This window comes from Chrysemys picta, chromosome 1, assembly GCF_011386835.1.
Source record: "Chrysemys picta bellii isolate R12L10 chromosome 1, ASM1138683v2, whole genome shotgun sequence".
Taxonomy (NCBI): Eukaryota; Metazoa; Chordata; order Testudines; family Emydidae; genus Chrysemys; species Chrysemys picta.
In genome coordinates, this window is record NC_088791.1 from 243,043,211 (window position 1) to 243,185,775 (window position 142,565).

Here is a 142,565-nt window from a genome sequence, read left to right on the forward strand (position 1 = left end):
CCTTCAAAAGGATCTTGTCCCATTCTTCTTCATGGAAGGAGATCTTGTAGCCTGCAACAACATCGATGGTGTGATGGCAGCCCTCAACATCGTTCACGATCCAGATGAGTGGAGGACTGTTCATTGATTCATCAAAGACGAGTCTTAAAGCTGTTTTACTGCATAATGGCAATGTTTTGCCATCAATTCTAGTTGGTCATGCAGTCCATATGAAGGAAACCTATGACAACATGAAACAACTTTTGAGGTGCATAAACTATGACCAACATCAGTGGCAACTTTGTGGCGATTTGAAGGTTGTTGCTCTCTTGCTTGGTCTGCAGACTGGATACACAAAGTACTGCTGTTTTCTCTGCGAATGGGATAGTCGTGCAAGAGATTCCCACTACATCAAGAAAGATTGGCCACTCCGACAGTCATTGGAGCCTGGGAGGAAAAGTGTTCAGCATCCACCACTTGTTGAATCAAGGAAGATTTTGTTACCACCCTTACACATCAAGCTGGTTCCGATGAAGAACTTTGTCAAGGCCATTGACAAAACACAAGCAGCTTTCAAGTACCTCCGTGGAAAATTTCCAAGGTTAAGTGAAGCTAAGATAAAGGAAGGTGTCTTTGTTGGTCCTCAGATTTCGTGAACTTCTTCGAGATGATGCATTTGACCATGCACTGCGTGGCAAGGAAAAGACAGCATGGAAAGCCTTCCAGTTAGTGGCAATAAATTTTCTCGGAAACAACAAGGCAGACAACTACAGGTTGTTGGTGGAAAACCTCCTCAAGGCATACAAAAGCCTTGGTTGCAACATGTCACTAAAGATACATTTTTTGCACTCTCATCTTGATTTTTTTCCACCGAACTGCGGAGCAGTGAGCGACGAGCACAGCGAGCGATTTCACCAGGACATTGCAACAATGGAGAAACGCTATCAGGGCAAATGGAGCCCATCAATGCTTGCAGACTATTGCTGGACAGTGACAAGAGATGCTCCATTTAATGAATACAAGAGACAAGCCAAGAAGCGCCGAGTGGACACTGAATAGGACTAAACTATGTACATAATAGTTTTTTGCCTTTTGTTTCATTATAAATTTTATTTATATAACCCTTTTGCTGATTTTTAAAGTGTTACATAAACAGGACAGGTGAAATATCACATAAAGCAACCATAAACACATGAAAAGACCTAGGTTTACAATTTATGATTAAAACTCTACTATCTACACAATATACATAGACATAAAATGTAAAAACTTAAATATCTTAAACAGTAGCCAATCAGTTGTTTTAATTGTCATATTTGAATTCAGCACATCAAAATACATAATAAATAGCACATTTTATCTCTGAAGCAGGCGACTTCTCAAAAATTGTAGACCAGTGTTATCAACACCAGAAGTGTCCTCAGCAACAGAGTAGGGAACTGTTTAAGCCTCGTACTATCAGCTACATCTTCCTTTGGGATTCAGCTTCAACGTCAAGTTTGACATGAGGACAGAAGAACTAAACCAGTTCTATCCAATACCTTTCCTACCCTATTTGGGGAACTGCCTGTCACAATTCCACAAACATTGGCAGTCTGTAACATCAGACCGATGGATTCTAGAGATTATTCTCAGTGGCTCAGCTAACCAGTTCTAAACCCTTCCTCCTTCCAAGCCTCCTCCTCCTCCTCCCCAGTCCTCTTCAGGGACCTATCTCATGAGACCCTGTTGTGAACAGAGCTGGAGTATACAAGAGGTATCACAATAGTACAGGGGAAAGAGTTTTTATTCAAGATGCTTCCTATATCCAAAAATGGGTGAGAGCCTTCAACCCATTTTAGATCTTGGGAAGCTTAATGCATTTGACAGGAGGTATCAGGTCATACAAACACCTGTCGGAGATGATCTAGTTTACTTGAGCCTGCTTAAGCACAGTGGACTAGACTAGATGATCTCTTGAGGTCCCTTCCAGCCCTACATTTGTATGATTCTTGCTATAAAGGAGGTTTATTTTCACATTTCAGTCTGACCATCCCATCAGGAATATCAATGTTTTATAGTAGGAAGGGACCACTGCTAGTGCAAGGTCTTCCCTTTGGCCTTTCCATTGCCCAATGGTCGTTACAAAGTGCAATTCCATAGTGGCTATATATCTCAGGAAGCAAGGGATTTTTCTCTATCTTTACCTAGACAATTGGCTTGTCAAAGAGAGAAGTTGGATATAATGCAGATTTGTTTCCTTTTTGCCAATCTGAAATTGTGAGTAAATTGAGCGAAGTCACTTATAAGCCTGCTCAGAAGATTCTTTTCACAGGGACTGCACTGGGCACTGGTTGGCAGAGCTTGTTTCCCAGAAGAAAGTAATCCAAAGATAAAATGAGAGAGAGAGCCCTGCTTCTACATTCTCTGGAGCAGAAAATTTCTTCTTCAAACTGATGAGTCTCATAATGTCAACCATGGTTGTGACCCCATGTGCACGTCTTTGAATGACAAGCTTACAACGTTGCTTTGCAGCAGTTACAAACCATGCATGCATCAAAAATTGATGGTCTCCTAGAATGTATCACTAATGTGGGCACAGGATTTGAGTGTCATGAAAGGGATTCCCTTCAGTTCTCTAATACCATCAATATTAGTTACTTTTTACTTCCATTCTAGGCTAGGGGACTCATTTTAACAACATTGTGACACTAAGGTGATTGGTCCTCAGCAGAAAGGAAGATGCACATCACTATACTGGAATTGAGAACTATCCAATGGGCTTTTAAATCATTATTTTCTCAAATCAGTCACAAGGTTGTTCAGGTAGCGACTGACAATACAATAGTAATATACTTTCTGAACAAATAAGAAGAGTGCATAGTCCCCTCAGTTGTGCAGGGAAGCAATCCATCTTTGGGGATGATGTATAGAACAAGAAATTTACCCAGTGACCATTCATGTAGCTGGAGAAAGCAACATTCTCATGGATTACTTATGCAAAAAAAAAAAAAAATCACGTATACATAAGTGGTCCTTGAAGGCTCCTATGGCAAATGAAATCTTCAAATTGTGGGATTGACCAAAAATAGACCTCTTTGCATTCAAATATAACATGAAGTGTTGAAAGCTTTATGCAAGGGCAGGAGGAAACAAGGAATCTATTTTGGATGCATTTCTGGTGGACTGAGAACAGGATCTCCAATATGCATTTCCACCCGTCCCTCTCGTTCAGAGCATGATAAAACAGAACAAAGCCAAAATGATTTTGATAATACCAGGTTGACCCAGGCAGCAGTGGTATCTGGACCGGATTCATCTGTCCAAGGGGATATATAGACTTGACTTGTCACAACAGGAAGGGAAAGCATATCACTCAGATCCTCAGTTGCTTCATCTAACGGCATGGACAATAGGACTTTGAGACTCTTAGGCAGTCTTTTCTTCAGAAGTACAAAATGTCTTGATTAATGCAGGGAAAGGATCCACATGTAGATGTTGTGCATATGAATAGAAAGGCTTTTTATTATGGATAATCAGTAATAGAGATCCTTAATATCTAGTCTGTTTATTTAGAGTATTTGCTACATCTTAAAATGTCAGGTCTTGTTATCTTTTAGGGTCCATCTCTCAGCAGTTTCAGCATACCATGTTCCTGATAATAAATCTGTGTTAGTTCATTACATGGTTAAAAGATTTTTAAAATGGGATTAATTGATATGCACCAGGTGAGGATTCTGTACCATTTTAGGATTTACTCATGTGATGCAACTCCCTTTCAAACCTGGGGGGGGGGGGCACTGCTAGTTAAGGTTCCACCATCTAAGCTGCACCAGCCAGATCATTCCAGGAGGGTGAATATGCAGAGTCCATCCAGAAGAGCCCTAGTTATAGGTAAGTAACCTTTGTATTTAAAAAATAATAAATATGGGGTTCTTTTTGTTTGCCTTTTAATTTTTGAATCCTTAAGTTTCACATGTTCAAGCTTTTATTTGCAGCTAAGAGGACTAGCATCTTCCAAAAAAAATTTTTTTTCTTCTGCAGCTTTCAGAAAAGCACCAAGATTCACAAACTTGAGCTAAAATCATGAGACTTAGCAAAATTAGATCTATACTATAGACCAAATTTGTAGATGATGTGTATGGTATTTTCGACTCTCACTTCGACCTAATTACTCCCAATGTGTTAGGGAATCTAAGTTTGTGTAATGTACACAGAGAGGAGCCAGAAAAAAGTGTAAATTAAAGTAGGCTAGGTACTGCTTTAACTTGTTCATTCTGTTGGCTCCTCTGTATATAAACAAATACCCATTTAGATCCCTTTACACATTGTTAGAACAGATGTAAGGCAAAAGTTAATCTAATTTCAGAGGGCCTAATTTACGCTACCTTACTCATCACCCATTTGGTCCACTGAGTCAAGAACTAAAATGAAATTGTACATTGTCTAAATGCCCATAGTGAACTGGACTTGATGTAGTTCAGAGTCATAATGAGGTTCTTTTTTTGTAAATCCCCTCATCCTTCCTTATTCTAATGAATCTCCATTAGCTTAATGCTAACCTGCTGAAGCCATGAAATAAACCTGTAGGTTCCTTATGTTTCTGCTAAGTAAAATAAAATACTAAGCTAACTCTATGGGCTACAAGTTGTGTTCTAAGGTCTTTCCCTCCTTTTCCATTTAGTTGTCCTACATTTTTAAAATAAAGTGCTGGTCTCTATGTGTATTCCACATGTGGTTATACATACGCGCCATGAACCTGCGTCTGGAAATTCTAACAATCAGTGTCCATTGGCCTGCATGTGCACAATAGATCTTGTGCTCCCTAGCGAGGGCATAAGAATCAATATAGGCTAATGTCTCTTCAGTTCCTTCTTACTGCTGCATGGCCTGAGTCAGAATCCCTGTATTCACCGATTTCTCCAGCTTTTTTTCTCTTGATAGAACTGTAAATAGATGTGTAAATAGTTTTTATATTTCATAGATTTCATATTAGTATAGTTACTATGGATTGTTTTTTCCCCATATGGGGACTATGCCCAGAGTTCAACAATTGTGTCTTCTGCCCTTACTCCTTCTCCGTGAGTGACAATCACCAATGCTGCCTCTACTGCTTGGATGAGTTGCAGATCTCTGCGAAGTGCAGTATTTCACTCGTTTCCACTAAGAACTCATGAAGCTTGTGAGCTTCATCTAAGGAAACACCTTATGTAGAAGGCTGAGGCCCCACTCTGATTTGGGCCAGAGAGACCACCCTGTACATCAACCCCAACATGCAAGTGGTGCCTCTCCAAGCACAAATTTCGTAGCTGAGTTTGCAGCTCCTAAGCCCAAGGATTCTTCCTCAGAGCTTTGCATACAAGTAGGGTGCAGTCTCATGGTTGAAAGGATAGATTCCAGTCCAGTACTGTTCACAAGAGATGCAATCTCTCCTCGAGACCATTGAGGTTGGGTGAACTTTCGCGTGCAGATCCTAAAGGACAACAGCACCACTGAAACTCCCCGGGCTGGAGGGTAAAGCGTGCAAGAGGAAAGATCTGCCAGGTCTGTTAGTGACTCCAACTCCAAAATACAAGGACCATCATCTACTGATTCCATCTAAGAGTGGAGATCCAGACTTGTCATCTGTATCAACTTGCTTGTCTACCTCCTGAGATGTGTCAGAACTCTTTGGACATTAGGATATATGGGGACATATACAATACCGGTGAATGTCTTCCTCCCTTATCTGCAGTCTCCCATACTCTCTGGTCTGGCCTTCCTAAGGGACATTACTATACCAGAGAATGAAACTACTTCAGTGTCTCATCTCTGACCATCGGTTAGAAGTGTCCCAGAACTGACGGTCCCACCATTGGAAAGGGAGCAGTTTTCAGACTTGGATGAGTCATGTTCTGACCTCTCTGCCATCTCCTCAGAGTGAGCTGAGCACTGAACAGCAGTTAGTCAAGGAGCTCTGGATGCTACCCCCACCAAATAGGACTTCTCCAGGGACGGCTGGTACCCGATAGCACCTTTTTTCGGCCTTATTGGGGCCCAGGGGATCCCTATGGCAGATGCCAAGGACCTGTCCAGAAATTTAAATATGTCTTCTTGGCACCAACCAGATCCGTTGGAGTATGAGGAGGAGGATGTTGACTCAGATCCTCTGATACCGATGGGAAATCTCATCCTTGTCTTGCGACAAAGCAGTCACTCCTTCTTTTCTCTCCCCGCTGGACAATCAGAGGCAGTATCAGGAGCTATTGTACAGGATTGCTAGTAACCTCCAGATAACACTGGAGGAGGTGCAGGACCCACACCACTAGCTCTTAAATATTTTGCAACCTGTAGGCCCAAGTAAGGTGGTGCTTCCAGTTAATGAGGCCATCCTGGAGCAGGCTAGCTTGGTCTGGCACACTCCAGCATCCTGCGTCCCCACACCTAAAAGAGTCAAGAGGTGCTATTATATCCTCATCAAGGAAGTTGAATTTTTTTTCTCCCACCTGCCCCGCAACACACTGGTGGTACCGCAGCTACAGAAAGGGATAGTTCGGATGAAGAAGTGGGCAGTAGCCCACGAAAGCTTATGCTCTAATAAATTTGTTAGTCTCTAAGGTGCCACAAGTACTCCTGTTCTTTTTGCGGATACAGACTAAGTGTGACAATTTGGAAATCTGTCTGAACATGAATTTCAGTTTGATTTTATGAATGTGTGTATGTTTATACCCTTGTGGTTGTCTTTTACTGTCTTCCTTCATGTGATGAGGCAGAGTGGCCTCCCACTGAGCCAGAGGAGGAGGAGCCAACTGCTAACCCAGGGTGGGCAGAGCCAAACTAGTCTCACCCCGCCCCCTAGAAGTCAATGGTTGGGACAGGAAGTATAAAGGCTGAACCTTTACTATACTATACTTATACTAGCTCAGTTGATGCCAAGTGGCTCGAGGAGACAGATGCCTCCCGTCTGCTCTGGGAGTTAGAGCCTGAGGAGAACCCTGGCCACGCCGAAGATTGGCCAGAGTTGCTGCTGTTGCCAACGGACCTGTGCATGGAAGAGTGGCTGGGGCTGTTGCCAGATATCTACCCCAAGGAGTCAGAGGACCCCACAGAGTCAGGTACACCCCCAGGGGAGGGGAGGAAGTGTCCCGGGGCAGCCGACTCCAGTCTGGCTGCAGCGCATGCCAGAGACTAGGTTAGCATGTTGCGGTCACAATCCCTGCTGACTCAATGGCGGGGTGGCCTTGGGCTGGGACCCAGTGGAGTTGCGTGGGCCTGTGTCCCCCAACTCCTGCCACCCAACTGCTGGGGTGGTAGTACTCCCCCTCCTGCCTGAGGCCTAGGCTGACAACTGCCCTAACTGTAGGCCAGAGCCCCCTCAACTGTTGGTGCCCAGCTCTGCCTAAGGTCCAAGGGGTTCCTAGACTGCTATTCCCCTATTTGTTCTGCCCCAACTAAGGGCTAGAGCCACAGACTATTTATTCTCCTGCTAATTCCCTGATTGTCGGTGGCCTCGTGACGTAGTGAGGCGGAGGAGCCTCCCACTGAGCCAGAGGGGAGGAACCAACCGCTAAACCACTACACAGCATCATAGCTCTTGTGTGTTGAATGGATGGGGTTGGCAGCTAGGGGTCTGCTCCTTAATCACACAGCTTAAAGACCATCAACCACTGAATAAACTTGCCCTAGCAGGACAATAGGAACTCTCTGAAAGAACCATGTTAATTTGCTAATGTGTCCCATCAGCTCTACCACCTTCTCTGTGACTAAGGGGGTAATGCATATGAATGCAGCAAGGCTAGGGCATGAGGTCTTAAGCTGGGACTCATGATCAAAAACTGCGTATAAGTGGGAGGGCTTCTATGTGTGTGTTCAAACAGAGAGAGATCAGAACCAGAAGATGAGACTGTTTGGGAAGTGGGGGTGAAGAAGAATTCTAGATGCTCTGGAAGATGCTGATTAAGACCCAGAGGATGGGGTCAGGATGGATGAGGAAACTGAGTCTGGGTCTTGTGTGCAGGGGTTTATTTTTCTATAGATCGGTTTGTCTCTTGTGCTTTCTTTGTGACTAAAGGGGGGGGGGGGTGTTTCGAAATTCACTTGCAGAGTCTGTATGTTACTTGCTTACACAGTCACAGCCCTTGAAAAGGGAAACTAAACCAGAGGACCCTGGCTTCGGTGCAACTCTGGGAGTGTGCAGCAGCTACCAAGGAGGCTTGGGCAAGCCGGCACTAGTTTCAGGGCCCAGGTAATTGGACTGTGAGATCTTCACTGCCAAGAGGGGTATCAGAAACTGGATCTGCCCCTGAAGTATGTGCCTTGAGGTACAGACAGAACGTAAGTGCTGCCCATCACCAGCAAACCAAGAGCACGAGACCCTCCAGTACAGCAGCCAGATGAGCCGGCAGGGAGAGCATATGTAGAGTTGAAACACTAAATCAATGGGATTTAGGAGCTTAAATGCTAAATCACTTTTGAAAATGAGACTTGGGTTCCAAAGTCATTTAGGCTCTTAAATTATGGGTCTCTTTAAAAAAAAAAAAAATGGAGTGTACTGCTTATTTTTCCCTGAGGAAAGGCATCGTTGTTGGAAGGGAGAGGCAAAAGAATGCTGCAATTGAAGCAGAGGATTGCTGTGTGCAGATTTAACGGTGGAGAGAGGATGAGAGGGGAATCAAATATGTAAGCAGCAAGTCATGTGTTTATCATCCTGATCTTTTTGCTTGTGCTTTGTGCCTGATTTCCCCCACCCTATGCCAAATGCTAGCTTGATGGAGGCGAGAAGGAGCAGGATTATATGTTTTGCTTATGTCCAGCCTAGAGCTGTTTGTTTGAAAACACTATAGAGGCTCATTAGGGACTAAGAGCATGCTCAGTGGAGTTGGAACATTCCGAAAATTAAAAGCAAGCACTTAGCAACTTCTACAGAGCATGTACAAATGGTGATTTCCCCCCCCCCCCCCCACACACACACATCTTGTAACTCTGTCAAAGCCGAAAAGTTTTTGAAAGACACTTCTCCGACCTATGTACTTTCCTGCTGCCAAGCCTCAAGTTTCTAGTAGAAAACCCTTAGGCACTAGAGCAGTTCAAAAATAATATAGGATTTTTTTTACAGTGCTGATACTCTTTTTCACTAGCCTCATTCTTGACACACTATTATTGCTCAAGCTTTCCAAAACTTTAAATCTGAGACAGATAGTAAGCATGTAGCATGCCCAAATGGGTAAGATTTGTCAGTATTTTAACTATCTGAAACAGAGATTTATAGAGGAAAGTGTAAGACAGTCTTAACTGTTCATCTACAATACATATACACATTTCAATATTTTATTCAGGGAGGACCAAAGTTCCACTAAAGATGATTTACAATAACAGAGGCATCATCTTCTCTGTTTAACAGGGAACATGGGTAAGAGCACAATATAAAAAATGAGCAAGAAAGGCGAGATTCTATCAGTGTATATAAATATACACTTCTCCAATAAAACTCTTATATTGCATTGTGACCGGGCACACCACTCACCACTTGTCTGGCACCTCCTCCTGGCCACTCTGGGGATTAGTTTATCAGGGCAATGCCCATTCCTGTGATTGCATGCTGTCACTCCATCTCTCTGATCTGCAGCTCCTCTTTCACTCCAGGAACTGCAGTGTCTTCTTCCTGACTCAGCCCTCTGGCCAGGTCACTCAGTGTTCCTCCCTTCCAGGTATATCAAAGCCTTTCCTTCAGCAGTCCTAGCCCATCTTCCCATTCACTGCCTCAGGTGCCACTCCTTCAGTAGCTAGTAGGGGTAACCGGGCCTGCCGTGTACTCTGGGTTCCAGTCTAGCACTTCTGGGCTTTCCTCTCCCAGCCCTTCCTACTCCTTCCCTGGACTGCTTCCCACAACTGGTTCCCCTCCATGCTCTGGGTGTACCAGCTCCAAACCTTCTTCCCAGTGAGTGACTGCAGCCTACAAACACTCCTCCTTCCCGGCAGTGACCCTCATCTGTTGTCAGCTTCCTGGTTTTATAGGCCCCACCTATTCCTGCACAGCTGAACCTGTTTGGAATCAATTGTCTGCTCCCTGGCTCATCCTCCACCCGCAGCCTGTGGAGTTAATTGACCCACCTGGACATCTTAACCCCTTCCTGTCCTGTGTGGGGTGGACACTTCATTACATGCATTTACTAGTTTCCGTAAGTGAATGCTGTAAATTGACAGGAGTAAACAAAGAACAATGTATAGAATTAGCCAGCATATGGAAGAAATTAGAATTAATAAGAACAAAATATCTCAAAACAAAAGGGTTAAACCTTGGGAATTTGGCTGTGCGGGGGGAGAGAGAAGAGGAGGGGAAAGGGCTGAGACAATGATCTTATTTTCCTTTATAGAAATTTCAAATTAAAAATATATTAAGAAAAGAAGGAAAACACACTGCAGCCAAATTCAAGACAAAAAGGGAATTATTTGAAGTATAATTAGATTTGTTTTCAGTAGCTATGGGTTATTCCTTTTTATCTAGTTATGGATGCTATGTCACTGAAAACAGAGTTAGATGCTGTTAAAATAATAACCATTTTGATTGTTTTTAAGTCTTTCACTCCCGTTTTCAATTTTTAATATCTGTTTCTATGGAAATGTGAGCCAGCATAATACCTACTTTTTCATCTTTAAAGTGCTTCACACACATCAGCTAATTTCATAGCAGCCTTTGGGGGCAGGTAAGAAAGTATCAGTAAAGCTGGCTGAAACTTGGGATTTCTGGTTCAGAAGGAATTTTGCTGTTTCAAAATTTGGTTTGGCGATTGTTGCTTTTCCGAATTGGAATGAAACCAGTTTTTTAAATGTCATGCAAACTGGAAATCCCCCAAAATTAGTTTAGGAAACACTGACACATATTGTTTCCAAAACAAAATCTGCTCCCTAGGACCCATTGCTGTTAAATCAAATTCACATTCTTGTCAGTTTCACTGGGTAGCTGCCGACAGCCCCCCCATGCAGACTGCATCGGATCCTGGAAATCTGTCCCAGGACTTTCCAGCTCTGTGGCAGGGAGCGTGGAAGCCCTGAGAGCCCCAGCTTCCAGGCTCCCTCCCACAGAGCCAAGGATCCTAGGGCTTTCAAGCTCCTAATTCCACAGCAGGGAGGCCTAGAGCTGCAGACCCCGGAAGACCGAGGTTTATGGGCCTGACGGCAGTCGGCACACACAGTTCCCAAGCTGAGAGGGAGGCAGGGAGGTAAAGTGCCTTGGCTGGCTGGCTCTTAGGCTCCGAGAGGTGGGGAGGCAGAGCACTGGGGCGCTCTGCCCCTGGGGCTCCTGGAGTTGCAGGGCTGGCTGAGCACCTGGGCACTGTGCTCCTTTGTCTCCCAGAGCTGTGAGGGAGACTGGCAGACAGTGAAACTGAGACAAGCCTTCCAGGTAGACAAAACTGGGGGAAAAAAATCTTGTGAAAAATTTTGGCTTTTGCAAAAAGGGCATTTTTTTAATTGGAAAATCATTCTGACAAATTTTCAAACAGCTTTAATTATCGAGCCCATGTTACAGATGGGGTAATGGCAGCACACGTCGAGATACATCCCATGTCCGAGAGGAAACTAGTGTCAGGTCAGGAATAGATAGATGGCATTAGGCACTAGGGTACCTGCCTTGTCCTACCTTCAAGATACCCTTAAGCTTAAATCTCCATCGACTTCTAGCTGCTGGAGGGGAGAGGGAGCTTCCTCTCTCAGTTCGTTCCACAGCATGTTGAGTGCTGTGAGAAAGCGGAAGAGTTTCTACTATTCTACCCTTCTCCCACATCACTCTGTCTGCAGCAAGAAGGGGTTGAAAAGAGGTGGCTACAGCTCTAGCCTCCCTCCTCCTCCTGTGATTTGTTTTTGTTTGTCCTCTGTGAATAGCTCCACCACTAGCCTGCCTTGGCTGCACCTCATAGTGTTGTGAGCTATCAGCATCGCTAGCATGAAGCTGGTAAGTTTCCTGTCTCTTTTGTGGCACCCACCAGATTTGGAAGCTGTGAAACTGACCACAGTTGGATTAATTTCACTCTGCTGCTGTTTGGCGAAGCTGTGAGCCACTACAGAGGCCATGTCAGAAGAGGCACTGCATTTGGTAACTTGGAAAGTTTACTTCACAACAAAGGCTAGAAACTTTGTTTAAAAAAATTGTTACTTTTTGCAGAATTTCATGTCTTACTACACCATGCTCACCATGAAAAGCTTCCCACTTCCCATTAAGAAGTGGGCAAATAGATATTTTGTGTTTGAGCTACAAACTTTGATAAAAATATAAACAAAGTAAGTGAACATTTTAAAGAGATGTTGCTGCTGTTTGGGATGCATGGGGGTTGTTGCTTCTTCATAAACACAGTGGATTCAGGGAAATAAATTGGCTAACAAGTCCTGGCCTGAACAATTGTATCGTATACCTACATAGTTTTAACCGTTGCCAGCCAATCAAATGTCTCCCTTTCATAATGGTAATTCATAGTTACCTACCAACTTCACTGTATATGAGTCAGTTTTCTATTTTTAAGTTTTAAATAAATGGATTTAACAATAAATTAAAGGAAAAAGATTTTTTTAAGCAGATAAATTAAACTGAAAGCTAAAAGATATGCCTATAGCAATATTTTTTCCTTAAGAGCTTTCATTCACAATAAGCATCAGTGTCTACTATGTATAGTTTAATTTATCACATCAAATTAAAAAAGAGCTGTGAGCAAAATTCATAATTCACAGCTGTGACATTGCATCCTTTAATTATAGGCTGAGGTTTTTCTTCCATAGAACTGAAAGGCTTGAGGGATTGATAATCTGATACAGAGCCTTTTAGGTCTAGATAACCCATTCAAATCTGGCCCAGATTGGTAGTTTCTGAAAGCTCAGTGGTTTGTCAAATAATTTGATCTCCTATTTCTTGGTGGCCAGAAGTTGGGCTATGATAGTGCAGTGACTGTGGGAGCCATTATTTTCTCAGCAAGAGTTTAATGCTCACACATTTCTATAACTTTCTACAATTATTATTAAGAAAGGAGAAGTAGGCCGGCACATCAGTGTTGTATCTTCCCTTTCTAAAATGTATCATATGATCTTTAACTTCTACCTGGACAACTGCCATTGATGGGAAAGGTGTCTTCTCATGTGAAGTATGGTGTCTCTAACAGTGCAGCCCAAGACAACTTGGTTTGGTACAGGTCTTCAATCCAAGTCTTGTGCCCAATTATAGGAGTATATTCCTTTTTATGAGGCTGATAGTGTTCCACAGAGGAAACATGGAGAGGAAATACTGTGCACGACTATGATTATCTCATGACTCATAGGAGAGGTAACTTTGGACAAAGCTACTTATTGTTAGACTTGTAGCTCCCTTTGCTGAATGGATGCTCCTGAATTTTGCATTTAGCTTTTATGAGAAGTTCTGACCCCAATTTCTGTGGGTCAAAATAATAACCAGGTGGGCATGGGAGAGAACCCATTACTTTAATGAACTATAGATGAGATTCAAGGAATTATATGTAAGTTATTCAAAGTAAGCTATGGTTGATTCATAAGAACATAAGAAGGTCCATACTGGGTCAGACCAAAGGTCCATTTAGCCCAGTATCCTGTCTTCTGACAGTGGCTAATGCCAGGTTCCCCAGAGGGAACGAACAGAACAGGTAATCATCAAGTGATCCATCCCCTGTCGCCCATTCCCAGCTTCTGGCAAACAGAGGCTAGGGACACCATCCCTGCCCATCCTGGCTAATAGCCATTGATGGACCCATTCTCTATTAATTTATCTAGTTCTATTTGGAACCCTGTTATAGTCTTGCCCTTCACAACATCTTCTGGCAAGGAGTTCCACAGGTTGACTGTGCATTGTGTGACAAAATACTTCCTTTTGTTTGTTTTAAACTAGCTGCCTATTAATTTCATTTGGTGGCCCCTAGTTCTTGTGTTATGAGAAGGGATAAATAACACTTCTTTATTTACTTTCTCCACACCAGTCACGATTTTATAGACCTCTATCACACACCCCCTTAGTCATCTCTTTTCCAAGCTGAAAAGTCCCAGTCTTATTAATCTCTCCTCATACGGCAGCCGTTCCATACCCCTAATAATTTTTGTTGCCCTTTTCTGAACCTTTTCAAATTCCAGTATATCTTTTTTGAGATGGGGCGACCACCTCTGCACGCAGTATTAAAGATGTGGGCGTACCATGGATTTATATAGAGGCAATATGACATTTGCTGTCTTATTATCTATCCCTTTCTTAATGTTTCCTAACATTCTGTTCACTTTTTTGACTGCCACTGCACATTGAGTGGATATTTTCAGAGTACTATCCACAATGACTCCAAGATCTCTTTCTTGAGTGGTAACAGCTAATTTATATGTATAGTTGGGATTATGTTCTCCAATGTGCATTACTTTGCATTTATCAACATTGAATTTAATCTGCCATTTTGTTGCCCAGTCACCCAGTTTTGAGAGATCCTTTTGTATCTCTTTGCAGTCTGCCTGGGACTTAACTATCTTGAGTAGTTTTGTATTATCTGCAAATTTTGCCACCTCACTGTTTACCCCTTTTTCCAGACCATTTATGAATATGTTGAATAGGACTGGGCCCAGTACAGACCCTGGGGGGACACCACTATTTACCTCTCTCCATTCTGAAAACTGGCCATTTATTTCTACCCTTTTAACCAGTTACCAATCCATGAGAGGACCTTCCCTCTTATCCCATGGCAGCTTATTTTGCTTAAGAACCTTTGGTGAGGGACCTTGTCAAAGGCTTTCTGAAAATCTAAGTACAGACTGGACCCCCTCAAAGAATTCTAGTAGAGTGGTGAGGCATGATTTCCCTTTACAAAAACCATGTTGACTATTCTCCAACAAATTATGTTCCTCTATGTGTCTGACAATTTTGTTCTTTACTATAGTTTCAACCAGTTTGCCCAATACTGAAGTCAGGCTTACCAGCCTGTAATTGCCGGGGTCACCTCTGGAGCCCTTTTTAAAAATTGACGTCACATTAGCTATTCTCCAGTCATTTGGTGCAGAAGCTGATTTAAATGATAGGTTACAGATGACAGTTAGTAGTCCTGCAGTTTCACATTTAAGTTCCTTCAGAAATCTTGGGTGAATACCATCTGGTCCTGGTGATTTATTACTGTAAAGGGTACGTCTATACTTAATTCCTGGTCCGGATGTAAGCGATTGATCTTCTGGGATCGATTTATTGCGTCTTGTCTAGACGTGATAAATCGATCCCGGAAGTGCTCGCTGTCGACGCCGGTACTCCAGCTCAGTGAGAGGAGTACGCGGCATCGACGGGGGAGCCTGCCTGCCGCGTCTGGACCTGCGGTAAGTTCGGACTAAGGTACTTCGAATTCAGTACCTTCGAATTCAGTTATTAACGTAGCTGAATTTGTGTACCTTAGTCCGAAGTTGGGGGGTTAGTGTGGACCAGGCCTTAGATTATCAATTTGTTTCAAAACCTCCTGTAGTGACACCTCAATCTGGGACAATTCCTCAGATTTGTCACCTAAAAAAAAAAAATGGCTCAGGTTTGGGAATCTCCCTCACATCCTCAACTGTGAAGACCAATGCAAAAATTCATTTAGTTTCTCCGCATTGGCCTTACCGTCCTTGAGTACTCCTTTAGCATCTTGATAGTCCAGTGCCCCACTGGTTGTTTAGCAGGCTTCCTGCTTCTTATGTACTTACAATGTTTTTTGCTATTAGTCTTTGGCTAGCTGTTCTTCAAATTCTTTTTTGGCCTTCCTAATTATATTTTTACACTTCATTTACCAGAGTTTATGCTCCTTTCTATTTTCCTCACTGGGATTTAACTTCCACTTTTTAAAGAATGCCTTTTTACCTCTCACTGCTTACTTTGTTGTTTAGCCACAGTGGCTCTTTTTTGGTTCTCTTACTATGTTTTTTAATTTGGGATATACATTTAAGTTGAGCCTCTATTATGGTGTCTTTACAAAGTTTCCATGCAGCTTGTTGGGATTTTACTTTGGTGCTGTACCTTTTAATTGCTGTTTAACTAATCTCCTCATTTTTGTGTAGTTCCCCTTTCTGAAATTAAATGCTACAGTATTGGGCTGCTGTGGTGTTTTCCCCACCACAGTGATGCTAAATTTAATTATATTATGGTAACTATTACCAAGCGGTCCAGCTATACTCACCTCTTGGAGCAGATCCTGTGCTCCACTTAAGACTAAATCAAGAATTCCCTCTCCTCTTGTGGGTTCCAGGACCAGCTGCGCTGGTTAGGCCTCAGCTGGAGTATTGTGTCCAGTTCTGGGCACCGCATTTCAAGAAAGATGTGGAGAAATTGGAGAGGGTCCAGAGAAGAGCAATAAGAATGATTAAAGGTCTAGAGAACATGACCTATGAAGGAAGGCGGAAAGAATTGGGTTTGTTTAGTTTGGAAAAGAGAAGACTGAGAGGGGACATAATAGCAGTTTTCAGGTATCTAAAAAGGTGTCATAAGGAGGAGGGAGAAAACTTGTTCACCTTAGCCTCTAAGGATAAAACAAGAAGCAATGGGCTTAAATTGCAGCAAGGGAGGTCTAGGCTGGACATTAGGAAAAAGTTCCTAACTGTCAGGGTGGTTAAACACTGGAATAAATTGCCTAGGGAGGTTGTGGAATCTCCATCTCTTGAGATATTTAAGAGTAGGTTAGATAAATGTCCATCAGGGATGGTCTAGATGGTATTTGGTCCTGCCATGTGGGCAGGGGCCTGGACTCGATGATCTCTCGAGGTCCCTTCCAGTTCTAGAATCTATGAATCTATAAAAAAAAAAGCGGTCATTTGAGGTGTCAAGAAACTTTTATCTCTGTATCCCGTCCTGAGGTGACATGTACCCAGTCAATATGGGGATAGTTGAAATCCCCCGTTATTATTGAGTTTTTTATTTTAATGACCTCTCTAATATCCCTGAGCATTTCACAGTCACTATCACCATCCTGGTCAGGTGGTCGGTAATATATCCCTACTGCTATATTCTTATTATTCGACCATGGAATTACTATCCATAAAGATTCTATGGTACAGTTTGGTTCATTTAAGATTTTTGCTTCATTTGATTCTGTGCTTTCTTTCACATACAGTGCCACTCCCCCACCAGCATGACCTATTCTGTCCTTCCAATATACTTTGTACCCTGGTATTACTGTGTCCCATTGATTAGCCTCATTCCAAGTTTCTGTGATGCCATTCCCTATTATATCAATATCCTCATTTAATACAAGGCACTCTAGTTCACCCATCTTATTATTTAGACTTCTAGTATAAGCTCTTTAAAAACTTATCACTTTTTAGCTGTCTCTCATTACATGATGTAATTGAATGGGACTCTGTTTCATTTGACTGTTTCTCATCAAATCCTACCTGTATTTTATCATCTTCTGTACTGTCCTCCTTACTAGGACATAGAGAATCTCCATTATTAGGTCCTCCCCTAAGAGATGTCTCTGTCCAAACCATGTGATCCTCCGCACCTGTTGGCTTTCCCCTAGCCCTTAGTTTAAAAAGTGCTCTATGACCTTTTTAATGTTAAGTGCCAGCAACCTGGTTCCATTTTGGTTTAGGTGGAGCCCATCCTTCCTGTATAGGCTCCCCCTTTCCCCAAAGTTTCCCCAGTTCCTAATAAATCTAAACCTCTCGTCCCTACACCATTGTTTCATCCACGCATTGAGACCTGCAGTTCTGCCTGTCTAACTGGCCCTGTGCATTCAGTCCAATGAAAGCTGATTAAATATTTTGGTTCTTTGAGTGATTGCACATGTGCATTCCACTCTTGGTGTGTGCATGCCCCGAGCACAATTGTTGGAAATTTTTCACTCAGTAGTACCCATTGGGACAATTCAAGTGTCCTCTGCTGCCATGTGCCACTGCATGCAGGTATAAAAGATGGAGCTTCCCCCGATCCCTGTCAGTTCCTTCTTACTGCCCATGATAGTTATTGGAATCTATTGGTCTTGCTTTAGCAAGATTTCTCAGGGTGTATTTCTTGTATATAGTTAAATGCTGTATATTTCTTAGTGTTAATGAAAAGTTTTGTTTAATGACAGTTTTTTCTTGGTTCTCCAATTTTGGGGTTCCATTTGTTGGTACCAAGGAATGCCTTGGTCACTGGGCTTCAAGCCCTGTCTTTCATGGTTGAAGCGGATGCCAATGAGTGACCTGCACTCTAGCTGTTTAAAGTATTTGGGTGAGTCTCACGTTAGGGATCAGTGCCAGATTTGCAAGGACTTCAAACCGAGGACCAAAAAAGATTGAGTGGCCATGCTGAAGTTTCTTTTGATGGAGATCACCTTCAGAGCTTTGTTGGTTGAAGAGGGTGCCAAGATCTTTGGCATCTGTGAGAATTGGGCCTCCAATGCTCATGAGTCCCAGCATTGCTCACCCTTGTCAGTGCCCAGGAAGAAACAGAAGGCTTCCAAGGATGTTGCTGGGAGAGGCAGATCTCTGGTCCCTAAATCTGCCAAGAAAGGGAACAAAGCGTTGAGTAATGTATCAAAGCATTCCTCCATTCGCTTTTTGGTTAAGATGGCACTCTTGACAGTGGTGCTGGGGCAGGCACTGTTGAGTCTGGGGCCCGAAGCAGCACTTTCATTGTCTGTGGTACTGTCTTTGTCTCATGCCCTGGTCACCACATTCTGGGGTGCGATCCAGACTGGTGAGGGGTTGTCATCACCTGCCATGCAACCATGGGTGCATCACAATGCTGTGGTTCTGTAGCTTCCACCTGGGCTGCTCACAAACAGCCAAACAGAATACAGGTCATGACCTGAGTGTCTGTATATATAGCTGCAACCTGCCAGCTACACACCAGTCACACTTGGCTTCCAGCTGCTTCGGTTACTGCTTTCAGAGTGACCCCAACACACTCCCAGTCCTGAATTTTTCCCAAAATGTGTGTTCTGAGAGAGTGTAAGGGTACGGTGTGAAAGCAGATTCTATTGTAATTAATGAGGATAAACCAATAGGTAAACATTTCAAAAATACCCAAGTAACTTAGAAGCCTAAGTCTCACTGACTTTCAAACAGACTTAGGGCAAAATTTTGAAATGTCTAAGTAACTTAGGCTCCTAAGTCCCATTCCGAAAAGTGAGTTGGGCAGTTAGAAGCCTAAGTCTCATTCTTTTGAAAATGGAACAGTCACTTTGATGCTTTTAAAAATGTCACACAAACACCACCTTCAGCACCAGGACATGGTAGCCTCAATACATGGGTTTAGGACTACAGGGAAAAAGGGAGAGAGAAATGAAACAGGAATCTAAAATAAAAAAAAACATTAATTTACATTGTTTAAATACCATAAATACTGTTTAAATATTTTAAATATTGTTTTTAAATGAATTACTTTTTTAAAACTATAGATATACATAAACATGATCTTTTTCTACATACCATTTAATTTTTAAGAAATAATTGTACTGCTCTTTCACGGTCTGTTCAGGTATTTATTGTAGTTCTATTGCCTATATCTCAATTCTGTGACATTTGTTCTCAGTGATAGTAATGAATCTGTATATATTGGCTTCAGAGATAAAATAGCATCTGGCTAGAGTTCATTCACAGGGAAGTGTGGGAGCCTTGATCCAGAGTGCGTTTAAAACACAGGTAGGGGCAATATCAATATCTTGCCTTGGGCAATTTGCCTCCCTAAAATACAAGTCAGAGAATGCACTAGAGTCTGTCACTCATCCAATGATAGAAATACTTCTAAAACAATCATAGTTGAGCCTTCTGATTGAAAAAATTAGAATATATCAGCTTTCCAGGATGGCCTCTGGTGCTCCCTTCCTCTCTATTTTGGAAAGGCTTTGGCTAATTATCAATGGGTTGGTCGAGTATTTGGGTCTGATTTTTGTCATCCGGTGGAAACAAAATTCTGTCTAAAATGTGGATTAAAAAACTATTTATTTTTAAAACTTGGCTAAATGGAATGTCTGGGATCCCTGATTTTTCCAGACACACAAGTCAGATAATAGTGTATTACTTCCTTTGTTTCCTCCCATGTGTGACTTCATGCTTTTTTCACACCATTCTTTATGTCTGGTACACAAAGTGTACACCAAACCCAAGATTATATATATATATATATATATAAAGCCTGAATTTAGTCTCCCAAATGCCTTTCCTTTCTTACTTCAAATCGTTCGTGTATGTTGTGTAGGCAGTCTGTTCCACAGGAATATAAAGTGCCTGCTAGCCCTTGAGTGATTTATTTAATTACAGATTTCTGGATCAATAAACAATTTAAATGAAGACATGACTAATATTATGTTCAATATCTTTATTTTATTAGTATATATGTTTATTCGTATTATACAATATAATAAGTTATATGTACAGACATTAAACAAAATTATTAGAAAGGACGCCTTTAGGCAAGATATATAGAAGTATTCTGTTTTATTCCTGTAACACAATACAATTTTCTCTATAAATCAAATAAATTACACCTATACCCTGATATAATGCTGTCCTCGGGAGCCAAAAAAATCTTACCGCGTTATAGGTGAAACTGCGTTATATCGAACTTGCTTTGATCTGCCGGAGTGCGCAGCCTCCCCCCCCCAAGCACTGTTTTACCGCGTTATATTCAAATTCGTGTTATATCGGGTCACGTTATATCGGGGTAGATGTGTAATGTTAAATAGTCTGTGTGCACATTGGCACCATTAATTTCAAGGGCCTAATGTTCCTCAAGGCTCAATAAACAAATGATCACTGTTTGTCTTTACTTAAGTACACAATATGTTAATATTAAATGAAACAATAAATGTCAGACCAGTCCTATAGTTGTAGGACAACACTGTAGTTATATACTGGCATAAGAAAAATAGCAACTTTCCTTTTTATTAGAGATGGGCTCAAACTGCAAAATTCAGATCTTGCCTGAAATCCTGTCCCCACTGAAGTCAATTGGGGTTTTGTTATCTCTATTTTTTAAATGTGAAAGTATTTTTTTTAAGGAAGCAGCAAACTTCCTTTAAGGACAGAATTATGATCAAATTTGGCATTTGCAGGCTAATTAAGGGAAGTATTTTTATAATTTCCATAGAACAAGTAGGAAAAGAAGATTTCAAAGAGAAACTCAAAGGATAATTAAATTATGTAGCTCCCAGACTACACGAAATAAGTACTGAAAAGATCAGCAAATTAACTGCTAAATGGTGATATTAAACATTCAGTACATAATTATAGCCCTGTCAGAGATAAATTCTGTATGCTCACTGGTGGAAAACTGGTTGTTAGTTTCAAGGATATGACTGATATTTTTATAACACATTAGCTCAGTCATGCAATTTGTAATTAAAAAAGTATTGCTTTGTAAGTCATGGAATTTGTTTTAATTTAGTAATAACTCTCACTGAAATCTGTCACCATTGAGCAATGTACTGAACTGTAGATTAACCAACTGGATTGTTAACAGCTACTGGCTTCTGGCCTCCGCACTTATAGGTTTAAAAACCCACTATCTCAAGAAAAATAGCGATTTGTTAACTTTTTAAACAAATAAATTGATAGGTTGCTGCTGTGGACAACCTCAAAATAAAGCTTCCATGGTTTTTTAATCCTGTGATCTCTGTGTTCATGTTCATATCATATTTTTACAAGAGCACAGCTTTTCAACCACCACTTGATTTGCTACATTTTCTTCTTTTTCAAGTGTTTTTTGTTCTTTGTCCTCTGCAGTTCTAGCGTATGCACCGTTTTTGTTTGGAATATAACTTAAGAAGCACAGACGTCATTAATACCGAAAAAGCAAAATGTCTTGTAATGCAATAGACAAGTGTTTGTTTATAAATACAGAGAATAGAAAAAATATTGTCCTTTTAACTTAAGAGCAATCACTGCCATCTTTCTTACCAGTATATACAGTCATTTGAAGCATTTGGATCATGTAGACTCCATTAGTAACTTTTTTCATACAGTATAATTAGTTAATCTAAGCACTTCTTGATTCAACAAATCCATAGTATGTATAAGGAATGAAATTGGTTACAATTACAGTGTTAGAGCTGATAGAAATATGTATGCTTTATCTGTATTCCATGGTACTGTATCTAACTGTAGATTTTAAATTACTGAACACAGAGCCCCAGGTGATAGAACTATCTTCAGACAATAATTAAATGGGCTTTCTTCAAAGCCAGACAGGCTATCAGCAGATTGACCTGTACCTATACTTGTACATTTTGTGGAAAATGGATATTAGTGTCCACTTACTATCAGTAACTGTTTAACAAAAGCCATTCTGTTTAATTTGTTGGTGATAAATTCAGTTGCAAATCTTGCCTTGCTTTACTCTTCGGCGTGAATGTGAGTAGTATATGAGAAAACCACCGATTCTTTTAAGTCTCTACCCCGTGTCTTTGAACCGTTGTTCTTGGGATCAATGTTCTTGCACATCCTTTGGAAATGGTGCTCACATCAGGATGTAACCACTGGTTCAGGTGAAGGCATCACTTGTGCCCACTCCAAAATATCTGCGCACAAAGACTCAACAGCATCTAACCGTTCAATTTGCACTAGTTTGGTTAGAAGTTCTGGGATACTGTAGCCGGCTGTGCTGATGCGGTCGAAGAGTTGCATGCCATCTGTCATACCACCTATTTCATCCCTCTTTAGTCCAAAGCTCTCAGCAAGGTGGCGCCATGTTTTCACAATAGCTTTTTCTGAGTTGTACGTTGAGCTGAGCATCCTGCTGGTCTTCTCCAGGCAATCAAATGGCAGCTCTGTGGGACTGAGACCTATGAAGTAAAAATTCTTAGAGTCAGAAGTTCTAGATACAGATCTTGATGACTACTAGAAATGTTCCCTTGTTCAGTACTATAATATTATTAGCATAATCTTAAAATATTAAATAATAAGTACACCCCAAAAGTCATGAGAGTAACACACTTTGCCTTGTACTCAACTCTTTGAGTTACTCTCACGTGAGTATTTTGACATGGGTAGGCCTAAATTAATAGCCCCAAATGACAGTATCAAATTGGAAAAGTCTTGAAAGAGAGAAAAAACTGAAACAGGAGAGAGGATAAGAGAAGAATGCATGTGTTAATTTGGGTGGGAAATAAGATAAGAACATAGAACAAAAGAACGGCCATATTGGGTCAGACCAATCATCCATCTAGCCCAGTATCCTGTCTTCTGACAGTGGCCAATCCCAGGGCTTCAGAGGGAATGAACAGCACCGGTAATCATCAAGTGATCCATTCCCTGGTGCCCGATCCCAGCAAACAGAGGCTTGGGACACTTCAAAGCATGGTTTTGCATCCCTGCCTATCCAGACTAATAGCCATTGATGGACCTATCCTCCGTGAACTTATCCAGTTCTTCTTTGAACTCTGTTATAGTCTTGGCCTTCAGAACATCCTCTGGCAAAGAGTTCCACAGGTTTACTGTGCGTTGTGTGAAGAAATACTTCCTTTTGTTTGTTTTAAACTAGCTGTCTATTAATTTCATTTGGTGACCTCTAGTTCTTGTGTTATGAAGAGTAAATAACACTTCCTTATTTACTTTCTTCATACCAGTCATGATTTTATAGATCTCTGTCATATCCCCCCTTAGTCATCTCTTGTCTAAGCTGAAAAATCCCAGTCTTATTAATCTCTCCTCCTATGGATTCTTAACTGAGTTGTGTATTGCCTTACTACTGTATCCCTTTCTCAGCTAATCCTGAAGTAGCTGTCCCAGGGAATATATTGTAGATGTATCCCTAGTGAGCACTTCAATAGATGTAGCTAAGCATGTTTAGTACAAGAGTTTCATTTTGGCTTTGCAAACTGGCCAGCAGCCACCAGTTTTCTAATGGTACAAAATTCAGTTATATAATAGCACAGAGAGTACTTTGCAGACAATAATCATCTCCCACAGATGGCTCAGTGTTTGACTCTCCCCTGACTCTGACTCTCTCTGTCTCTGTAATTGGAAGGTGGTCTTGCAGGGATGAGATGAGCACAGGTGGTACCATGATGCCTACTGCCTCCATGCATATAAATTCCTGCAAGAGTTTTATTGTTGAAGTACCTCCATAGGAGAGCTTAGTCAATATTAGCAATGATCATGTGGCTGAATGGATGCTCTTTGCTAGACAGTTTCTCCATAATACTAGACGTAGTACAGGAAACAGTATCAGCAACAAATAATTAAGCATCAATTTCTGAACACCTAGAAGATAATAAGGTGATAAGTAACAGCATGGATTTGTCAAGAACAAATTGTGTCAAACCAATCTAATAGCTTTTTTAGACAGGGTAACCAGCCTTGTGGATGGGGGGGAAGTGGTAGATGTGATATATCTTGACTGTAGTTATGTTTTTCATACTGTCTTGCATGAGCGTCCCATAAACAAACTAGGGAAATGCAACCTAGATGGAGCTACTAGAAGGTGGGTGCAGAACTGTTTGGAAGACCATTCCCAGAGAGTAGTTATCAGTGGTTCACAGCTGGAAGGGCATATCAAGTGGGGTCCCGCAGGGATCAGTCCTGGGTCCGGTTCTGTTCAATATCTTCATCAATGATTTTGATAATGACACAGAGAATACACTTATAAAGTTTGCGGATGATATCATGCTGGGAGGAATTGGAAGTGCTTTGCATGATAGGATTACAATTCACAATGATCTGGACAAACTGGAGAAATGGTCTGAAATAAATAGGATGAACTTCAATAAGGACAAATGCAAAGTACTCCGTTTAGGAAGGAACAATCAGTTGCACACGTACAAAATGGGAAATGACTGCATAGGAAAGAGTACTGCAGAAAGGAATCTGGGGGTTATAGTGGATCACAAGCTAAATATGAGACAGCAGTGTAACACTACAAAAAAAAAGCGAACATCATTCTGGGATGTATTAGCAGGAGTGTTGTAAGCAAGACATGAGAAGTAATTCTTCCACTCTACTCTGTGCTTGACAAGACCTCAGCTGGAGTATTGTGTCCAGTTCTGGGTGCCACATTTCAGGAAAGATGTGGACAAATTGGAGAAAGTCCAGAGAAGAGCAACAAAAATTATTAAAGATCTAGAAAACCTGACCTATGAGGGAAGATTGAAAAAATTGGATTTGTTTAGTCTGGAGAAGAGAGGCCTGAGGAGGGACATAACAGTTTTCAAGTACATAAAAGTTGTTACAAAGAGGAGGGAGAAAAATTGTTCTCCTTAACCTCTGAGGCTAGGACAAGAGGCAATGGGCTTAAATTGCAGCAAGGGAGGTTTAGGTTGGACATTAGGAAAAATGTCCCACCTGTCAGGATGGTTAAGCACTGGAACAAACTGCCTTGGGAGATTGTGGAATCTCCGTCATTCCTGAAAGGTGGTTAGGCAAACACTTATCAGAAATGGTCTAGTTATTACATAGTCCTGCCACGAGTGCAGGGCACTGGACTAGATGACCTGTCGAGGTCCCTTCCAGTCCTACACTTCTATGATTCTGACTTTTGTTTTTACCCCTCTTTAATTGATTTGGAGGCTAATAGAGCTTTTTCCATTTCAAATTCAATACCAGTGGTCTGGTGGGAGCTGAGATCGCACTGAGCCATAGAACACACAGAAAAAGAGAGAATTAAATAAGATTATGTACTCTTTGATGTAGTGAAATGAATCCATGTCCACTGTGACTAGGTAATACAGGTAATCAGGTGCTAAATCGAATTAAACCCTTAAAAACTGCCCAACTTGGAAACTACTGTTTTCAGGGTGTGATGGCAGAGTGGAGTAGGGCTTGAGGGAGTTGAGAGCTGAAATACAAATCTGATCCTTCCCAAATCTTAATTTTAAACTTATCAGAACATATTTTAATCAGTTTGTGTTCATCCAATTTACTTAAAATAAATAACTAATACAAATTATACAATTTATAATTTACCCCAAATTTGGATTATCTCTTTGTAGACCATTTTTTGACAGTTATGACGGCAAAAGGAAATACATTCCACGGCCAATAGTGAAGATCTAATTCTATACAGTCAGTTTGGATGTATTTTGTTCACACTCACCTTCGGCAACACCACATACGTTGGCATACACATCAAGTATCTTTTTCCTTCGACTTTGAATCTAAAGGGAGCAGCAACCAAACATATTTTAAAGACTAGCATCTTATTTCTTCAGTCACATGAGGAGATAATTACTAGGCAAAAAGAGGCACCAGATACACAATGCAACCTCTTGAAGTGCTCTCTAGAGGCTCCTCTTCGAAGACGCTGAACACACGGCATAGCACAGGGAGCCTCCCAGGGTCTCTTCTGAAGATTCATGGACGAGTAGGATAAGCATAAATGAGTTAAAAGTAAAAATATTTTTCGGCTTTCGTTTTCCACTGTCTGAGATCTCCCTTTTCCTGTATCCCAGTGTCATCTCATCTGCATTAATGAACTTTCTGCTTTAAGTGTTTTAGTATTTGATTTCCCTTTATAGACCCTGCCCAAGGGAGAGAGTAAACTAAATACTGTAGCTGCGTGCCCCAAATTGTTAGGTACACAGGATTGGACCAGCTGTGATGAATTAATTCTCCCAGCACACTGCAAGAGGGTTGTACTTGCCGGAGTTGTTGCTGGTTGGCATTAGGGGTTGATTAGGCCAATTGGAACATTTTCAATTAAATGTATTATTATTATTTTTTTTGTGCCAAAATATGCTTTTTTGTCAAAGCTGAAGCAGAAACATCTTGATTTAGACAAGAAGGGTTTCTGAGATCCAGGGCTCTCTGATCACTTCTGATGAGAGACACGTGAATTGACCTGACCTTTTCAATCTGAAACCAGATGTTTTAACACAGTTGTATTTTGCAAAAACAGTGAAAAGGTTTCGTTTTTGTTCCAATGCCAAATGAAAACAATTTTAAAACCTTGAAAGTTGTCAGAATACAGAATTGTTGTCTTCCAGCCAGTTCTAGCTAGGAGCAAGCTATTGGAAAAAATCTCTTTATCATGGGACTCAAACACTTGTTTCACAAACTCACCAGTTGTCACAAATGTATTTAGAAAACACCCTGAAAAAAGCCTGCTTGAGCTTCTGGGTTTCTGGGACGATCTTGTCTGGTTTGTTTTCACTGGCCTATAAAAGCCCAGGTACATCAATCAGTTGGATTTCTAGGCCTGTGGTTGTGGATCCCCAATTGACTGCTGCTCACTTGACCTGTCATGTAGACACATTAGGTCTGCAGGTATTTTGAACATAATGAGATGGGAATACAGCTATCAAATGGATTTTACATATTCTTGGTGTTATTTATTTTATAATAAAAACTTGCAAGTTTGGGGTTTTCTAAGTACAGTAACTGTTGTGCATTTGGAGTAGCCACTTTATAAACATGTCAGGAGCTCACATTTTTTTTCCATAAGGGGTTTTTAGAGTTCCTCTTAAAGCATCTTGGATCCCCCATTTTCTCTCTCCATTCGGGAGCCTCCCTTCTATGCTGATTGTCTCTGGGGCAGAGAGAGACTAACTAACGCCTCCCTCCCAAGTCCAGCGAGAGAGATGCCAGAGGCTGTCTTCTTTTCCAAATGCCGAGGTTGCTGATTCTGCACTGTGCTTAGCCCACAAGCAAATGGCTACGTTTGTGTTTTGATCTTGGATCCTCTGTGTGGTAACTCATTGCATAATATTTTTTAAAACAGGATGGAGCAGTCCAGAGTAAGGCGAAGAGCCTGCCAAATCTAGCTTTGAAATTCTCTATATTTTTCTACCTTTCTCTTTAGCTGTCCTTAGCCTCACTCAACACCCATTGAGCTCTATGGTCTGTCTTATAAACACTATTTCACCTGCACCCCCCAAGTACTTTAGCGCGTGGAACCTGGTTTGGTCCTAAAATCCGAGGCATGGAAGCTGTGTGTCTCAGCACAATCTGTATTTCCATCAAAGACCTTGTTTTATACTTGTTAAGAGGTCTCAAGTCATCATAACCACATTCCAGGGGAGAGGTCTAGGATAAGGGATCTATCTATGCTTTAGACAAGCTTACAAGCCAAAGAAAAGCTTCTGAGGCTGTATCTACTGTGTATACAGTCTTTAGAGCCTTTTCTTATGACATTGCCACTTGGTCTGAGAACCTGTGTACCAGATTTCAACCCAATGTGAAGTATAGCTAGACAATGGTGCCTAGAGTCTATGATGATGTGTGCATTAGAAATACCTAAGGACAGATAACAAAAACTCATACATGGAGTTAATGATAATTTTCAGCTGTTCATAACTTTCTAAAAGCAAAGCTAAAAGCATCTCCCGTGAGGCTGAAACTTTCCATGTCTGGTCTTGGTGGAAAGATGAGCTATTTTGGAAAGTTTTGAGCTAAATCATCTCAGCCAGTTAAACTACGCAAGTGTGAAAAGATACTTTTCAAAGTTTTTTTTTTTTTTTTTTTAAAGTTTCTTTTTCAGTCTTGGATAACCAAAAATGGTTGATGCTACAAACTTCTATCTTGGCCTGACTGACTTCATTGTAGTTGTTACCGTATTTTTAAAGCTGTGAAAGTATAAAACATATCCATATGAATATGTGCATTTTCTTTTTAAGTATGCTTTAATGTTAACATGGGTTAGAAAGTTTGGTATGTGCTGAAGCACCTTACGCATGTGTTTATATGCCCTTAGCTGCCTTTAAATACACTGTTAGGGAGCCAGCCAGCCAGCCGGAAGGAATGTATGCCACAAGTAGAGAAACCAAACAGTGAGATGGCGCAGGTGTGGTTCTTTGGAATATTGGAGCCACCTTCAATGTGACTCTTGTATCTTTGAAAAATAATCAGGAAAACTAAGTATGAAAATTAATATTAATGAAACATGAAGGTGTAGAAATGAGCATGTTGTTCTTAAGCACACAAGTCAGGAAATTCAGAAGTTAAGGTTCCCACTATAACACTAGGCTAGCACATTGTCCATATAGTCATGTTCCAACAGCAACATTAATGGTGCTCTTTTGAACACTGTACATTTTATGGTATACATTTTAACAAAAAGTCAATAATACAGCAAGGCATGCATTTAAACAGAAAAACCAAGACTAAATTTTTCTTTCTCAATTTGCCGGTTTAAATGCATGCCTTGCTGTATTATTGATTTCTTTGTTAAAATGTATACCATAAAATGTACAGTGTTCAAAAGAGCAGAGTTAATACTGCTGTAGGAAACTTTCTTTTGAATTTCCTGACTTTTGGGTGCTAAATTTCTCAGCCCTTAACAGTGCATTTTATATGTGCACACAGCATTTTTGGCATATTGAAAGAATACTATATGCTGTCTCTATAGATGAGATTGTCAGACAATTTCTTATTACCTTGCAAAACTTTCCTGTAGATTAGTTTGATCTGCATTGTGATTCATTGTTTTATTGTGGTGATGATTGGTGCATGTATTTTTTTTTAAAAGCTATCAAAATACTTCTCCATTTTCAGTTTTGAAAAAAGCCTTACCCCAGTTGATTTGTTATTTGTAGAAGATTTGTCCCTGGTGAGATGAACTAAAGATAACAAGCACAGGTCTGGGGTCCCTTGTTTATCAACAGCAGCTTCTTCATCACTGTCCATGCTTCGGCTTAAAAGTCGTTCATTCTCAGAAGATGCATCATTTTCACTGAAAAATTAAGGGTAAGATTACGGCAATGCAGCCTTTGATAGCATGAGTCCAATTCTGTCTTTTCTATCTTAGAGGCAATGGAATAATTTTTTTATTTAAAAAATGTCTATCCTGAGGGATCATGTAATTAAAGCTTGATCCTGCTATTGAAGATGTATGTGCAATGGTCTCTATTTAAGTTACACAGTCATGAATACCTGTGTGAGAGCAAGAGGGAGACCTTATAAAGGATTTTTTTAAAATATGTTTCTTTACTCAGGGCCAAATTCTAGCTCTTCCTGACTTTACCTTTGTCTACACTTTGAGCTAGGGGTGTGATTCCAAGCTTGCATTCATATTCTTGTGCTAGTTTGATGACAGCTAGCATGAATATAAATAGTAGCGTAGCCGTGGTAGCATGGGCAGTGGCAGCACGTACCCAGGTAGTTCAGGCTGCCCATGCTATTGTGGCTATACTACTATTTATACTCTCTCCTCATTGACCTAGCACGACTATGTGTTGGCAAGCTGGGAATCACCCCCTAGCTTTGTAGTGTAGATGTAGTTTTTGTGGTGTGGTACAAAGCTCATTGTGTCATCTAGCGGGGCTCAGCAGCTAGGGAGAGCTCAGAGAATCCTAAAGGCGAATGGAGCTGTAGCCAATTATTTCATATAGTCATTTAATTGTGTTATGAATTAACCACAGCAATAGAGATGTAATCAATGCGTGATGAATAGATTTAGGTATAGTATAGGAATAAGAAGGATAGTATTATAAGGGACAAACATTTATGAGAGAACAGTGTGTATTAGGTATGTAAGCAAAATGAGGCTGTAATGCAAGCCCTACAGGCTGCGGCTGGTACGATTTTAGGTTAGCCGCATTATGCCTCAGGCCTAAAAGAAGGCTTGACATAAGCAGGTGACCCAGGAATAATCCTGTACCAGTAACGTTACAAGATTACTATAAAGAATGTGACAATGAGTGATGTTTGGGGAAATATGCCGCAATGTACCTGTCAGGCTTGCAAGGCACCCAATTGTAACAGCATAGACAATTCTGCAGCAACTACAGGTTGCCATGGGGCCTTGTTGATATAAATGTTCATGTAAATAGAAGAACTAAGAGAGTAGCCTTTGAAAAGTGGGACACCAAATTTTATGGGGTTTGGAAGTCCTGATAAGGACAAAGGGGTTGGAACTTTCATCATATGTACAAGGGTTATGGGTGTGAGTGTAACTCAGCATAAAAGGGGTTCATCAGCATGAACAGGGAGGAAGATCCATCAAGAGACCCTCCACAGATGACCATCTACTCAGAGAGCCACCTATCTTGGTGGAACCCTTGGAGATGTGAGTATGAGAGCATTTATGCTGGACACCTTTTGGTATTGGTACATGTTCATTTATATATCTGTAACTGTGGCATTGATTGATTATCTGTGTAGTAAGGTTTTTAATACCGGGAAGCTTAATAACGTGTGAATGCTGTTGTGGTCCCTGCTATCATTCCTTGTGTGCTCTGAGAGCCTCCAGCCCAAATATCAGAGGGGTAGCCGTGTTAGTCTGAATCTGTAAAAAGCAACAGAGGGTCCTGTGGCACCTTTGAGACTAACAGAAGTACTGGGAGCATAAGCACAAGACTTGCATCTGAAGAAGTGAGGTTCTGACCCACGAAAGCTTATGCTCCCAGTACTTCTGTTAGTCTCAAAGGTGCCACAGGACCCTCTGTTGCTTTTTCCAGCCCAAATGACATTTCTAATGGTGATTCTCGCTCTGCTAATTATAATACTGTAGCAGCCCTTAGGGAGCACAAAAATTTGACCCAGGTTACTATGGTTTAAGAGACCATTAATAATATCAACCCATCAATAATGTAAAGGCTACTGACTTGTGTGACTTTGTGCCATCTAGAAGCTGAGCAATAAACTTAGGGATAAAGTGATTTTTTGATGTATGGAGCAGGAAATGTGTTCTCCTGTGCGGGCTGATAGGCAGCGGGGAGAAGATTAATGAAGAGCACGTACCTGAAAACCACACTTCTGGCACACACTACCAAAATGAAGCTGTCAGGAAAGACGACAGAGCCCCGTAGGGCTGAGGAGGGAGATGGGATGAGGGAATGATCAGTCCTCCCCCCCACTAGCATCTGCCATCCTATTGTAGAAGTTAGAGATTGAAAATACTTAAATCATCTAGTCTTTCCCCTGCTGCTGCAAGATGGTTAGTGCATTTTCAACTCCCAGGTCTAGCTTTAAAAAACTCAAGCAACGGGGCTTCTGGCGCTTCCCTTGGCAGAATGTTCCTCAGTCTATTAGATCTCACCATCAGGAAGCTTTTAGCCTATTTTCCCCTTGTCTTAATTGCATCTACTTTTTGCTTGTTGTATTCCCTTGTGCCAGGCTAAATAATTCCTTTGCCTCAAGAAATGGTTACGTTCCTTTTCCACCTTAACTAAGCTAAAATAATGTTTATTTTTCACATACCTTTTAACAGTCTTAGCTGGAGTTGCTGTCAGTTTTTCAAACTCCTCTTTCTCTGAGAAAATCACAACATTTTCTGCAGATCAAAAAATAAAGATATTATTTAATTGGCAGAGAGAGTGCAAATGCGTGTTTTGCCTCACTAGCTTCATCAGCTGGCAGTCTTACTACAAACTTAAATCTCCCCGAATTCTTCTACACTTTTAATTTCTAGCACAGGATTAAGTGCAATTTTGGTGGTACAGAAACTTTTTTGGCATATTCCTTTACTAAATGGAATTGGAGTTTAAACAATTAAAAAGGGGGATTGCACAGGAAGATGGATTAAGGGAGTTTAAGACCTGTGTTATCTGGTATGGAGAAAATGGAAACTATAAAACAGCTCAAACCTTGTACGTCTGTCTTCTCTTCTTGCATATTGGCTTGAGCTTCGACTGTTTTTACTGAATGGCTGGTGCAACAGGCTAGAATATAAAGAATGTAACTTATTACTAGTCATTCTCAGCAGTTGTCTGGAGATAGCATTTTGCAACTGGAATTTCTTATGCCACACAATTACCTTGACCAGAAGGTTTTGTTTTCACAATGTAAAACATGATGATCAAGACAATGGCAATAGCCATTATGAATATAGTAGACATGGCAATTATTAGGGCAGTAGCCAGATGCCCTTGTCCTGAAAGATCTGCTGGAGACACAAAGACATAGTTTATTGTAAAGGAGCCATTATTGAAAACAAAGAACGTTTATCAGTTTGAGGTCTGCACTAAACTTAATCCCTAGTTCATTTCCTTATTTACTTAAAACTTGATTCATTTATTTGAACTGGAGCTTTGGAGGATGAAGCACTGCAGAACGTAGCTCTTACGCTTCAAAAGCCAACCACTATACAGAATTTTACAAATCAGTGTAGTTTGTTCTACGATAGTTAATAATAATGACAACAAATGCTAGCCCATGTAGTTCTGCAGAGTTGAAGGAAGCTATAATGTCCTCTAATGTTAGAAGAAATTATGTATGAAGAGGAAAATATACTATGCTCTTCCAAATACCTTGTGAATTTTTCAATGTTTCAATAAGAAGAAATATGAGCTACCAAAATTTGACCTCTTTTCATATTTCAGTTTTTTAAAATTATATACACAAACTATTTCATTACATTTTGTTTATGCTTTGCTTATTGTAAAAAGAAAAATTATGAAAATAAAATATGCTGATGTAATTTCTTTGGTAATTTTCTGGTCTCCCACTGTCATTCTGCTCCTGAGAGAATGAGGTTCGTCGTTGTTACTAACAGGTGAAAATAGTACACTGAAATTTATGTTGGCTGAAAATTATAACAGACTTGTAGGCCCAGTTTTGCCCATGGTTGCACTCACAACTGGCTTCAGTGGGCTCTTTGTGTGTGCACATCTGAAGAGACGATTTGGCTTTTTCTAAGACAGAAAGTGGTGTTCCTCTGTATCCTAACGTGGTATTGCAGCTAATTGTGTGTAACTGTGAACAGCTGCTAGCTCTCAACCTGAGTGAAAATTGGACATTCTCTTAATTGTAAAATCAGTTATTTAGCTTTCCTTTATAGAACAATGAAACAAGTCAGTAAAACAACAAAATGTGTAATTTCTTTTCATAGACCTACACTAACATACAAAGTGGGTGTACAGCTGGTAATGTTCCATCAGTGTGAACATGTTTAAAATTCTTCCGTTGAAAGATTTATCAAAAGTGCAGGTGAAAACTCTAATATGTTTAGTTTGATTTGTGTTGGTTTGTATGGATTATAAAACCTGTCTGATGCCATTTTTACAGATGCTCCTCTGGGATGAAACCACTGCTTAAAAATAAATTATAAAACTTTTAAATTATTAAAAATGTAATGGGAAGCCAAAAAAAGGATCTTAAAACAAGGAAAAATTCAATCATCAGAATAGGAGCTGCTGTTGTCTAGACAATATATCTTTGGAGTGCCCACGAAGAAGGAATTACAGTAGTAAGTTTTGAAAAATGGAATAATTGATAAATGATTCGAATTGTTTCTTATCAGAGCAATATCCGGAAGAAAGTACAAGGCTGTTCTAGTTATGAAATCTGAGTACAAGGCCATTGACAAATATGTCATTTTAGCACCTAGTGTCTTTATGCTAAAGAAATAGGCTCAGTAAATATTGCCAAAATGATCTGTTAGGCTAAGTGCTTAACATAACAACCACCTAAAACCCGCTAGCAATCAGCTTTAGTTGGATAATTTTATAAAATAATGTGACATCTGTAACTGGATATCATGTTAGCAGCCTGACAACTGGCTGGAAGCATGAGGTAGGTCTGGACAGTGTCTGCCCAACAATGAAAATATACAGTATAGTCCCTAAAAAATAACACCCAATGGTAACGTATACATTCAGAAGAGCATTGGTCCTACCACTAATCCCTCAGGCAAGACATAAAGAAGCAGACTGAGGTCTAAATTGACCCATGGTAACTGTGGCTGACTACTTTCTTCAGTAGGGGCTTGTCTATACTTACGCCCTGGTTCGGCGTCAGGCAACCGAACCCAGAAGTGCTCGCCGTCGACTCCGGTAATCCTGCTCGGCGCGAGGAGTACGCAGAGTTGACGGGGAAGCCTGCCTGCCGCGTCTGGACCGCGGTAAGTTCGAACTAAGGTACGTCAACTTCAGCTACGTTATTCACGTAGCTGAAGTTGCGTACCTTAATTCGAATTGGGGGGTTAGTGTAGACCATGCCTAAGATTCAAGCCAAAGCAGTTTCTGACAGCCCAACAAGACAGTAAGCACATCAAAAGAATACTATGATCAATGCTACTGAATGCTGAAAAATGGAACAAAACTGAAAGTGAACTGAATTAGCAGAACTGAATAATGCATAATTTGCGTTCACCAGATCATCCTCTGTGGTATGGTACACTCGATAGCCTGATTGGAATTCTCAAACAAGTTAAATTAACGTTTATATCGGAATAGAAATAAGTTAAGAAAATCAGGATGAAGATTAGGCATCAGCAAAGAATTTTTAAAGCACCAACGTCAAAGAGATTCATTATTCCTCAGATAAACAGTGCCATGAAAAGTAAATGCTCCCTCAGCAGTGAAGTGGGAATGGAATCCAAAGACACATGCTCTTGCGCTCAAGCCAAAATATTGTATGTTTAATATCAGAGAGAAGAACTAAAAGCCAAAGTCAGAGTCAATAATGATAATAAATAACTTAAAAGCTGACTTAATATATGCTTTCTCTCAATGTCTGGAGCTCATTCATGAAATAAATTCATCATAGGGGTAACCACATCCGTCCTTACTTCAGAAAGAGGATCTGAATATTTTAACATATAGTTTCCATGCTTCAGAAGGACTGTTTGATCATGTTGATGTCATTTTGCTTCAGGGTGTTTTTAATGCCCTCAAAAGAGAGGTAAGAAAAGGGAGAAGTTCAAGCCACAAGCTGCAAAAGAATTGTTATATTTGCTTTTCTAACACAGATTTCACACGTAGCATTGGCAGAAGATGAATTTAAAATAAGGTAGGTAAGATCAGAGATGAAAATCAGAGGCAGTAAGCTAGGATCTAAAAAGCCATGTAGGATTATAGAGAATGATAAATACTTCAAAGCGTGTGGGAAGCTGAATTAAAAATGAGATAATAAAATGTCTGGAAACATTGCTTCCAACATCACAAAACCAGACGCACAATGGTCAGCTTTGGTAATTTTTTATTAGTTGTTTTTTTCCCCCACTATGTATGCCGTGTTCTTATTTTCATTATTTTTGGTTTGTCAAAAATACATATTGTAGAACTGTTTGTTTAGTCCAAAAAGAGACTAGCTATATAGTTATATTAAATTATTTTCACATTTCTGGCCTGTCTCTGCTGGGGCATAATGACATTTCCTTGTTACTAGAATAATGAGCTAAATTAATTGCTGGCAATAAATCAGTACAACTCAGTTGAAGTCCATTTTAAGTCCATCTCCACTGAAGTAATAGTATTGATTAATCCAGGAATAAGAAATCATTGTAAATTATTATTATTTGTAGTGATTCTTCAAATGTGGGAAAATAGTGCAAAGTAATTTTACAGGAGGTGTTTTCAGTTCAACAGTGCGTTATACCAGCTGACACTGTATTCTGAAGAAATAGCTGCTGAATAAACCTGCGGAAGCTTTTCTTACCTTTGTGTGCATGCTGAAAAGGCGAGAGCGTGTTTGTGCCAGAGGTACTTGGGAAAATGGCTGAAACACCAGAGGTCATGCCAGCACCTGCAATAGTAACAAAATTGCCATAAATTTCCCTGCTTACCTTGTGAAGTTTCAGCCATGTCTTGACCTAGTCGTAGTAAGCAGAGCACTCACTTAGTTTCATTGAATTTCCCATTCATTAAAAAATAATCCACAGAGTCACTTTTATTTTCTGCAATGTCAACAATCCCCAAGTACATTTCTGGCATTTTGAAAAATGTATTTAGTTTATATTTTTGCATAGGACTTGGAGGAATGTTCAAAGCCCCACTGACTGGTTTATTAACCTGTTTAAAGACAAAATGTTCTATGATATACACAGGGTCAGATTTGCTCACTAGGTTCCCCTCGTGTGAACTGGGAGCAGAATGTCTGCCAGGAGTGAGTCAAAGTGACGCAAGTCACTCACAACCCCTTCTCCATTATGGAGTCTGGAGCTGACAGTGCAACCCCCAACGTAGGAAGGTCGTCTAGGAGATTCATCAAATGAGTGCCTCTCTCAGGCAGCCTCCATCAGTGAGATTTCCATAGAGCCTTGATTAGTATTTAAAGCTATATTGTCCCAGTGGAGACTCTAGGGAAGATGGCAAACAGTACTGCAGAATGCCTTCCCCTTGGTAAACTGCATAGGGAGTTTGCATATTTTTTGCAGCCTGGCAGGACAACATGCTTCAGATGATTCTGCCAGCTAGAATCCATCATCTGGAAAAAACTGTAAATCACCATTGTTACAAGACAGAGCCCTTAAATCTATTGTAGAAAACAATTAGCAATGACAGTGAGATGGATAACTTAATAGGTTCTTTCCCTACCAGGTTTCTATGATTGATTACAAAAAAACAATAGTAATTTTTTTTTAATTCAGCTGTGAGGCAATTCATGTGCTATGTTTTCAGAATGGAAAATCAGGTCACAAACTGGGGCAAAATACCAATCCTGCGAGCTTCTTTTGACTCTAGGCAAAGACAGAAACAGTGGGAACTTAGCCTGAAGCTAGGAATACTCTGAGTATCTCACTGTAATAAGATTCCAAAACAGGAATTAGAAATTAGGGTTAGAAAAGACCATTTTCATCACTCCTGCAAGAACTTTTGAAGAAGTCTGCAAATGCAAACACTGAAAAGTTTTTGAACTATTTTAAGGTGCGATGTCGTCAGCGTCAAGCAAAATGATAAAAATCACCAATTCTTCACATTTACCTTGTGGAGCAAAAGGCAAGTATTAGTGAGTTAATTCTTCTAAAACTAAAAGTTCTGTACAGCTAGTCTGTGTTTGTGGGAGCATGGGGATAGTATAATCATCAAAGACCTAGTCTGGCAAATTCACACCACAACTGAAAAATGACTAATGCTATTCTGCTGTTCTGGGAAATGCGGTAAGGAATTTCAGGGTCTTGGCCCATCACTTAAGGTCAACAGGAAATTAAGCTGTCTGGTAGGGTATGAAAAATGTCTCATGGTCTATGAAGTAAAGAAATATACATGATCTTTAAATAAAAAAAGTTTTTTAGAAAATGAAAAAATATTACCCAATATAAAATGTTACTGTGTGTTTGGAATGATAAACGCATACTCTTAACTTGGCAAAAAGAATACAGTGCAGATGACTTTAAAAGATTTTTTCCCCTATAACAATGGCAAAACACCTTCCAAACCTCATTTGTTGGTATGGAAGGAAATAAATATTATTTATTGCACTTTCATTTTTTAAATTGAAACAGCACTTATTTCTATAGAATTTTAAATATACTGGTATGTTAACTCAAGCACTTTCAATGCTATGTAGGTAAAATAATTACATCTGTTTAATCTTTAAAATGTGTATATTGGAAGACAGCCCTTAGTTTGCAGAAGCCTTAGCAACCAGACTGATGACTAAGAACCCTGTTCTATTCATGGGATGCTTGTGAATTACGGTGAATAAATAATAGAACTAAGTCCTATAGTCCTTAATCAGTCCTTACTTAGGCAAAACTTTCATTGACTCAGTTTCACATTTGTTTAACTATGAGTTTTGCCTGAAAAAGGACTTTAGGGTTTGGCTCATAGAAGTTACAGATGGAAAAGACCCACTAGGTCACCTAGAGAGACAAGGTGTGGGAGGTAATATCTTTTATTGAACCAGTGTCTATTGGTGAGAGAGACAAGCTTTCGAGCTTACACAGAGTTCTTCTTCAAGGTTGTCTCTCTCACCAACAGACATTGGTCCAATGTCTGTCTGATATCCTGGGACCGACACAGCTACAACAACACTGCGTAGTAGGTGATCAAATCTGTCTACCAGTGCAGGATTGGACCCTTTATGTTGTAGTGCTTTATTGAGTCTACATTTAAATATCTCAGATGAGGATCTTTTACCATGTTTCTTGGAAAACTATATTCATAGTATGAAATAGTTCCCAAAAAGTAAGTTTTTATTTGTTATTTAGCCTAAGTTTTTCTTTTTTCTTTTTTAGTTCCCTGCTCCCCTTAATTTCTAAAGCTGCAGGATGAGCACCCATTTCTACTTTGACCTCTGGACACTTCTCTGTGACAGACCTGGTCCAAAGAGAAGTTAGGTATAAGCCATTAGAACACCCTTTGCTGTTAGACCATTCTAAATATAAAAAAATGAAGTTAGTTTCTATATGAAATGGAGATTAAGGATAAATAATCCCTTAATTTCTCTACTGTTGTGCTAGTTCTTTGCACAGAACTGAATTTTACCCTCTGTGATCTTTATCTATTTATTTCTTCATCACAGTTTGATAGTGGGAGACTTAAGTCAATGTTCAGCCTATGGAATGGGCTGAAAACAATTTTGAGGCCATACAATTCTTGCAGGTTGCACGAAGTCAACAATAGCTATTCTTACCCAGCAGTTTAATTAACACAGGCAAATAATATGCTGCTCTGTCTGCTTTTAGATAATCCAACAAGCTCTAGCTCGTCCCTCTTTTTTTAGTTGAATTCAAGCATGTGTTTATTCAACTGTTTCGGTTTTGCTGGAGCAGGCTTTCAGGCACTCTTATATTGTTAACAGTTTGTCATTCCTCCATGAACAGGAGGAGCAGTCAGGGTGTAGAATATGATTGCCCAACTGAAAGACCAAGAGATGCTATTAGAGAGAGCCTTTTCACACCATTACTTTCCTACTTCAAACTGAGAGAGAGAGAGAGATCCTACCCTGTCCTGCATCAGCATGTCGGAGTCCTCCGTTCACTGTCAGAGTCTGTTCTCAGGCTCAAAGTTCAGTACATGTAGGATCAGAATGCTTGAACAAGAATTTTCTTATGGTTACCTAGGAATGGGACTGATTGGGTTTTTTTTTTTTTTTGGTCGTAAATGTCATAGTGAACTCTACCCTGATGCTACAACAGAGTTGTCTTTCAAATATACTTATGTAAGTGTTAGTAATCACACACATTTTAAGCCTGATATCAAAATTAATAATTTGGCAGATTTTATTATGAGCTAAGATTTTACTTTGGATGTGGTTTTGAAGACCATGCCAAATAATGCACCTGCATTAAAAGGTGAACTGAAAACTGCCAGGTTTTGAAGGTCTTTTGTTAATTATGCTGCCAGTTTGTTTATATGTCAGCTTTCGATGGATAAAAGGGAAAAAATAACTTATTAGTTTTCACTCTTTTCCCATCCAACAATACATCAAGACTATGAAAGTCTAGTTTGTACCCGGACCATATTCCTAATTCTGTTTCCAATGCAGATGATGTCACTTACATTATCTCTAAAGATTTAGAATTTCTCAGCCTGAACTATGTCTAAGTGCATGCTGCACCACATGTGGAAATCACTCTATTCTGGCCATGAAAAAAAGGCTGAAATCCAGTTGCATGGCAGAGTATTTTACATTCTTAGGCACCTGTATGTAATACCATTGGAATGTAATAAAGACACCCGCTAGCAGTGCTATATCATTAAGGGTTTGTCGGCTTTTCCATTATAAACCTTGTTATTTAGGGAGGTTATAATTTGGCCATCAAAGTTTTCTCTGGACTCAGACTCTGCCTTCAGCCTTATTTTTCAAAAATGTATTAAAAATAATTTGGATTGTTTTGAGAATAATTGCATTTGTTTTCACATTTGAATTTGCTTTTGTAACTCAACAAGAAGCTTTCACTTTTAAATCGCTATGTAGCCAGTCATTTGTCCATAACACAGATTAGGTGCTGTGTTTTAAAGTCACTTTTTTGCTTTCTTTCCTTTTAAAGAACAGTTCTTCTGTGCGCAGCAGGACTATTACAATTATTTGTACTTAGCAAGCCCAATTCACAATAAAGAACACTACTGCACTCGTTGGGTGGCAGGCACAGGGGGGAGGTTTGTGGACATGTTGCTCAGATAATATTTATGGCTTTTGATAATGTGATGTACAAATGGAAAAGCACATTTATTATTATTTTTCTTTGTGTAGAGAAGCGGTGGATACTGAAATGAACCGTACAAGGAGGAATATCCTGCATGGATTTTAAAAGTGATTACATGTATTTGAACTGAATACAGTCTGATTTTAGAAGTCCTCATGGATGTGCAGATTGAAAAGAAAAAAGCTGGACGATATTTAAAATGTATAATAAGGCACATTCTGAATATCACCCCTAAAACACAAACCCGGATGAACATGAATAAAACATCAATGCCGGTGACCAGTTTTGAAGTTATGTGAGTTTATCTGTTTGTTTTCCTTCTCTTTTCTGTCTCCCACTTCCTTTTCCTTCGCTCCCCTTTCTGTGTTCTGACTCTTGTATTCCCTCCCCATCTAATTCCTTCTTTTCCTGTATCTAGTGACCACCTCCTTCAAATTTTCTCCTTTTCTCTGTGTGTCTCTCTCTCCTCATTGCTTTTCCTCAGATCTCCACACTATCCATTCATGCCATATATTTCTTCCTCCAGTTTTCCGTCTCCCTATTTGTTATCCTCTGGCTCCCTAGTCCTACCTGCTTCTCTCCTATCTGTTACTCTAATATTTTCTCCCGCTACTTCACTTTCCTTTCCTAAGTTCCACTCAGCTTCTCTTCCCTTTCCATCATCATCTTGTCTCCCCTCCCTTCCAAAGATTTCCCCTTGTAATGCCAACCAAGATCTGTGCCTCTATAGCAGTGTTTCTCAAACTGGGGTCGCCGCTTGTGTATGGAAAGCCCCTGGCGGGCCGGGCCAGTTTGTTTACCTGCCCCGTCCACAGGTCTGGCCTGATCGTGGCTTCCACTGGCCGCAGTTCGCTGCTCCAGGCCAATGGGAGCTGCTGGAAGTGGCACGGGCCGAGGGACTTACTTACACAAGCAGCAACCCCAGTTTGAGAAACACTGCTCTATTGGCCAGTCAAGAGGATCCATGCAATATATGGGCTGGACATGGTGGTACCCAGGCCAGCAGCAAAGATCAGATGACCCTTTTACTCCTCAGTGTAGCTATTTGGAGTGGTGGTGAGAGAACAGCAGCTCCTCCTGCTGGCCAGTGCAAGGGAGCCCTACTACTGAGATAGAAGTGTCAGCAGCAGCAAAGCTGGCAGGACACCAAGTTGGTATGTAACTTCTTGGGTGTTTTTGAAGCATACTGCTCTAGGCGAACACCAACAAGGTTGCCACAGCTTCTTCACAGTATACGTAATACACAGTGTAAAAATACGTGCATTTACAGTACCGGACAGTGTCACAGCAACTCTGTAAATAGTGTGTATTTAAAATTGTCTTTGTAAAACTATCTGTTAGTGGAATGAATGGCAATGTATACTGTTGTAATTATTATGTGGCACCTATAATTTATAGGTATCTGCCCTGTGAATTAAACTCTGTATATGGGGTCTAACATGTCTTTTGCTGTGCAAAATGAAGGGGATAAAAAGAGCTGAAATTCTAGTATAATGGTTCCAAAAGTGTCAGGTGGAGGAGAATGGACCCAAAATGACATTAATCTCCTAGTCTTGCTATGAGACCTTGGAAGCCCTTCTACTGAAACGGGCAAAGCTGTGGCAACCCTCTAGAATTTCCCACTGTCGCTCACTTGAAAAAACAATGGAATCATGGCTTCTGAATGAGCTATGAGACTAGGAGCTGGTGTTCCATGGGCAGCATGGAGAGGCAGGCCCTCTCAAAGGATGACACAAGATCTACACAGTTGGAACAAAGTTTTCCCATATATCCTCAGGCTCCAGGTGATTGACCAGGCATTCTTTTTTGTTGGCCCTCAAATCCCTCCCTCTGAGGTTTTGTCTAGAATAGGAAATGGGGTTGAGGCTAATTAATCTTGACCTAACCTCAACTCTTGTCTTAATGTCGCCAAACCTCAAGGGAATCAGAGCTGAGCTATACCACCTAGTCAACAACCTAGCATTTCCTCCATTCTGTGTGGTAAGAGGAATTGGGTGCTCTAAGGTCAAAGAAGTGAAGAAAATAAGTCTGTCAGTTCCAGCTAACAAGGCTATTCATTTGTAAGCATCACTGGACACAAGGAAGAAATGGCGGGGGGGGGGGGGGACGAGGGAGGAAATGATCAAATGCGAAAGGACAGAACTGGCAAGGAAAGAAAATGGTGATATTAAAAAGAATGGAGAGTTAAAAAGAAAAAAAGATTAAAATTATTTGTATATAGTATTACTAGTACTGTAAGGAGTTTTTCTGTGTTAAGTGTTTTAAGAATTTCAGCTAAAGGCCCAGAATTGAGGGTCTTTAAAATATAGATATAAAAGTGATCTTCTGATTGGAACATGATATACGAAGCCCTCGGCCGTTTAATAAATTATTTTGTACAACATAACAATTCTCATCTGTTTGGTTGTTTTAAAGTTCTAAGAATGCAACAACAACAAAAGGGATGTTTCCAGATGTTAGTCTCACTCTGGTAATTAAAAACTACTTTAGTAGCTCTTTTAAAAAATTAAATTGTCAGACCATTAGTCTATGTGTGTTAGGGTGACCAGATGAGATGAAGAAAATATCAGGACACCAAAGGGGGCAAAAAAAAAAAAAAAAAAAAAAAGCCCGGCAGCGCAAATTATCAGGACAAAAATTGCGTCCCGACCACAGATCGGTTGGGACACGGGACAAATAGCTCAAAATTGGGATGGTCCCGATTTTATCAGGATGTCTGGTCACCCTAATGTGTTAGGTTAAAAACCTAGATAGGTTGATTAATATCACTTCTTTCAGCATGTAAGTGGGGAAGGGGGAAAGATTAGAAGGAATGATTTTTTGACTGATCTGCTGTCATGGTTGCTATAAAAAAATCCACATTTTTGGCACAATGCACTTGATTATGGTGTGAGTACTGCAAGTGGATGTATTTATTTAGCTGCCCCTGGGATATTCTTTCTTATATGTGTATCTCAGTTGCTTTGGGTCAGAGTCTTGTTTCACAAAGTTCTTGTGACCTCTGGTCGGCTATTTATTATCTGTAACATATAGCTGGGAAGAGAGCACGGCTTATAGCCATAGCTACAGTCCATGGACTTAATGAGATATTGGCCAATTGGCCAATATTCTACAAACTGTAGTCCATATAAGAAGTGTGATTTAGTCAGTGTCCTCATCTCCGTTTCCATAGTATCTCTGTTTTTATCTAATACAGTCCAATAATTTCTCTGTATTTTACCAAGTCTCTTTTACACCTTTTATGTTTTGCCAGGTGTTCATTCACCTGGATATAACAAGACATGCAACTAATTTGAAGGCAGCATCCTTCTGTCTTCATAGGATTTGTAATGTTCTTACTTGAAGATCTGTATGTACTTGAATCAAACGTTTATCCCTCATTTAGGGTGACCAGATAGCAAGTGTGAAAAATCGGGACCGGGGTGGGGGGTAATAGGAGCCAATATAAGAAAAAGACCCAAAAATCGGGACTGTCCCTATAAAATCGGGACATCTGGTCACCCTACCCTCATTGAGGTCTGATCGGGGAGAGCAGAAGTGAGGTCACTTCCAGCACTTTCTTGACTGCCATCCAGAGCTAATGCTCATTTTGGAAGTTTTGCAGTCCTTGTTCACCTACCATGTATCAACCCATCTTCCTAGTGGGTTGTACTGCTTGCTAATCTCTCTCAAATACGAATAAGCAGAGGCCACTTGAAGAAGGAAGAGAGGTTACTTTTAAGTAGCTCTTCTCTGAGAGTGTCATCTCTACACAGTCACACTCCCCACTCAGCTTCCCTGCTTCTTTGGAGTCTCAGAAAAAGAATTCTGACATTAGGGAAGGAACTGAAGGCTGTTGGGCACATTCCCCCTCTTGTTATCCTCAGAATCCTCCATGAGGCTTGGGGGAGGGAGAAATAAGCAGCTCTAAACATTCACTGCTGGCAAAAAGATTCCACAGTTCAACACCAGGAGTCGCTTATCCCACAAGAGTGACAAGGCAGAGATGACACTCTGGAAGAACAACACTAGTATGTAACCTCTTTATTACATTACTGATTTATTATTTTATGTGGGGAAAAAACCTAGGTTAAAAGGGCTGCCAAGCTCCTGAAAGTGAAATTTTTAAAAAATCAATTGTTTTGGCTTTTTCTCCCCCGCCCCCCCCCCCCTTTTTTGCTCACTTCATTCTTCTACTTTCCCAGCCCTTTCTTTCTCTAAAGATCAGCAAGTCTTTTTTCCATCACTGTAAATATATATGGTGTGTGTGTGTGTGTGTGTGTGTGTGTGTGTGTGTGTGTGTGTGTGTGTGTGTGTGTGTGTGTGTGTGTGTGTTTAAACACTGAATCTGGAGGGAAGTGCTGGAATTTTCCTACTGTTTGACATATGGCAGCTATTCTGAGAACACAAACCTTTCTGAGAGGAAAAGATGGGAGACAGTTGAGAGGACGAAGGGAAATAAGTAAAAATTTAAAATATTCTGGCAATTTCACTGACCCATTTACTGTAGAGTTTTTACATTATCTTGTTCCTTTCTTCATGTAAACCATAGCCTTTTTTGATGTCCTAGAATCATAGAAATATAGGGCTGGAAGAGACCTTGAGAAGTCATTAAGTCCAGCTCCCTGTGCTGAGGCAGGACCAAGTAAACCTAGACCATCGCTGACTGCTGTTTGTCCAACCTATTCTTAAAAACCTCCAGTGATGGTGATTCCACAACCTCCCTTGGTAGCCTATTCAAGAGCTTAACTGCCCTTATAGTTAGAAAGTTTTTCCTAATATCTAACACAAATCTCCCTTGCTGCAGATTAAGCCCATTACTACTTGTCCTACCTGCAGTGGACATGGAGAACAATTGATCACAGTCCTCTTTATAGCAGCCCTTAAATATTTGAAGACTGTTATCAGGTCTTTCCTCTCTCTCCTTTTCTCAAAACTAAACATGCCCAGTTTTATTTTTAAACCTTTCCTCCTGAGCTCAGGTTTTCTAAACAATTTATCATTTTTGTTGCTCCCCTCTGGACTTTCTCCAATTTGTCCACATCTTTCCTTAAGCGCGGTGCCAACAATTGAACACAGTACTCCAGCTGAGGCCTTTGCAGGGCCAAGTAGAGAGGGACAGTTACGTCCCGTGTCTCATATACAGCTCTCCTGTTAATACTCCCCAGATTGATATTATCCTTTTTTCCAACTGCATCACATTGTTGACTCATATTCAATTTGTGATCCCTATAATCCCCTGATCCTTTTCAGCCGTACTACCACCTACCTGGTTATTCCCCATTTTGTAGTTGTGCATTTAATTTTTTCTTTCCTAAGTAAAGTACTTTGCACTTGTCTTTAATGAATTTCACCCTGTTGAACTCAGACCAGTTCTCCAGTTTGTTATCTGAAGGGAGCGAGAAATGGAGGCACCATTACTGTTGCTGGCACACAACATGAAACATCAGAATACAGGAGCCAATCATAGCAGAAGTATCATAGTAGTAAATCAGAATGAAGAGAGTGCATACTCCTAGTAAGGTACTGTAGTTATGCAACTTGGACCCACAACCAATCAGAGCAGGAAATTGTATGATTGGAAAAATTATACAATTTTGCATCAATAAGTGTATAGTATCCTTGCACACCAGGTGAGATTTCACTGTTGATTTGATTTCACTGTAATTTATGAGAAAGATGTTTTCTTTCTGATCATTTGCTGTTATTGGATTTTATGCTGCTTGCCCCAGTGACTGTGAGCTCTTCAAGAGATCCCACAGGAAAGGGATTTTACATTTTAATTGCAAATTATTATTTATTGTAAAGCACCAATATCACAACAGTATCTAGAGTTCTGTACCTAATAAAACAAATAGCCTGGTGTTAATGCCAAGAGGGATCCGCTGCAAGCAACCTGGATTTGATTTTTTTTCAGAAATTGTTAAATACTTTTCAATGTGTAGTCAAATTATTGGTTTTACTGGAATTGATTGAAGTGATTATGTGCACTCTGATTTAGATTGCTATTTTCTCCTACAGCCCATCTGATTGCTTAGTAGATTAATGTGCTTGCCTAAACTACTCCCAAAGATAATGTCTTCTACCCATTTATTGGTGCCTTCGGCAAATTCAGAACGAATGTGGTCAGTAAGTTGTGTAATGTACTTTTCTCAAAGAATTAGACACGCTTATATTATACCTGCCAAATACCCTATAAAAAACAGAAGTTGCCTTTTTGAAGTAGGCAATAGTCATAAGCCCCTGTCCTGGCTCCTTGCCAGACATTCCATATCTTACATATTTGGCATGATTCAGGCTCCAATTTACAAAACTCTTAAGCATGTGCTCACACCCACCACAATTCAGGATGTCATGTCTACTAGATCAACCTGATCCCTTCTCCATGGTTTCTGTAGAGATGGGACAAACGCAAGCAGAAGATGGGAGTGCAGCTGCAGTGACCGGTGGTGGAAAGGGGAAATGGCTGGGACTAGTAGTCACAGGTGTACAGTTCCTTGCAGTAACTACACCTCTTGAAACAAAGACCAAAAAGTATTGTAAACCTGCAGCTTGTTTTGTTTGCTGTGTATCAGTGATCATCTGTTAGCTAATTGCTACATAGCCATCTGAACAGTTTGGTAGCTGTGTGACGATCCCAGGCCTTATATCATACAGATCAAATATCGCTATACTTATGAATTTGATGGACTTTTAAAAAATAGAAGGATGTACGAGCAGACCTCATTCTTATCTGCTTGTAGGGAAAAAAACTCTCTACCCACCCCTTTGGCTGCTGGCTGGGCTGGGGCTCTCCTCTGTTCCTCCCCACATCTCCTCTTTCCTGGATTAGTTGAGAGAAGTTCCACTCCCTTTACTCCCATCCACAGAGGATTTCTAATCTCACCACCTCCTTCTTCATCCCCCACAGAAAGAGGAGATTAGGCTCCCAGAAGCTTTAACTACAGTGGGGTGTTGTTGGCGACTGTCTCTCTCTCTCCTTCCCATGGGCAGGGATGAATCAACCACTGGCCCAGTTCAACATGATGATTAGCAAGTGCCACTGGAGTATAGTCTCTCTTTTTGCAATTAACAAATGAAAGTTCAGCAGCTTCTTAAACAACTTCAAATTCTACCGTCAGCTCTCCCACCTTGTGACGGAAAAAGAGCGTGAAAAGGCAAGATGCTCTTTTACCTGGATCTAGAGGAAGATGTTCCATATTTTGGTTGTCTCACAGCGACCATAGTGTGAGGCTGTGTGCTTAGAAGCCAACCGCTGCTTTATAGCAAACTAATGAGATGATGGTTAGGGATATATTTCTTTCCAGTTTTAACCGTAACCTTTAACCTAAAAAGTAGTTGTTCTTGTCAGGAATGTATAAACTTAGGAACAGGAGACAAGAACTCTTGGCTTCCATCCCTTCCCTAGTTTTTTCCCACTACTAGCAGGACTTCATCCTTCCTCCTGAACCCACCCTTTCTGCTCTTATTAAATAAGACCTTTTCTCCTTCCTAGTTTGAACTCCAAGAGTCCCATCCTCATCCACTTTTTTTTCAGCTGCCAGACTTGCTCTCCCTGCTGAATCACCTCGCCAGCTGTATGTCATTCTTTCTCTCACCCCAGTCTTTTTTGCAGACTCCTGTCTCCCTGCTTCTTCCTATCTTAATGGAGGGGCAGGGACCCAGCATAGCAGAGAAGTAGCTAATTGGAACTTTCAAGTAATTAGAATTCCAGTGTTGCTTATCTCCCAGTAAAGCAGCCTCAGAGAAACCTGGAAACTAGCTAGTCCTTAAGACATTGAACATCTAGAGAGCAGCCAGTTAAAGAAGGGTAATTGATCACATATGAGTATTTTGGGAGATGGGAAAAACATCACATGACAGAATAATAGGACCTAAAATCAAAAGTTCTAATTTCCCTGAATTGTTTGCTTAATTTTCAGTGTGATCTTGCTGGAAGCAGATCGAGCTTTCCTGAGGGATTACTCTGATTTTTGACTGGCATATGCATTAACCTAACCCTGAGCTGCACATGAAACTTCCAGCTGAATCCAAGTCAAAACTGAATGAAATACATAGAAACTAAGGAACACTTACATTCCTTGGTGTTAGGAGGTGCCAACAAGCATGAGTAGCAAACCATGCCATAGATGTTCCTGGGTCTGTTTTCCAACATGTAGTAACTGCAATAAAGGGCAAGACAAGGCAAAACAATATAAGTGCATCCATCACAGTTGAGTACGGTTGAGCAGAAAGCAATTACTCTAAGATAAAATCACTTTTTAAAACTTTTTTATAACCATTTTGATGACATTATCATTTCTTACTGCCTGATTTGAGACAGCCTTTCTCATCTTCCCTTCCCTCATAAAGGCAGCTAATCCACCATTAACCATACATGACATGAAGCAGCAACATTGCCTAAAACAACATTATTCTGCCTACTGAGTTCTTGCTGCAATTTACAGCATGCCCTGAAATGAGACTTTCTAAACAAGGACAATATTTCTTTTTAAGTAGTAATTTTCCAGACAAGACCACCAGCTGGATTTATTTAGTCTTCTGTATCCACAACACAAGAATAATCTCCTTAACTAAGGAGGAAAAAGCCAAATTTGAGCAGGCCACCAATCATGACTAGAAAAACCATCATGATTGAGAGAAAGCCAGATTACAGTTTATAGTATTTCAAACAGCTCCTTGCTGGGGATGGTTTATGTTTAGATGTAACGTAAGAGTTATGGTCTGTATTAGGTCCCTCTTGGCAAAGAAAAGATTTTCATGTTTAAACTTCCATTTTCCTCAAAGTTTGTCTCGGAACATGGTAACTGGGCGGTATGTATTTAAGAATTTCATTCATAGATGAGCTGATGAGAAACAGTCTTAAATTTTTTGTCAATAAATGACATTCCTATGCTTTACATAACTATTTTTAATACATGGGTCTAATAACTACTACTGAACATATATGTTATGTCTTATTATGCATTTGTTCTATATTTTTCATTGTGGTATCTCAGTACCCAGTATATACTTGACCCTGCATAAGTTCTGAATTCTGCTTTATTCTGTCCATGTATGCACCTGTGACTTTTTTCTGAAAACATTCACATTCAGAAATTATCGCTGAAACTATTAATCAAAATTCTAAAATAGCCTGTTATATTTTTGTTTTTGTTCTTTACGCTTCAAGAAATAACAGGTGCCTGTTATCCTGTAACTTAATCTATATTATTTCAACATACAGACACTGGTACACATACAACAGAAAGCAACTGTACACTCATGTTTCAGCTTTATAATAATGGTGAACAGAGGTACAAAACACCAAACAGTCCCCACAGTCATGGCAAATTTCCTTAAAACCTAAATAACTTGCCCAGTTTTAGCGGAACTAAGCTCTTGTATTTCTTTCAATCAAAACCTTCCCTGCCCACATGATAAAAAGTAACTAAAACCAATGCAAATAGTTAATACACTGCTACCTTGATGCAGGAACAAGTAGCCCAGAGCCCATGTCCAGTTACCAAGCCTGATCCTGATTATTTAGTGCAACAAACAGTACCAATGAAGATGTTCCTCTAGTCAGGGAAATTTAAACACACAAATTCGTTCAAACTTTTCGGAACCCTTTACGCTTGGTAGAAATGTCCCAAAAGATTCTAGCTACTGGAAGGTCAGTCACGGAACGCCCATGGGTGGAGGACTTTCTATGTCCTTGAAAGCCTTTGGCATGCATCTACCTAGCATGGTTTTAAATCATCTTCTCAAACTGAGGGAAACACTCAGTAATGTAATTGCACAGGTTTGTCCATGTACTGGTGTGCTAGTGGGGAAAAAAGGCACAAAAGACAGTAGTGACCTAGTGCAAAAGATGACCTCTTGCAGCTCATTAGTGCTCACTATCCCAGGAGGCATGTGTCTGGGTATGATTTCCCCATGCACTGGCAAGCATCTGCAGACCTGCACTGCGGAAGTCCATAATACACATGATTAAAAGTTTTTCACAATGGCTCCTGTTGAATATGTTCTCTTCATCACCTCCAGAGGCAGAGGGGCCTCCACATATATAATGTCACCAGTTATTGCTACTTGGGTGGTGCACCTTTCCGCACCTCCCACAAGAGTTGCTTTGGCTTTTAGACCCATAATACACACCTAATAGTATATACTGAGACCTGCTCAGGCCAGAGCCATAGGCCAGTTCACTTGTGTGTTAATAGAGATCGAAGGAGATGTTAATTGTATTGTTTTTGCCCATCTATATCCTGTTGTTTACTATTGCATTATATTTACATTGCATGTACCTCTGTAATTACGTTTACATTATATATACCCCGGTAATTAAATAACCCTAGGTTAAAGTGTGTGCTAGTTTGAGAATGTATTCAGGCATTCAGTTCATGAAAACTAGTGACATACCCTATTGTTTGCTATTATAAACATTTACATGGTAAATACCCTTGCAACTAAATTACCCATCAAAGAAATCTTGTGAAATGCTAATCAAGAACATTGAGTGCATTCCTCACTATCTGTCATCAAAGAGAAAGACTGGTTAGAAAGACTGTCAGCTTGTCTTTTCTTAGGAGCTATAAATATGGATTCAAAGAAAGATGCATTATCTCTGGACTGTTTGGATTCTAACAGGGTAGAATAACTGAACAAGAAGGTGGAGATCCCCAGTTATTCTGGGTAGCTCTGAAGAGACTTTTGGGAAACTGGCAGATTACTACATCTCTGCTATTATTTTGTACTTACAAACTTGGACTCACTTGTTATATTTTATCTGCTTTAACCTCTCAATAACTCTCATTCTTTTTTCTTAGCTGATAAACTTATAGTTAGTTTACTATAGAATTGTCTTTGATGTAAAATCTGGAGTATCAATTGATCTGGGGGTAAGAGACTGGTCCTTCGGGACTGGGAGAAAACTGATATGGTGTGATTTTTGGTTATTGCAACCATTATCACTAAGTCCAGTTTGTCTGGGTGGCAAGATAGGCTGGAGAGTCTAAGGGGACTGTCTATGACTCCATGGTAAGATTGGTATAGTGATCCAGGAGTTCACATTTCTTGTTGGCTTGGTGGAATCTAATTATAGAATATATACCACCAGTTTGGGGTATCTGCCCTGTTTTCTGACAGCATGGCACTCGCAGTGAGCTAGTCCAGTGTGACATATACAGTAAAAGCTTTATCTGGCATGTTGGGGGGGATGGCAGGGTTGGTGCTGGTTAATCAAAAATTCCAGTTAACTAAGAGTTAACAATGGAGGGAGGGTATTTGGGTGTGGGAGGGGGCTCAGGGCAGGGAGTTGGGGCATGGGAGGGCTTTCGGGGTGTTGGATCCGGGTTGCGCTCACCTTGGGCGGCTCCCCGCAAGCAGCGACATGTCCCTGCTGCTCCTAGACGGAGGTGCAGCCAGGCAGCTCTGCGTGCTGCCTCTACCTGCAGGCACTGCCCCCGCAGCTTCCATTAGTCGCAGTTCCCAGCCAATGGGAACTGCAGAATCAGCGCTCGGGGCAGAGCTGGGGCAGTGCCAACCAGACTTTTAATGGATATCAGAAATATCGGTTTCTAGAGCTTTCCTGTTGGTAAAGTGCCGAATACCACAGGTTTTACTGTACATAGAAATAATTACTGGTCTCTTTAACTATTTTGTGGCCTGCCATCTAATATATAAAATAAGTGATTATAACTACTGTTATACTGAGAGGTACTGGTGACTGCACAGATCACAAACCTCTTTAAAATTGGGTGTGAGCACACCCGTTCAATTAACGTAACTATCAAGAAAAGTTAATCACAAGCCCCCCACCAAAGGCAAAAGGGGTTTTGAACCTCCCCAGGAGTTTTGGACCCAGTGGGTGGAAGGGTTTTGCTGAGTACTGTTTGGGTAAGGGCATGTGTGTGTAAGGGAAGACACAAAATGAAAGAGACTTATGGCTAGCTCAAGAAAGCCAAGCAGCAGCCTGCAAGTCTGGTGTGATCTTGGAGAAGCCCAGAGAGAGGTCTAGGTCAGGGGCGCTGGCTGAACAAAGCTTGGGCCTGTAAGCTAAGGCACTGCTCCTGTTGGTATTGGTCCCTCCTGTGTTTGGAGAAGCAGGAATTTGTACATTTCTTGTAAATAAACAAGATGGTATCAAAGAAAAGACCAGACTACATTATCAATTTCTACTCCCAAAGGGGACACCTTCAGGCCTCAAACTTTGACTAGCTGCATTTGGGTTTAAAAAAAAAAAAAGGGTAACACTCAGTCTATTGTATTATCTTGACATACCAAAGGATATGTCTAAACTACAATAAAACACCCATGGTTGGCCTGTGTCAGTTGACTTGAGCTCGTGGGGCTCGAGCTGTGGGGCTATAAAATGGCAGTATAGCCATTCAGGATCAGGCTGGAGCCCAGGCTCTGGGAACCCACGGAGTCCCCAACATCTACACTGCAATTGTATAGCCCCACAGCTGGAGCCCCACAAGCCCAAGCCAGCTGACATAGGCCAGCTGCGGGAGTTTTATTGCAGTGTAGACGTACCAAAGAGAGGGCACAAGCTAGTAGATACTGTTTTTTAGTAGTTTTGAAAGAGATGCTCATTCCTTTCTTTTTACGCTTCCTGTACCCAGTCTACCTCCCCACCTTTGCCTCAACAGTATTCGTTGGTGGATTGTTAGTGCCGCATAATGATGCACTGTGAAGCACATAATGAATAAGCAGGGAATTATTGCCAAACCACAAGTGAGAACAGCAGGCCAAAGATACTTATTGCTCCATAAAGATAAATATGGAATAGTCTAGATCCAGTGTCTTTTAGCCACAATGATTTAGAAAAGATAAACAGCCCTTCATTCAGCTTATCAAATCAAGCTGAAGAAATATTTCTTGGGTTTTTGCCATGAAACAGCATGACAAGTTTACTTTTGTTCTCCAAAAAGAATTGGGGAAGGTGCTAGAGGGCAAGCAAATGTTCATCTATGTTTGAAGAAAGCTCTCCAATCACAAACCTTAATCCATTTCTGTCAACTTTAAACAGCAGAATTATTTTTTGTGTTACCTTACTATTCACCAAGTATTTGAACAATGTTGGAAAGTATTTACTAATCAAATTATAGCACTAATTGTGGAAAAGAAGAGTGTGGGTCAAGAGCAAGAGAACTGTCATGGATTTGATGGTCTAACTCTTCCACTGTAATACTAATACTTTCCACTTCTCTAGCACCTTCCAACCTAGGATTTCAAAGTATTTCACAAGTATTGATGATTTAAGTCTCACAACATCCCTGTGCATAGATAACTAGTAGTATCCCCATTTTACACATGGGGAAACTTGGGCACAGACAGCTTGTGAATGACCCAACGTCACACACCAAAGGCCTGAGTCTTCATTAATATTTATTGTAGGGAATACAGTAACTCCTCACTTAACGACCCGGTTAACATTGTTTTGTTGTTACGTTGCTGATCAATTAGAGAACATGCTCATTTAAAGTTGCGCAATGCTCCCTTATAACGTTGTTTGGCAGCCGCCTGCTTTATCCACTGCTTGCAGGAAGAGCAGCCCAGTGGAGTTAGCTGGTGGGGGCTTGGAACCAGGGTGGGCCTGCAGTTCCCCTATCAGCTCCCCTAAGTTACCTGTGTGGCAGCCGCCAAGCAGGCTATCAATTGCTGGCAGTTCAGCTGTCCCTCCCCTCACTGCCCTGTGCTGCTCCTGCCCTCAGCCTTGGAGCTGCTCCTGGGAGCCTCCTGCTTGCTGGGCAGGGGATGGGGTGGGGGTGGGGAAGAGGGGTACTAATGTCAGTGTCCCCCTGCTCCTGCCACCCACTCCTGTACCTCATCTCCACAGAGCGGGGGTAAGGGGGGTGAGGGAGAACACGGCAGGGCTCAGGACGGAGGGAGCATGCTGCCAGCAGGTGCTCTCTCAACTTGCTGATCTACTTAAAAAGGCAATGTACTTAAAGTTGGGTCAGCGTCCTTAAAGGGGCAATGCACATCTCTCTCTCTCTCTCTCTTACACACACAGGGTGAGTGTCTGTCCCTTCCTCTCTCTTTGATGGTGTGTGTCTCTTTTTCTCTCTGCCATGCTGTCTCCTCCCTCCATTCGTGCTGCCTTGTACAGTGTGAGGCTACCTTAACAACATGTTAACCCTTGAGGGCTCAGCTGAGTGCTAGTTCATCATTTAGCAGTAAGGCATTCCCTGGGAAATATCCCACCTTCTGACTCAACCGCCTCAACCAAGGTGCACAATCATCATGGCTGTGTACAGTATTAAATTGTTTGATTAAAACTTACACTCTGTGTGTGTGTGTGTGTGTGTGTATGTATATATATATATAAAAATAGAGGCTTTTGTCTGGTGAAAAAAATGTCCGTGGAACCTAACTCCCCCCCCCTTTACATTAATTCTTATGCTGCAATTGGATTCGCTTAACATCGTTTTGCTTAAAGTAGCATTTTTCAGGAACATAACTACAACGTTAAGCGAGGAGTTACCGTACTGCAAATACAGCTGTAAAGCTATATAATTCTCTATTGCATTATTTGAGGCAAGTGGTGTGAGGGCTCACTGTAGCAGCAGGCAGAGCTCTACTATATAGAATAGAGTTTTGTCTAATTTATGGACTGTGGGCCACTGATTCCATGAGGTATTTCTGCTAAAGCACTGATGGCAGGATATATCCCTGGGTCAAGATCACAGAATTTGGCCCATCATCTTGGTAGCTATATGTACTACATTTCTTAACTGCCATTCTACTCTGCAAACTGAGGCTCTGTCCCTTGAGAATTACTCCCTGTGTAAAAGAACCTTTGCCTGGCAGGGAGCTGCCCACACGCCATCCCACCTCATTGTCCCCATTCAGAAGATAGGTGTGAGGAGGCATGGCAAGAGTTTGTGTGCTCCAAATAATCTGGTCTGGCAGAGCAGCCCTAAATTATAACAGCTTTCCATAGCTACTTAGAAGCAGCCTGTGGGGCTTCTCTCAGTAATGGGGCCCAAGTCTGTAAAAATAGCATAGTGGGGGTTCCATGTTTATTTTATCTCAGTCATTTCATATCCAATCGCCTCAGTTTACAGTTAAGAAGATATTTTTCTAACTGCCAGCCCTCCAAAATCACCATGGGATCTGAAAGTCAAATGAGTCTCTTCTTTCTCATGCATCAGCCATTTAGTAATAGAATCCTCTAATCCAAATTCTGTTTTCACTCCCACCTGTGCCAACACAGTATCTTCCAATCATGCCCCAAGTGACAGCTGTGCAGCCTTATTGTTTACAGATTGAACCCCCAGTTATACCTGTGCAACTCCATTAGTCTTCCGTGAGGTTGCGCAGGTGTGACTGAGGCCATTATTTAACCTTCATACTTTTCCTTACTGTTGGTGATGTATGAGAAGACAGTGAAGTGGGATTTCTTTGAGTTTGCTAGGCTGGCAGCTAGATAAACCCTTCTTTTTACCTGTAAATTGAGGAAAATTTCATATCAAATCATTGATGCAATAAACTCAGGGTCTAACTGATTGTCACATGGGGTTGATAAAGAATTTCCCCTCAGGTCAGATTGGGGGGAGACCTTGGTATTTTTTCACCTTTCTCTGCCACATGGGATGCAGGTTGCTTGCTGGCATTAACTGGCATAATGGTTTGCTGGCATTATCTCACTTACTCAATTTACTGCCATTGCAGGGGCCCTGAGCATTGGTGCACCTCGGTCCCTCCTATTCTCTGCCTGGGGCACACAATAGTTTAGTCTCCTGTAGGTTGTATAACTTTGGTCTAATTTTGGTTGTTGGGTTTAAGGTGTGAGTACTGGGTGGTTTGTTGGGGGCCTGTGATATACAGGAGGTCAGTCAGATTAGATGATTTGGTGGTTCCTGCTGGCCTTAGACTCCATGACTCTATGGAATCTCAGTGACCTTCTTACTGATTCAACTGCGTTTTTAGTAGTGTGAGCTATCTTGTACCTTCACTCCCTGCACACAACTCCCGTTGATGTCTGTGGAGTCACACATATAGACCAAAGGTGAACATATGTATAAAAGAAAAATAGTGAATTTTCTTGTACAATATTTACTTAAATAAAGCCAACTAAAATAAAGTTCTAAAAAATTGCATGCATATGCATGCAGACCTTAAAAGATAATACAGTAGAGCCTCAGAGTTACAAACACCAGAGTTACGACCTGAGCAGTCAACCACACACCTCATTTGTTACCAGAAGTACGCAATCAGGCGGCAGCAGAGATTAAAAAAAAAAAAAAAGTAAACACAGTACAGGACTGTGTTAAACGTACGCTACTATAAAAATAAAGGGAAAGCAGCATTTTTCTTCTGCCTAGTAATGTTTCAAAGCTGTATTAAGTCAAGGTGCAGTTGCAAACTTTTGAAAGAACCACCATAATGTTCTGTTTAGAGTTATGAACATTTCAGAGTTATGAACAACCTCCTTTCACGAGGTGTTCATAACTCTGAGGTTCTACTGTATATCTAAGAGAACATCTCTAATATATTTAATTTGGTGATTGTTCTATCACTTTTATTTCCCTCTCCCCTTCAGAATTATGCTATCTGTTCTCAGTAGAGCTCAAAATGGTAATAAAAGGTAGCCCTAATACATGGCATCTGTTCTATCTTCATTTCAAACCAATATGACATTCTCTATGAATTCCTTGTTTTTAATCCCTTCTAGTGCTGCCTTCCAATAATAAGTGACTAGTATCCGCCACGTAATATTATTATTTTTAATCTTGAGAGTGTGTTAATAATAGGTAGTATGGCTTTAGTAGCCCTTGAGGGTACATCTACAATGCAAAAAAGAAAATCAAAAACCAAGAAGTAGCGAGTCTCCGAGCCTGAGGCTCATGCTATGGGGATAAAAATAGCAGTGTAGACATTAACACTTGGGCTGAAGCCCTGGGTTTGAAACCTGGCATGAAGATGGTTCCGAGCCTGGGCTCCAGCCCAAGTGGGAACGTTTACACTGGTATATTTTTAGCCCTATAGTGCAAGCCCAAGTCAGTTGACCCAGCCTCTGAGACTTGCTGCCTTCATTTTTTTTTTCCAGAATGAACCTATCTTAGACAGCTGTACTACAGAACTACTAAATACTGCTTATTGCCACACTTGACAGCTGGTCTTTTTCAGAGGAGTCTCATTCTCTGTTTTTAAGGGGGAAATATAGTTTTTTTCTCCCATTCTGTCCCTCAGAAATATTCCTCCAGTCAATTGCATTTCAATGGGATTAAAGGCACACTCCTATCTACTACTACAACTACTCAAAAGCTTTCAAATACTGACATCTATTATTTTTACCAATACCATAAATTCTGACTAATTGACATAGTACTTATAACCAGGTGGGGAGGAAATAGGAAGATGTCAGAAGTGTCAGTGGGGAAAAGACATTCGGAGCACTTTGAAGGACACATCTGTAAAGATTCATGGTTATATCCTTACCCAGGGAGACAAGGCCCACATTCTGCATCATTCTCTGTATCACCAGGTGTCATGACAGTGGCTCGAAAAAATCCCTCACAATCTTTGTGACGCCTGCATATCTGGTAACCTCCTTTAGAAAACTTTTCAGACGGGCAAGGAATGCAGCCGTAGTCTTCATCTTTGGTGCCATAGCCACAAGTCTATAATAACAGACAGACACTGTATGATAGAACTGCAGTTGGTGCTACCATGTAGGAAAAGAGAACGCTCTCGTCTGGCCCCATGGCTTTGTAGTGCTATGGAATACCAAATAGGAGAGCCAAGTTTGTGGTTCAGTCTCTTAGTATCTGTACTGATAAGGCTGAAGAATGATGAGGAGATGGCATGATGTGATTTTTAGGAAGGGAAAGGGGAAAGACTTTTGTTTTTCTCAAAAGCGACCCCCTTTAGCCATTTATATTATATTCCTGACAGACTCAGAAGTGAGTTTTATTCACTCCTCAACTGGAAAGATGGTGACTATACATTAGGGCAGGGGTAGTCAATAGGCAGACTGGGGACAAAATCCAGACCCCCAAACACTTTTGAATGGACCCCAAAATGTTTTTATTTACTTATTATTATTGGGTTTTGTTTATTATTTTATCTGGAGACTAGATCTCTACTATACCTTGATCAAGAAATTTGGACCGTGCCAAAAACAATTGACTACCCCTGAGTTAGGACATTGAAGATTAGGGATTAAAGCAGAAAAATGTGGGTGAAGCATTATCGTTCCAGCAGGAATATCAGAGATCTCTTAATTGGTGGGGAGGGAAGAGGCTCCAAGTGCTTCTCTTATGGCAATGTTTGCATGATACTCAGTAACCCCTTAACTCTGATTTCCCAGATGAGCATTCAGTTTAGATTAAATAAAACATCACTGGTGTTCTGAACTAAAACCAACTGGTTATTACAAACATATTTATTCAGGATTAGCAACTGTGCAAAACTTACAATTGGAAGTCTAGTCTATTAAAAAGGTTTTCAGTAATTTATTTTTTGAATATGCAAATTATCTGCTATAAATTAAATGGCTATTTGGGAACTGTAATTTAAAATGTTGCAGAGGCTTCCAAGTTTCTTTAATGCCAAAGTATTGTAGCAGGAAAGCAAAATTAAATTCTCTGTGTGTGGGGTCAGCAAGCACTCCACGCTATTCATCACACAAAATCTCCAATGTTAATGTCAGGTTTTTAAATTGCTGATTAGCTGAAATATGGGAACCAAGATGACACTACTGGCAAAATTGTGTGTGTGTATAATTTTTTTACATAAGAACTGTTTTAAAGTATTACTTTTAAGAAACTATTTGTGGGCCATGGTTTACAGAAGCATAAAATAGTAAGACCTCAATCCAGCAAAGCATTTAAGCACATGAGTAGTCATACAGGCTTAAAGTTAAGCATGTGCTCAAATGCTTCCTGGATTGGGTCTCAGTTTCTTTCCTTTCTCTCTACAATACAAATATAATAAAATCATGTTAGAAATCATGTCTATCTTTAAAAAAATGAATAATACTTTTTAAAGAACCAAGAATCCTTTGCGTTTGTACAGCATCTTTTATCCAAGGATTTCAAGGGGCATTGCAGTCTGCTGAGCATCATAAATTTGGTACGATCCGTAGTAGATATCTGAGATCCATAACCACTTCTGTTTAGCAGTGCACAGAGACACTAAACTGCATTTTCATAACTTATACCCAATGTAAAAACAATCCATTGTGAACAATATATTTAATTTTTGTAGGCCATTTTTTCCTATTTTAGCCTCGGGTGTGGCATTTCACAATAAGATTGAGACTCTGAATTTACCATATAAGGCTCTTCTCCTGGCTTGCACTGGGGACAATCATGGCACATTCCAGTGGTCTGATTATAGTATTCATTTTCACCGCAGTTAGAATATTCAGCATTAGCAGAGTACACCAGTGACACCTGTCACGAAAGGTTAAACATTTAAAATATTTAATTTAATCAACCAGTTTTCCTATTACAAACATGTTATCCTTGCCAAACAGCTAGCGTTTGGAAGGCTGATGGATTGACTTTTAGTGCAAAACATCCTTTACGCTACTGCCTGGAAGTGAAGATAGAATGAATTATGGGTGTTTTAAAACATACATTTCAGCAAAATGAGTGGCACCCTAAAACTGCAGGGTTGATTCAGTTTACTAGTATGTAAGCACTGAGGCCCCAATTCAATGAAGCATTTAAGCACATACTTAGGTCCTGTTGAAGTCAATGGGACTAAAGTTAAACACATGCTTTATGCTTTGCTGAACAGGAATGGGCTGCTAAATTGAGACAGGAACCTGTCATTTCAATTGTTTGTAGAAGTGCTATGTTCATTTACTAAAGTTAAAAACAAACAAACAAACCCACCTCCCACCCTCACACACACTAATGACAGCTATCTTTGCAAGTTGGTTATACCTTAGGCAATTAAATACCTACCACCAGAAAAGGAAACACATGCGTCCATTTATGTTCACCCAGATGCACCATATTTTCTTGATACTTTACCTGAAAAGATATGATCAGTCATTATGATGTACACATTCATAAATATTCTTTATGTTTTTCTCTTTGGGTTTGTATTCTGTCCTCTTCCCCACTGCTCCCCTGTTTTACTCTTCAAAGTAAAGGATGCTTCATTCACAATTTGGAACTTAGTTTTGAGAGCTGTTGTGGAGATGAGCAATTCTAGTCTGCTGTCAAAGTATGAACTTTTTATAATTAAAACCAAGCAATGCCTGAAGTTATATAAAGCTCAAAAGAGACACACCCATGAAAAAAATCTAAATATTACTTTAAAAGTAAAGCCCTTTCCTCTTCTTGAGAGCAGACTGTCATTATGTAACCCATACGCTTTGTAACGCAGCATTAGACTTTATTTCTCCCGGGGAGGGGAAGAGAAGCCATGGGTAGGGGACTTGGATCTTAGTGGGATACTCTGTGACTTTGAACATAAACAGAGAGCAGGGCAGGGTCACTCAGTTAGAAAAGACCCCAAAACTTCCAGAACAGGGTGTAGAAGTTACCAGACATGCCTCGTAGCTATTCTGAGGCTATATAGGAAGTTTTCATTGTGGGCAACTCATCTTGAGAGTTCATTTCTTCGTTATCCTCTGAGAGTTGAGCCAACCAAAGAGCAAAACTATGTGTATGTTTGTGGGAGGGGGTGCAGAATATTATAAATAGAATATTTAGAAACAGCTCCATGGACTCAGATCAATGCAGGACCAAGAATTGTGTTTGTTGTGGGGGCTGTTCGCAATCCCTATAGCACTTTGGAGACAGAAAACCAGTCAGCTATTAAGCCAAGGGCTGGGATGCTGCAAGCTGTGGAGCCCCCACCCCCCTGGCGGCTTGTTTTCTGACAGGGTTCTGAAGTGAAAGGGCTGAGATGCTGCCATTTCTCAAGCTCTGATGGGTCCAAATGACACACACTCTATGGGCACACTATAAATACTGAGAAGTCATCTCTGAAAGAAGATCAGAGGGGAATGTGTTATGATGTGTGTGCTAAAGCATAGAAAATGTTATGCTGAAGCCTTATGCTGGAATGTGAGTAACAGAAACTGAAGGGTGGAAAGTCTATATAAGGAACAGCTGTAGATTTACTGTCTAATAGCTTGTGTTTAAAAGTTATTCATAATATTCCAAATACTATTACAATATTTCATACTCTATACAATGTGTTTTGTGTGCGTTAAATGGTTTTTTTTTTACTAAGAAAATGTATTTTGCTCTGTCTTTGAAATTGACTGGGAATTGTTAACATCTGTTTATGAAGGTTTTACATACAATAGCCCTGGGATTTAACTCTGTGTAATGCTTTCTGAAAAGTCCCCAAAAGACACAACTTTGGCCTATGTTTCAGGTAAGCAGGAAGAATGGGAGTGTACGGTTATACAGAATATTGCCTGAGCTTTCTTCACCCCTTGTTACAATTGCATAACGGAGCCTAATTCTACAGTCCTTACTAAGGTCTATTGAAATTGGGACAGGAGGGCAGATTGTGAGCACCGTTACACCTGCAGCTTAACTGGCCTTCTAAGGATTCCCCCTTCACAGGAACCAAGGAGAATGCCCCGGGGGCATAGAACTGACCTCAGTGGAGACTGCTGGGTGCTCAGCACTTTTGACAAATAAACCATAGCTTTAGGAGCCTAACTTTAGGTATTAGGTAGAATGACAGTAGTTTAAAAGAATTCATCACAGTCTTTGTGACAGCTGCATCTCTGGTAACTTCTTTTAGAAATATTTGCAGATGAAAAATGTTAGGCTCTTTTTTAAAATATTGGCTATAGCGTCTGAACATAATTTTTCATAAACAATTCTGAAGGGGAGCTAATGCTATTTATTAATTTTTGCAGTGTTTTTTGAAAAAAAAAAAACCTAGGAAAGTTGGTACAAATCCTTTCTACAGCACGATGAAAAATATATTTAGTGGTACCGTTGCTGCAGGGATTTTACAAATTAAAAATCTCAAATAGTTGAGGTGTGGTTGTAATACTTTGGTTATTGCAGATGCTAACTACCCTTTAAGAAGCTTCAGTTGGCAACTCTCTGACACTTTCAAAGGCTTTCTTAAGTCTCCAGTGAGAGTTCAATTACTGCATTGTGTCAAATTCTAGCACAAGAGCTATAATATATTAGTGCTCAATTAACTGAGATGCCCCTAAAGTTTACAGTTCTAAACACTAAATAGATTAAGTAAAGATTATATCGCTCTACCATCAGGCAATTAACTCACTATATGTTCCTTCTAGCAACTGGGCTAGCTGAGGCAGGTTACTGGGTGGGTGGGGAAAAGACTGAATTATAGAGTACTTCAATTTCTTCAGGATATTACTCTTGAAAAAAAACAGAAACAAAAGAAAATCAGGGATAAATTGTCCTAAATCTAGAAACCTACCTAGAGGTAGAGAAACTTTAAAAAAAAAATTTTTTTTTGGAGAATATAATCTTGTAGTCATCATTATGGAAATTAGTCCTGTGATGGTGCTAGTGGCCAAATATGTTTAAATTGGCCAAAAGTTCTAGCTACCAGAGTATGGTTAATCTGGAGGCATTCCAAGTTATAGTCTTAAAACATACTATTATTAAACTGAATCCTAATTATAACTGAGCTTGGGAGAGGTACCATATAAATATTGCAAACCCAGTGTTTTTATTAAAAATCGGCCAAAACTTCACTGAGAGAATTTCAGTGGTAGCCAGCTGTACAATAAATAAATAAGTTTCAGTTGCTTTCAGACTACACAGATATCTACTGGTCTGAAATGCTTATTCGCAGCGATAGCCAGATTTGTCTAGTTCAAATTAAATGTTGTACTATTTGTCTACATTGTAGTCTGCACACATTTGGTATTGATATAAACAAAAATGTTAAGTGTCAAAGTATATATATTATAAGTATGTGAATGTGTGTATATAGTTATATATATATATACACACACACACATACTCATTTTTAAATGTGTGTGAGTTTAATATTGTGTTAACATAGTTGTTTAATTTAATTTCCTAGTTTGGATTGTTTTTAAAATAAAGTTTTGGCAGAAAGAAAACCCTGAATTAAATTGCACAAATGTGCATTTCCTCCAGGTGCAGACAGGTGTCTCATAAGTATTGTATTGATGCCTCTCTGAAGTGTGAATTTCTTTAACTTCAGCATTAATATATGTGTACTTCAAGGAGTGTGCACTTACTATAGGAACAGGTGAGGCATGAAGTCATCTGGGAGGAGACTTGGGAAATGCTTCCCATAAGGACAAGTGGGACAGAGATTGGTCTCAATACCCAGAAAGGGAAGTGCCTGAGAACCTCACAATCCAAACAGGGGAGGCATGGAGCAGTTTTGAGGACCAGCTCTCTGATCACAGACTTTAGAACTCTTGGACTTTGGAGGTCCCAGTGCAAAACTTGAGAGCCTGGCATATTTGAATGACATGTGATCACACATTCATAATCAAAACTTTAGGGAAGAAAACGGGGAGTGGAAAGCTGACCAGGAGATTAGAAGTTTTATATTCAGAAGACACAATCAGGCAGCGTGCAATTCCCAAGTTTGTGCATTCACACATAGTGCATCCCTCTTAAGTGGCTCACCTTACAACTTAACACAATTGTCTGCTGAATTTGTTCAGTAGATCATTTTCGTAAGCTCACTACTTTGTTAAATCAAAACCCTTTTTTTATTTCCAAGCTAAAAAAAGCACATGATCCCCACTGAGGGCTATGTCTCTGACAAGTTTCAGTCTTGCCTGTAGCCTGGCTGAAAAAAAATGTAGTTAGAATTATTTTTTCCATGGGGAAAAGGGTTCACTCAACCCAACCCTGGATGACAATGAGTGCACAATAATCTATTTTGGAACAGAGACAAAATATTGAAAGCTTCAGCCAAAAAAGGTGTGATAACTTTTAGAAAGTTACAAGAAAACAAAAACTATTTAGCAATCTTAGCACTCCCCCCCTCTCCCCCTCCCCAGGCAGCCAGTCTCAGAGTCCAGGTCAATTGACCTGGGCTTGTGGGGCTCATGCTCAGGGCCGCCGAGAGCAGGTTTGGGCCCTGGTGAAAAAAATTTTTTGGGCCCCCTATCAAGGGCGGACCGGCTAAACAGGGCTGACGAGAGGGTGGGGGGAAGCTGGGCCCCAGGCCCCCTTCCGGACCGCTGGGCCCCGGTAATTTGTACCGTCTTCCCCCCACCTCGGCCCTGCTCATGCTATAGAGCTAAAAATAAAAGTGTAGATGTTCCCATTTGGGCTGGACGACAGGCTCTGAGACCCATCCCCCTTGCCAGGTTTCAGAGCCTGGGCTCCTGCTCGAGTGGGAATACCAACACTCAGAGGCGACATGTTGATAGTGGGGGAGGGGGGAGGCACAATGTAAAGGCTCTGGCAGTATTTTGAACCCACTCCCCACAAAAAAAGAAATAAAAATATAAATCCTGACAGGAATCGGGAGGGGGTGGGGAAGGGGGGCACATGACCCTGCGTGCCCCTTTACGTGTTGCCTCTGCCAAAACCGCTGTTTTTAGCCCTGTCGCCCATGTCCCATGAGCCTGAGTCAGTGGAACCAGGTTCTGAGACTTGCTGCTGTGCGGTTTATTTTTGCAATGTAAGATGCATCATTTGACTCTATAGCATGAACACATATTGCACTTAAAAATCATTTAAAAACATATTGTAGGGAACAATTTTCTGTTCTTTGAGTGTCCTCTGCCTATTCCCATTCCTGGGATACTCTGACACTGTGGTGCAGCTTGGATGGTGGAACTCTGTCTAGCAGAGTCTCTTGTAGCACTCATGCCCCCCTCCAAGACCTCCTCTCAGCATTCCCATATGTTCTGATGGTGAGGCTACAAAAGGGGCTGTGGTGTTCCAACCACTTCAGTTCCTTCCAACCACGACCAGCAGGCAGGTAGGGACCACTCTGGGCATGACCTGGCTCGGTCTCTTCAGAGCCTTTTCTTAGAGAATTTTAGCTTAGGCTTTAGTTTAATTATTGTATGTATTGTATTTTTAGATGGTGTTAGGGCTTGTTTCTATGGAAACTATAGTGAGGCAGAGTGGCCTCATTCCGAGACAGAGGGGGTTACCTCACCTTATTGGGCCCAGGTAACTCCACCCTGCCCCCCTCACCAGAAGTATGGGGCCAAGGCAGGAAGTATAAGATCAGGGCCCTGCAGCTCAGCTGGAGGCAAGCCAGAGAAGGAGCCAGACGTCCTTCCCATGGAACCAAATTGCCAGCAGAGCTCTCAACCAGCTGTGGCAGGTGACAACTCCCCTGAGCCGGCCTGGAAAGAAGGCCATCCACTGCTCCGGGAGACAGAGAGACCCAGAGGGGAAGCGGAGAGTGAGCCACTCGATGTGGGGACGAGGAACCAGGCCCCAGTGGTTACGGAGTAGCTCCATCAGATGCTGGTAGGAAGTAGCCCAGGAAAGCGAGACATTGACTTGTCTGTATTGCCGGGGGACAAGGCAGCAACCCCATACTTCCCCACTGACCCTGTGGCAGGACCACCTATTGCCTCTAGGGCATTGGGCTGGGACCCAATGGAGCAGGGCAGGCCGAGGTCCCTGTACCTCTGGGCCCTGCACTTGGGGTTGAATGAGCACTAACCCCTAGGCCAGGAGGTTTGAGCCATGGACTGTTTGCCTGCTCAGCCCTTACCCCACAGGCCTGATCCCTTGACTATCTCTCTGTTTAGCCCTCAGCCAGGAGGCCTGAGCTATCACTTATCCAGTTGCTCAACTGTGACCCAGGACACATCAATCCACCTGGCACGAGCACCGATTCCCCACCATTGCCAAAGGGGTCGTCCTGGCCCTGAGAGCCAAGGAATGTTACAGAGACTTAGTGCATGGGAAGCCAGGGTGTAAATCTAAATGCTCTAGCTTATCACACACAATATGACTGTGTGGAGCCTACTACCATGGACTCAAAGTTCTGTAGTGGTGCTTTGATCTACTGCCATTTGAAACCGAAAGATCCAGATCATTCTAAATTCTATCACCTGGATCCCAGTATGGATTTTTGGCCAGATTGGCAAGTTCTTCCATGAGTGAGATGGCCATACTGGCCCTTCCTCCCCAGGATAATACTGAGAGTCACAACAACCTTCTATCCAAAAATCCTTCTCCACCACAGATCCAAAAGAGATTGCAACCTTCAGATGCAAGTATTCAGGATCTGTCTATGTAGCACAAGGGTAGGGTTCAGTCCCCTAAAGTTGTACCAGACATTGTTTTAGAGGAAGAGGAACCATTGATGGCTGAACAATCTCATGAAATGAATCTTGACTCAGGGGACCAGACATCCCCAGATGACAGTGTGGGGATTACAACTGCTCATCCCCTTCAGAGGATGCAGTTCTTTTTCCATGAGTTTACAGATAAGATGACAAAGACTCTCTGGATTTCCTCTGTCTCTATTGAGGAGACTTCCCACTCAATATTTGACATCCCAGGAGCATCTTTTAGATGTAGGATTACACTTCCTCTTTTAGATGGACTGTCTCACCCAGTAAAAGCAATCTGATCTTCACCTTCATCAGTTCAAATAATGTCAAAAAGGCTAATAAAGTTTAGCAGCTAATTAAAGAGAGGTTTTTTTTGTATGTTCCATACACATCCAGCCCAGAATTCTGATGGTCAAAGCTGCAGTTACAGAGATTTAAAGGGGGAAAGTTCATGCAACACCATGTGATAAGGAGGGTAAGAGAATGAATGTGTTAGGAAGAAAATGGACATGTAGGGAAGAAAGGTCTTCTCATCTGCTACTTTAGGCATAAGGGTAGTAAATTTCCAGGTATTGATGTCAAGCTACTAATACCATTTCTGGAAAAAATGTAGATATTTATTAAGAATCTTTTGAATGATGAAAATTAGCTAATGCCCTCATTGCTGAAGGACAAAGTGTTGCATAACATGAATTCAGACCATCCTTTGACTTTTCAGATATTTCTACTAGGGCAGTAGTCCCTGTGATATCTCTAAAACATTATGAGGCAGCATCACCCGATTTGCCAACTGGAAGTTCATCCACAGGGCCCGGCTCAACTGCATCCCACTGAACGGAGTCGTCTGCCATGGGAATTGGGACAAGCGATACAGGAAGTGTGGCTACGCCAATGAAACACTCTCCACATCCTGTGTAGTTACAAGCCCCATTTGAGAGCTTGGCAGCCGCGACACAACACCATTCAAGATCACCCGGCCAGAGCCATCCCACCACCCGTGGGGAAGGTTGCCGTAAACTCTGCCATCCCTGGAACCGACAGCCAATTTCAACCGGACAATGTCATCACCAAGAGGACCAGAAGAAGATCATCATGGTGGATGTCACAGTGCCGTTCGAGAACAGGACCCCAGGCTTCCACGATGCCCAAGCTTGAAAGGTAGAGAAATACGCCGCTCTGGCCAAACCCTTGAAAGCTAAGGATTACCAAGTCCAGACACACACACTGATTATTGAAGCCTTAGGTGCATGGGACCCCAGTAATGAGCGAGTGCTGAGAGAAAGCGGAATCGGTCAATGCTACGCTCGGCTGATGCGACAACTCATGGTGTCGGATGCCATCAGGTGGTCGAGAGACATCTACATAGAACACATCACCGGACATCGGCAATACCCAGGAGGGATGAGCTGGAGTGCCGATGAGAAGCGCAATCAGGAAAGTAACAAATATTTTCCTCATGGATAGTATTTTCTAAATGGGCAACCTACCTAATTCTCAGTTACTGAGGGACAATCTACACTCATTGATATATTTTGCTTTCCACAACCAAATCTCTGTACAACTTTTCATGAGTGATGTACCCGAGTATTCGGATTCTAATATCTAAACTGTATTGTTAAATCTATTCACCTAAATTTGGGTTATTGCTGATTATGTACTCTATGTATCATATGACTTTTAAAAACTAACTTTGTATTTGTGGATAATCTAAGCACTATACCCAGATGTACAGACACTCTTTTCTCAACTTATGTATTATATATTTTTTTTAACATTAGCTTTAATCAATTTTTTAAATCTGAACAAGCAAGTAAATGCTCACTCCACTCATCTAAGCAAAGAGGCAATAGCTCTTTGGGACTGGGGTACAGAGCACAAGCTATATCTAGGCTCAGTGGGAAAGCACAACAGCCATGCAGCTCAGCAAAAACGCTGCACACGTGGTCTTTTGAAGACATCAGTGCTAAATGAAATCTTCACTCTGTGGGGAAGTCTGGCCATAGACCTATTTGCTCCCAACAGAATGTGAAATGCCGAAAGTTCTGTTCAAGAGCAGGGAGAGACTGTCAATCCGTTTCAGATGCATTCCTCATAGCCTGGGAACAAGTTCTTCCCCCTTTTCCGCTCATTCAAAAGGTGTTAAAGATAAAATAGGACAGAGCCAAAGTAAGGTTAATACCCCTAGCTTGGGCCAGACAGCAAAGATTTCTGGACCTGCTTCCCTGATGACAATGAGCACAAATCTGTTTGTTTTTTTTCCTGTTACATCAAAAAGGAGCCATCATGGATCAAATGACACATAAAACTTTAATTGCCATGTATGATCTGACCTCTTCAGCAGGAAAATAATTCATTGATGGAGCCTAGTCGCAAAATTCCCTTCCGGTGGGAGTTGTGTGGACCAGATGCGACATATCGAATTCTTTATGGGTACTGTGCATTGACGAAATGGAGGTAATAAATGCTAAAAATCTCTCTCCACAGATCTGCTATATTGAAACTATATCTGGAAGTTATGACCTTTCAGCACCAGTAAATCAATACTTAATTATTACATTGTACATTCAAGAGGAGGCAATATTTTTGGACGTCAACCATCTCTAGGAAGGACATAGCAGTTTTCCCCCCACGAGTAATTATTGAAGGTACCAAAATACAAGTGATGGGTGAATCTCAAAAAAGTTGGTGAAGATAATAAGACACTTATGGCTTGATTTTAAATAGACCTCAACATGGTCTTATGTTTTGTAGGCATGAATAAATGTGCCGTAATTTTGGCACCTACTATAAATCCCATGTGCATATCCTTCCATTTATCCATCTAAGGACTTGATTCCCACAAGGTGCTCAGTGTTGTGGCTCAGTGGAACTACCCACATGCATAAAGTTAAGCATGTACTTAAGTGCTTTGCTGAATCAGGGACAGAATGCTCAATATTCAGAATCAAGACCTAAGTATCTGTTAAATAAGCACAGTCAGCCACTTGGCTTTATCCCCACCTTTTAATGGTAGGTGGAAATAATCATAGGCACAATATCATGCCCACAAAACCCAGCAACAATGAAAATCTGACCAGAGAAACTAACAAATAACTATCCCAAAGTCACACAGGAATGATGTAGCAGAGACCACAGTGGAACTGATCTCCTGACTTACAGCCCTGTGCTTTGACCACAAATGCATCCCTTCTGTTGTACTAGAAATCTTGTGAGAACAGCACCATATTTTGGTACCCCTATCTGTGGTCCTTTCTGGAACCAGGAATGGCTGGGGCACAGAGGAAAAAATGAAGTTACTTTGAAGGTTTAATAAAAAACCTTGCAGTGCGGGTTCAGCTTGAGTTTGGGGTGAGAGTTCAGATTAGTTCTTATTTTATTCAAATTGGGTTTGCTCAGCCCCTTCAAAAAAACACCTTCATGAAACAGTTCTCAAACCTGTTCAGCTTAATGCTAGTGTGGACAGGGCAGATGTGGTCTTTCTGATAAAGTTTTCATATAAATAAAGACAGGATAGAGGTAAACAGAGCAAGAGAAAGAGGGTTTGGTTGGTTGATTAACATATTTTTGTACAGCTGACATCCATTTTCACAGACATGGACGCAATAATGAGCAACTATTGTAAGGCTCTAAGACCACGACCATTTATTCACAAGTGTAAATTTGTGTTCATCAGTAGTCACGCTGATCATAATGGGACTACACACACATGCAGCTAGTTGGGAATTTCCTGACTTGTTCATTAGAAAATGTTGATTTGTCTAAACCAAAACTTATGGTGGGAACATATCTGTTTTGCTAAAACTTTCAGTAGGAAAGGTTTCTCAGGTTCAGAATGGAATTTGTGGTCAAAACCAGAGAGTGAAGGATCTGCCCTAGAATAACCTAGTCACTAGGGCCTCCATCTAGGCTATTAGAGACAGGTTCTGGTCTGAATCAGGCAAAGCAAGAATTGGAACCTTAGTGTTCCATATTCCAGGTAAATGCTCTAACCACGGGCCTATTCTGGAGTGGGGAGAGGGGGCGTGTCACTCTCTGTTCTTGTTCAAAAACTTTGAAAAGTCTTGGTTTCATCCCAGTACAGAACAGGCCAATTTAAGAAATGGCAAACATTGTCTCAGGGTGGGAAACCTGTTTCCCTTCCAGCTCTACTCACACATATTAGCGTTTACAGGATCAGGACCTACACTAGCAAGCTATTCATGAGGTGGTTCACCAGCACCTATTGCAACAGGATCCAGGGAGAAAGGAAAGCTGGTTACAACGTGTTTTCCTTACCCCTTCTTCATAGAATTATCAGGGTAGGGATCTGCTAGCAGTCTGCCCCTGCCCTGGTGCCAGAATCTTTAATGAAGAAGCAATCAACAGATTACTTCTTCCTCTGGCTACAACAAATGTACTTGGCTGAGATTACTGAGCATTCCTGCTCTTCCCTTCAGGGGCACCAGGATCACAGGAGAGGGCGGGGCACTGGTTGGCTCATGTCCCTTTCCAGGAACAAAATCCTTTTCCTTGCAGACTCCCTCACGCAATGCTAGCCTCTTACTTCCATCTAGTAAGTACAGATCCTTGAGTCCAGCCAAGCTGTGCCCAGCACTGTACTTGCGGGATGGAGGGAGGTGGTTCTAAGCACATTTCTATTCCCTTAATCCATGGGGCAGCCAGGGGCTTGTTCAGTCTCCCCCTTGAGATAACTTAAAGCAACTTTAGAGCTACTGTAAGTTACACTGGCTGGAACATGCTTCCCTAGGAGCCATTGTGCTAGAGCAGCGTGTGCCAGCCATGCCTCTGGGCTGCCCTGACACATTTACTATACTACAGGTGGCGTAGAGCAAACCACATGAAGGGAATCTCCAGCTGCACTTACAGCTTTCTGGTTACTCTACGATGCCTCAGGAACACCAAGCATCTGGAAGGGAAACTGAGGACTTTGGCCATGGGAGAATCTTGTTTGCACTGTAGCTGAAAAATATAATATTTGAAGTGACATACACAAAGACTTGTATTTTCAGTTTCTACGTTCTCTGCTGGGTAATGTTCTGAAGTGCTGCTGCTTTTACTGTGTTGTCTGGTTTTGAAGAACTGTGCTTTAGAAAGTGTGGAATGATACCAGTGGAAGAAGCTGGTCTGAGGCAAGTCACAACTCTAATGAGAGCACAGCACAAGATCTGTTATGTTATCACCAAGGTGAGCCAACACAAGTTCTGGCTCTCTACTGCTGGTGACCAATTTCCATTTGCATGGAAATAAATGATTGATCTGTGAAAACAATGCAAGATTTTAAAATGCAGACTTTTGGAATGTTCCCTTGTCTTATCCATATATTCAAATAATTTTATTGGTATTAGCACAGGAAGTAAAGAGCAAATGGTGCAGATTTGCAACATCTATGAAGTATTCTCAATGCATCCATTACCTTGTTTTTTCTCTTATTATTGCTGTTCCTCAGAAACAGAATCAGAAAGGTCACCATCAGCCAGTAGCTGAGAATGAGGACTCTCATTTGTAGAATTCTACTGCTAGCTGAGAGCTGTAATTTCTGGCTGAAAAAAAAAAAAAAAATCCCAGACTTCAGAAGCTCTCCTTAATGCCTGAAATATGTAGTACTTTCCATTTTGGGGGAGGAGGGGAGGGAAGCCAGTTAAAGAAATTTAAATAAACCAAACAACAGTAGAGAGAGAATGATATTTCCCTAATATTTCTTTTTAGCGGGCTTTGTGATTTCTAGATGGCAGATAATCATAATAATAGTGTGATGAATCCTGACTGCCGTGGTTAAGGTGGTTTAGCTGACTTTTGAGATTAATAAGTATTTAAGCCCCACTAAACCACTTGGTTGGTTCCTTTTACAGGGCCAATTCTTAAGGTGCCCAGCACCTGCAACTCCCTTAAAAGTCAGGGAGTTGCGGGTTCTCAGCACCCTGCAAGATTTGGTCAGTAATACCCATTTTATAAGATTATGGGTAATGCACACAGAACCACAAAAACAAAGAAATCCAGAGCTATGTCAAAGGAATACACTCAGAGGAAATTCTATGGTGACCTTAAATAAATCCATTTGTACCTAGGCTTGTTGCATATTTAGTCCTCTTAAATAAGCACCAAGTATTATTATTACAGGGTTCAAAATACCTGCTTAACATTGGCAAATTATTTCAGAAATCAAGTTTGTAGCCAGATAATGCCAAAAATATCTTGTTTCTTGCTTCTGTGACAAGTTTGTGGCTATAGCATATACATTACGGAGGTGCTGGTCAGAGCTCCCTAGTTCAGGTTAATTCTGTTTTGCAAAGCATATGAAAACTATCCAAATGATTGTGTCTCTTATTGACATTATGATACCAACCACTGTGCTGCTGAAGCCTGCTACAGCAGAACACAGCAGTGTTCTTTTAAGTGCTAACATTCCATTAAGATGCCAACATTTATAGGGACGGTTGCTGGAGCAGCACTAGATCTGCATTTTTTTCTCCATGTACAAATACATTAAGCAACCCTGAAGCAGTTACATCCACATCGATCTTTCTGGCAGATGTAATAAATCAAATATGTTAGGCAGAGGCTGCTTGCACTTTGGCTGAATTTTCAGATTTGATGAGCACCTTCTAATCCCACTGAAGTCAATGTGATCTTCACATGCTCAGCGATTCTGAAAAGCAGGCCACGTGTTGCAGATAAAAGAGCCTATTTCAACACCCCTTGAAAGGATGACATCTTTTTTGTATAACTGAATTAGAATAGGGTTTGTAAATTCTGTAGAAAGAGCTGGCCTGGGGTTTCAGTGGCAGCACAATGGTCTATTATGCTGGAAATCTAAAATGATATCCCAAGCTGTGTGGGCTAGCAGGGTTGGAAATACTACAAAAGGAATGTGCTGAGGTCTTAGCGCAACATAGTCATTTGTTCGCATAGGACAAATCCAGATAGGTGGTGATGCTAAAAGTATGACTGAAGTAGTAGTATTAGCAGGCTTCATGGAGAGTCTTCCACAACATTTCTCACTGACCAGTGCTGCTGATGTAGGCACCTGAGACAATGGAGGGACTTTATGGGTACCTCTGTGCTGCAGGTGGCAGCATGCCTCCCAGCTCAGGAAGACAGACATGCACTAAATCTCCTTGAGCTAGCATGCTACAGATAGTAGTATAGCTGTGGGTAGCACGGGCAGCAGCTCAGGCTAGCCACCTGAGTACAAACCCACCCAGACCCCCAGGTATGTATTCAGGCAGCTGTGCTACCCCCGGCTACACTGCTATCTTTAGGGCACTAACTTAAGCAGAGATAGCAGGTATCTGTCTACCTGAGCTGGGTAGCACACTCAGAGCTGCAGTGTAGACACACCCGAAGAGCTCAGTGTTGCTCAATAGATACAGGAACACTTAGTCTTTCTTAGTAACTTTGTTATTTTGATCTATGGGCATCTTGTTGAAGCTGTTGGGCATGTTAGGCACCTTTTATTCAGGCTAAATGAAGGAACAATTAAATCCTCTTTGTTTAGTGATAGCTGAAACAATGGATGCCACCATCCAAAGACTAGATGGAATGACCTCAGCATAGAGTTGATTTCATCTGTGTGACTGTGTCTGAGAGTCAGAAGCAGCCAGCGAGCAGGCAGAGAAGCAGTGAGCCAAAGAGACTGCCAAAAAAGCACTTGCAGAATGGCCCTGAGAGAAAGCCAAGAGAGATTTTTGGGTAGAGTTCTGGCTGGAAGAGGCTTGGAATTATGAGCAACAAAACTGCTTCTTGTTGTTTGAGTCCTACTGTGTCCAGGTAAACAGGACTTTATGTACATTCTTTGTAAATACCTGATTCCATCATCAATTTTTCCTAACAGAAACACTCTACAAAACCCTATTGGCTAACTGCTTGGACCCAACAGGGATAGCAATAATCTAATTTAATAAGGGGTGGTCAGGAATTTTTTGATGAACTATTTTTGGTAGAAAAATGTTGATTCATCAAAACCAAATCTGTTTGCAGGAAAGTTGTGGTTTAGATGAATTTCTCAACTTGATTATTTTTTTTGTAAAAGAAAGTTTTGAAATTGTTGAAATGTCCTATTTTGATATATTCTTAAAGAAAAAAAATCTGATTTCGTGGTTCAGAACAACCTTTTGTTTTTAAATTTGAGATAATATAGTACAAAAACCTAAAAATCATCCAAACTGAAACAAAATGTTTAAGTTGAGCTGAACCAATTTCCCCCCCTGTTTGTTGGTTCGCAAAAATTGTCAAGAACTTGACCTTTTGTCCCAATTCAGGACAGGAACTTTTTTTGAAATCTTGAATATTTTCCCCTGAATGAGAAAACTGTTTCCCATCATCTGTAAGTTTAAAGCACACAAATTTCTGAAGAGAAAGCCAGTTAATTGGCAGGGCTATTACCTGTTTCTTCACTGATAGAAGACCACAGCATAATAGTTAGCCTATTTAACATAGAACATGCCGTCTTCCAGCTTCACCACACTCCTGATTGTTTTTGCATTCTCCCTTGCATTCTCTCCTCTTGTTAATTTTAGATGCCTTTTACACTACTGCAGAATCACCAATGGGCAGGATGATGGAGCAAACAGGTGTTTACCACATATTGCCATGCATAGGCCTTTGCACTCTTTTACATCCACACACACATACTTCCTACCCCCCAAAACAAGCCCAAAGGGAATGTGGGTGTGGACATGGTCTGAACAAAGAAAAGTGGGTACTAGGTAATAAATCAGATGTAAAGTGTATAGAATCAGTAAAATGGCACAGTACTCTGGAAGAAGCAATAGTCATTACTGAAGAGAGTTAAAGCAGTAATGAAGGTGGAAAGTAAAGATTTCTGCAGCCTAGTCTCTTAGCAGTGCTCATTTCTTGTAAGTACCGTTTACAGAAAACCACCAGTTGACAAACTTTAATCTCTGGAATGCACTGATAGTGGGACTCCGGCCACAGACGAAATCATACGCTTCCTCCTTTCCACAATATATTGTGTGTTGCTGTAGAAAGCATGAAACAGAAAGATACCCAACAAGGGGGCCTTTGGGAACCAATCAAATCCCAAGGGAACCGGGAGGAAAACGAGTCAGCGAGACAGGGAAATGCAAAACTAAAGTTTATTTAAAAGCTAGTTTCTAAAAACACTTAATATTCTCAGCTAAACTATTATTACTAATTATTAATTAGTATTTGTTTTTGGTAGAAATCATAATGTGCTAGATACTTGCCAAACAGAAAGGAAGAAGGGATCTTGTAAAGACTAAATGAAACTATTTCCTGGCTGTTTAATAATATTGGCTCTATACCACCTGATGTTAGAGATGCTTACATGTAACTGTGCTTAAAAATTATAATTTGATTTCCCTTCGGTCCCAATCCTGTGTGATGCTAAGCATTTTCCAGGAACAGCTGAGCACCCTCAGCTCCCATTGACTAGAAGTTGATTGCTCTTGGCACCTCACAAGATCAGGCTCTAGTTAGCATTACACAATTAAGATAAACTGCAGCTCCTTTAATTTCCTAAAATGCATCCAGATATAACAAATAACAATATTCTCCCCCTTACTAATCTGATGCTGTGGTACAATTTTTTCATGTTTTCTTGATCACTGCCTCCAATTTCTGTGAGGTAAAATGAAGATAATGAGACTTTGCACAATACAAGTGCAGACATTCAAAGCAAGCACTCCTAAACTAGATCCAGACTCAACTGGAGGGCAGTAAATTAGCACATATATTAAAATATTCAGTTTGCATTTGAAACAGGCTTTTCTGGAAGAATGTTTAGACGTCACATCACAGCTACTGAAGAGAACAAAAACAAATATAATGAACTATTGTATGCGTGGTTAAAATACAGAACTCTCCTAGCCATGCAATAGGCATAAATTTGACAGTGAAACTATCCCCGAAAGTATTAGGTAGTTTAAAGAGAAACCATTTCTTGGCACTGGGATCAATAGATTCTAAATTGGCTACAAAGGTGCAGAGAATAATTAAGCATGGAGAAGTTTATTATTATTTTTTAATTTTTACCCCCAAACCAGCTCTGAGAAGGTTTAATGTTCCTCTGGAGAGTTGTCAAAATGCTATATAATTTTAATAGGCAGCCAACGTGGGTGGTTGCTACTGGCAGGCATTCCAATGTGGGGAACACCTGCTCTGCAAAGTAAAGTCAAGCTGCATTTGGAATTAAATAAAAAATGAGAAGCCCAGCAATGTAAGTACATTGACTGCTAGATTTGATAGATATAATACAATACCTATTATTTCTTTTCAGCTGTGTTGCATTTTTTTCTGAGGCAGCAGTGGAACACATTAGAGGGACAATGGTTATAACATATAGGCCCTATTCTTCCAATTCTTCTGCTGGTACAGAGGTGACCTTGAAGCCAAACGGGGGAGAGCAGGATACCAGGAGTTCATGCAAAGTATAGTGATCTCCTGCGCACCCTAAAGCTCAGCTTCATATACAGCAGCTCTGGTGATGTGGTTGCAGGTGGGAGCAGGAATGGAGGATTTCTCTTTAGGAGAATATGCCAGGTCTTCCCCACACACAGGGGTCACCCTATTCTGCCATGAGGCTAAATAGGGGTTGCAGGGTGGCTCTGCTGCCACCTTGTGGGCAGGGAGAGCATTCTTCAGACCATGCCCCTGCAGAGTTCCCTAGCACTATGCCAGGTTACTTGGAAGGTGACTGCAGATAGATCAGTATAAAAGCAGGAGGTGTGTATCTGAGGAATCCCCAAGTACAATTGACATGCTGTAGGTGAGACAAAGCACAGAGCTTGCACCCTGGGGGAGGAGGGACTGAGGTGTGTATGCGCCCTCCTGATTCTGGGATGGTGAGGCCTGTGGTGTGGCTATGTCTACACTAGCACTTTTGTCAGTCAGGGGTGTGAAAAAACCACACCCCTGACCGTCATAAGTTACACCAACAGAAGCACCGGTGTGGACAGTGCTATATTGGCGGGAGAGCATAGCTACTGCCCCGCATTGGGGGTTGTTTAATTATGCCGGCGGGAGAGCTCTCTCCCCTCGGCATAGAGCAGCTACACAGGAGACCTTACAGCGGCGCAATTGCATTGGAACATCTGTGCCACTGAAAGGTCTCTAGTGTAGACATAGCATTAGACAACTTTATGTAGGGCTGCCTAAGTTATAGCAGCCTGTTCCCAGCTGTCTATGGGTGGCATTGCTACCCAGAATTGCCACATTGCCCTGTGCTATGCTCCTGCCCCCAATATAGTCCCTACAGTGGGGTTTGTGGTGGCGGTCTTATAGGGCAGCCTAAACTGCCTTGTGCAAAGCCTGTACAGGGAGAACCCTCCCCTGGCTGAATTCGGGGCTCTCACAGGCTTTGTACGCTGCCATAGCAGTGTAAACAGGCTGTAGCGGAGGAGAGAATCCTGCCCTGTTTTACTAGTTTGGGGACTTAGAAAGTTATGAAGTGCAAAAGTGATATCTGTACCAAAGCGGCATACGAGGGGGCTTGACTGTACTGTCCGTGTTAATCTGACCTAAAAGTAGAAACATGCCTAATGATTGCCATTGGCCACTGCTACCAATGCTTTGAAAATCACCCAGTGACTTCCTTCCCTTGAAAGGTTTATATGGTTCACCAGTTTTTTAAATATACTGCCATCTGCAAAATATTCAGTTTAGTGGAGACTTTGCACCAGTTATTACTATTGCAGGCATATGCTACTTTTTTCTAAAGATACCATATTAAAAGGATTCCTACTCTCAGTCCTTGTGCTTGTAGCAAAGGACAGGTAGGAACTCCCCCCTCTGACAAAGAGTTTTGAGTATTTGAAGGACTGGTAGGTTCACGTAATGCAGGGGTTCTCAAACTGCAGGTTGGGACCCCTCAGAGGGTCGTGAGGTTATTATATGGGGGGTCTCGAGCTGCCAGCCTGCACCCCAAACCCCGCTTTGCATTCAGCATTTATAATGGTATTAAATATATTTAAAAGTGTTTTTAATTTATCAGGGGGGTCGCACTCAGAGGCTTGCTATATGAAAGGGGTTACCAGTACAAAAGTTTGAGAACCACTGATGTAATGCTACAGCTCTTTCTGAAATGCTCCATTTCACTTCCTTTCTGACCACGCCCAACCATTCCTGCAGACTTCAGTTAGAATAATGATATTTAACTCTGTGATGCTGCACCCCATATTCTTCATAGTTACATTATTATGATATGATTATGGTATAATTATGATGCATTATGTACAAGACGGGTCATATGAGATGTCATTGGAAAAGTTATGATTTGCTGAATATGATTATCCTGTTTGTTTGCATGTGTCATTTTTGTATCTGAAGTTATGAATATTGACTCTGTATCTGTATTTCAAATGTAGTTACCCCTTAGTGATGCCCACTAGGCAAGATGCTTTCAGTCTAGATAGCTGGGTGGGGAAGGGTCTATTTAGGGTAATGAACCATTAGGGAAAACAATAGGTCATAGGAGAAGCTTTTCTCCCACCTGGTGAGCCGGCCTGAGAACGCTCCAGACGCCTGTAAGTAATGGTGGCTCTGACTCAGCAAAGTATGCAAGGGCCTGTGACCAGGCCACATGACTCCAGATGCCATCTTGGGATGTCAGTGTTTTTCCACAAACTAAGTTTGGGACAAAGGGTTCCCAGCATATGTTAAAGTTATTTAAGGCAGGGAGTGACATCATCGGTGGTTCTTCATTCCCCACACAAGAAGACTCCTGGAAACTCCTGAGGAACAAAGACCGAACTGGGGGAAGAGCTGGGCCCAGCTAAAGGGATTTCTAGCCTGTGTATGAAAGACTTGGGGATTCCAAGTTGTAAAGCAAGTGCAGCTTGCCCCTTAAGAATCTGCAGCCTGCTTGTATCATCAGCCACGGTGAGAAATTGCCAATTCATATCCTGTCTTTCTAGTATCTTAGGCTTAGTTTGCATTTTTGTTTATTTACTAGGTAAGATGCTTTGGTCTGTTTGCGATCCCTTATAATCACTTAAAATCTTTTGTAGTTAATAAACCTGATTTTGCTTTATCTAAACCAGTGAGTTTGAGTGAAATGCATGGGAAATGATAGCTCCAGGGACAAAGGCTGTTGCATATTCCTCTCCACATTGAGGGGGGGAGGTGAACTCTATGAGCTTATGCTGTACAGTTCCCTGTGCAGCTCAAGACGGTATAATTTTGGGTTTATGCTCCAGAGGAGGTTCAGGCCTGGGGAGCTGAGAGTTATCTTGGCTTTAGCCTTCCTACTGTTGGTTCATGCAGTGGCTAGTCCGAGATCCTGCATGTAACTGCAGTTGGGTCTGTTCCTACTTATGTGTATGCTGGTGGAGGTGTAGGACCAGGAGCAGGTCTGCAGTTTATCACAGCAGCACAGTGAGAGAGGGAGCCCAGGCTGGTGGGCCAGAGGGCTCAGTGGTACCCCAGTTCCAGATGGCACCCCAGGGGGAACCCGGCATAAACTCCATATAGCACTTTTCATCAGTAGATCTCAAAGCACTTTACAAAGAAAGTCAGTATTATTTCCCCCATTTTACAGATGAGGCACAGAGAGTGTCTTGCGTAAGGTCATCCAACAGGCCAGCAATAGAGCCAGGAATAGAAACCAGCTCTCCTGAGTCCCAGTCTAGTTCTCTATCCACTAGCTTTTTATTATTTTCAGTTGCTTCCCCCGTTGCCAGTAGGTTTCTTGATGGGACAAACCAAGTTCTCAGAACACCAGTTTAATTAAGTCTTGTGACCTTGTAGCCAAATAGTTAATCAATCCATAGGTGCTAGTCTTGAGACATTTGGATGCATCAAGATGGCTTCCATGAATTGTCTCAGTACAGAATGTGTTAAAGGTCTCAATGCTTCTCTGAACAGGAGTGTTGTCTCTGTCATTTAGGGTTTGTCTAGTCTAGGGAAAAAGAGGTTGAGATTTGCTGGGGGCTGACTAATGCATGTCACCCCTTTCTAACTACTGACTTATTCCTAGTGCAGATGCAGGTACCTATTACCTCAGTTTCGCAGGGCCAGCCCTGAGCTAGTCTTTACATCTTTTAAAAAGAACAGGAGTACTTGTGGCACCTTAGAGACTAACAAATTTATTAGAGCATAAGCTTTCGTGGCCTACAACCCACTTCTTCAGATGATAGCTCACGAAAGCTTATGCTCTAATAAATTTGTTAGTCTCTAAGGTGCCACAAGTACTCCTGTTCTTTTTGAGGATACAGACTAACACGGCTGCTACTCTGAAATTTTACATCTTTTCTAAATCTAAACAAACCTTCAGAACGTGTCTGTCCTCCTCAGTTTTGTGAAGGGATCTGTTGGCCATTTTGAAAGTATGACCCTTGTCAGAATGTATGGTCTGTCTTGTCTTCTGTCTTTCTCCTAGATTCTTAACTTAAACTGCATACTGCAAATGACACAGATTTATGCCAGTCTTCTATAGCTGCCACTTAGCAGCAGTGTGGGCATCTGACAGTGGAGGTTCAGAGGACTTGTCAAACAGAAAAAAGGCCCAGGGAAAATTGCTTCCCCTGGGCTCATTCTAGTGGTCAAAGTACATATCAGAAAGTGTTTCTGTAGGTTTAGCAAGTCTGCTTTGAGAGTTTTGAATAATTTTAAATTAATAAAGTTTGAGGGGATTAGATATTGTTCATCATAAATAAAGTTTGTTTTTTCCCACCCCCTTTTCTCTATGTCATTATGCACTGACACTGAAATGACCCAGCCACAGGTGGTATTTGATCACATAGATGACTGGGATGTTCAGTGGTTATAAATAACCATGTATTGTCACCTTTCAGAGAAGCTGTTTGGAAAATTCGAGTCCAAGCATGAAGCAAGCAAGACATAAATTTGGGTCTTTCCTGTCAAACATGATGTCCCGTTCTACCGGTTTAGAAGCGATTTTGTTTTTCAGTGTTTTTCTTAGTAATATGAAGCCTTGGGTGTATAAAAGTAGCCAAGGATTCAGTGTATAAAATATACAGCATGAGTGCTGGAAATATCTCTCTGACAGAACTAAATGAGAAGCTACCTTGCTATGAGTTGGCAAAACTTTTAATGCCTGTTTACACAAAGTGAAGTCTTAGGCCTTGTCTACACTGACAAGTTTCTGAATAATAAAGCAGCTTTCTGCGTTGTAACTCCTGAGGTGTACACACGGCCAAGCTACTTAGTGCACAGAAACTGCGCAGTTGCAGCACTATAAAAAACCCCACCCTGACAAGAGGCGTACAGCTTTCTGCACCAGGGTACAGCGCCGCGGTGCCAGTGTAGACACCCTGGTCGATTACAGCTCTGCGATTGGCCTCTAATTAGATGACCTTAAGCAAGCCAGTCTCTGTGCCTCATCTGTAAAATAATACTGATTTTCTTAGTAAAGTGCTTTGAGATCTACGGATGAAAAGTGCTATATGGACCTTGTGCCGGGTTCCCCCCAGGGTGCCATCTGGAACTGGGGTCCCACAATGCCTGTTCTCACCTCTCTGGTCATCAGTTTGAACTCTACTGCCCTGCCCTTAGGTGAACAACCATCATCTCTGCCCCGTAAATTCCTTTGGAATTTTGAAAGTCCCCTTCCTGTTTGCTCGGTGATGTGTGCAGTGGTCTCAGTGCATCTTTCCAGGTGGCCATGCCTTCTCCATGCACCAGACGATCCCCCACTTGGAGCAATGCCAACCTGCTGGACCTCATCAGCATTTTGGGAGAGGAGGCTGTCCAGTCCCAGCTGCGCTCCAGCTGTAGGAATTATGATAACTACGGACAAATTGCACCATGCATGACAGAAAGGGGACATGACCGGGACACACTGCACTGCAGGGTCAAAGTGAAGGAGCTGCAGAACGCCTACCACAAGGCGTGGGAGGCAAATCACCACTCTGGTGCTGCATGCACGAGCTGCCGGTTCTACAAAGAGCTGGGCACGATACTTGGTGGCAACCCCACCTTCACTGCGAAGGCCACCGTGGATACTTCGTTGGCTCGTGTGCCAGTTGAGAGTGGACCGAGCCAGGAGGAGGAAATCTTGGTTGAGGATGTGGATGGGGAGGGGGACCCAGAGGCAGAGGACAACTAGGAGGTCAGAGATGCATGCAGTCAGGAGCTCTTTTCTACCCCTGAGGAGCCTAGCCAGTCACAGCTGTCGGATCTTGGCGAAGCGCAAACAGGAGAGGAGGCCCCTGGTAAGTGGATTTGATTTTGGGAATCGCTGAAGCAAGTTGTTGGGGGCAGGAGGGTTTCAGAAAGCAGGCTTGTGTCTGTATGATGCATGTACCACCACATGCCTAGTCTGAGCGGCGGAACAAGGTGTTGATTGACTCCCTCACTTCACGAGAATCTGCCTCTGAGATCTCCAGGAAATGCTTGTGGAGATACTGGGCAATCCGCTACGGCAGTCCACATACTTTCAATATACATACATTATTCCTTAAATATTATCCATACATACCTCTTACAATGATTATTAGTCTTGACAAGTTATGAGCTTTCTGTAGATACTTTTACATGTTACTCTCTATGGATAAATATCCTGTAAGACGTGTTTGGTGTAGTGAATTGTCAGGTCTGAGGTGAGAGTTGTTCACAGAGAACTGCAGACCCTTTGCCAGAAGCCTCTGTGTCACATATGTCTACATAGCATTTTGGAACGAGCCCCCCAACCCAGTTTGACAGTCTCAGGCTAGTGGGACTGGTGCTAGTGCTCTAAAATGGCCGTGGGACGTGCTTTGAAGTTGTGGATTGGGCTAGAGGCTTGGCTCTGAACCTCCCATTTCCTAGGCTACCCTAAGAGACCTTCTTCAGGGATGATACTATAGAAATATAGTTTGAATACATTGTTTACCTCACTCAGTTAGTGTGGAGACTTTTGCCATTATTTCAGTTCCACCTGTCATAGCTTCTAATGCTTGATGCAAAGGGGATAAGATCAAATACCACAAAATGGCTTATGAATGAGATCTCTGACCAGCTGTGTAGTTGAGAATGTATTCTTTGTGTTGGGGGAAATTTTTTTTTTGTACTTTAGATATGAATTTGAGGCTAATGTCCTGTGTGTGTGTGTGTGTGTAACTATTCAGATGTGTACATACTAAAACCCAGTGATTCTGTGTTTGTATTGTAGTTCATTCCCTTCCTCAGTCTTTCATTCCTCAGTTTTTTCTTCCACCATTGTTTTGTCTCTTTCTCTCACATATCTCATAGACTTTAAGACCAGAAGGGACCATCACAATCATCTAATCTGACCTCCTGCACATTGTAGGCCATAGAACCTCGCCCTCCCACTCTGGTAGTAGGCCTGTAACCTCTGGCTGAGTTACTGAAGGCCTCAGATCTTGATTTAGAGTCCTCTAGTTATAAGGAATCCACCATTTACTCTTCTTCAAATCAGCAAATGACCCGTGCCCCACGCTACAGAGGAAGGCGAGCCCCTTTTCCCCCGCCAGTGTCTCTGCCAATCTGACCTGAGGAAAATTCCTTCCCAACCCTAAATATGATGATCATAGACTCTGAGCATGTGAGCAAGACCCACCAGCCAGACATCTGGGAAAGAATTCTCTGTATCACATTGGGAATTAGATTGTCAGCTCTGTGTAGGGAAAAGACATTGTTTTTTGTATGTTGCATATGATACATTCCTGGACACTGCAAATATATATATATAATAAAAATAAATGTCAGTGAGTAATGAATAGCACTGTCATAAACCAACTAAGGTGTAGACAGATGCTGTGCATGTATTTTCACACAACTCATGTAACAAACCTCAGTCCTGACTTGAAATACCCCTGCTATTCCTGTTCTGGGCTTTGCTTGAGAAAAGACTACCAGTCATACCAAGATGGGGTTTGGATTTATGTGCTGCACTTGTGGACACAATAGGCTTCTTTAGTGAGAATGGGTCTCATTCCAGCTTTGGAGGATATGTGGTGATAATGATGGAAGCTGGGGATGAGTTAAGAAAATAACATAGTAATGGATTTCTGTAGCTGCTTCACTAAAGCAGGTAGTTTCCAGCCTGTTTTAAAAGGGATGTTATGGATCCAGTACTTTCGGGTATTTCTGTATTTGTAAACCTGTTATCTTTGCAATGCCCTGAGGAAATGTGGGCAAGAGGTATGTGATTGTGCCTGTTAAGTTGTCCAAAAGCCCAAGGGGGTAGTACCTTAAAATCCAGATGATTTGGTATTTTTTGCCTTATTCTAGTGATCTTTGGCAAAGGTAATCAAAAAGATCCATTTATGAAATCAAAGGTGATTTGTTTTGTTGGTTTTAATACACATTTTATTCGTGAGATGGTTCCAGAAAAAAAACGAACAGAGCATTGCTGTTTATTTTGATGATACTATGTACAGATGTATAGTAAAGGATGTGAAAACTCATTTGTAGGTGTCTTATTAAGAATGTTGATATTATGTATATTGCAGTTCAAATGCTACTGTTTCCCATGCCAAATACTATAAGTCTTGGAAAGTGTTTGTTAGCCCAGGTAATAGAATTCTTAAAAAGACATCTTTAAGTCATAGGCTCATAAGGCCAAACCCAGATCTCTGTTACATACCAGTGCGAATCTGGACTTAATTCCATTACCTTGAAGGGGGTTACTCTGAATGTACATTGGTATAACTGAGATCAGAATTTGGCCTTGATCATACTAAGTATTCTAACAAGAGTGTAGTCTTTGGTTCTTAAATGTCCTCCATACAGAAGGAAGGATGTTTTTAAATACTATGCAGGGTATAAAAGTAAGATAAATATTAGACTGAATACTTTAGAGTGGCTTGGCAGCAGCAAATATAGGAACCATTCACTCTTATACATGCTTTGGATCAGCCTCTGTGGGATGAGCTTGTGTAGAACTGAATAGTGCTTATTTCAATGATCTTGTGGGTGGGTGGGTGTGACAGAGTGCTGACAGCCTGCAGCCTACCCAGCACTCTGGTCACTTAGGCACTAACTAGTTCCCCCTGGAGAAGCCCTGATTGAGGGGCAGAGTACTTAATGACCTAATCAGACTGTGGGTTGGTGAGCTAAGAGGCTAATTAGCCCTGCAGCTGAGAAAGTAATTAAAAAGCGCGGGAAGGAAGCACAAAGGGAGGAGAGAGAAAGGGCTAGCAAAGCTTAGGGGAAGCCAACTCTGGCTGGTTGGATTGCTTCTGCTTCCTAGAGGAAGAGCAGCGGATTGAAGGACACTGTAAACAGATGTGCTGCTGCACAGGACTGTGGTGGTGGTAATACTAATAACTCACAAAGAGGTGTTAATAAACAAGAGGCATACAAGACTGTCTGTGTGGGGTCGCAGGACAGGAGTGGAGTCTGCCCTGTTACAGTCTGACAAGTTGACATAGCTGCTTCAAATAACTTGGAGGGTCTGTAACTGTTGATGTGCCCAGATTATTCCCCAGTAGCACAACAGCCCCTCTGAGCCATTGTAGCTTGGGTGCAAGTTAAGGCAGACTCTAGCCTGTGCTGGAGCCAAACCCAGATAGGGGAAGCACAAATCCTCCCTTGATCCTGGCAATGGGCTCAGCATTGCCATGCAGATACATTCCCCCCATGTGGCTTTGAGCAAGTTCCGCTCCCCCTGGCTTTCAACAGAATACACACATATTGGAGAAAGTTCCAGTTTATTCCCTACTTGGCTTTTTCCTATGTTGTTCCTGTTATTGCAGTTAACAATAAATAAATTTCTCTTGTGCTTGGCTCTTTTTGTTTTTGCCTCTAGGGACACCATTCTATTCAGGTTCTTACACAGCCCTCATCATCAAGTGATATGATTCCATCTCTGCTTCTAGTTCCCTGTACTTCAGCGTGACGCTCTCAATCCTTTTTAAATCTTAAGGTGCAGGTAATGACTGCCTGCCATCATGAGTCAGCAAAATAACTCTGCATTTCTCCATAGAATTCTAGTATCTGACACCGGTGTGACATGGTTTCTCTCTCCAAAGTAGTAGAAATTGCCTCTCTTACATGTCAAACTCCTGCAGAGCACAACCACTAATCCAAACTTCCTTACTTAAAAAAGGATAGTCCCTTCACAAAACTGGGTTAGAATAGAGAGAAGTCTTGAAGGTTTGTAGTCCTTAAAATTAAAAGGTATTTGGAGCCACAACTCTCATTGACTTCAGTGAGGCCAGGATTTGGTCTAGTATCTATAGGCGCCAACTCTGTCTCCCATCCAAGCATAGGTGCAGTTGTTCTGAGAAAATCCAAGTACTGTAGGAAGTGGACTGGGCACACTTTCCTCTTGGTCAATATTGAACAAATGCCCCAGCAAGGTGTTTGAAATATTGCGCTGCTGAAGGTGCCATCATTTGGATGAGCAGGAAGCTGATATCCTAGTAAACTGCAGTAATTGAAGATCCCATGGCACTTCTTGTGAAAGTGAGTGTCAATGCTACCAGAGTTCAACTCCAGTAATTACATTCCACCAACTTAAATCCCCTATAGGTTGTGATAAAGTATTCTTTATTTCTTGTGCTTTAAATTGTCATGTAGTGTTCCTTTCTACTGTTACATATTTTCCACATTTCACCACAGAGGTAGTGGCATTTCAGTGGTGGATGAAATTGTGCCTATGTGTAATTAGTATATCCTTTTGTAAAGCACTTTGGAAATCTTTGGGATGAAAGGTTCTATATAAATAAGATATAAAAGGAAGTGTAAATGTAACACTGACAGATCCCGGTTGTTGGGATTGAACCTGTGGAGCTAAATGCATGAGCTAAAAGCCACATGCTTCTTAGCTCAGGCTGTAGCAGACTGATTAATCTAAGTGGTCTTGGTGTCACTAGAGGGGACAGAACACCACATGCAGGAGGTATGTGGGTTAAATAAAAATTAAGGCTAAAAAAATACAGCCGCGGGCGGGGAAATGGTGGCTGCTGAGCACTTATCAACACTTCCCTCTCCCCCTCAGTGCCTCCTGCCCACCGATAGGCCCTGCTGATCAGTGCTTCCCCCTCCCTTCCCACGCCTATTGCCCGCCGCAGTCAGCTGTTTTGTGGCATGCAGGAGGCTGGGGGGGAAAGGGGTAGGAGCGAGGAGGCAGCGTGCTCAGGAGAGGGGGTGGAATCAGATGGGATGAGGTGGAGTAGGGGCAGGGCCTGGGGCAGAGCTGGGGGTCGAGCATCCCCTGGCACAATGGAAAGTCGGTGCCTGTGGGCTTTAATTATATGATGACAGACCATTTCTCAAACAATACAGGGTGATCTGCTGAACACATGTTCAAAACTTCACTTGCATTCTGCAGCCTTCCCTTTGGTTACATAAAGTTTTTGCATTTAATTTTCTATGCTTTTTTCTAAAGAATCAAGAGAGCTCCCCAGTTCTATAAATAGGTACCAGATAGCTGAGACTAACAGGTGTTTGTCTTTTAGTAAGCTGTGCATTTGAACATGTAACAGGAACCAGAAACAAAAGGGCAACCAGTGTCTGTTAGTCCTGCAGACTAAAGACACATTCCCATACCTGTGCATGTGGGTATACTTATAAAGGCATTCCTTTAGCCAGCCCTTTAGTTATTTAATGCCATTGCCGATTGTTACATGACATGTATTTATGCAATTAAAAAACACCTAAGGCCTTATGTCACCTTAAAATCATTTTGAGGCCTATCACTAAATGGAAAAACCCACAAAAACACCAAGAAGAGAAGCTAAGAGTTGCTTGGGGGATAGGATTGTTGCCATTTAACTAATTTTAAAAAGTGTGCACTTTCTGAGCTGCTCACACATGTTCATGGAATAGACCTTTAAAATACACACCTTCCGGCTTATTGAAAAATCTGCTGTGTATACCCAGTGAATAGCTTTCAAATGCTCCTAACTTTATTCAATCAAACTCATTTTTGTTTTCAAACCAAGCAAAGTGCACACTCCTCAATGATTATTTCCATGCCAAGTTTTAACTGTCAAACTTCAGCTGTATTCAGGGAGGCCTTTTCAAATAAACGGGACTAGAATTTTTTAGAATGATGAAAAATAAATGTTTCACTCACCTGCTTAGAAACATCTGGAAGGATTTCATTCAAATATTCCACAAATTGGGCAGAGGCCAAGCACAGAAAATTGCAGTCTCAGATGTGAAAGATTCCCAAAGGAAAATTATGACCATGTGAAAAGAGAGGTGTTGTAGCACTCAGGGGTGCTGGAATTAGGGGTACTGGGTGTGTGGCAGCGCCCCCCGGCTGTTTACAGTTTTGTTCAGTGGCTTTTAGCACCTCCACTATAAAAATTGTTCCAACACGCCTCGTACCACTTTCACTTAAAGCAGCCGATTATCATGCAACAATAATAGTATTTCCTGGGTTTGTTTTGGAAAGAAAAAGCCCTCTGAATTCTTTCAATGGATTACACTTCTCTTGTTCACGATGAGGACAGAATTCTTTTCTCAGTATCAGCTACTACGGGGGATGGGGGTGGGATTGGGTTTCTTATCTTATTTTGTTTTTGCATGTATAGGGGGCAGATACTCTGCTGATGCAAATTGGTGTAGCCTCATTGGAATCAGCTCAGGATCTACCCCATACTATCTTCTATCCAAGGATTTGAGCTCAAGCACTTTTCAGGCATTAGTGAATTTACCAGGCGGAGGCAGAGGATTAGACGTTGTGTCGGGAGCAGGCTGTAGATAAGTAAATTAATTTAATTTAGAACAGTATTTTTTGCCCATTTTATACTTAATGAGTGTTTTTAGCCTATGGGAACAACATCCAAGATGCAACACCTCTGCCATGATATATGGTATTGTAGGTACTCTAAAAGCCTGCTTTTGTCAGTGCAAAACATCATTAGCCAACCACTATGGCATCTAGGAAAAATCCTGAACAATTCCATATTTCTCCCTGGAGTACAGTATCCCAAATTTGCAAAGGGAACATGGAAGGAGTATTTTTTTTTCATGCTCAATTTAAATAGCTTAGGAGGCCTAAAATCCTCAGTGTAATATATCTTTGAATGATCTCTTCTCTAAAGATACCCATCATAACATATACCCACTCCTGGGTATATAATTCTCTGTGTGAACCACAGGAAATTCCCAGCCTCAAACTTATCAGCTATTGGTTCCAATAGACTTCTCATGCCCATCCTTACAATGGATAATAGGTGCAACCAAATGCTCTAATTGTCAATTCCCTTCTGACCTGTGTTTAAAAAGAGCTCCTGGACTGCTGCAGTCTGGTACTTTAGACTAGTGGTTACCTAGCAGTGCTACAGGCTGGGGAACAACTGGCTAAGCAGCAATTCTGCAGAAAAGGACCTGTGGATTACAGTGGATGAGAAGCTGGTTATGAGTCAACTGTGTGTCCTTGTTGCCAAGAAGGCCAATGGCATATTGGATTGCATTAGTAGGAGCCACGGCCGGTTCCAGCTTTTTTGCCGCCCCAAGTGGAGAAGGGGGGGTGGGGGGGAAAAAGCCGCGATCAGCAGCACTTCATCGGCTGCTCTACCATGCCGCTTCATTCTTTGGCGGCAATTTGATGGCCGTCCTTCCCTCCGAGAGGGACTGAGGAAACCACCGCCGAAGACCCGGACGTGTCGCCCCTTTCCATTGGCTGCCCCAAGCACCTGGTGCCTGGAGCCGGCCTTGGTAGGAGCATTGCCAGCAGATCGAGGGAAGTGATTATTCCCCTCTATTCAGCACCGGTGAGGCCACATCTGGAGTATTGCATCCAGTTTTGGGCCCCCCACTACAGAAAGGATGTGGACAAATTGGAGAGGGTCCAGCGGAGGGCAATGAAAATGAGGGCACATGAATTACGAGGAGAAGCTGAGGGAACTGGGCTTGTTTAGTGTACAGAAGAGAAGAATGAAGGGGAATTTGATAGCAGCCTTCAACTACCTGAAGGGGGGTTCCAAAGAGGTTGGAACTCAGCTGTTCTCATTGGTGGCAGATGACAGAACAAGGAGCAATGGTCTCAAGTTGCAGTGCAGGAGGTCTAGTTTGGATGTTAGGAAAATGGTTTCACTAGGAGGGTGGTGAAGCACTGGAATGGGTTACCTAGGGAGGTGGTGGAAACGCCATCCTTAGAGGTTTTTAAGGCTCGACTTGACAAAGCCCTGGCTGGGATAATTTAGTTGGGGTTGGTCCTGCTTTGAACAGGGGGTTGGACTAGATGACTTCCTGAGGTCTCTTCCAACCCTAATCTATGATTCTAGCTCACCTTGTCACTCTACTGGCTATTGCTACTTTAAAGAGCTGCAGTTTCAGTTCTGTTAATCGCTTGTCAGTCAACACACTGAAATTCTAAACTCCATGACTCCCATGTCTTTATGCGGCTCCAGAATTGATAGTCCCAGCTGCATAGTGTGGTTGTACCAGTCTGCCCATATTGAAATTGGTCTGAGGAGAGAACTGTCTCCACCCTCCAAATAATGAATGAGACCAACATGTAACTGTCATAAAAACATGCTTAAGCTTCAACAACTGTAGTACGTGGATGCAGTATTCAAGTGGTGCTCAGCGCCAGCCCTTGTAAAGCAAGGCACATCTTCCTCTGAGGTACCTAGCCGAGCTAGGACTGTGTCAGGAGAAGATCATTCAGCTCCTGACATGCCAGCTCTGCCCTGGACTCCTGACAGCAACTTGTCAAGGCTGCTCTCTGCTCAAGCTCCAATTGCCTCAGGACCATGGCCACACACAGGAGCATGATTCAAGAGAGCTATTGTTACATAATATATAGCTTCAGAGAACAATTATTACAGGTAAGTGATTCTCTCTTATTTACAAATACCTCACCACTCCACTTCATAAAAGGTGCCACAGATCCTGAGTTTTTCCCCAGACTTACTATCTTTGGGGTCCATTTTAACTCATCACTAGGACAGAGAGGGTTTCTATATAGCTCAAAAAGTATGGGATCAGCAGCTTTATTAGCTGGACACAGACCAAGTGAAGGCATCCACTAACATTAAAAAGATGTAATGCTTGGCCATATATATAGCTGCATAGACATTCATTTTTCCAGAAATCGTATTGTTTGTGGGTCCAGAATGGCAAGAGAGAGCGTTTTGACATATCCCAAATATGGACATGCCTCAACTTTCCTTTTTCATGTCTTTTTAATGAAAGAGAGTTTGTAGAGATCTGCAAATTCTGACAAGGATAAAGCAGAGATTTTTAAAAATCACTACCACATCCATCCTTGTGATAGAAACACTTGCTTTGCTTGAGGAACTGTAAGCCTAGACACAATTTTAGGCACTCATATTAAACTTGTAATGATCAAACTGGTTCAGGGCTGGAAAATTCCCTTTACATTCATTGATTCCAAGGCCAGAAGGGACCGTTGTGATCATCTAGTCTGACGTCCTGTATAACACAGACCATAGAACTTCCCCAAAATAATTCCTAGAACCGATCTAGAAAAACATCCAATCTTGATTTAAAAATGGCCAGTGATGGAGAATCCAACACAACTCTTGATAAATAATTCCAGTGGTTAATTACCCTCACGATTAAAAAGCTATGCCTTATTTTTAGTCTAAATTTGTCTAGCTTCAACTTCCAGCCATTGAATAATATTTTGCCTTTGTCTACTAGATTGAAGAGCCTATTACCAAACATTTTCTCCCAGGTTGTAGATCGAGTCACCCTTTAACCTTGTCTGTGTGGGATCCTGACTGAATGGGGGAGGCAACCTAGTGACAGATGATGTGGAAAAAAGCTGAAGTACTCAAGGCTTTTTTTTTGCCTCGGTCTTCACAGACAAGGTCAGCTCCCAGACTGCTGTTCTGGGCAACACAGGAGGAGGTGAGCAGCCCTCAGTGGTGAAAGAACAGGGTAAGGACTATTTAAAAAAGCTGGACATGCACAAGTCTATGGGTCCAGATCTAATGCATCCGAGGGTGCTGAGGGAATTGGCTGATGTGAGTGCAGAACCACTGGCCATTTTCTTTGAAAACTCGTGGCGATCGGGGGAGGTCCCAGACGACTGGAAAAAGGCAAATATAGTGCCCATCTTTTAAAAAGGGAAGAAGGAGAACCCGGGGAACTACAGACCGGTCAGCCTCACCTCAGTCTCTGGAAAAATAATGGAGCAGGTCCTCAAGGAAACCATTCCGAAGCACTTGGAGGAGAGGAAGGTGATCAGGAACAGTCAACATGGATTCACCAAGGGCAAGTCATGCCTGACCAACCTGATTGCCTTCTATGATGAGATAACTGGCTCTGTGGATATGGGGAAAGGGGTGTATGTGATATATCTTGACTTTAGCAAAGCTTTTGATATGGTATTCTTGCCAGCAAGTTAAAGAAGTATGGGCTGGATGAATGGACTATAAGGTGGATAGAAACCTAGCTAGATTGTCGGGCTCAACAGGTAGTGATCAATGGCTCGATGTCTAGTTGGCAGCTGGTATCAAGCAGAGTGCCCCAGGGGTTGGTCCTGGGGCCGGTTTTGTTCAACATCTTTATTAATGATCTGGGATGGATTGCACCCTCATCAAGTTCACAGATGACACTAAGCTTGGGGGAGAAATAGATACGCTGGAGGGTAGGGATAGGGTCCAGAGTGACCTAGACAAATTGGAGGATTGGGCCAAAAGAAATCTGATGAGGTTCACAACTTAGGATGGAAGAAGTCATGCACCGCTACAGACTGGGGACTGACTGGCTAAGCGGCAGTTCTGCTGAAAAGGAGCTGGGGATTACAGTGGATGAGAAACTGGTTATGAGTCAGCAGTATGCCCTTGTTGCCAAGAAGGCTAACAGCATATTGGGCTGCATTAGGAGGAGCACTGCCAGCAGACCGAGGGAAGTGATTATTCTGCTCTATTTGGCACTGGTGAGGCCACATCTAGAGTATTGCATCCAGTTTTGGGCCCCCCACTACAGAAAGGATGTGGACAAATTGGAGAGTCCAGCAGAGGGCAATGAAAATGAGGGCACATGACTTACAAGGAGAGGCTGAGGGAACTGGACTTGTTTAGTCTGCAGAAGAGATGAGTGAGGGGGGATTTGATAGCAGCCTTCAACTACCTGAAGGGGGGTTCCAAAGAGGATGAAGCTAGGCTGTTCTCAGTGGTGGCAGATGACAGAACAAGGATCAATGGTCTCAAGTTGCAGTGGGGGAGGTCTAGGTTGGATATTGGGGAAACACTTTCACTAGGAGGGTGGTGAAGCACTGGAATGGGTTACCTAGGGAGGCGGTGGAATCTCCATCCTTAGAAGTTTTTAGGGCCTGGCTTGACAAAGCCCTGGCTTGGATGATTTAGTTGGTGTTGGCCCTGCTTTGAGGAGGGGGTTGGACTAGATGACTTTCTGAGGTCTCTTCCAACCCCAGTCTTCTATGATTCTTCTATGGTTGTCTTTGAGAAGCTAAATAGATTGAGCTCCTCGAGTCTATCACTATAAGGCATGTCTTCTAATCCTTTAATCATTCTCATGGCTCTTCTCCATTTTATCTACATCCTTCTTGGATTGTGGATACCACAAATGGAAACAGCAGCAGTTGTGCAGAGGTAAAATAATCTCACTGATCCTACTCAAAATTCCTCTTATTTATGCATCCAATAATTGCATTAGTCCTTTTGGCCACAGTGTCATACGGGTTGCTCATGTTAACTGATTATGCACTGTAACCCACAAATCTTTTTCATAGTCACTGCTTCCCAGCGTTGAGTCCCCAATCCTGTGTCCTACATTCTTTGTTCCTAGATGTATACATTTACATTTAGCTGTATTAAAATGTATATTGTTTGCTTGCGCCCATGTTCCCAAGCAATCCAGATTGCTCTGAATCAGTCACCTGTCCTCTTCATTATTTATTATATCCCCAATTTTTGTGTCACCTGTTAACTAATGATTTTATTTTTTCTTCCAGGTTATTGGTAAAAATGTTAAATAGCATAGGGCAAAAAACCAATTGTTGCAGGAATGCACTAGAAATACTCTCTCAGTGATGATGATTCCCTATTTAAAGTTACATTTTGAGATCTATCAAATATGCATGTTAATTTTATATCTTTCTGGTTTTTAATCAATATCTTGTGCAGTACCAAGTCAAATACCTTACTGAAGTCTAATGCAGCATTGTTGCAGAGTCAGTCCCAGGATATTAGAGAGACAACGTGGGTGAAGTAATATCTTTTATTGGACCAACTTCTGTTGGTGAGAGGGACAAGCTTTTGAGCTCACACAGACTTCCTGTGATCTGGGAAACTGACACTTTGAGTATGCTTTCCCCAGACCTGAAGAAGAGCTTTGTGTGGCTCAAAAGCTTGTCCCTCTCACCAACAGAAGTTGGTCCAATTAAAGATATTACCTCATCCACCTTGTCTTACTGAAGTCTAAGTATATTACATTTGCCAACCAAACTTGTAATCTCACCGCAAAAAAAACATATTTGGTTGTCAGGATCTATTATCCATAAACCCATGCTGATTGGCATTCATTATGTTAACCTCCTTTAATTCATTGTTAATTGAGTCCTATATCATTATCGGTTTGAGAAATGCTCCTCACTCCTATTCTAGCTTCCAGATATTCACCTCACTCTAACAAATCTTTACACTTTTGTTTCCAATTGGTTTGATCAAGTCACTCTCCAGAATACTTTTAAAGTATAGGATAAAATGAAGAACACCCATGAAATATAGGAATATCAGATTTGTAAGTTCTTTTTGTTTCCCGTGTCTCCTTTTAAATATAAATTATCTATAGATTAGCTAAGGTTGAAATAAACCTGAAGCCTATAGCGACCTCTACTTTTCAGATGGATTCATTTTGTTTTAGAAATTACACAGGTCTGATCTCATTGCAGGGTAGATGGTTTCTGGAAAGACGGAGGCAAATTGCACAAGGTATTTGAAAGGCATAGAGATTTTTAAAAAAGCATAATGTTATTGGCATGTCATAACTCAAACAGGTTGATCTTGAGAAATAGTGTATTTTACTCATTTGGAGGGAATAGGGAGTGATTGATTGATTTATAAACAACTGTTTCCACATCAGTGTCAGTGGTTGCCTTTTAAAATAAGCACTTGCCAAGAACTACCAAACAATGGTATCTAAGATACCACAATTTCTCTAGAACAATGTAAAATAACTTTGGTACTTGTATGGTAACTGTTTTGTGCTCACTGACAAATACTGTACCTCTACAGAGTCTTTAATTCCACATGGTCTCCCGTTCAGGTTCTATAAATTTCATATGGTCCTGATCAGTGATGAGTTCCCAAAATCCTAATAACCGGTTCCCTACCGGATCCTCGGCGGCACTTCAGCAGCAGGTGGCGGGGAGACGGCTTCACTTCCTCCGGGTTTTCGGCAGCATTTTGGCGGCGGGTCCTTCACTCGGAGTGAGTGAAGACCCCCCCCACCACCACCACCGAAGTGCCGCCAAAGACCCGGTAGAGAACCGCACGGTGAGTACAAGCCCCACGTGCCTGTCTCCCCCACCCACCCACCCGATTCCAACCCATTTCCTGCTCCCGACTGCCCCCCTTAGAACCCGCAACCCATCAACCCCCCCGCTCCTTGTCCTCTGACCGCCCCCTCCTGAGATCCCCCCACCCTAACTGCCCCCCAGAACCTCACCCAACTCGCCCTGCTCCCTGTCCCCTGACTGCCCCGACCCCATCCACCACCAACCCAACAGACCCCCCAGAACTCCCACGCCTACCCAACCCCCCCCATTCCCCGTCCCCTGACCGCCCCCAGAACCTCTGCCCCCTCCAACCCCTCCTCCCAGCCCCGGCCCCCTTACCATGCTGCTCAAAGCGGCAGGAGCTGCCGAGCTGCCCAGAGCACTGGCGCCGGTGGCGCGGCACGCTGGGGCTCTGCGGGGAGTGGGGGGAGGAAGGGGAGGGGGGAAGGGGCCGGGGGAGCCTCCGCAGCTGGGAACTCAGGCGGGCCGGACACGATGGTCCCATGGGCCGGATGTGGCCTGTGGACCAGAGTTTGCCCACCCGCCAGCCCCTTTACAACCAGTTCTACACTGGCTTCTAAATTTAACAACTGGTTCTTGCGAACCGGCTCCAGCTCACCACTGGTCCTGATGCAAGGTTTGTAGAACCTGCAAAGCACTGACCCAAGCACTCAAAATTTAGGGAGCAGAAGCCACATAAGTGTTGTTGGATGGCTAGGAGGCCTGTCGAAGGAGAGGAGGGGAGAGTCATGGGTGGGGGGGGGGCACCAACTGTAGTAGCCGTGTGAGGTGCAGGAAAAAGGAAGCCATATGGGGATCTGGGGAAGTGGTTTAGGGAGGAGTAGGGTTCATTGTTGCACATCTTGCCATCTGTGGAAGCTCCTGTAAAGTTTGCTAAGCCAAAGGGATTCCTGTCACTGAGCACTTCTTACACACTTTTTTAAATCCAAGAAATTGTTACACCTGTGTAGCTACATTGAAAACAACAGGGTTGCCCAGGTGTAACAAAGGGTACTGTTTGTAGATAGTGGTGTTGGAAGGGAGAGCAGATTTTGGCCTGCAGAGTCTTTGAATCGTGTGAGGATGCAAGAGCAGGGAAGAGCGCAGCTTGACTTTCACATCCCAGCTTATGAGCGATGGCAGTTAAAGAAAATGGGCATAAATCTCCACTGCCTGCCACACTGTGTAGTTATTTATTCTTGTGCAAAGGGAGTGGAAAGTGGGTGCAAAAAAACTACTATGCTGATTTTAGCAGCATTTTATTCTGACTTTGCCCGGATGAAAATGATGACACAAGGTGAAAGGCAGTGGGGAGTCAGAATAAACGTTTGTATACTGAGCATATATATGGAGTAAATGAAACAAATAGAAAATCCCATGAAGCCATTTTTACTGTCATTTTCAGAGCAGAACTGCGTTTTAAGGGAGGGATCAGAAATTAGATTTCTTACACAGTGGTTTTGTGGAGTGACCGGGGTAATCTCTGCATATCATAGACCCATGTACTCAAAATCAAAATGCATGTTTTCCAGAGATCTTTGACTCCACAGGCAAACTAAACAAAGGGAATTTAGCAGATACAAGAAGTCCACAGTCACCGGCTGTAAACTTCTTAAAGCCCTTCTGAAAAGTTCCTTATCAGAACACCCTCATGACAAGGTCTCCAATTCACATGCAAGTCACACAGGGCAGAAAGTTAGCTGAGAGGGAGGAGAGTAAAACTTTTTGGGTGAATTAAACTGTGCATTTCATTATATATTTGTTAGCTTTTTAAGTGTAACCTTAACTTCAAATTTTCAGGTTTTCTAATATGTTGTTGTTAAACTGCAATATATATATATATGCTTAAGATTCCACCCTCCCTTTAAATAAAAAAAATTACAACCTTTACTTCATCTTAAACTATTTTGGTTGACAATTGTTCACAGGTAGGCAATCATTAATAATAATTACTATTAGTTAATAATTGAAAACATATTCAGTACTGCACAATACATAAAAATAAAGAGTTCCTGCCTCAAAACCTTATCATCTGAAAGATAGGAACATGAACAGCACAGCACACTGGGCAATGTAGAGGATGGATAACTTAGGAATTTTGTTCTGTTTTTTAATTAGTTTCTATAAGACCACATCTTGTGCGTTTCATAGAAGCCAGACTTCTCATTTGAAGAGCATGCATTTTTTTTATTGCTAAAAGTATGTATCCATTTTTTCTGAGTAATGAGTCTTCCAGTAAACAAGTAATTATTCATGGTCATGGGGAAGCTGCTGACATTTGTTTGAGTCTCATTTTTTTAGGGTTTAGGTCAGTAGTTCTCAAACTTTTGTACTTGTGACCCCTTTCACATAGCAAGCCTCTGAGTGTGACCCCGCCCCTTAGATATATAAAAAAAGTGTTTTTAATTTATAACACCATTATATATGCTAGAGGCAAAGTAAGATTTGGGGTGGAGGCTGACAGCTCATGACCCCCCATGTAATAACCTCGCGACTCCCTGAGGGGTCCTGACCCCCAATTTGAGAACCCCTGCTTTAGGTAGTATATTGCTGTTCATTCCCTCAGCCCACATTACGTAGTGATATCATTCCATTACTGATTGTCTCTGCAGACAAGCTATACTTTTCTGTATTAATCAGAACACTGTTCTTCATTTTTTTTCTGATCCTTGTGTCCTGGAGAGGGGGCTCATTCCACAGTCTCAAACCAGCCCCCTAGAAAAGTCCATTTCCCACACGGACGAGCATTAGGCTTATTGTTGAGAGTTCCATTGGGCCAGAGGAGTGGAGCTGTAGACCATGGTCTTTGTCTCAGAGCCTTACACAATCTTTTAGGTATCCTGGGCCCAGAACATGGACCACTTTGAAAATAAGGACTGATACCTTGAACTTGATTTGAAATTCTAGAGGAATCCAGTGTAGTGAGCGGAGGATAAGTTTGATGTGCCTACAGTATCCTGTGTTGCTGAGGGGATGAGCTGCAGCATTCTGGAAGAGTTGGAGTTTCCTAAATGCTGAAGGCTTCATATATCACATTGCTGTAATAGAGTGGATGAAGGTATGAGTAACCTGAGGTCAGGTCTTCATCTGCTGGGATAGGACCAAGTCTCCTAGCCAAGCTCAGATGGCAGAAAGCATTACTTGCAGATGCTGCTATGTGAGAACTCAGTGTTAGTGAAGAATCCAGGGGTATATCTAGGCAGCATTTTGAAGTGAGCAGCAGTGAGCTTCCCAGCCTGGGTCCACTGACTTAGGCTGGTGGGGTTCACCCTTGTGCTCTAAAAACAGCTGTATAGACAGAACTTTGAAGTTGCAGCTTGGGCTGGAGCTTGGACTCTGATGCCTCGGGATGGGGGTGGTCTGTCAACCCAGGCTGAGAGGCTTGCTCATGTCGGATCCAAAATGCTGTGCAGACGTACCCCCAGAACACTCCTAGGCTATGGCCTGAATTGACTAATTGTGGGTGTGTATCCTCAACCGACGGAGACTGCACTGTGACTGTGAACTGTTCAAAATCCTTGCCTCTGCCCACCCCTGTGTTCGGCTTCAGTCAACTCCTCTACTCGCTGTTGCCCCTGGACCGCCACTAGGGAATACACAGAACATAGGGGTCTCCAGGGTAAACTTAATGCAGCCTCAGGTGGCATAAACTTTTTAAAGAATTCCCCACTGGTGGATGGGGGTGATGCACATCTCCATGCCCTTCCTAATGGGTAGTTTTAGGGTTACCATACGTTTGGATTTCCCCAGACATGTCCGGCTTTTTGGTCCTCAAATCCCCGTCCAGGGGGAATTTTCAAAAAGCCGAACATGTCCGGGAAAATAGGGAGGCATAAGCCAGGGTCCGCCTGGCCCCAGCACGACCCGCCGGATCCGCAGCGCAGCCCAGCCGCCCCGGCTACATTGTAGTGAGCTAAGGGGGGAGGAGAGGGGGCGCAGCCGCAGAAGGTGGCGGAGGGGCCGCTGCTGCCCCCGCAGGCTGGGCGGACCGCGTGCCCCAGCCGAGCCCGCAGGACCATGGGGAGGCTGGGCCCAGCCAGTGGCTAGGCCTTCCCTCGCGGGCGGGAACCCCCCGGCCACTGGGGGACCCTTCCTGCGGCCCCGTCGCCCTGCCCGGCTCAGAACCCAGCGCTGAGGGAGCTGTTTCCAGCGGGGACAGACAGGCCGGGGAATGTGCTCGGCTATGGCAGGAAGGAGGCGGCGGCATGGGGCAGGGAGTGTGGCATGTGCCGGGGCTGCAGGGACCCACACCGCCCCGGTTGCCGCTGAGCGTCCAAAGCCTCTGCCAGGCAGAGGCTGCCGGGTGTGCAGGGGAGCAGGGCAGGTGGGGGGCGCAGAGGCTACAGGGCGAGGAGGAGCAGGGCAGGCAGGGGCATAGAGGCTGCAGGGGCAGGGGGCGCAGGGGCAGGGCAGGCGGGGAGCGCAGAGGCTGCAGGGGCAGGGGGTGCAGGGGCTGCAGGGCGAGTGGGGAGCGAGGGTCACAGAGGCTGCCGGGGGGGGGTGCAGAGGCTGCAGGGCAAGTGGGGAGCGGGGGTCACAGAGGCTGCCGGGGGGGGGGTGCAGGGGCTGCAGGGCGAGTTGGGAGCGAGGGTCACAGAGGCTGCCGGGGGGGGGTGCAGAGGCTGCAGGGCAAGTGGGGAGCAGGGACGCACTTAGCAACCCCCAACCAAGATCAGAGCGGGAGGGAGGAGGGGGAATGCAGGGTGCTCAGAGGAGGGGGCAGAGTTGGGGCAGGGACTTTGGGGAAGGGGTTGGAATGGGGGTGGCGAAGGGGCTGGGGTGGGGCGGGACTGGGGGTGGGGAAGGGGCGGAGTTGGGGCAGGGCCAGGCCCCCGTGGAGTGTCCTCTTTTTTCAGTGTTGAAATATGGTAACCCTAGGTAATTTGCACTGCTAGTCCCTTCCCAACATGTTCCCTCTCAGGTGAAACCTGGATCTCACAGAGGATGGTGACAGGAAATATTGATTCCGACAGGGTGGTGCCCTCTACTTTTGGATCTTAGCGGAATGATCCATCCCAAGGTGATCACCTTAAAAAGAATTTAAATGCACCCTAAATCAGACAGATTACAGCCTAATTTTGGCTTATTGCTGATTGCTGTCAGACCAATTGTGAGTTGAGTTTCTGCATATTTATTTGCAACACAGATGTAAAAATGACTATATGAAATGAATGCTTCCCAGCAAAATAAATTAATGTTCTCATTGTTTGTACAAAGTGTGCATTTGTTTTGCGAATCAGCAATATTTAGAGCCAGCCATGTTTTGAGTTACCCCAATGGTGGCTGCTTCTGGATTTCCTTGCTTTCGCTGAGGCTCTTGTGATGACACAAAGGAGGTGGGGCAGTAGGTTGCAGTGCCAAAGTAAAATTTTGAAGTTCTGGTGTCTTGTGTTTTTAGCTGATGATTCCTGTTTTGTTTGTTTTATTTGAAGTGTTATCGAGAACTAAATAACTTATCAACTGTTCCAACCAAAACTTTAAATCAGCAGCAGAGATAAAAGATCATTAGGGCTGTCAAGCGATTAAAAAAATTAACTGCGCGATTAATCGCACTGTTAAACAATAATAGAATACCATTTATTTAAATATTTTTGGATATTTTCAACATTTTCAAATATATTGATTTCAATTACAACAGAGAATACAAAGTGTACAGTGCTCACTTTGTATTTTTTTCATTACAAGTGTTTGCATTGTAAAAAAATGAAAGCAATAGTATTTTCCATTCACCTAATACAAGTAATGTAGTGCAATTTGTTTATCATGAAAGTTGAACTTACAAATGTAGAATTATGTACAAAAAAACCTGCATTCAAAAATAAAACAATGTAAAACTTTAGAGCCTTTTATTTTAGAGTGCAAGTCCATTCAGTCTCACTTCTCGTTCAGTCATTCAGACAAATAAGTTTCTTTACATTTGCAGGAGATAGTGTAAACAAGAAGCGGGCAGCATTATCACCTGAATGTGAGAACAGGTGTTCTCATGGCACTGTTGTAGCCTGCGTCACAAGATATTCATGTGCCAGATGCACTAAAGATTCACATGTCCCTTCATGTTTCAAGCACCATTCCAGGGGACATGTGTTCATGCTGATGATGGATTCTGCTCGATAACAATCCAAAGCAGTGCGGACCGGCACGTCATTTTCATTATCTGAGTCAGATGCCACTAGCAGAAGGTTGATTTTTCCTTTTTGGTGGTTTGGGTTCTGTAGTTTCCACATCGGAGTGTTGCTCTTTTAAGACTTCTGAAAGCATGCTCCATACCTCGCCCCTCTCAGATTTTGGAAGGCACTTCAGATTCTTAAACCTTGGGTCAAGTGCTGTAGCTATCTTTAGAAAACTCACATTGGTACCTTTGCATTTTGTCAAATCTGCAGTAAAGTGTTCTTAAAACGAACATGTGTTGGGTCATCATCCGAGACTGCTATAACATGAAATATATGGCAGAATGCAGGTAAAACAGAGCAGGGGACATACCCCTCTGGAGTTCAGTCACATTTAATTAACACCTTATTTTTTTAACGAGCATGGAAGCATGTCCTCTGGAATGGTGGCTGAAGCATGAAGAGGCATATGAATGTGTAGCTTATCTGGCACTTAAATACCTGCAATGCCAGCTACAAAAGTGTCACTGAAATGCTTGTTCTCGCTTTCTGGTGACATTGTAAATAAGAAATGGGCAGTATTATCTCCTGCAAATGTAAACAAACTTGTTTGTCTTAGCGATTGGCTGAACAAGAAGTAGGACTGAGTGGACTTGTAGGCTCTGAAGTTTTACATTGTTTTGTTTTGGAGTGCAGTTATGTAATGAAAAAATCTACATTTGTAAGTTGCACTTTCACAATAAAGTAAGGTGACCAGACAGCAAGTGTGAAAAATCGGGACGGGGGTGAGGGGTAATAGGAGCCTATATAAGAAAAAGACCTCAAAATTGGGACTGTCCCTATAAAATCAGGACATTTGGTCACCCTACGATAAAGCGATTGCACTATAGTACTTGAATGAGGTGAATTGAAAAATACTATTTCTTTTGTTTATCATTTTTACAGTGCAAATATTTGTAATCAGAAATATACACTTTGATTTCAATTACAAAACAGAATACAATATATATGAAAATGTAGAAAAACATCCAAAATAGTTAATAAATTTCAATTGATATTCTCTTGTTTAACAGTGTGATTAAAACTGCAATTAATTTTTTGAGTTAATCGCGTGAGTTAACTGCGATTAATCGACAGCCCTAGAGATAATCTGTTCTACAAAATTCCCAAAGGCAAAGACATTCAGATTTTTTTTAACATGAAAAATCCTGAAACTGCTGTGTTGCTTTTGAAGTTTTGATTGACACCCACACACACCCAGACACACACTCTTGCCTGCTTATGAGCCCATCATGGAAGATGCTGATCGCTTTGGCTTCCAGTTAAGCCACTAGGAATCAGTGCCATGGAGCTCTTTGACCATACATGTAGAATAGGTGTTCATCTTCCTCTGCCATATTCCTCTGGGTTTTAGAACCTATTATTTTTCACCAAAATGTATTTTAATAGCTATCACTGTTTACGGAAAGTGCTTACAGACACTTTGAAGAAAAGGGTGTTGGTTTTCATTTTACTTCTATAATTGCTGCAGATGTTGCATAGCCTCATCTATGTTAGTTAAATATTATGCCTCTGTAACATTTTTGATCCTCATTAATTATAGCTCAGGAAAGCATACAAAGACAACCTGCCTCTTTAATACAATCAAGATTAATTGCATGGTTCCTTCATAAGAACGAACCACCAACAGCTTAACAAAAAATGTTTGTCTTCAAGCAGCCCTTGGATAATTTTTTTTTAAAACTGTTACAGGAAGTGAGAGGCTGCCAAATTATCATGCCCGTGAGTCTCACCCTCATTATCAGACTAAACGAATGTACACACCCTTGCACTTTTATCCTCTTCCAAGCCCAAGGAAAAGAAAAGGGGGGAATAAAAAAATCTTTACACAAAAGTGTCTCTGAAGTCTGGAATGTGCCTGGTTGTTTGAAGACAAGATTTATACCTGCCAGCCTTCTTTTAAGCTCATTGTTGAGACTCGTCTGTTTTCAAATCAACCGCAGACTGACTGCTTCAAGTACTTCATTTTATAATGACCACATCATCTAAGATAAATGCACAAGGAATTGTGGTCACTTTCAGGCAGCAATCAAGTCCCTGATGCAGCTAGCGGGAGAAGGTAAAAGGGGATTGGTAAGAGATGTGTATGGGGGGGGACGAGATGTACAAGAAAGCAGACGGAGTGCAATGTCTGTGACATGGACAGCAAATATAAAATGGATTTGGCCACTGCGAGTGCATGTTAGGCAGCTGGGTTTTAGTCCTTAAACAGACTGGCTATTGAATTTAGGCATAGGAGGGGACATATTTTTATATAGGCAAAAGTGTTCATAGCACTTTATAGATGACAGAGTCCCTTGCCCGATATGCTCACATTCTAGTACAGAGACAAGAAGGACTGGGATATAAAATCATGTTGTTTAATTTATTTGTTAGGCCATGTTTCTTGTTGGTTCCAATGCTTTTATATAGCCCATCCTCCCACTAAGAAATGCTGTAAGATCGCTACTTTCTATCTCAGAACTTCCTTTCCCATTTCAAGACTAACCATCATAGCATCAAATGTTTCTACTCCGAGAAGCTTCAGGCTTCAACATTCCAGAAAAGCTCAGATGACTACTTGATTTCCCCCCCCCCTTTTTCAGGTGGGATCAGTCTAAATCACAAGGTATTAGGGTGTGTAAAGAAGAAAAGGGGTGGGAAGGAAGAAAGGACAGAAAACAGAACATGCAGAAGAGGGGCAACATGTTCTGGACAGACAACATCATTTCCTCTAGCTTTGGTTAATGTAAATCCAATATTAACAGGTATCAATGCACTAGTTATAGAATATGTTGAGGTGATGTGGACAGAAAAAAGCCCATCATAAATAGACCCCCCCCTCAACAATTTGCAGATTTATTTATCATTCATTTTGCAGTATTACTCAGAGGCCCCCCCCCGCCAAGTGTGAGGCCATAGTGCTGTATAAAAACACACTAAGATGCATTTCTTGTCCTGAGGAGTTTACCATCTAATCTGAAATACTACCAAACATTTGTAGCTTGCAGATGTCTGCTACTCCCACAAACAATTAGGCATTCTAAGCTGGCAACATAGTGACAACACTATAGGAGAATCGCTGTACAGCAGTGATTGAAATAAAATTAAAAAGAGAAAATGATATTTTTATCAATCCATTCAGTATCGTTTTCATTGGTTTAGGCACTAAGAAGCATTGTAGGACTGATAACAGAAGGATGCAACAGATGTCATGACCCCAATAGGCTGGTTTATAGCATTTTATTTGGACTGCACATCTCTTTAGGTATTTGTTAAAGATGGACATGAGTTACAGTAAGCTTGATTCAATGCCTATAAAGTCAGTGGGAGTCTTTCCATTGACATCAGTGGGTGCTGGATTGGGCCCAACATTAGGCTCTGGATCTAGATTTCTAATTCTCAATGTTCAGGGATGTTTAGATTGAGGGTTTTAGTTTTCAGTTTTAAAGATAAAGGTCACTTGCAAAATTTCCAGGCTTATGAGATATTTGGGATGTTCGGATTTTGAGTTTTGATTAGGATCCATCTGAGTTAGAACATTATCGAAATTTTGCAACCTAATAAGTATAATTTTCAATACAAATAAAAATGTTTTCAAGACACAAGGTACAGCATTTGTTTTCAGCTAGACATGCCATTACAAGTCTGAATAAAGTGGATTTACGATTAAAAAAGAAAATGCAAAGTTCAGCTATCAAACTTACACAAAAGAATAATCCTTGTCTGGGATAGTAGGAAAAACACCAGTACTCTAAATGAAGTGTAGTGATAAAGATGCTTGTGTCTACAATGTCAATATGAGCTCAGTCACAATTGCCCTGTTGTTGTTTTTTTCAACAGATGAAAGGTTTCACATTTGTGCTGATATTACTCAAGGTTTGATATCCTCTTACTGGTGCCAGCAGGAGGTTTGTGAAGTTCCCAAAGAAACCAATTTCATGAGACCATAGTCAGTGGATTGAAAAAAGGAACATAGGTCCACGGGGCAATCACAGGATTCCATTGTGGATACGAAGCTTGGCGCCTTTATAACTTAAGACCTTGGGTATCTGAGAAAATAGCATTCTGTATTTCATTCTGACATTTTAGCTCTTGGCAGCAAAGTAAGGACTATTGGTTGAGCTCAAGTCAAATGCAATGAAAGAAAAGCAGTTTTACTAAAAGAGATGCAGGTGAAGGAACTCACTGTCACACAACAGCAGTAAAAGAGAAAAATCGAAATATGTGGCTCTAGGCAGTCATTTCATTACAGTTGCTGTGTATCTGTCTAAAAATAGCTCACTTGCAATTCCAAGGTATTTAAAGCCATAATCAAAGCATCTTGTCCTAATTAGAACATTAGATATGAATTATACAGCAGAGACCCTGAAATTATACAGCACTGCCCCTCCATCTCTACACACACACAATCCTACACCCACAAGCCCTCTACTATTTTCTGCCCAACACAGTTCAATCACAACAGTATCTCTTGTGCTATTATTTAATTTGAAATCTGCATGTAGAGTAAGAAATATTGAATTTAATAGCTATGTGCTGAAGACTTTTTTTTGTACTGCATTGCCCCCATTCCCCACCTGGATCCATACTACCTTAGAAAGGATCACCACCATCTTCTTGCATACAACAAAAGCTAGATTCCCCCCGCAACTGACACTGCCCTTGCAGCCAGAATGCCTCCTCTTGTACTCCTTGTAGAGAGATGTTTATAGAAGATTGTAATTTAGAGACGCTCCCTCAAAAGGGACTGTATTATGAACATAGGAATTTAGCGATGTGCCCTGGAGGTGGGGGTTGGGAACACTGCACGACTGTGTGCAGCAGTTCATCAGAGATGCTCTCCAGTTTGTTTTATTAAAGTTTTATTCCTTTCACAGTCATCGGTTTGTTATTTAATGAACCACAAGACAGTTTCAGCCTCCTCGCCATCAATTCTGTGCTTGACCTTCTACCCTACATCAACAGTCCCTGTAACCAAAATGGCTACTCATAGACTTTTGTCTTCACTAAATACTGCCTTTTCCACACTCTCCATTTCAGAGTTGCCTCACATTTCCCTCTCTCCAACTGCCATCTCATCTGCTTCAACATCACCCACTTAACCTCTGGTTTCCACCTGCCCACCACATACTTCTTGAACTTCAAACCATTTACTTCCAATCTCAGGACCCTCCTTCCCTCTCTCTCTCCTCCCACCTCATAGGAATGGCCATACTGGATCAGACTAGTGATCCATCTAGTTCAGTATCTTAGAGACAAGAGTGCTTTGGAGGAAGGTGGAGGAAAACTTACAGAAGGCAAAGCTATGGATTGATCTGCCATACAGGGGAGTTTCTTCCAGACCCCTGGTAATTAGACAGTGGCTTTTGCCTTGAAACTTGATAGTTTATATCTGTTCCCAGATTCTTGGGTTTTTATTCTTTGCTATTATAACCCTGAATATTCTTTTTATTTATATATAAAACAGTTTTTTTTCTTGTTCAACTGAGCTCTTGGTTTCAGGGATATTTTGTAGCGGTGGTCTACAGACTAATTGTGTGATAAGTGAACAAGTATTTCCCTCTAGCAATTTTAAATTATCTGCCTTTCAGGTTCAATGAATCTCCCTCTCTTTTTGTGCATTGTCTGAAAGAGTGAAAAGGTAGAAGTTTCCTATCTACCTTCTGTAGTCATCTCTCTGGATATCTTTATCATGCCCCTTTGTATTAGTTTCTTCTCTAGAATGAAGAGACCCAGTTTTTTCCAATCTCTCTTCTCATGAAAGTTTTTTCATGCCTCTACTCATTGTTTTTGCCTGTTTCTGAAACCCTTCCATCCCTTTCAAGGTAGGGTGACCAGAAATGAACACAGTATTCCAAGAGTCAGCATAACTTTGATTTACATAATGGCATTATATTTTAGAATTATTCTCCATCTCATTCCTTGTGCATCCAAAAAAGAAAAAAGGTTAGACCACTGCTTATTGTTGAGCAAAGGTTTTCACTAAGCTGTTTGCAATGATGCCCAAGTCTGTTTCTTGTGTTGTCATAGTTAACTTAGAACCTAGTAAGGTATGTGTTCTGGTTATTGCTTTCAATCAGCATTATTTGCATTTGTCAACGCTTAATTTTAATCTATTAAAATGTAATCTATTAACCTGATTCCTGATTTTAATCTATTGACCTATCTTGGTTAGTTACCTCTGAAGTTCCTCACACTCTCTCCTTTCGTCTGACTAGCCTAAATAATTTTGTCATGGGCAATTTTTGCCACCTCATTGTTCATCTCTTTTTCCAGATCTCTAAATAAATTACACAATACTGGCCTTCACACAGAATCTTGTGGACCTCTGCTGTTATCCTTTTGCCATGAAGAAAATAGACCACTATTCCTACTATTTATTTTGTCTTTTAGCTGGTATTTGTAGTTCACTCCACAACTACTTAGTATCATTGAGTCTCTTGAGAGGAATTTTGTCAAAGACTCGACAGTCCAAATAAATTATGTCAACCAACATTCATTGATCCACCATATAAATCAGTGGTGGGCAACCTGCAGCCCGCAGGCCACATGCGGCCCGTCAGGATAATCTACTGACAGGCCGCCAAACAATTTGTTTACATTTGCACGGCCACCCGCAACTCCCAGTGGCCGCGGTTCACCGTTCCCAGCCAATGGGAGCTGCAGGAAGTGGCGGCCATCACGTCCCTTAGGCCTGCGCCACTTCCCTCAGCTACCATGGCCACTGGGAGCTGCGGGCGCCCGTGCAAATGTAAACAAAGTGTCTGGCGGCCCACCAGCAAATTACCCTGACGGGCCGCAGGTTGCCCACATCTGATATAAATGAATGAATCAAAGAATTCTAATAGAGAGTTAGATAAAATTAGTGGTGCTCAGGGGCATGCTGTAAATATTTTTTTTAAATGGGGAATTGTGTGAATGGTTATGTAGTCTCACAATCGCAGTATATTCAGGGATCTGACCACAATTCACAGTGTGGGCTTGAAAACCCTAACGAAAGCAGGAGATCTGAAAAAGGCTGTTTTATGCCAAAAAGTTTAAATTCCTTCTCTTTAATACCTTTTTATGTTATGATGAATTACAAACCAAATATGAATTTTATTTTATTTTAATTTACAAGATTCACTGTACATGCAATAAGAGTATTTTAAGTCAGTAAGCCAATAACAGTTTTGCATCTGTACTTATTGCCAACATAGATTCCAACTTTCTCCTATCCAAGGGGAAAAAAACCACAATCAAAACCTTCCTATTATTATCTCAAGCAATAGTGTGTTTTTTAAAGAGAGAGGCCTTGCAGCATGCTTGGAAAGCCAACAAACTGGCTTTGATGCTAGGAGTGACTTCCAGGAGGGCCCCTCACTGTAAAAATCCTATCACCATTACTCTCTCGTTGACCCCTGGACAATGTTAATTCTCTGCTGCTATAATATAATACAGTAGAACCTCAGAGTTATGAACACCTGGGGAATGGAGGTTGTTCATAACTCTAACTAAAACATTTTGGTTGTTCTTGCAACTGAACATTGACTTAGCACAGCTTCGAAACTTTACTATGCAGAAGAAAAACGCTGCTTTTAACCCTTAATTTAAATGAAACAAGCACAAACAGTTTCCTTACCTTGTAAATTTTTTTTCAACTTTCCCTTTATTTTGTTAGTAGTTTAACACAGTACTGTACTGTATTTGCTATTTTTTTCCTCTGCTGCTGCCTGAGTATGTACTTCGGGTTCCAAATGAGGTGTGTGGTTGGCTAGTCAGTTCGTAACTCTGGTGTTCGTAACTCTGAGGTTCTACTATACAAAGAAAGAGACATTCTCTAAGGTAGCCTGAGTTTCCAAATCTTTTCCTGTTGATTTAAAAAAAAAAAAAAAGAGAACCCTAACAAAATTCTTGCTTCGGTGCATTTACTAGCAAGGGTGGGATGAAATGCATATAAGGACACAGGAAACTTGTAGTGTTCCTATCCCCATGTGGGACTATTGAGACAAGATCAAGATAAGGAACACTGAAATCAAACTAAAGAGAGCCTGTACAGGAATACCTTCCTGTATCAAATCCTTATGGTAGGCAAGTATTGTTCCCATGACAGATCAACATTTCAAAGGGACATTGCAATAGCACAGAAGCTACAACAAATGTACAAAAAAAGATATCCCTGAAGAATGTGTGAAAGTGACTGGAACATGGAGAATATAAAACATGGAAGAACAATGGTACTCAATCACTAAAACTAATGCAGCAAATGATGCTGCATATTAGAAATAGATTTGCATATTACTTACATCTATCTATGGCAAAATCATATACATGTAATATTTTAGATGATTCATACAATGTTACAATCAAAATTTTAACAAAATTTTCCAATACAGTTTTCATTGACATTATCCAATTTTCTGTTACCTTGGGGCTATGAACTGGGGATTTTCATAGCATCACAGGGGTCAGATTACAGCAAAACTTCAACAAACTATGTATTCCTATTGCTGTAAGGGAAATAACCCGAAACGAACAGACTTCTGCATGAAACTTCCAAAATCAGCAATATTGTGAGCTTCCTGTAATACTATGGTTTGATCTTTGCACAATACAAAGACTGTCACAGTGCACATTTTACAAAATAATAGTCTCATTTAAATAACTATTGATCCAACCCAGCACACGTTACTCAGGAAACGCTTTCACTGGATTTTGTGGGAGGTTTGCTTGAGTAATGACCAAGGCTCAAATCACCCCTTCCATAGGCATATGAAAAGGAGAGGAAATGCTGTGAGTTGTAACTCCCATCCCATTAGGGAGGAGGATGGGTTTCACCTGCAGGCACAGAGAGCAGGCTAGGGGCATAGCCTTAAAAGGCCATTGGTGGCATTTTGGCAGTGCTAAGTGCTCCAGAGAGTTGGAAGCACCAACCCATACAATTGCAGGATGAGGTAAGAAGAGAAGTGGGCAAGTCCCTACTGCATGTGTGTGCCTTCCTTCCCACCCCTGTACCAGAATAACCTCTCAGGAAGCCATACTGTCATAGGAACGTCACTTGGCTGAAACCCTACTGCCCTCAGGACTGTGTCAGTGTGCTCAGGAGGTTTCTGCACAAGTAGTGCTGATAATGTCAATGCAATCTTGCATCTAAAATCCTACAGGGGGATGATGCTTTGGTGAGCAGCCCCTCCTCCCATCCCCCCACTAGCTCCTCCCTCTTCATAGCAAAGGGAGAGATGTGATGCCATTTCCATTGATCTCCCTCACATTTGGCCCACTTTTACCTGTTTTTTACCCCCACAGTTTTTTAGCCCATGGTCAGGCACTCCCCATAAGGGATGGTCTGGCTCTGAGTAAGTACAGCCTTGTGTAACTATGGAAAGAATAGCATTAATACTGAAGCAATTGAATGTGCACCAAACAGCAAAACTACACAATATAATACTATTTCCCCAAATGAATAGTTGATTAAAGGAAAGCAAAGATCATAAAAAGAAAAGGTCTGGAAAATAAAGCTGTCAAATATAAAACAACTGGTGAACCACAATGTCACACAATGCTTGGAGGCCCCTGGTGCATTTTCCTGAGGTGCTTCAACTGTTGAAATACAAAAGCTAATCCTACTGGAAAAATAAACACAAGTGGGAAGGTGTTTGTTTAAAATGGCAAACCTTTGTAGAGAAAAGGTGGGCCAAGTACACACCCACCTTGTCTCTAATATTGTGGGATCAACACAGCTACAACAACACTGCATAAAGCATTTTGTAGTTAGTAATAGCTTCATGCTTGTGTTTGCACACATGTGATGAGAGCTACTTTGCAGGCTGAATTTTTGCTGGCTTGGCTCTGCTTTGTACCTCATTTACATAAATCCATGTATGCTCCTCAACGCCAAATTTGTATATCACATCTCCGACTGCAAGTGACATTTAATTAAAACCATAAATTATCTTTTAATGATGAACAGTGAAGGTATTGACAAATGAGTTATTTTTCTGTTAAGATTAATTACATCAAAGTTAGACACACCAATGTGCGCTTGGGCAAGGGTGTTTTGATTGTTGCTAACAAGCTGTATGGTATGCTGCTACACTTTTTTCATGGGCAGATAATAGGAAATGAACAAAAACCTGTCGTGTCATGACTTATTGGCTTCAGACACCCCACTATGAAAAGCTTTGGACCACCAAACCTGTTATTGGCATCTCGAGATGATGCATCTTTAGATTTGTAAAGAAATGTGACTAACCTCAGTTGGTTTGCAGAGGGCCATTTTATCAAAGCATCTCCCGTGCTCAGACTGTTACATGCATAAAGTTGTTCAGCTGAAATACTGAAGTCTATTTTTTCCCCCTACATGTGCATCCTTATAATGGAAAGCTCCAGAAGCAGGATGCAGATATACAAAACATATGGACCTAATAAGACAATCAAAGCTCTTTAACATAGAGAGAATATTATAGTCAACAAGAAACTCAGAGACAGATTTTGCCACCCTTACTCTCTGAGGTATACTAGCCATTGAAATCAGTAGGCCTACATATGGAGTAAGGTATTATTCTACATGAGTAAAGTTGGAAAAATCTCTAACTAAAAGCCAAATACTTTAGGGTGAAAATGCATATCACAGTTTGCTTAATGCCCATAAAATGTATGATCATTTCCATAAAATAATTCTTCTACCTCAGAAATGTGGAAGTTGGAAATGAACAGGTACGGGATGTAGCCACTTCACTCATGCCACCTATTCTTTCTTCACTTATTATCACTACATGCAAGTTATATCTTTCCACCAACCTCAACTACTGTATTTCCCTTTGTTGTGTTCTGAAACAATTATAAATATATTGTTGAATATATACAGATAAATATGCTATTCAGCTGAATAAGAACTAAAGACTTTCATACTAGTGTAATCTCAGGGTGGATTAGCAAATTTTCCTCTCAGTCAATGTATTGAAGGAGTAGCAAGATTCCTTTCATGAATGAAGCGGGAAATCTTATCACTAGGGATTTGGAATGTATCAAATGCACCTCTACCCCAATATAACGTGACCCGATATAACACAAATTTGGATATAACGTGGTAAAGCAGCACGCCGAGGGGGCGGGGCTGTGCACTCCGGCGGAGCAAAGCAAGTTCGATATAACACGGTTTCACCTATAACGCGGTAAGATTTTTTGGCTCCCGAGGACAGCGTTATATCAGGGTAGAGGTGTATATGGTCTTTTATGTTTATATAATTGGTACATTTGCTTGTGTTTAATAACTAATATGTATACTATCTTTTTAATAAGTAATAGTGTACTATATGTTAGAGGTATATAAAACATTGGAAATTATACCCTTAGTAAGGAAATGGAATTTTACAACCTTCTAATAGTATGTTCTTCTTAACTTTACATATATTTGTGGAAATTATAAGGAGGCAAAGTTAAAGTTGCTAAAATGTAGGCTTTCATTCAGCAATTCCATTTTCAATAATCTGTTAGTCATTTGTTATTTTGACTTGTATATATTGTTATGCAAATTTTATTAAGAGGCAACGTTAGGTTTGGATGGGTGATATAAGTTGAGTGCACTTCTTTTAATTTAAAAAAATGAGAAAAATTCTAACTATTTTGTTTTTTTCCACTTTTCAACCAGCCCTAACAAACTAGATGGGACAAAGCTCTACCAAATATTCTGTAACAGACAATCCTGCAATGGCAGGGGAATGCACTAGATGATCTGCAACACAGTCAGTTTTATATTACTGTTACTTATTTGTATTTTCTTAGCACCTAGAGGCCCCGATCAGACCACCAATTGTGCTAGGTGCTATACACATATCCATCTCTAATTTCCTGATGAGAATATTGTTTGGTTTGTATATAAGAAAAAAAAGGTGAAAAAGTTAGAGGGGAATCCCTTTTTGTAATTAAAAATAATATTCAGAATGTAGGAGCTTTCACCCATTCTACAGCGATGTGCAACTAACCTGACAATAAGCGAACACCAAAAACAAAAGAAAAAACATAAGATCCACTATGTAAAATTAGCTTCTGTAGTTAACAGAAGCTGATACAGATTTCCATGAAATCAAGGACCCTATGGCAACTGTAATGGAACAACTGCAGTCCTTCCAAGAATTTTTGTTTTAAAAGGGGATTGGAAGAAAATGTATAAGGAAGAACTAATACAAGAGGATTACCTCCTTCTTTCATTGTTCCTTTTTATTTATGTTTTCAAACTGAGTGAAAAAGAGTTGCACATAGAAAAATACATATATTTCTGTTCAGCACATTTAAATGTTAGCTCAGGCCCTTCTTAATTGTTTTGTTATATTAAAAGTTTTCTTTAAGTAATAACTTTGCCACTTATATGTAATTCTGTGAAACACTTGAATGTCTCCTAAGTACATATGAGAGGAATGATTGGGTTAACAAGCCATAGTATTTTGGAAATATACCTAACTACATCTAAAGCCGAAAGATATGTTGTGTATAGTATGTTCAGGATATGCAAGCACACATGAAATTTATTTATATATACTATTAAATTTGAGTCAAAACAGAAACTGCTTTAACCTCTAAAGAAGACAATAATCCCACCAGCTTGCTCCACATAAATTTATCACAATACCAACAATGAACAAGCACAATAGTGCTTCACAAAGACTTTCTAACCAGTAAGATTTTATATCATTTCTGCGAAATCAAAATACCACAAGTATGAATCCTTTTCAGAAGGACTTACATCTAGAACTATGACTTCCTCACGGTTACTAGATTAGTCAGTCCCAGCAGTTGTATATGAGATTGCTAAATCTGTGCTATTCCTGGTACAATTTTCTCCTATGGGAGATTCCTTGTTACTAAGATTTATAAAGTGAGGGTATTGTGATGTCATCTCTTACCATTGTGCTGCTTTGTTGTTCTTGCATTCCCATCTTAATGACCGCACAAGTTGATAGACTCAAAGAAAAAGTGGAGATATGTAAATTCAGTGGTTGATGCTGGGGAGGCGGAGCAGATTTCTAAACTGGGAGGCAGTGAAGGGAGCAACTCAACATTCAAACTATTTGAAAGAAACCTTTAATGTCTCATTAGCCTGGCACTTTAAAACCGCCTCCCTCCAACCTGTCCTGAAAACTGGAAAAACTGGGTGTCTGACTGCAATTTATGGAGACATTAGTAATGAAAAGACATTACAGATCCCATGACAACTTTGGTTTTTGGTAGATAGAAATGTTATCTTATCCTCTAAAATTAGATCCATATATTGTTCTGGAGCCACGTGAGAAACTGCCATTAATATCAAAATTACAAAATAAAGTGATTATTTCTTAGCTTGTAATTGAAATCTGAAATTTCAATGCATTTTGATAAAATTTTCGTGAACAATTTTGCGAATATGTTGTTTCATTTTTAGACTAGCTCTCCTGTTTGATAATTGGTATGTTGCCATTATCAATATTTTTAGCACTTTTCGTACCCCTCACATTTTGAAGCACTGTAGAATACAATACAGCATGGGGCCGGGTCCTAAAAGCTGCTGAATGCCTGCAACCCCACTGAGGTCAGCACATCTCTCAGGATTTGACCCATGACTTAATTAAACTATGGGCTGAATTTCAGTGAAAGGATACTTTTGTGTTTTTCATACACAAAGAGCAAAAATGCATCATTTCAGTCTGGATGTGTCATTTCAGCATATGGAAAAGAACAAAGAAAGAACAAATGTAAGTCTCCATGAGAGAGCGCAGTGTGATGAGACCCATACATTTCATACAGTGCACTGTCCCTGCAGCAGTTAGAGAGTTAGTACCTTACCTTTAAAGGTACCGGTCCTGAGCCAGCAAAGTTTTTAAGCACGAGTAGTCCTATTGGCTTCTAGGGGACTACTCACATGCTTAAAATCATCTGAGTGTTTATATGCTTTGCCGGATCAGTCAGTGTACTTCACATTCCTTCTGCTCGAATAATCAACCTTTTCAAGTCAGCACTGCCTGTTCTAGAATTTGGTAGGTAGGTTCGTGGTAGGTAAAAAAGAGCAAGTAAATCCATACCTCACATCTTCAAAGCTATCATTTCAAGTTAACATTTAATTTCTATTGATCTTTTTTTTTATTACTGAATATGCTTTTAACAGTTCTGGTTTGCTACAGCTGGTTTCCTGTTATTTCTGCCAAATGTAAAATAGCTATAAAACTTGAAAAGGTTCTGGTGCTGTCACTGCATGAAAAATTGCATCTACGGAGGAAAATTAAGTATGAGCCTTATCCTTTAATTGCTTTAATCTTATTTCATAAGTCAACTTTTTTACCCCCAGCCCATCTCAAAGCTTCCGATACGTAACTATTTTTTGCCCTTTAGGTTATGTTATTTCAGTCAGGTATAATGTGTTCATTAGCGACAACAAAAGAGATGAGAATTATCTGCTTGTATTTCAGGTCCAAACCAACTTAACAGTCCCCATATTTAGCTAACAAGAGCAGTGCCTCTGGCTCATCTTCACAAAATATGTAATCTAATCTCTAGTAGACAACATAAAAGGTGCTGGCTGCAACCATTTATTAAGGAAATAGATCATGCCAGCAGACAAACTAATAGAAAATGGTTTAGTTACTCCCAAGGGGCCAAATCTTTCACTCCATATGTAGGCAAATCTCCCACTGAGATCAATGGAAGTTTTACTTGAATAAGTAAAGAATAGCCTAGAAGTAGTTCAAGGAAAAATTAAATGCAAGTTCCTTCTCGCATGAGTGTAGGGACACACTCAGGGTGCGTGTGTGTGTGTGAGAGAGAGCGAGAGAGAGAGAGAACACACACAGTACACTATAAAGCATATTATCAGCAGGAGTCTGGGAAAACCGTATTCCTCATGAGTAGCAGAGCTATGAGTGAGTTATGCACATCCTCTCAAATGTATGCCAAAAAAGTCTTCTGCATATGCCACTCATTTTACAGAACAAAAACTATTTTGGAAATATTTTAGAGCATTGAATTTTTTTTGCTATTTTTCAGATCCCTCTACCAATAAAGCTGGGCTCACTTAACTGCAATGAGCCTGCCTGTATAGGCCTTGAATGGAGAGGAAAAAAAATAAGTAAATATCAGAAACTTCTTTAAATTATAGAAAGTGTGTTTGTATACATATATATGTGATATTGCAGGACCTCTTAGGGCTAGAAGCAATTGCTGTGTATCCTATTGGAAATCTGGGACTCTCCCTTTTGCACTGAATTAAGACTCACATTTTTAGCTTTACTGTTGCTCTGGTGGAGATGGATTAGTGGGCAGAGTGAAGGTGAAACAGCCATAGGTAAGGCTAAGATTTTTGTCATGGATATTTTTAGTAAAAGTCACAGACAGGTCACGGGCAATAAAGAAAAATTCATGGAAGCCCATGACCTGTCTGTGACTCTTACTAAAAATATCCATGACAAAATGGGGAGCTCAGCTGCGGGGTCCCCACACTGCCTGCAGAGGCTGGGCAGCTGCGAGGGCCCGCTCTGAACTCTGGGGGTCCTCACCCCCAGTGGGGGCTCGGCGCTCCACGGTCTCCTGCCGCCTGCAGCGGCTGGGAGCTCTGGGGGCCCCACCACCCACGGTGGCTAGGAGCTGCAGCCCCGCCACCAGCGGCGGCCTGGAGCTTGGGGACCCTGTCACCTGTGGCAGCCAGGAGATTCAGGGATACCCCCACCTCCTGCAGCTGCTGGGGAGGGGGACGAGGGTACCCTACAGCTCCAGCTGCTGGGGCTGAATTCACAGAGGTTGCTGGAAGTCACTGATTTCGTGACTTCCACGACCCCCATGAAAAAATCGTAGCCTTAGTCATAGGTGCAAAATAATCAGACTTTACACTCACACCCCTAATTGGCAATGTACTAGCATATCCTTTTTCTGCACTGAAACTTTGAAATGAAAGCACTTTTCAAAGGAAAATCATATTTGAATGATATGAAATAAATATGCCTTGTGATGTTCAGAGATTTAGTTTTGCCTTTCCCAATCTCACTTTCCACCCAGTTAAAAGCTGGGGCCACCTCATTTTATTTGTTTTGGGGTTTTTTTTGGAAATGGGAAACTTTGTACAGCTGAATAGTCAGGTGATCACCAGCTAACCATATGTGAAGAAAAGGAAGTGGCAAAATTTCAAGTCACACAAAGATGGGCATTCCTGGTCTTGTCTCTGTACTCTTGTAGCTATGCTTTAAGGGTAAGGTTTTCAAAATGCTCGGTATTGACCTAACTCTATTCTCATTGAAGTCAGTGATAAAATTCTTGTTCACTTCAATGGGAACAGACTTAGCCCAATGTTAAATGCTCATCCTAAACCTTTTTTATGACGAATAAAGATCCTGTGTTTTAGGGTATACAGTAACTATTTCTGACGATAGGAAACAATAGTCTAATGTCCACTGTTTGGCTTTTTTAAAGAGTCCATCAATTTCATCCTCATTCTATCTGAAATTCTCAGTCGTCTCTCCCTTCCTCCCTCCAGGATGCTTGATCTTGATTCAGAGTATATTTGCATCTCATGTCCTCCAGTGACAGCAGCCAGTCTTTGTGGAACCCCTGTTTATCACCTAGTAAGTTATGATAGCACAGCTCATCCTATTCCATCTCCTAGACAGTGGACTATATATACAATTAAAAGAAAAAAAGGGTGCATCCTGTATCAGATATTTTACAAAAGAACACTGCTAGCATTTCCTAAAGCATTAAAATGCCTCTCTTTTAAATATCAGGCCTTTCATTTTATTCTAAGTTCCATCTATCTTAGTTCTGTCCTATTTAACTGCTAGTTTAACTTTTTGTGAGCTATTGGGCCTATTGGAAGGAGAAGAGGGAAGATCACCCCTTATTGCCATAATTAAAAGCTCTCTTGGCACAATGTGCAGTACAGAACTCCCCAAAGGAGTCAGAAGTCAAATCTTTCCTGTGTGCCTTATAACTAAATAGCTTGTTTAGGTTTAGTCTCAAGTCCAGCAAATCAGTTGTTGTCCGTACCAAGTCCTAGTCCCAAGTCCAATAAATCAGAGGTTGTTAGCACAGTCTCTGGAGGAGAAGGATCCATGTCATTAGCAGATTTTGCCCATCAGAGATCAAAGACATAGCTAGAAAGGATACCCAATTGTATCTTGTTAGGGCCTTATTCAGTGCACTTTTATGGTGGTGACATTTTCATTGAAGGATCAGACTGAAAAGGATGAACGGTCTAGATTCGGAGCAGAAATAACTGGGAGTAAAATGAAGAGTTTGATTTAAGTGTCATTAAGACTAAACGAGGCCTGCATCCATCAAAATTTCAGGGCCCCACAAAAAAAGGTCAATTTTCAGCCCATCAGCCCCAGTGGACACCTCCAACTCAGACCCTACCCAGCAAGTATTCTTTAGAAACAGTTCACTCCTCAGGCCCTTATCACAGGTGCTACTGGGCCAGCTCTATGGTGTGTGGGCTCATCAACGTTGTCCCAATGTCATGGTATGCTAGGTGAGAGTCACACCACACGCGACTCAGCTGCAGCCAACCAAGGCTGCACAGAAGAAGAGGTTGGGATATTGCCCTTCTCTGTGGCTGCTGTGAGGCAGGGGCTGGGATAGTAAAATCCTCTTCTCTTATGTCCCCCCGCTCCTGATACGGGAGCTCTAGTTATTTCCAGAGGAGATCAGGTAAATCCAGAATCTTTAGGAAATGCTGCAAAACCTTCCTCTTTGAAAAAGCCTTTCCACCAAAAGAATGGCACAACATGGACACCCTCTTCTACCTAACCCTCTACCAACCAAAAAAGGAAACTAATAACATCTAAAAAGTCTATAGCAAAAATCCTATCCCAAGCAGAGTTTTCACCCTGAAAAGGGAGACATGCCAGAGACTCTAAGAAGTCTGCTCAGGATTTCACTATTGCTCTTGATTTGACATGGAAGGTGCTCAAATACTATGGTACTGGGCAGTAATATGGACCCCCTGGAAATAAATAGATGGATGGACGAAGGGTCTGAATTCTAAAATTGTAAACTAACCGCAAAAACTCCACTTTTTGACAGTTGAAAAAGTAGCAATCACAAGCACCAACGAGGTGGGAGATGTGCCTGCCTCTCTATAGAGATTCTGAAAGCCAAATCCCTTAGAGAAAACTTCAGACAACTTCTTAAAAAGGTGATATCAGGTAATGCTTTAAAATAGTCTGTTAGTCTTTTGGTTGTTATTTCTAATATACCCACTTACAAGTTTGAAAATAGTATTTCCCCCTACCCCTGTAGTTCAGATTTTCCTGTTTGGAAAGGAACTGAAACATGGCTGCTTTTGTTTCACAGTTTCAACTTATAAAGCACATTATCATCCCAAAAGAAATCTGTGCAGTAGCGTTACCAGTTGAAGTTAGCAGAGTTCTGGAAAGAGGGTTTGGTGGTTGTTTGCTGCCTCGGAGCCAGTGAGAGGGAGCACAAAACATTTGGAGTGAAATCCTGGCCCCACTGAAGTCAGTGGGAGCTTTACCATTGACTCAATGGGGTCAAGATTTCACCCTTTGAGTTAGATTCACTGGGAGGACTTAGGTGTGTAACTACCACTTTAGACACCTAAATCCAACATTTAGGCATCACTGGCATTCACAAAACCACTGGTCAGCTGCTGCCACCTAACACTGTAGATGCCTACAGTCCTTAGGTACCTATGGGTTTGTCTGCACAGGGCCACAGTCCAGACTATGGAGATGTGAATGGTAGCGTACTCTAATGTGTTGTGCTCTGACTCCCCCATGGAGACCCTGCTGGTGTGACTATGTTCATGTGAACTAGGTACCTTTTAGTGGACACCAGCAGGGTCTACACAGCACGGTTAGAGCACTACCTGTTAGAGTGCAATTCACACCCCCATAGAAAAGACTGTGGCTCCATGCAGACAAGCCCTAAATTTCCATTGGTAAACTCCGTTAGGCACCTAGGTTCTGCCACTGGGCAAGCACATAACCACCTAAGTCCTGACACCACTGAGCTGCTCAGCATCTAATTCATGCCTAAACTGCAGTGTGATTCACAGTCTAAGCTCTCCCCCATCCGTTGGGTCTGATCTGATAGGTTTTCTTAGGGTATGTCTACACTACGAGAATAGTTCGATTTTACTTAAATCGAATTTTTGGAATCGATATTGCAAAGTCGAACGTGTGTGTCCACACTAAGGACAGTAATTCGACGTTGTGAGTCCACACTAACGGGGAAAGCGTCGACATTGGAAGCGGTGCACTGTGGGCAGCTATCCCACAGTTCCCGCAGTCCCCGCTGCCCATTGGAATTCTGGGTCGAGCCGCCAATGCCTTCTGGGTAAAAAAATGTGTCGAGGGTGCTTTTGGGTAACTGTCGTCATCCGTCCATCACTCCCGCCCTCCCTCCCTGAAAGCGCCGGCGGGAAATCAGTTCGCGCACTTTTCTAGTCAGTGACAGCGCGGACGCCACAGCACTGCGAGCATGGAGCCCGCTGCGACCATCGCTGCAGTTGTGGCCGTTCTCAACGCCTTGCAGCTTATCATCCACCTTTCCCAGAGGCAGATGCAGATAAGTCAGGCGAGGAGGCTACGGCACCGCGGTGAGGGCCTGAAGTCTGAGAGTAGCACAGACCTGTCAGAAAGCACGGGACCCAGCGCCGAGGACATCACGGTGGCAATGGGTCATGTGGATGTTGTGGAACGGCAATTCTGGGCCCGGGAAACAAGCATGGACTGGTGGGACCGCATAGTGCTGCAGGTCTGGGATGAAGCCCAGTGGCTGCGAAACTTTCGCATGCGGAAGGGGACTTTCCTTGAACTTTGTGAGTTGCTGTCCCCTGCCCTGAAGCGCAATGCCCGGATGCGAGCAGCCCTGACTGTCCAGAAGTGAGTGGTCATAGCCCTCTGGAAGCTTGCAACGCCAGACAGCTACCGGTCAGTCGCGAACCACTTTGGCGTGGGCAAATCTACCGTGGGGGTTGTTGTGATGCAAGTAGCCAAGGCAATCGTTGATGTACTGCTGTCAAAGGTAGTGACCCTGGGAAACGTGGAGGTGATCATAGATGGCTTCGCAGCGATGGGATTCCCAAACTGCGGTGGGGCCATAGATGGAACTCACATCCCTATCCTGGCACCGGACCACCAGGCCAGCCAGTACATTAACAGAAAGGGCTACTTTTCCATGGTGCTGCAAGCACTGGTGGACCACAGGGGACGTTTTACGAACATCTACGTCGGATGGCCGGGCAAGGTTCATGACGCTCGTGTTTTCAGGAACTCTGGTCTGTTTAGACGGCTGCAGGAAGGTACTTACTTCCCGGACCACAAAATAACTGTTGGGGATGTGGAGATGCCTATAGTCATCCTCGGGGACCCAGCCTACCCGCTAATGCCCTGGCTCATGAAGCCCTATACTGGCGCCCTGGACACTGAAAAAGAACTCTTCAACTACCGGCTGAGCAAGTGCAGAATGGTGGTGGAGTGTGCTTTTGGCCGTCTCAAGGGGAGATGGAGAAGCTTACTGACTCGCTGTGATCTCAGCGAAACCAATATCCCCATTGTTATAGCAGCTTGCTGTGTGCTCCACAATCTCTGTGAGAGCAAGGGGGAGACCTTTATGGTGGGGTGGGAGGTTGAGGCAAATAGCCTGGCTTCTGATTACGCCCAGCCAGACAGCCGGGTGATTAGAAGAGCCCAGCGGGACGCGCTGTGCATCTGGGAGGCTTTGAAAGCTAGGTTCCTGAGTGAGCAGGGTAACCTGTGACTTTTAAGTTTGTGTACAGAGAAGCTGAACCTGCCCCCGTTTCTTTACCCAGTTAATGTTGACTATCCTCTCCAGTTACATACCCCCTTCCCCCCTTCCAACACACGTTTAGAAATAAAATCACTTCTACTTTGTTAATGAACACCGTTTTCTTTATTACTGTTTTCGCGGGAATGTTTTAAATCTGGGACGCAGACTGTGGTGGGGAGCGGGTGTAGTGTAGTGACGCAAATGACGCTTCTAAACTCCAGGAATGTCAGACTCCACAGTGGTGGACTGGTTGTTTCAACGGAGCCTGTCACCCCTCCTGACTGGGACTGTGTGTATGTGGGGGCTATGTGACTTTGTGGCAGGGGGAGGACGGTTACAGATCCCCTGCTGCGTGGCTCTGTGATCCAGGATAAGGACCGCCGCATAAGATCTGTAACTGCCCTCCCCCGCCACAAAGTCACAGAGCAACCCACCCCCCACCACAGAACATGAAAACCACCTCCCAGACTGACCAGGGTAACTAGTGACTGCACTGTGTATGTGCCCTGCTGCTGGACCTGCACCCGCCTATGTACCCTGCTAAAGGTGACTGTCCTGTCCAGTTACCAACCCCCTTCCCCCCTTCAGACAGACTCTCCTCCAAAAGAACATGATGGAAACAGTAATTAACAGAAACTTATTTTTTATTAGCAACTACACATGAAACTGGGGGGTGAAACTTGGACGGGGGCTTGTGTGAGGCGGGAAGGAAAGGACTTGTCAAATTTTGGGGAATGAGAGCCTTCTACTACTAGAGCAGTCTGCAGGGGTGGAGTGAGAGTTTGCATGGACTCTGCCGCCCCTCCTTCTTTGGATTTTGGGTGAGGGGGGTATGGGACTTGGTGGCGGGGGAGGGCGGTTACAGATAGACTGCAGCGGGGCTCTGTCCTCCTGCCTCCGTTCCTGCAGAACATCCACAAGGCGCCGGAGCGTGTCCGTTTGCTCCCTCATTAGTCCAAGCAGCGTTTGAGTCGCCTGCTGGTCTTCCTGCCACCACCTCTCCTCCCGTTCCATGTGTGATCGGTGCATTTGGGACAAGTTCTCCCTCCACTGGGTCTGCTGTGCTGCCTGGGCTCGGGAGCAGCCCATAAGTTCCAAGAACATGTCCTCCCGTGTCCTCTTCTTCCTACGCCTAATCTGCGCTAGCCTCTGGGAGTGTGATGCCAGGCTAGGTTGTGAGACAGTCGCAGATGTGGCTGTGGGAATGGGAAAAAGGGAGTGAATTCCTCAGAAAGATAAATGTAGTTGTGAACAAAGAACATAGTCTTTCTCTGTGAACAAGACCATGCACAGCACCTATCACATGCGCACTCAGGACAAGGTCGAATTCTCGGCCTTCGCATTCGGTGCCTGGGGTCTTGCACTGCAGATCTGAGAAGCGGGGCAGGACACTGGAATTTGTGTAGCAGACAGACATGGTAAGCCGTAGACTTGTGGCAGCTTAAAACTTTAATAGTAGCACTGGCCTCCTTTCACATTGAAAGCAATGCCAGTCCCTGCTGCCAGCAATCCGGCAAGCAGGAACTCTGCCCCTGTCCCACCCCCTTGCGGCTGTCCCAGGGAAAGATCCCTGTATGCTGCCCCTCTCCCGCCTCCACCGCGTGGCTGCAAACCGGCGGTTACAGTTCTGTAAAGGAACGGGCAAGCAGTCCCAATACTAACATTCCCCTACCTAATTCAAAGCAGGTCACCATGAGTGACATCACCCTGATGAGGATCTCAGACACTGAGAAAGAAAGAATGCTTCGGGAAAGCCTCCAAAGACCAGGGCCGTATGCCACCACGCTCTGCAGGGCAATGATCCCGGAGTACTTGATTGTCTCCTGGCGCGGAAATGTTTCATACCACGGAGGACCCAATAAGGCCGCTCTCCCCAGGAACCTGATGCAAAGGCTTTCCAATTACCTCCAGGAGAGCTTCCTCGAGATGTCCCAGGAGGATTTCTGCTCTATCCCCGGACATATAGACCGCATTTTACTGTAGCTGCACTGGCAGGGACTAAACAGTAGAGCGGCTTGGGCAGAACAATCATGCTAAACCGGACATTGTTAGATTTTTTTTCAATAGTTGCACTGCCCAGGACTGAAACGTTAAGCGCCTAAGGCAAACTAATCATGAGAAACCCATTGTTGTTATTCTTAATATTCCTGTTCTGTTAAAAATAAATGTTTAGATGTTTAAAACACTTACTGGCTGATCCTTCCCCAGATTCTGTGTCCGGCTTAACGGCTGGGGACGGTTGGTAGGGTATCTCTGTAAGGGTGATGAAGAGATCCTGGCTGTCGGGGAAATCAGCGTTGTAAGCGCTGTCGACTGCCTCGTCCTCCTCATCTCCTTCCTCATCTTCCCCGTCCGCTAACATGTCCGAGGAACCGGCCGTGGACAATATCCCATCCTCAGAGTCCACGGTCAGTGGTGGGGTAGTGGTGGCGGCCGCACCTAGGATGGAATGCAGTGCCTCGTAGAAACGGGATGTCTGGGGATGGGATCCGGAGCGTCCGTTTGCCTCTTTGGTCTTCTGGTAGCCTTGTCTCAGCTCCTTGATTTTCACGCGGCACTGCGTTGCATCCCGGCTGTATCCTCTCTCTGCTATGGCTTTAGAGATCTTCTCGTAGATCTTTGCATTCCGTCTTTTGGATCGCAGCTCGGAAAGCACGGACTCATCGCCCCACACAGCGATCAGATCCAAGACTTCCCGATCAGTCCATCCTGGGGTCCTCTTTCTATTCTGAGATTGCATGGCCATCTCTGCTGGAGAGCTCTGCATCGTTGCCAGTGCTGCTGAGCTCGCCACGATGTCCAAACAGGAAATGAGATTCAAACTGGCCAGACAGGAAAAGGAATTCAAATTTTCCCGGGGCTTTTCCTGTGTGGCTGGTCAGAGCATCCGAGCTCGGACTGCTGTCCAGAGCGTCAACAGAGTGGTGCACTGTGGGATAGCTCCCGGAGCTATTAGCGTCGATTTCCATCCACACCTAGCCTAATTCGACATGGCCATGTCGAATTTAGCACTACTCCCCTCGTCGGGGAGGAGTACAGAAGTCGAATTTAAGAGACCTCTATGTCGAACTAAATAGCTTCGCGGTGTGGACGGGTGCAGGGTTAATTCGATGTAACGGCGCTAACTTCGACATAAACGCCTAGTGTAGACCAGGCCTTAGAAACATCTAAGAGCACAACTACCAGCTTGGGGCCCACATAAAACAGGAAGGAGCAGGTTCCACACTTGTGCCCAATAGCCAGTGCTTAGGATACTCCCTTTGCACGTGGGAGACCCACGTTCAAATCCACCTGATGGGAAGCAGAGATTTAAAGCGTGGTCTGCTCACCGCCCTGGTGAGGGGGCGGTAACCACTTAGCTATCAGGTATTGTAATATGAGACTCTGCTGTTGAAACTGTTCTACTGTGTATAAAATACTTAAATATTCATTGTACCAGGGACTGGAGCCTTTGTCTCCCAGGTGTGAGCATGCTAACCAGTAGACTATACAGTCTCTCTGGTCCAATAAATATTTAGGCATTTAATACAAAATGGTACTCCCAATCCTTGCAAAGGACTCTTGCATGGCTTGGTTGAACTGGACCCTGTGTGTTCATTCAGCCAAAGGCAGTAGCTTATATTGCTGTTTCACAACATTTTAGTTGATCAAAGGAGCAACACAGATACAATCTGAATCCTAATTCCATCCTGGCTTGGTTAAAGGAAAATTGTCTACTGAAGATATTGGAAGGGGAAAGTCCTCCAAGGATGACAACGCAAGAAAAGCATTATCTTCATTGACTGCCTTACCTTTGAAAGAATGTTCTGTTATTTTTTTCAAAAGCTAGGTGTGGACCATTTACCTGTCAGTGCCGTACTAGTTCAGTTAGAAGCCATGGTCTATTTCAAAGTATTCAAATCCTCCCGGAGGTGCCAGACATAAATGTGAAACTGATATCCTAAATGAAGTAATTCTCAGATGGAATGTGACCCAGTATTTGTAGTGACTTTACTTCTGCTTCAAGTAATATAGTGTGATTCCATGGAAGTGAACATCATCCCTCACAAAGTGACATTAAAATGAAGAAATCATGTATTTTTTTTATCCAGCTGTTTAAAAAAAAATCCAGTACATTTATGGAAAGATTTTTCCACCTTTCATAAAGAGAAAACCCAGTGGAGTTCCTTGGCCATAGCCTCTTTTGATTCCTCTGCTGATGTGAGAGTTCTTTATCATAGAATCATAGAATATCAGGGTTGGAAGGGACCTCAGGAGATCATCTAGTCCAACCCCCTGCTCAAAGCAGGACCAACCCCAACTAAATCATTTATAGTGAATAACAACCACATTGTATTCCTGTGAAAAAATATGGACCAAATTCTGATCTATATTAAACCAGTGTAAATCAACTCCAGTGAAGAATTATTTTGATTTACACCAGTTTAACTCAGATCATAATTTGGCCCATTGAACAGAGTCTGGAGCCAGACTGCTGCCAAAAGTAATGTATTTACCTATGTACTCTAAAGTGTAAATGTACATGTCCTGAGGGAATAATCACAAACATTAACATTTAATAATTATTTTCTTCTTGGTGGCTTTATTAATTGAGTATTCCAAAACCAAAGTTGTTTTTGACTTTAAGCTACATTAAATGACAGCCAAGAAAGAGAAATTGAGTATGCCAGCCTGATCTTAGTCATTTGACCTGACTTCCTCTTGTCCAGTAAAGCCAATGTCCTTTCTAAATGTTATGATATTCCATGATTTGGCCTCTATCAATATCTCTGACATGGACATATTTCCAGACCTATAGCTGGATACTGCAATATCCATCACTATTTTTTTCTTCTTTTGGTGAGAAGGGGGACTAGCACCATTAGGCCCAGTCCAATAGCTCTTGCTCCAGGTAGTGACAATTGTAAGATTAAGCCCTGGTATTGTACTTTTTCTTTGGCATAAAAATTGACACTCTGGGTCAGATCCCCAGCTGCTGTGGATCAACACAGCTCCATTCACTTCAGTGGTGTAAATTGGGGTAGCACCCCTGACTTTTATGGAGTGACACCAGTTTACACCAGCTGAGGATCTGGCCCTTTATCTTACAGAACATGGAACGCAAATGATATCCAGCACCTGGTCGTGCAATTTCCAAAGAGTCAGAGTCTGCAAAAATTAAAACTAATTTCCCCTTTAGCTTACAAGAGTTCCCGTGCATTTTTCTAATCTACTACAACAGTTAGTGGTTAAACTGTATGCTTGTGGGTCTGGTACAGTACCATGGTTTGCTCTTCTGTACAGGACTTGGGCTCCACAGAGCTCGATTTTAGCAGGACTGAGGAACCTCTCTGCTGGAAACAAAACTCAGCATGCTCCTAAACTTGTATTTACAGGTACATAATTCCCCACATTCATTCAGCCTCATCCCCCAGCTGGTGCACTGAAGTCTTGCAGTAACATTCTTTGTTCAGAATGGCACAGAAATATTGTAAGGTGTAGAGGCTACATTTGAATGCTGGGTTGTGAAATAACAATCCAGACAAAGTATTCTTCCTCTCAAATGAAGTCACGCTATGCTGAACACCTCCAAAGAAGTTTGTGGGCTAATGGGGGCATTGGTACTTTCACTAATCAACATATCTGAAACAAGTTTAACACAAGGAAACTTGGCTTCTTTAATTAAATGTGCAACTAAGCAAGCATTCCGTTTACTCTCTAATGTGTGCAGAAATAACAAAGAAAAGCTCTTTGGCATTAATGCCCTAAGCAAAGATGCATGCTGAAAGGTAGTGCTTGTTCAAACTAAACCTAATAATGACACACTTTTCAGAAATATTTCTTGACTGTTATCTCATGACAGTTGCGTTTCTGCCTTGAACAATATCTAGTTTTTAAAAAAAGAGAGAAAATGTATTATAAAAAAATCTTACCTGATGCAGATGTAAGTAACAAAACCAAAATCCAGCCAGGAGATCCGTCTGTGAATAAAGCTCTAGCAATATCCAATCCAAATAAGGCAAGAGGTTTTCACAGGTGGCAAGGGTCGTTCTCAGCCAGATGTTGCATGGTACATTTGTGGAGAATTTGTCACGAGTATCCACAGATCCGCTCCAGTGTGCTGAGGTGCAGTATAAACCTTCACGCACTTGCCGTCTCAGAGGACTTCCCAATAACTTTTCCTTTGCTGCTTTCTCTTTAGCTTCAGAGTTTTGAAAACTACAGTGAATGGAAAAGGGGCTTTCTCTCTGTGGAAACTCACCTGCACCACCTAGAGGTGTACCACAGGATTAGAAAAGCCAAGCAGTTATCCTATGCAGATCTGACACCTGCTCTTTTCCAATTCATCCCATGACTATTTATAGAGCTTATATACTACTTTCAGTTTTTTTACTCTTGTTTATATGGACATAATTCACTTAAAGATTCTTTGCCTGTTTGTTAACAGATATGGAGAGCCAAAACATGAGCTATAACACAAGAACCCACATTTTTATGTATCAGAGGGGTAGCTGTGTTAGTCTGTATCCACAAAAACAACGAGGAGTCCGATGGCACCTTAAAGACTAACAGATTTATTTGGGCATAAGCTTTTGTGAGTAAAAAACCCCACTTCTTCAGATGCATGAAGTGAAAATTACAGATGCAGGCATTATATTACTGACACATGAAGAGAAGGGAGTTATCTCACAAGTGGAGAACCAGTGTTGACAGAGCCAATTCAATCAGGGTGGATATAGTCCACTCCCAATAATTGATGAGGAGGTGTCAATTCCAGGAGAGGTAAAGTTGCTTTTGTACTGAGCCAGCCACTCCCAGGCCCTATTCAAGCCCAAATTAATGGTGTTAAATTTACAAATGAATTTTAGTTCTGCAGTTTCTCTTTGAAGTCTGTTTCTGAAGTTTTTTTGTTCAAGTATGGCTACTTTTAAATCTGTTATAGAATGTCCAGGAAGACTGAAGTGTTCTCCTACTGGCTTTTGTATGTTACCATAAGTTGGTGGTGTCTCTAAGATAGCTAGGAGTGCTGGTAGCATAGGGTCTGAGGAGAGAGTACAAATAGCCAGATAATCCTGCTGTACGAGTGCCAATGCCTGAGATGATGGGGCGTCCAGGGTTTCCAGGTTTATGGATCTTGGGTAGCAGATAGAATACCCCTGGTCGGGGTTCTGGGTATCTGTGTAGATTTGTTCCTGTGCTATAGCAGGGAGTTTCTTGAGCAGATGGTGTAGTTTCTTTTGGTATTCCTCAGTGGGATCGGAGGATAGTGGCCTGTAGAATGTGGTATTGGAGAGTTGGCTGGCAGCGTCCTGTTCATAATCCGACCTGTTCATTATGACTACAGCACCTCCTTTGTCAGACCCTTTAATTATAATGTCAGAGTTGTTTCTGAGGCTGTGGATGGTGTTGCATTCTGTATGGCTGAGGTTATGGGGCAAGTGATGCTGTTTTTTCACAATTTCCACCTGTGCATGTCTGTGGAAGTACTCTATGTAGAAGTCCAGTCTGTCATTTCGACCATCAGGAGGAGTCCATGCAGAATTCTTCTTCTTATAGTGTTGGTAGGAGGTTCCTGTGGATCAGTGCACTTTTCAGTGGTGTGTTGAAAATATTCCTTGAGTTGGAGATGACAAAAGTAGGCTTCCAGATCACCGCAGAACTGTATCATGTTCGTGAGGGTGGTGGGGCTGAAAGAGAGTCACCGAGATAGGACACACTCTTCCACCGGGTTAAGTGTGTGGTTGGATAGATTAACAATATCGTTGGGTGAGTTAAGGGTACCACTGTTGTAGCTCCCTGTGGTATGTAGGAGTTTAGATAGTTTACTGTCCTTTTTCCTTTGTAGAGAAGTGAAGTGTGTGTTGTAAATGGCTTGTTACAGGTGAGTGCAGTCACCCCTGGGCTATTGGCTAGGCTGGGTGGATGTGTGTCCTGTGTTCTCTCTCTCTCTCTCTCATATATATATATATATATATATAAATGTTTTTTACAAAAAAAACCTCACAAGCTTATGGTTTGATTCCACATTGGAACAAACAAATTTTGAAGCCTCAAACATTTTTTGCTGAATAGAAATGTTGTTTTTCTGGTCAGCCATACAGTTAATCCCAAATGCAGGTAAGTCTGATAAAGAAAAATAGCTTAGTATTATAAATATCTCCGTTTACATCCAATATCTAATATTGAAATTTGGCAGCACTGGGTGGTTCAGTGAAGAATATTTCTCGGGCAGGGGAATTAAAAAAGCATTTAAGCTCCAATGGAGTTTTGTAAATTCCAGGTTCATAAGATTAGGTTTCTACTGCATTAAATTGGAAAAACTCAGCAGCTGGGCTGAGCACCAAACTCATGGGCTAGGATTACATCCAAAACGTGCATGTGCATGTGTTGGCATCAAAAACTTGTGTGCATATGGCACCATCACTTGCCTCACCTTGTCAGCCTCCTGTTTGTGAGTTGGTATGAAATTGTCATTCAAGATTGTTTTATATTTTTAAGGATCCTTTTAAATAAAGTGGCTGTCACTCCTAAGAAGCAGTGACCCCACAGGAGTACCACTTATGGCTGCACATTCACATGCAGAGAAGAAAAGCTCATAGCTGCCAGTACCCAGCCTGGCTGGGATTGTCACTGGCTTACCACTTCCATTCTGCTTGGCACTAGTCCTTGCCAAAGTCCTGGGATGAGAGACAGGGCTGTCTGACCTCCTGACTGCTCAGTGGCACCCTGTCCCAACTGCCACTGTCAGCTGTAGGCAATTGAATCTCAGCTCCATTCCCCTGCTGAGCTGAGCAGATGAATAATAGGTACTGAGCTGGGAGCCACAGCAGAGAACAGTAGCTCTTAGAGAGCAAAGAAGGGGGCTGAGCAATCAGAAGAAGATGAGCTGAGACTGCTACAGACAAAAAGAGGAGTGCAGGATTGGAGAACCTTGAAGCGTGAGGGGCAGCAGAGGACACTGGGGAAAAGAACTGTGCAGGGGAGAGATGGGAAACAACCTTTTCCCAAGTGTGTTTATTTCATTTAGCTTAGCGACAAGACTGATGGAAAAAATAACAAAGGGTTGTTCACAATATTCTAGTTAAAAATAGAAATTATTATTATAGGTAGTTTTTCAAGCTGTGGAAACTATAGAGTATAATTAGGACACATACTACATGTACTTTCTACAAGTGACCTGAACTCCCCCTTTAGTTCAGTGCATGTGAAGAAAATATTTTCTATTGGTTATTGTGCCTAATGATCTTTCCCCTCTGGTTCTCACACTGAACCGCAGGGTGGAAAGGGGATACTTTGGGGCACCAAGGACAGAGTGGGTACACTTGGACAGGGGAAGGGAAAGGATGGCCATGGCAAGGGTGGTATAAAGAAACTCCAAGCTGTAACCTTACATAGCCTCAAGCATTTTGATTGTGCAGGTTTTATTATTTGTCTTTGTCTTAGGGTTCTGAGCTCTTTGGGGCAGCAGCCACCTCCTCTCGTGGGTATGTATAATGCCTCGCACATCTTGGGTGATACTGCAATATAAATAATCACCATTTCGAGCAGCACTATTTTGTGTTTTTTCATGGCAGTCAATAACCAAATAAGTCCCTCAGGCCTGCCTTTACCCTGCCTTTTGTGCTAGGCATCCTGAAACTAGAAATTCCCCACTGTTGCAATTCAGGGTTTATAACTCAAAGGGCCATAAAGAGGGCCCTTGACCATGTGAGTCATTTCCCCTTTTTCAGTAGAAAACATTTCTGCCTTCTTTCTACAATACAAAAACCTTCAAGTCCTCCTTTGTGCCAAAAATTGTGGCATCCATTTCAATGCAAAAACAATGTTTAATGGGGTTGGGGAGAAGAGCAGCAACAAGAATACAACTGAAGTGAAATCTGCACTTTCCTCAGTAGCAGAACTCCGAAGTACATAGGAGCGGCACTTCTGTGGGTGACCCTCCACCAGTACAGACAATGGGCCTCCTTCCCAGTGCCCCTTTGGAACTTTTCTTCCCCAGCTCCGGAATGCCTAAGGTGTGTCTGAGCAAAACTTCCTCCTGCCACACGTGCCTCATTTGGTGCACAGGTTGGCCTCATTAGAGGTTAACTGAGAATTAAATAGGAGTATACTCATACTTCGCTTCTGACCCTGCCTCATCCTCTGAACAATACTTCAGACATTTCCCTGGCTCCCTAATTCTGGTGCAATACAATCCACCTTTCCTCCACAGCCAGCTCCCTCCCCCTACCTACCTGCCTTCTGGCTACTAACCCACCTGCTTCTCCGCTTCACAGGTTCTTACCCCAAACTTTGTGACCACTCTGTTTCCTCACACCTCACACCTGTCTCATGTTTTTCATTAGGACTGAGGTACAATATTTGGGAGGTATCTTGCATAAGGAATACATGCTGGGGATTGGGAAGAGTTTATAACAGTGAGGAGGATCAGGGCTCATTCAAGAAAAGACCACCTACCTGCTGGAAATTCTCCCAGTTTTCCAGGCTAGTGTCTCTTCCTGACTCCTTCAAAACTCTGAAGTTTGTATGTGCCTATGAACTCAACCAGACAACTAAGGATGAGCAAAAAACTGCATGTTTGGAGACCCTTTCCAAATTGTAACACACCTGGGTCAGCCTAGTCCAGGGGTCGGCAACCTTTGGCACGCGGCTCGCCAGGGTAAGCACCCTGGCAGGACGGACTGGTTTGTTTACCTGCCGCATCTGCAGGTTCGGCCGATCGCGGCTCCCACTGGCTGCGGTTCGCCGCTCCAGGCCAATGGGGGTGGCGGGAAGCGGCAGCCAGCACATCCCTAGGCCCATCTCTGAATATCTACAGCTCAAATGTTTTAAGAGTGAGGGTAATTAACCATTGGAATCATTTACCAAGGTCTGTGGGGGAGTCTCCATCATTGGCAATTTAAATGAAGATTGGATGTTTTTCTAAAAGCTCCACTCTTGTTCAAAGAGGAATTATTTCAGAGAAGTCCTATGGTCTGTATTATGCAGCAGTTCAGTGCATTATCACAGTGGTCCCTTCTGGCCTTCAAATCTATGAAAAAACCATAAGAGGAACCTTATCTCAAGTAATTTTATCAATGGCTGATTTCAAATGCTTCAGAAACTCAATTATCTGAATCACATTTTATCTGAAACTCTGTTATTCAAAACAATATCCTCATGGTCCTCAGGCACCCTGATATGGTGATGAGAGTCATATAAGTACTTGGATAGATATAAATTTTCAGATAACAGAGGGTTTCAGAAAAGTGATTTTAGATAACTATGAATGGCGGAGGAACTTGGGGAAGCCCAAGAGCCAAACGCAAGTGTAGAGTGGGACATCGTAGCTAAGTTGTGTTTAGTTTGAATTAGCTAAAGCACTTTAAGAGGCCTGCTTTGGCATCACTAAAGTCAATTGGAGTTTCGCCACTGACATCAATGAGGCAGGGTCAGATACTAGGTACAGCTGTTAAAGCTCTTTAATGCTGGACCGCCATTAAAGCACCTGAACTAGAGCTCACTGGATGTTTACCATGCTGTCTTGTGCAAAAACTGTGTTTCTGTCTGAGTTTGGAGTTTCACTATTTCTGTGTCTTTGTTGGTCTGTATGGTTTTAGAGTTATGCACATTTTTTCACCCGTCGCTATTCCTTGTCACTTCCTGTCTGTTGGTATTTCTGTAGTTGCTATTGTAAAATTATTTGCTTAACCAAATAATTGTCTTTATGTCTCTTAGTTTTGTTCTTTGGTACATTACTGTATGTACTGGTGCTTTTTCTTCTCATTACCATTTCTATAAAACATCCAGTACTTTATACTGGTACAGTTTTGTTTTGTTTTATTTTATTTTATTTTTTAGCTTGGGAGAAAGATCATTACTTTTAGATTAATTATTTAATATTCCAAACTTTCATAGTAGCATGAAAATTAGGATCCCAATAAGCATTTTCCTTCCAGAAAGAGTTGTGCCAATTTATTACGATCAGGAGGAAACAGAGGTGAAATTCTTCTTATTGCATTGTTCATTGAGGATGTTTATCCTGATTCCATACCTGCATCTTCCTATCTATTAGAATTTTGTGTCAAGTGTATATGTTGCTAGGTTGACTCTTATGGGTTTTGTATTCTTGTCTTCATCTTTGCCTTTCTTGCCACTATTAGTAACTTCCAGAACTTTTCTCACTTTTACAGATCTAGTAGTCATCTGGCATAGCAGATGCCAATTTCAGACAGTATATATATTGTGCTCTCCTTTAAACCTGTGTGACGATGTACATGTGTTTGATATGGTTTATATATGTTTAAGTAAGTAAAAAGAACACATGGCAGGGTGGTGTGGTCACAAAAATATTCTAACAAAAGATTAAAAACTTCATATTCCAAATATAGTTAAAATGTTAAGTTGGAGAAACAGGCAAGATTCTTTTTAGCACTTTTCTGGCTGAGCTCACTGGCGATTTTATTAATGCATTGCAGAATAATGGACTCACCTTTGTTCCAAGGAGCTTAAGGCCAGACTTTTCAGAACCATTTTTGTCTTGGACAAGTTTATATGAAAGATAGACGCTGCACACTGATAAACTTTGAGTGTTTTGAGGACAGAGAGCAAATATGAGATCAGCCCTCCTCATCTTGTTGATTTTGCACAAAATGTCAGCATCTGCTTAAGTATGAACATTGCCCCATCTTGTAAATAAACTGATAATTATTTTTGTAATCATTCTGAAAGCATGACATTTATTTTTATATAAAAGTTCCTGGAAGAGCTCATGGAATCACTTTATGAACCAAGTTATCAAGCCACTAAAATATATTCACTCATTTCTGGTGCATTGTAAGGCCTAAGACCCTTGTTTTTATACCTCTTTAAGACCACATAAGGCAGCATGTTATACCACCAGTAATTTTGAATTTTTAATGAATGAATCCATTACAGTTTTTCTTCAATAATTGGATGTACAATTAGCTTTAATGGAGAAATCTGCATGTGGGCTAGAAAAAGTGATAACTATCCAGGCCTCTAATGCTGATTTCTTAGAGCGGGACCAGGTGGGGATCTCCATGGTTCCATAGAATGGAATTTATGAAGCATTAATGAGTTTAGCTTCAATATCCCTGTGAAATTAGGTGGCATTATTACCTCCATTTTACACCTGGGGAACTGAAGCACACAGAGAGAGAGAGAGAGAGATTAAGGTCAAAAGTGTCTAGAGTTTTGTGCCCAATTTGAGAGGACTCAGCCTGATTTTGTCAGAGTACTTAGCATTATATAGGATGCCATATTCTTAAGTACAACTCCCATTGACTTCAGTTGCAGCTGTGAGTGCTCAGCACTTCTGCATATAAAGCCCCATGTGACTCATGCTGAGCACCCAGAAAATGAGAAACTCATGGTGGCATTTGTCCAGCTGGAAGGGGGGGCCACCATGCTGGAAAATGGCTGAATGGCTCCTGCCCTCATGATTATCTGAACTCCCAATTATCCCAATTAAATCCGTGTCCCACCTGCTATTCGGATAACCAGGAGTACACTGTATCTTGAAAATAATAAAACAGCTCATATGCATGCCTATCCTACTAGGTGTCACTCATCTTCCACACGGAGACCCTGTAAGGTTTCAAAATTCTTCAAAACTTTTCAGCAGGGTCTGCCTCTCTTGGTTACAGTGCCATGTCAGTTCTTGGACTGGGTGAGAGTGACCCCCGCCACCCCAAGGCAGGCTGGTCACTTTCTACAATTCTCAGTTCTTGGTCTGGTAGCCTTCCTCAACCACTTCAAACCAGGAGATACAATTACCCCCAGGCAGATAGTGTTTCTCTAGGCATATTTACCTACCTAGCACATTGCATTAATTATTTCTCAGTAACTTTAGTTCCTGCAGGAAACTCCAGGAACTTCCCCATGGAGCCAAAATAGAAACACTAGCTCATAAAGATACATATGACACTTATAAAGCTGAGACCATAGTCTGCTTATTTCACAGTTCTATAACTCATTTCACAGGCTGATACTTCCTGATAGTTTGTTCATGCTGATATCACTTCTCTCCCTGCCCCTCCCCCACCCCCCAGTCACTGCATTGCTTATCTTGTTTAAAAAAATAAATTAACCTCTTCCCTCTGGCAGGTAGCAATACAAGAGGAGAAACTGAAAGAAACCAGAACTTTTCATTGGTCTGTAATATCTGTCACAGGGACAATTCAGGGTGCATGGACAATGTGCCTCAGGCAGTAAAGGAGTATTTACCTGATGCTTTTATACAACGGGAATAATCTGTTTCTCTGTAACCACCAACACTGTAAGAAATTTCTTGCACTGTTAAATCTACAAAGCAGTAGGTAACTTCTGTATCCTCTTCAGATAGCAATTGGACCGCACTATACTCTCCTGCTACATAATTAGTGATCATTGCTTGATTTTTATTTAATTTTACAATGTAAACTAGACATGAATGGCACTGGGTTTATAAATTATAGGTGATCCAGGGTACCATGGTCAAACCTAAATCCTAATTTAAACTGTGTACACAGAACATAACACTACAGGTAACACTGTGTCTAAACTACACGCAGTTTTTGACCACATTGGTGATGCACTTAAATTACAGAAAAATCAGAGATGCCTAAGGCATGTCTGGTCAGAGCAAACATCTAGAGCTAATGGAATATTATATTCCATTTGCTATTCAGTTGACATCTATGGCATTTCTTCTTTACAATGACAGGAGATTTTAAATTCAGATTCCTTAAATTCATTTACACTTCCATTATTCCCAATAACTTAATACAAATTTCCTAGGCTAAATATTTATCAAATGTAAGGGGGAAATTCTAGGATGTTTTCCAGATATTAATATACTTTGGCATGCAGCACATTTATTAAAGATATTGTTCTGAAATTCAATTTTGTTTATAACACCTTTGCTGGCAGATTATTTGCAGTGAATCTAGATGGTTTGCAGATTTTATGAATATTTTAATATGGAATCATGTCACCTGTAACGTATGAGTTTGGTATACTACTAACTTTCAGGATGCATAATAAATTCAAGCTGTCAGCATGGTATATGAACAAACCCAGCTTTGTAATAATACTTTCTATGAGCATAGACAGTTTTAGGTTGGAAGGAAGTCAGGAGGCCCAGTCTGTTCTCCAAATATGCTTTTTGTTCTCCTTTTAAAAGTGAACTGAAAGGCTGCTTAGTTGCCAAGAGCAAAGTTCTGGGTTCTCAGTTTGTCCTACAACAGCTGATATCACTAACACCAAAAACAAGGTTGATGATAATGCTTTAGATATTAGTGATGTCCACAGAAGGTGGAGGAGACTAAGAACACTGGACTCAGGTTTTGGCAAGAGCAAACTATTTTGTTTTAAATTTCATTTAGTCCTCAGTGCATTTTCTGTCACTGACTTGGCTCTTAATCGGTTTGGGCTAGATTGTGCAACCCATTACTCCTGCTGTTGAGCATTTACTCATGCAAGTAGTCCCAATGAAGTCAAGGGAACTACTTGTCTAAGTGCTCACCAACAGGTGAAATTCACCCCTGTGAATTTCTCACCCCTGTTAGCATGAGGCCTACATCTACCTGAAATCCTATAACTCAGTGTTTCTGAGGTACAAACTGGGGTCGCTGCTTGCATAGGGAAAGCCCCTGGTGGGCCGGGCCGGTTTGTTTACCTGCCCCATCCGCAGGTCTGGCTGATCGCGGCTCCCACTGGCCGCGGTTCGCCACTGCAGGCCAATGGGGGCTGCTGGAAGCGGCGGCCAGTAAGTCCCTCGGCCTGCGCCGCTTCCAGCAGCTCCCATTGGCCTGCAGCAGCGAACCGCGGCCAGTGGGAGCCGCGATCGGCCGAACCTGCGGACGGGTCAGGTAAACAAACCGTCCCGGCCCGCCAGGGGCTTTTCCTACACAAGCAGCGACCCCAGTTTGAGAAACACTGCTGTAACTGAAAAGGTAGATAGGCCACACATAAAGGTTGCATGATCTAGCCTTTTCTTTGTATTTTTCTTTTGATGTAGAAAAAAACATTGTCCAAATGTGATCCTTAGTAAGCTCGCATGGGTTCGGAAGTTTGTACCTGGTGCATAGATAATACAGTGGTAGACTTATTAGAGGTGTCATACATATGTAACCCTTCTGCCCATCTAAGTTGGCAGAAACAAGGGCCGGGTTCTGTATCTAGGGGTTCCGTTTCAATAACGCAATGCAAAACCGGCTCGAGCCCCCACCCAGTGACCTGGGACAATGACATACCACCCCCTGGGCGCCTCTAGGAGGCAATACTTCCCCTCTCGCAAGCACGGAGTCTGAGTGTAACAGAAAATGTTTAATAACATGAGGTAAACGACATCAGCATTAAATTGGAAAAACAACACAAACAGGCTTCATGAGCAAAAACCCACCCCAGCAAATTGGGCTGTGTCCTTTGTCTTTGGTTCTTGAAACCAGCAACCCAAGAATCACCAAAGTCCCAAAAGTCCAACAACCCCAAAGTCTCTTGGGGCCAGCAACCCACGGATCACCAAAGTCCCAAAAGTCCAACAACCCCCCAAAGTCTCTGTCCCTGGTCAGTGCAGCCCCAGAGTTCAAGGGGGGGGGGAGGCACGCAGGGTGTTAAGGGGCACCTTACGTGATCCGAGGCCGACTGGCTGCCTCTCCGTGGGGTTCCGCCGCAGCCTTCTCCACGAGCCACTCCACTACACTACACTCCACCAGCTGTCCCGTGAGCCGCTCCCGCCGTCCACGAACTGCTCTGGCCGCTGCTCCGCTCTGCTCACCGACCTGTGAGCCGCTCAGCTCTGCTCCACTTCAGCTGTTCCTTGGGCCGCTCCCACAAGGCTCCGCTCTGCTCTGCTCGCTGCTTCTCCAGCCGCTCTGCCCTGCTCACCGACCTGTGAGTCGCTCAGCTCCGCTCCAACCATCCCCGTGAGGCTCCACTCAGCTAGCTGCTCCGCCAGCCGCTTAGCAATATAGCTTCAGGCTCCCCCACTAGCTAACACAGCCTCAGTGATCTCAGCTCTTAATAACTTTAGCTCTTTTGTGATTTCAGCTCTTAGCAATTTCAGCTCATAGTAGGGGAGCCCCAGTGCTAGTGCACCATTGGTCCAATGTGAATTCAGTTCAGCAGCCTGTAACTAGACTCCTAATGGAATCAAAGTTAGCTCTGACATTCAACAGTGGAGAGAGGAGAAAGTGCAATTGGTGTTTCAAACCCTCAAAGAGGGCCCATCCCATCAGATATAAATACCTGTCCCCCTCCTCTCTCAATTCACTGGGTTTTGTAACCCATGCCCCTTGTCAAGCAAGTGCTACTTAGGTAATGGTGAAGGACTCACTCAGTCCTTCTGTCATACAACAGTTCCACTGGCCTTGATTCACAGAATCAGGGTAACAAAACTTTATTCTTCCTGCCCCAATAATAGAGAAACTGGGGATCCCACACCAGCCAAAGTAACCACTTTGAGTTGCTGTTGTTTCATGCCAGGCGAGTGGGTGTGCCTATGCGAACCAGATCAGCCCCTGGAGTTCTTTTCCACACTCGCCATAATTCACCACCAGATGTCAGGGTAGAGCTCATCCTGACTCTGCTTACACATAGATAGATTTATACACTTTACTTGTACCTGTCACTTCAATATCTGCATTTGGTGGTTTACTTCATATATTAACTGCTCTCTATGTAAATTCTAACTGAACTCCCTTTACCAGGCAGCACTTTCCCATCTTGTATTCTTTTTCCTGCTGTTTAGATGGGATCTGAGCTAAAATAGTTGTGTAGCATTTTGCAGACAATTTTTGCAGATAGCTTAGCAGCTATTTCCTTCAGAAGTGGAATACCTCAGTGAGGTCTTTCCTTTTAAACTACTCTTGATGAATATTCTTAATTTGTATTTCAGTAGTGCCTAGAGGTGTGTCCCCTCCCCCCCCCCGAAAGATCATGGATTCATTGTGCTATACAGACACAAAGTTAGAGACGGTGCCAGCTCCCAAGAGTTTACAGTCTAAATAGACAAGATAGACAACAGAGGAAAGAGAGGGATGGAGAGTGATGTGATTAGGACTGGGAATAGAACCATGTCTTATTGGCTGGACCATAATGTGTAAAAACACCACCGTAGCTGTATATTTATGAATAAATAATCTTTACATATTTCTGTTTTCCCCATGCTAGTGCCACCTTAGTTTCTATAATACATTCAGATTATCTTCATTTGTAATTTAGCAAAGACTTCCTTATTTCAGTTATTAAGGAAAGTTAATTTAAATGCTTAGCAAAGCCGGTGACCTGATGTGCTCTATGAGCTTCAAACTTGGGCATTAAAAGATGTTATCAGAACACACTGGTAGCCTTAATCTGAATTTACTAGATTTGTTGACTTCAGGCTAACATAAGGCCAAATTTTCAAGAGTCTCCTAAACTGAATCCACAAAATTTGGATAGGTATCTACTTACATGTATGCATTTGCATACACAAATGCATAGTTGCATTTATACTTATTTGTTCACTTGCATATTATGAATGTACCAATAGATGCATGGGCACATTTTCAGGCCATTTATTATGCTCCTTTGGAAACTCAGCCTTTAACGTTAGCAAGAATGTGATATGATTGATCTCCAATGTTAAGCTCTAATGATTTTTCTATGCTATTCGTCCAGAGTATCTGAAGTGCAATGTGAGAGACTCAATCGTGGCTATTTATGTGGTTCCCCATTATTGTATTATCTGGTTATCTCATAATCTTTAATGTATTTGCCATCACCTCCCCCCCATGAGATAGAGAAGTACTATTATTACTTACAGATGAGGCACTGAGTGAGGAATTCTGGGTTCTAAACATAATTGTGCCACTTGTGCGCTATGGGCTTGATCTTGTAAAGTGCTGAGCGCCATCTATATGTAAGCCCCGTGGCCTAAGGCCGTAGAGAATAAAAATATCTTTATTTTCACCTATAGGTGAAATGGGAGAAGGTGGTCTTCAGAGACGGAGCTCCAGCCCAAGCCCATAGGTCTACACAGCTATTTAAAGCATCATAACGTGAGCTCTGCAAGCCCGAGTCTGTAGACAAGGGCTCTGAGACCTGCTGCCATGAGATCCTGCTTGCTGTGTAGACATATCTTCAAGGTTTAGAGTCCAGGGTAGCCCCACCATGTGTACAGTCCCTGAGCTGGGGACACCAGGGCTTCAAGGTTCTGTGGCTCCAGGGCAGCCCTGGCATGTGGACTGCCCTGGGGTTGGAGATCCCAGGGTTTCCATACTACTGGGCCAGCTGACTTCCCTGACTGCCTGACTTCCACAGGCAATGGAGCCATCTTCCCTGAGAGTCAGGTAGCCTGGAGAGTCAGCTAGACCAGGAGTCTGAGAGTCCTGAGGTCCCTAACTCTGAGGCAGTCAGCATGGTGGGGCTGCTATGGAGCCGGGGACCCCAGAAGCTCTGGACTAAAATCAATATGATTTTTGTCCGTTTCACTGCTGCCCGCCTGTTAGGTCAGTTTCACCATGACAAGAATCATGTACATTTTAGTCAGCCCATGCTGGGGTTCTCGGGGAGCATACTTCATTTTAGAAACCTATTTTTAGAAACTCTGTTTCA

General features: G+C 42.0%; 2 protein-coding genes across 3 annotated transcripts; both read right to left on the reverse strand.

Moving 5' to 3' along the window:
• Positions 1–21,715: 21,715 nt before the first annotated feature.
• EDAR (ectodysplasin A receptor) lies at positions 21,716–115,257 on the reverse strand. Of its 2 annotated transcripts, none has more exons than XM_024110836.3 (12): positions 115,139–115,257; positions 60,478–60,546; positions 59,836–59,958; positions 58,001–58,182; positions 48,647–48,732; positions 36,157–36,243; positions 32,534–32,659; positions 32,364–32,438; positions 31,978–32,050; positions 29,350–29,509; positions 25,937–25,997; positions 21,716–22,688 (listed from the first exon to the last, which is right to left on the reverse strand). In XM_024110836.3, exons 1-12 carry the CDS (start codon positions 115,169–115,171, stop codon positions 22,369–22,371), a joined length of 1,395 nt encoding a protein of 464 aa, XP_023966604.1. In that variant the 5' UTR covers positions 115,172–115,257; the 3' UTR covers positions 21,716–22,368. The 2 variants fall into 2 exon arrangements, with proteins under 2 accessions (XP_023966604.1, XP_005295960.2); XM_005295903.4 differs by having other exon boundaries at positions 32,534–32,662.
• An 8,393-nt stretch (positions 115,258–123,650) lies between these two features.
• On the reverse strand, positions 123,651–126,160 carry LOC135980795 (uncharacterized). The gene is made up of 2 exons (XM_065580981.1): positions 125,196–126,160; positions 123,651–124,201 (listed from the first exon to the last, which is right to left on the reverse strand). Exons 1-2 carry the CDS (start codon positions 125,770–125,772, stop codon positions 123,726–123,728), a joined length of 1,053 nt encoding a protein of 350 aa, XP_065437053.1. The 5' UTR covers positions 125,773–126,160; the 3' UTR covers positions 123,651–123,725.
• Positions 126,161–142,565: the final 16,405 nt, after the last annotated feature.

What these genes read in the sequence shown, in the direction of transcription:
- EDAR (XM_005295903.4), bottom strand. Translation starts at nt 115,171, where the DNA reads ATGGGAATGCAAGAACAACAAAGCAGCACAATG. An exon ending in ATGTGTTTCCTTTTCTGGTG is followed by an intron (nt 59,959 to 60,477) that starts GTAGGTATTTAA and finishes CTTTCGTGACAG; the next exon opens with GTGTCACTGGTGTACTCTGC. An exon ending in CGTATGTGGTGTTGCCGAAG is followed by an intron (nt 22,689 to 25,936) that starts GTGAGTGTGAAC and finishes TTTACTTCATAG; the next exon opens with GTCTCAGTCCCACAGAGCTG.
- LOC135980795 (XM_065580981.1), bottom strand. Translation starts at nt 125,772, where the DNA reads ATGCAGAGCTCTCCAGCAGAGATGGCCATGCAATCTCAGAATAGAAAG. An exon ending in ATCTGGGGAAGGATCAGCCA is followed by an intron (nt 124,202 to 125,195) that starts GTAAGTGTTTTA and finishes CCATTCCCACAG; the next exon opens with CCACATCTGCGACTGTCTCA.